Source organism: Macrobrachium rosenbergii, chromosome 56 (genome assembly GCF_040412425.1).
Source record: "Macrobrachium rosenbergii isolate ZJJX-2024 chromosome 56, ASM4041242v1, whole genome shotgun sequence".
In the NCBI taxonomy this organism is placed as follows: domain Eukaryota; kingdom Metazoa; phylum Arthropoda; class Malacostraca; order Decapoda; family Palaemonidae; genus Macrobrachium; species Macrobrachium rosenbergii.
The window spans coordinates 10,027,993-10,172,171 of record NC_089796.1 but is presented as its reverse complement, the minus strand read 5'-3'; the positions used below and the strand labels follow the sequence as shown (position 1 = coordinate 10,172,171).

Genomic DNA, 144,179 nt, shown 5'->3' with positions numbered 1-144,179 from the left:
ATAAATACTTTACTGAAACTAGAAATACGGCATATTTCTACTTTATGCATAACAGTTGACATTCGTTTATATATTGGTATTTTCCATGTTTCCAGACGTAATATTGCTATGTAGGCCTGTCATAAAAATCTCCTGCTTGTCTTAACTGCCTGTACTAGAATTACGCGGATGAACGTATTCGTCAGAGGCTGGCTTTTAATTAGGCAATTATTCAATTTGACTAGTTTATAAAGTGCTCTTAGTGGCTTGGTGGAGAGCCCGTTTCCTTTCCGTTTTACATAATTATCTGAGAAAAGAAATTGGGTGGGGGAGGTCTTTATACTTTTTCCTCTGTGAACACTTAGACACGTGCGGTGTATGTAGAGGGGATTTGCAGTCTCTCTCTCTCTCTCTCTCTCTCTCTCTCTCTCTCTCAGTGCATTGCGAAGTTACGAACACAAGACGCATGAGATAATGTTTCACATCCGACGAAGTTTGCGTTAACGTTCATTTCGGTAATCTTTGTTAGGTCGGTCGATAGCTAACGTAGGAGAGAGAGAGAGAGAGAGAGAGAGAGAGAGAGAGAGAGAGAGTATAGATTTGTCCCTGTCATCCTTTTCAATCTGTTCTTTCCCTTTCATGTGTTCCTTTGTACGTGCGACTCTGTCCTTGAAATTGATTTGTTCCGGAGGTAGATTTTGTGGATGGTGGCGTGGGCGAACAAGGCTACTTTTACAAAAGCCTGAATAGCCTATCTCTTTGGGAGGCATCTGTGAGCTCTCGCTTTGTTTTTGTTGTTGTTTTTTTTTTATCCCTGAATTATTTTTTCATCCTCTCATTTGTGACGAGGAAGCCGCCGGCCATGTCTGTTAGGGAGACCATTGTTCTGTCGTGTTTGTACATGATAATTCCGCTACAGTTCATCTTTTTTTTTTTTAATGGGATATTGACGGCATCCTCCCTGTGTTGTGTATGTCGTTACTCACTCCGTTGGTGTCTCCTGCCTCATTGTGACCCAGATGTGGGAGTAACAACATGGGCAGCATAAATGAGACTGCTGGCCGTATCCTTTATACAGTCTGAAATGGCGTCATTGATTTGTTGTTTGTTGATGGATGGGATCGGTCGTGGATCGATTTTTCTGCCATCTAAACGGGTTGGAATATTTGATTACTTGATAATAATTATCAGAGTACTTAGCAAAATCACGGGCGCAAGTATGCAGAGGTTAGAAGGATAACCAAGGTTATAGTGTTTGTTCGTATTTTATTCATTATTGCAGAGCCCCAAAGTAGCAGGAAAGGAAACATTGGACTGCAAGGTCTTTCTTGGCTCCAAAATAATGAATGTATCTGTGTGACGTATTGTTTCACAAGTCCATATTAGTTTAGGCACCTTGCCCTTATGGACAGGAAAACACGATGTGATTCTGAGCTGCGTCCTGTTTGTGTTTCGAAAACACACTTTTTACCAACTTATGCTTGTCATATTTTTTATTTTTTCATCTGGCCTGGAGTAGATCAGGGCATATGATTGCCATTCCCATTGGCCTTTGAAGTAACGAGAAAAATTAGTATTTATTGATCTGATAACTAACTAAGGTGCTTGAACATTAATATCTGAGAATGGTTTGTGACCGCGTTTCTCGATAATAAATGCCATTGACCGTTTGACTTGACTGCATTGCAGATTTATGAATACATGCATAAGTGATTGGTCCGCATGCATTGCTTATTCGGGACCATATGCGGTGTTGCTTCATACCGATAGGATTCAGTGATTGCACATTCAGTGACTGCATTTGTAACAACACGAAGAAAAGCAGTGTGATTGTAGGCAAAATTATGCCTTGCGAGGAGGCATTGAAATATTTAATGCTTGTGTCTACTTAGTCTACGAGTACAATGACATTGCTGCATGTGATAATTCAGAATGGTAAAATCTTACATAATTTTAAAGTATAATTTAGGAAACTTGGGTTTACATGTTTTTAAGTTAGCCTAACTGCAGTAATGGAAGTGTTTGATTGTTGAAAACATTTATAATAGTTTTAATTAAAAGAAAAAAAAAGTTGTTATGGACGGAGTATTGCTGGGATTCCTGGAATTTCACAGTTGCTAAATATAGTGGCTGTTCCCTCGACAATTTGGTGAAATGACGTTGATATACTTCGCTCTTATTTCGTCGAAATTAGAACAACGCGGCATATGTATACCAATACATGAATTGGAGGCCAGTAAAATAAAAGATGAGATTATTTATAGGAATGTTCCACTAAAGAGTTGTTTAAAGATCCTCGCAATGATTGTCAGTGTTTTCTTTGTAATATCAAGGTATGTTTTGGAGTAAGAAATTAAGTAAAAATTATCAATAGTAATACGAACAACTTACATGTTTGTACTTTCATTATATTTCGCTTTGGTGTACAATAAATTACATTTTATACTTTATTTCGCTTTGGTGTATAATAAATTACATTTTATGTTTTATTTCGCTTTGGTGTAGAATAAATTACATTTTATACTTTATTTCGCTTTGGTGTATAATAAATTACATTTTATATTTTATTTCGCTTTGGTGTATAATAAATTACATTTCATACTTTTATATTTCGCTTTGGTGTATAATAGATTACCGCATGTAGGTCCTACGAACCATGAATTAAACGTCGATTCTGAAAGCGTGAGGTTGAATTTAAAGACGTCTCAGTTGTCTTAGTTATGACAGACATTTGGATCATGATTGACAGAAAGGACCTTCAGCGGCCATCAAGACTATTTTTGTTATTTTTTTTAGTTTTTCCTTCTCCTTTTATGCCTGAACACGACCTCTGTGACAGTGACTTGAGAGAGTGGTGTTTGTGCTGTTTTGCCATATAATTTATATATATATATATATATATATATATATATATATATATATATATATTATATTATATATATATATTTATATATACTGTATATTATATATATATATATATATATATATATATATATATATATATATATATATATATATATATATATATATTATTGCTTTGTATTGGTCATGGCACCAGATAGTCTCCTGCTTTTAACTGTTTGCTATATATTATTGTGTCATTTCCCCTTTTATCTGCTTTCTTTGTCGTTATTAATTTTTTGTAATCGACTGATGAAAGTGGAAAGCAAATCGTTATGTTTATGGCTTCGGGCAAAGGGTGTTTACAGAGAGCTGTAGTTTAAGAAATGGGTTATTTATATAACATCAAAAGGTGGTCGTTACGTGTGTTGTTCCGTGTCGTTTTAGTCGATGAGCCTGTGTGTGTGCGCGCGCGCGCTCTTGCGCTCTGTAGAGAGAGAGAGAGAGAGAGAGAGAGAGAGAGAGAGAGAGAGAGAGAGAGAGAGAGAGAGAGAGTGTGTGTGTGTGTGTACCAGAATACATAAACCAGTTTGTGTGTGTTTGTATAAAAACGAAGGATATTAGTATACATAAACCTGTTATGTGTGTTATATGGATGATAAACCAGTCAATGTGTGTGTATGTGTACGTACGTGCGCATGTATGATTAAGGTGGGCATGCATGAATCCACTCAGTGTGTGTGTGTATGTGATTCCAGTATACATGAACCAGCTGAACTGTGTGCGCGTGTATGTGTGATGTCATGTCTGTACACACATACCAGCCAGTCTCTCAGCCAGCCCTCTCTCTCTCTCTCTCTCTCTCTCTCTGCTTTACTCGTCACTTTAACTTGTAAAAAAAGGGCCCTTCTTGTCTCTCGAGTTCTGACTTGTCTTAAATGAAGTATTTGCCTCGAGGGTGTTGGTGTTGGTGTTGTTGTTGTTGTTGTTGTATGCCTTTAGTTTTGGGGTTTTAAGTTTCGTTGCTGTGAAGAACGCCTTTCCGTTGTTGCTGGTGTTGTTTTTTCCCCTCTGATCTGTAACTTTGTCATTTGTAATTGTTTACGCCAGATGATTGTCATGTATCTTCTTCTTCTTGAGTGTCAAGATCTTTGCTCAACGATGGTCGTCTGGTTGTCATCTGTGATTGTTGCTGTCGCTTGAGGATTGATATGTATCTTGTCTAATGTTTTCTTGTATTGTTTTGTTTCGTTTTGTTTTGTCTGTCTTGTTATTGATGAGAAGAGGATTATTGGTCCGTTCTCTAGCAGTATTGCTGTAAATACTTCGCCAATTTTAATTTTGAATCAGTAAATCAAGATGCATTTTGTAAGGTTGCGTTTAATAGGGCCTTGTCTCAGAAATGTCGCTCTCTTGCTTGATGGAGAGAGAGAGAGAGAGAGAGAGAGAGAGAGAGAGAGAGAGAGAGAGAGAGAGAGAGAGGAGAGAGAAAATATGGTTTGTGGGGAATGAGAAAATGGCTTTGACCTACAGCTCTAAAGAAGGCCCTTATAAATTGGCACACACGTTCTCTGTGCTATTTAAATACTACGGAAACCTTGATCTTCAGACTAATACCCTAGGCGACGTCTCTCTCTCTCTCTCTCTCTCTCTCTCTCTCTCTCTCTCTCTCTGTCCGCAGAGTTAAAGAAAGCTTCCTGTGATGTTTTTAGCGTGAAGGTTATATGTGACCCGCAGTTTATGAAAATTACTTGATTTGTTTAGTGTGTGGGAATATATATAGCTGGGAAAGATGGACTTCACGCTTGCACATTTGCTCTTTATACAAACACGTGAACGCTTGAACTTTTTGTTTAAGAGAGAGAGAGAGACAGAGAGAGAGAGAGAGAGATTCTCTAGTTAAATAGGTATGAGAGAGAGGTTCTCTAGTTGAATAGGTGAGAGAGAGAATTGTGTAGTTCAGCTGGAATGAGAGAGAGAATTGTGTAGTTCAGCTGGAATGAGAGAGAAAGAAACGAAGCTCGTTGGCAAATGTGTAAATAGCAGAGCTAGGTTAAAGGAAGGTTGCTTTTGGGGTCTATTGGTAGGGGCGGAGGCCACCTACCCCCCTCCCCCCACGCGTAATTGGTGGTGTCCGTTGTGGCCAACTTCCTGATGGGTCTGTGCATTTCCTGTCTTTGTCGACAGGAGTCGGTCGAGTTGTAGGAGAAGGATGAGGCATTTTTGATGTGTGCTGTTTTGGGGGGAGGGGGCGAGTGTGTGAGTCCCTTGGAGAGCTGATTCGAGTGACTGACTGACACTCCTGCCGAGTCTGACAAGCTGACACATGCTTACTCTAACACAGACAGACGATGAGGGCTTCCAAGGTTAAGCAGTGATGGGGACATGGGAGGCAGTCCGGCAGTCCAAGTTTAGGCCGTACTCTGTTCACACTCTTGTTGAATTTCCGGCTGATTGTGACATCTTGCCGCATGGTACAGACGGCTAAGATTCGTTGCAAGTTTTGATCATTTTCCCTGGGATGAGAAGGCTTTAATAAATAACTTTGGGATTGAGTAACTGAAATGACATGGGTGACAGTTTTGTCCAAGTCATACTTGTTAGAATTTCAGACACATGATTGACGTACGTGTATAAAACTCTCCAGTCAGAGTCAGGGCTAGGACATCACGATTAAGTTTGGCAGTGGAGCATGACTGGTTTTGAAAATTAAAGAGGAATATATCTTAATTTTACACTGCTAAAAGGAAAAAAAAAGTTCCATCTTGGTAGAATACAGTACTGGGTCATGATACGCCTTTGACATTTTGATCATTAGTATTTGACAAGAATCGGTTCTGAAAAGTAGTATACCAAGGTGTTGTTTGTATTCAGTCTCTCTCTCTCTCTCTCTCTCTCTCTCTCTCTCTCTCTCTCTCTCTACTCAGTTTCCACACCTTATCAAGTGTCAGGAGAATGCGCTTAACATTTTCACTGCCCCTTAACGTCAAGTGGCAAGGAGGAAGTCGCCATAGAAGAGGGCAACTTGATTTAACGCCAGGTAACTTAATATCGTGGCCGTGTGACGAAATCGACCAGGAAAACTTGGGGAAAGAGACGCAGTTGTCACACAATCCCCTTGAATACAAGCCATGGGTCCTGTCTTATCTGAAGCTCCTCCCCTCGAGGTTAAGCCCTGCTCTCGTTTCTTCCTTCTTCAGCTTCTTTTTCTTATTTTATCCGGGACTGGGCTAAGTATAGGCATTGAATTGTCAGTCATGTTGGTGTCTGCAAATTGCAAAAGTAAAGGAATCAAAGAAGAAATCAAATAGATATTTCGATTATTTTTTTTTTGTCTTGTTTGCTTTGCTGTTTAATTGTTAGGGACGGGCTTGTATGACTTATCCCCAACCGTCATGAAAATAATAATAAAAACTTTTCCTCGGCGAATTTTTTAGTTTAATAATTACTCGTTAATCGATTATTGAAAATCGGCTGTACATCGGCTCCTGTCATCGACGCATGATGTTCTTGGGCAATAATAACGGTTTACTTTCGTCCAATTCAGGCGGCACTTGTTGGATGTGATATTTTGGTGTATTTTAGAGTCCCATAATTTGACCCTCTGTGTTGGGGAGCAGCTCCTTGGGGCACAAGTCTTTCGGCCATAACCCCCTGGGGTTTTTCTCTCGGTGTGACACGGGAGCTCGCCTGTGGTAACTTGAGTTTTCTGTCAGTTGATCGAAGAGCAAATTTTGAGGAAGCCTTAAAGACTGCTTGTCAGTCGGACATTTTTCTTGTCGCTTTCGTATCCCCTTTCGTCCACGTTAATCCTTCTCTAGTTCACCAAAGTCTTCGTTCTCCTCCTCCTCCTTCCCCTCTCTCTCTCTCTCTCTCTCTCTCTCTCTCTCTCTCCTACCCTTATACCGCATTTCGCCCAATCCCTACCCCAACGCAATCACCGTGGCCACTTATTGAGGAAATGTGGAGAGAGAGAGACACAGAGAGATCCGGATGGGGGTACATTCGATACTGTAATGGAGGCATCGTGGGATGGGGTCGGTCTCTCAAGAGTGTTAGTGGGTGGAGGAAGAGGGCAGGAGGGAGAGAGGGCGGTCACTGCTATGGTATGCAAGTTTTCTATTATGATTATTTCACGTGCATATGTAAATTATCTAGAAATTTGCCAGTCAAGAAGTAGTTGATATTTTCTTTCTTATTTTGTACATATTATTGTATGCTACTAAATCGAGAAATATACTTATTCTAATCAACATTGACAAGTCACTGCGTGAGCCTTATTATAATTTATTTTTTCAAGCAGTGGCTAGGAATAATAATGACGCAGCAAAAAATTAATGTCATTATCACATATGCACCTTACTTCTAGTGATGAAAAGCATAAAAATCTACGAATATATTATATGGAGAAATATACACAAGCCACGAATATAGGTGCGTTTAATAAGCGATAAGTGCTCATGGCGTTATTTTTCTTTGCATATTTTTTTTATTGGGGTTTAACTGCTTCAGTTGTTTGTAATAGCACATTCCAGGGTCCAGAGAATAACATTATGGATCTTTCGTTCTTCAGTGTTTATTGATGTAATTTAGCTGGATGTCAACAGTTCTCCAAAGCTGTAGTCCAGAAGAGTTGGACGACCAGACCTACCTGGATAACGACTGTCAGAAGGGAGTGTGGAGATTCGTGGAAGGCAAAGCACTGGAAAAAACACGAGTGGCCTCTTCCGTCACCGGACAGTGGAGGCGTTGATTATTATTATTATTATTATTATTATTATTATTATTATTATTATTATTAGGGATTTCATTAAAAAAGTAACCATTGTAAGCTTTGGAATTATTATACGGTTTTTTTTGTATTGAAATAAATCTTTGTGCTATGCTTGTTCTGTTATCTATAAAGATTAGTAAAATATATATTGAAAAATCATCCGGTACATCGATGAAACTAAGTAATTCTTGAAGACTTGTCCTTCACTCTTTGCTTTTAAGATGATTGGGTGATATTGAATTTCTTTGCTGTGCATTAGGCAAAAAAATGACATCAGTACTTCAGTACTGTCCCTTAAGTAAAGGTACATCGTGTCAGTTATGATGTTTCTCTTGAATATGCCCAGTGTATTTAGCAAATAAAAGAAGAATAATCTATATGTAATTTTATGATTTTTCTTGACAGAGTATAAATGCTGTAGGCAGTGTTATAATTGTTTTTATGAAAAGTATAATTACATTATACACACTGAATAGCTCTGTCATATTTACAGATGTCTCTTGTTATGGAATGGTAGCATCGATGTTAAAAATGATTACTCGAGTGTTTAATAAGGAGAGAGAAAGAGAGATAGAGAGAGATTCATCTTTGTTATCCAATAATCCCCAGCACCTTCATATCTACAGCTGTCATTGTTTTGTGGAATAACAGCATCGATGTTAAAAATCATTACATGAATGTTTAGTAAGGAGAGAGAGAGAGAATTGTAGTTCCTCCCAATAATCCCCAACACCTTCATATTATTTCCAGTGTCAGGTCTCCCCGCATCGTTCGGAAATGCCAGTTGTCAAAATTACAATTTTACTAGCGGAGGGTCACAAACTAATCGATATCTTGCTCCCTCACTTACATACACACACGCACACATACATATACACACACACAAGAACGTAATTGTTGTACGGTTATATATGGTGAAAATACATAGCGTCTGATAGGAACCCGTTACAGATATTAGAAGTTTTCAACAACGCCGAATGTTTGTACCAAGTAATAATAACACAAATAATTTGTCCTCAGTAATATTAATAATTTGTGACATGTTCAGATTTCATTCTAAATGTCAATCAGAATTTTTAACAGACAATTCGAATTTGCACAAAAATCAAGTCATGGATTGTACCAGATTATTGATCAGAATGCTGCAAATATTAATCAGGGTATGTATAAAAAATACAAATCGGTACAACTCGCCTCTGGTTGTCGAGATGATTAAATGCAACACTTGGTATTTCCATACAGGGTCGAGTATGTCAAAGGGCGTTTGATTAGCGCAGGCTTCTTCTTCGTTTTGTCAAGTCATGTTTATGCTTCTGGGAAAGTGGATGTTTCCTGTGTGTGTGTGTGTGTACGTGTATCTATATATGTAATATGCACGTGTATGTATGTGTGCACGTGTACCTGTGTATGATGGCATGAGACATACGCGTGCGTGCGTCGATGACTGATGTCTTTTTTGCACAAGCATGCAATTGAAATTTGTATGTATTGATGAACATTGTCGTTGACGCTGGAATGCAAATGAGCTCCCCTCTCTCTCTGATGAAAGGTGGGGGAGAATATCCACTGGTATTTGTCAGTTTGGGGGAGACCACGAGCATCATAAAAAAGATGATTGGATTTTTAGCGTGACTGGAGGGCCGTTGTGTCATCGTCACTACTGTGTCGTTTTTTGTGCGAATCTGCGGTGAAAGTATAAATATGGCTGCCGCAAGCGATGATGCATCGAGAGAATATGATGGAAATATGGGTAACGAAAATGGCCTTCGCGTATACGAAACTGCTTAATCGACAACGTAAAATAATACGATTGATCGATTCATATATTGTTGTCGGTTTGTTATGCAAGCACTCACGACTCATGATTATTTGATAATCATTTTCATATATTCAACGAAGAATAGCATTCAGAGCATAGTATTTTCCATATAGGTTACTTTCGTGATAAATGTCCACTCACTCTGTTCTCTTCTCGTGATTCCGTGTGACCCATTTCCGCTCGCACTGAATTCATCAGAGCTGTTGCACGAATGAAAGGCATTGACTTTAGCAATGAGATTGCGAGTTATGTACATTTATGTTACATATGAGAGAGAGAGAAGAGAGAGAGAGGTACATTCAGGCAACAGATTTGGCCTAATTTTGATTGCCAAAAAGTACTTGCAGGCCCCGAGTCCATGCCCTGTTGCTGCAGTCTCCTTCCCTAACCAGGTAGATAATCAATGACAATGCTCTGGCACGATGAACCCTGGCTATGACCTCCCATGACCTCGTCTGTTGCTCTTCGTATTCCTCCATCCACCTCATGCCTCTGCATAATGTATGCCACCACTTTCGTTATAATTTAGGCGTTCGTAATATTTCTCGCACTTTCACTTTCATTAAGTTTTCTGTCTCACTTTTTCTCTCCGTAACGACTGATCGGTTGTCCTCTTAATTGCCCTCCAAAGAAAGCAGCACTAGAAAATAAACAAAGATTCCCGGTTAAAACTGATGTGACAGCTGCTGACATTTTGAGTTGACTCGCCGCCGATGAATGTTGCGTCGTTACAGCGCTCGTTAATTGTTGTTTGTTTGTTATTTACCTTTTATAGACTGCTTGATAAAAGGCTTGCTATTATGGCCTGTTTTGCCCCTGGGTGAATGGAAGGCTTTGATCACGGCAGTGTATTTTCAACTGGGCTCCATTGTTTTTTTTTCAGGTCTGAAGCTCCAATAGTTTTTTTTTATTTACAAATACATTCGAGTTAAGGATTTGGCTTACATTTATATATGTATATTTATTATATATATATATATATATATATATATATATATATATATATATATATATATATATATATATACATATATATATATATATATATATATATATATATATATATATATATATATATATATATATATATATATATATATATATATATATATATATATATATATGTGTGTGTGTGTGTGTGTGTGTGTGTGTGTGTGTGTCTGTGTGTGTCTGTGCTTGATAGTATGATTGTAGTTTTTGTAACATATTCAGCAAAGGAAAGAAGCCTCTTTTCTGTATTGTATGCTTTACTGGGAGTACAGGCTCATTAAAGTGCACCCACCCAATCTTCACTGTCCCCTGGCTTACTGAGGGATTGGGGAGGAGAGAGAGAGAGAGAGAGAGAGAGAGAGAGAGAGAGAGAGAGAGAGAGAGAGAGAGAGAGAGAGAGAGAGAAATGTACTGGGTGGAGACGATGGGTAGGCGCGGTCAAGAAAAGAACTGTTGGACACTACAGAATGTCACATGCGCCTCAATATTGCATCTCTTTTGCCTTCTGAAATTAAACTTGACGCGGAAAGCCCTCAATGGGAAAAGTTACCATGCACCAAAGCTTTCATCTGGGAACAAAGACCTTTTAATTTTTTTTATGCCGAGTTTCCGAGCTAGTTCTACAAGAAAGAGAGCTGGTGTGTTTTTGAATTGGCGTGTCAAGTGATTTTCGTTGCAGAGTACTTTAGTACGTGGTGTTAGAAAACTTTATTATGTGTATTTTCGAATGCCACGCGTGTACTTGTTGAATTTGGAAAAATAATTATATAACTGTTTTTCGAGCGGGAAGGTTTTAAGTATTGGGCGTTTTCTAAGAAAGCATGGGACTAGCACTTGTTCCTAAGTGATATGAAACCGAGGTGAGTCTTTCTTCATCCTTATTTTAACTTGGAAAATGTTCATACATTTGAATACTGTTATACACGTGTATATATATATATATATATATATATATATATATATATATATATATATATATATATATATATATATACATACATACATACATACATACATACATACATGGAAATGTTCATACATTTGAATACTGTTATACACGTATATATACATACATACATACATACATACATACATACATACATACATACATACATACATGCAGTATAATGTGTTCGCAAATGAAAAGTAATTGTGGAAGTTCCTCGCCAATTTTGTCTGTCCCAATCAAAAATAAAGGACCTTCATAATCGTTGTTTTCACTAAGATACATCATTTAGTAACAATTACGTCTTCATATTCCCGGCACTTTATGGTATTCTGTATGTCACATTTTAAGAAATTCACATTTCCGCGTCCATACAATTTCGCTTTCCCTTTAATTTCCTTGTCTTGTTTTCGGACATTCGTCCCTCGGTTGTTTATATATGGGGAGAAGAGGCATTCGGTGGCCAGGAGTTGGCACTGTCTGGTAACAGCCTGCAACTTTTGTTCTGCCGGGGAATCCGTAGCCCAAAATAGTGGTGGCGAAAGTTCCTTTTTCGATGGTGATGTGACTTCAGAGAGAGTGAGAGAGAGAGAGAAGAATCTCGCTCACACTTACCTATACTATTTCCTCTCTCTCTCTCTCTCTCTCTCTCTCTCTCTCTTCTCTCTCTCTCTCTCTCTCTCTCTCTCGTCGGGGTCCTACCAAGTCTCTTCCCCACAAACCTTTTTGGCATGAGTTTCCCTTCCTTTTTATTAGTCATTGTTTTTCTTCTTCTGTTCTTCATCTCCTTATCCCTCATGTGTATCCACCTTCCTGTTTCTCCTCTGTACCCTTATTTCCCACCTGTCTTCCTTCCTTCCTCCGCCTCCCTCTCCTTTCTCTTTCCCTCCTCGTGTTGCTTCCTAATATCTCCCTTTTCTCCTCGTATTCCTCCCTAATACTAATACAGTAGTGTCTCGTGTCGTTCTCATATTTCCTGCCTTCTGCTTCCCCTTAGCAACACGCTTCCTGTATTTGTTTTCTCTGGCCTTTTTAGAGTAGAGACGCCTTATCTTTATTGCTGTCGTCTATTCATTTTTTTCCATTTTTTTTCAAGTTCGTATATTTGTTCATTCGGCTTATATCTTAATGGCTTGTATATCCTCTCGGATGCTTTGTCAAGCAACCCCACCCCACCCTCCCTCCTCACCAGAGGACCTGTGTCCTCATCCCCTACCCCTCCCCTTTCCGGCCACCGAGGTCCGTTGTGTCTTCGTTTCGGAAGGGGTGGGGTGAATATTTTTAAGACGTTATAATTATTGGAAAAGAACTGATGCATAACATTTTTGCAGAGATGAAGTTTTCCTACAAAAACTAAATCCATAGAAATGCCCACAAGAGGAAGAGAAACGTAGCCAAGGAATTGGTGTGTTTTCTATGGTGCATCACTATACCGTGACCGGAAATATAGTTACTGTATGTTTGAGGAGCGACTGTATTTTTCAGAATACATAAAAAAAAAGGTGGAGCTGACTGTTTGCACAACGGTCCTCTTCAGCCAACTCAAGAGGACCGTCATGCAAACGGTCGAAAGCTCCCTATTTAGCCATTTTTGTATTCTGAAAAATACAGTCGCTCACATACATTACTGCGGCTTTTTATTATAATTGATGTGTTCCTAATTTTAATGTAGTGTTGCTTACAAAATCTATTTTCACACTTTTGAAGAGTGTTATTACCCATCCCCTTCTTGTCGGCGCTGTTCTGTTAGACGCTGATCCCAAATTATTAGATTGTATTGTACACGCGGATGGATTCGTGCAACTAGAAGCATGTGTGGGATTGAAATCTTTACATAACATAGAAAATAGCCGTCGATTGTCAAGTGCAGCAGGCAGACGAGTGAAAGAGAGATTTTAACACCAGCACATGGGTGTGTGTTTGGTGCAAATCGTGTGTGTCATGCACACATCAGATGGGAGAGGTCGCACACCCGATATTTGATGTAGTGTTTTATTTCAGGACATCAATAGGATCGTCATTTGATAAAAGAACCACGTTAATTATTGGGTGTTCAGTCGCTTTCCTGGTAATTCGCGAAGCTTGCTGTATTTCTCTGACATTTATACGACCTGCTTTATCTCTATCTCACGCTCTCTGGCTTCCCTTATAGTCTCTTAAGTAATGTGGGTTGAGCGTCGGCATTAATACACTACACCCTTCCAAGCTTCTTTCTCTTCTTCTTTCTTCTTCTCTTCTCTTCTTCTCTCTCCCACTGGGATAAAATTCTCCTGTCTCCATGTGGTGACGCGTGTATATCTCACAAGCTGAGCGGACCTTCCTGATCCCCGAACCAAGAAGGAATACGTTTCTTAAATGTCTAGTGTGCCTCAGTTGATCCAAGTATTGAATTCGTGCATTTGGTTGAAGTTGATGCTGTAAAGATGCAGTTGGTTGTGTGTATGCATGTTATATATATAGATATATATATATATATATATATATATATATATATATATATATATATATATATATATATATATATGAGTATATATATAGAGAGAGAGAGAGAGAGAGAGAGAGAGAGAGAGAGAGAGAGAGAGAGAGAGAGAGAGAGAGAGAGAGAGAGAGAGAGTATGAATCTGAATGGGTAAACACCAGATAAACATAGGTTTTTATTTAAGTGAATAACACTGTTTAGATATTAAAAAAGTATACCTTACACGAGTCACGCATTGAAAGGTTTCATAAATAATAAGCTAAAAGGAAATTGGAATCGGGTTACTGACGTGAACGATTTAGGTGTTAAGAGAGAATGATGAAATTAGTTATTTATATAGGAATGCAAATATTGTAAATGAATTTATTTTCTGAAAGCATTTACAAGGCTTAGGATGTAGAGAATTTAAACGTTTGATAATTTAAGGAAGTATTAAGGATAGGATTATTTATGTTTGGTGCATGTGCGACATGTTGCTTCAAGTGACCCCAAGTTCAGATAATTATATATAAAAGCAAGAGTTAAAATAAAAAGAAATACTACGTCGTTTGGCATCCGCTTATATAATTTTAAAACCCTGAATAACGTTCATGCATATGAATGGGTGTTATGCCCCGTGCACGATTTAAGCAAGTACTTTTATATCTGCTCGTATTGGTTATTCTTTTTTTTTCACTTCAAATAATGTCTATGACTGCCTGCTTTATAAGTAAATGGTCTTTGGGTTTGTCGTATGTAATTATAAAAAATTATACCCTTACATATTTTAATGTGGTGCTTTGCGCTGAATTCTTGCAGACCTGTTTGAAAGATTTGTCTTTTGATTGGTCTTTGTAAAGTTGCCTTTCATTCTGGGTTATTGATTTGGTTGTCATTTTAAAGCACCAAATTGAAAAAAAGAACACTAAAAATGAAAGGTCAGAATGACAAGTTGGAATCACACAAAATTTCTATTCTTTTTAAATAAACATGTTCCTAAAAATAAAGTATGAGAAATAAGTACATTTATTTTGCCACGTCAGCAAAAGTTCAGTAAACTGACTTTTCCGTTTTAAATAATTTATTGCTATTTATGCCAGCTATTGCCCATAAACTTATAGAAAGAAATATAACATTTTTAGAAATAGAAAAGGTACAGGGAAAATATTATTGTCTTCGGTCCACATTATCCCACATCCATCGATTTGTCACACCAAGTTTTCTCTGTTATTCAGAGCAATTGTGTTTTCGTTTTATATAATCACAATTTACTCGTAGGTGCAATTGAACATGAACACGTAAAGCTATGATTTTAAATAATTATCAGAATAGAACCAAACATTTCATAAGAAGGATGATACAAAAGCTTTTAATTTTGACATGAATAGGATTGTTAAATATCAAGAGGTAGCCCGTGAATTGGAGAGAGAGAGAGAGAGAGAGAGAGAGAGAGAGAGAGAGAGAGAGAGAGAGAGAGAGAGAGAGTCAAAGACGGAATAAAGATAAAATTGAAAGACCCAGAGAAAAAGTCAATAAGTCAGCACAAAAGGACGCAAAAAGATGTTTTGGGGTTGTATACACAGCACGGCTCTTGCCTTGTTTACATGTATGGATCTTTGATGGCGAGCTGAGTGGTGCGCGCGCGCATAGCTCATGGCTTTAATGTACTCCCATGTCTGTATTGATGGCTTCTGTTTGCTATTTGATGTCTCTGCCACTCAGTGTAAGTATTTTCTCCATTGTATATACGAAATCAAATTTTTGAATGGCGTCTATTTGGTTTGTAAAAAAGATCTCCTCAACATCTCTAAAGCAAGAGAAAAGAAAATATAGATAATGTAATTAATATGCTGATGGTTTAGATTGAGGTGTGTGTGTGTGTGTGTCTATACCCACCTGAAATCAGATTTTTGAATGGCAACTATTTGGTTTGTAAAAAAAAAAATCCCCTCAACATCTCAAAAGCAAGGGAAAAGAAAATATAGATACGTACACACCATGCTGATGGTTTAGATTGAGGTGTGTGTGTGTGTGTGTGTGTGTGTGTGTGTGTACCCACCTGAGTTCAAGACTTATCAGTAGAATGAGAGCAAAAGCCAATCCTAAGACAGAAGGGACTTTTTTTTTTTTCTTTTCAGTTTGGCTTTTCCCAGCGTCTGTGTACAATTGGATCTCAATATTTACCTTTTGATGGGGAACATACTACCTCACCCTTGCCCCCTATAACCCTACCTGCACCTTTCCTCCCTTCTTTATCCACTCCTTCAACATTCTCTCTTGTCTCTTCTCTTACCCCACTTGCCATTCCTTATCCATTACGCTTTCCTTGTTTCAAAAGCTTTTTTAAATCGATCCCTTTGCGTTTTTACCTTTTTAAGAGTTTGATATTTGTCTACCACTTAACTTCCTTGTAGCCTTGTCTTCATTCGCAGTAAGTATTTTTATCAGCTTAGAAGTGAATGAGATAAAGACTGAGTTTCCTTGCTATTGCAGATATATATATATATATATATATATATATATATATATATATATATATATATATATACATATAAATATATAAATGTGTATATATAATATACATGTGTGTGTATTATTGTATTATATTACATTATATTATATGATAGCCCTCTTTTGTTCTACCTTGTCTCATTGCTACTATCCGTTCAACATAGTAGCAATGAACAGACGGGGATAGCAGCATTGAATAGGCAGCCTCAGCAGTAGTCGCTTAATGTCGTGTAGCCTACTGAGTGCAGTAGGATAAAAGGTTTCTCCTTGGTTTCGGAAACGTTAAGAGTTTTAAGTGCGGATTTTTATGAACCTACCCAAGAGAAGTGGTGCATTTTTTCCCTAAGTAACACCGAACTTTCTTGAGCAAGTTTCTGCTTTTATGAGGATATTATGTACGTTAGGAAGCAGATCTCTAACTTTCTACCAAGTTAAACCAAACGCTTTTCCTCACTTTGCTTTGAATTTAAAACACGCGAATGATTACTAGAAGAACGCATTCTTTAAATAATTCTAATTAACTATGTAATGTTTAGGGGTAATTTCCAAAATTTTACCTATAGTAGTGCACAAATTTTGAAAGCAATTAAGTACATGGAAATGGACTAAGTTCTTGAGCGCAATCACTCTTTCTCCAAAGTAACTTGATGCAAATGAGTCTCGGTACAGAGGTTCCACAACGTGCTACCACAGGTGGCGCATGTATCGTGTTAGGTCATAGATTTCCCATATTCTGGTATCCTAGAATCTTTTTTTTTTTTTCCTGAGGCATTGCCGAGTCGGAAGAAATACAATAATTCCATCAAGTATATATTTGTGGGTAATCTAATGTGTTTGGAAAGGGAGTTTGGTGGGAGAGCTTGTCGATAACCAAGTAATTTTGAGCTCATGGAAAAGGTTTGCTATGCGTAAATGTTGTGGGGGGGGGGATCTCTTTTCTCTGTTTCAAAGTGAACACTGTATTTTTCACAGGAATATATAGGTTGTTGCTATTGTTTGATACTTGGTTATAATAACTTAGAAAACTGATATTGAAACAATTAGGTATATCTGTTCTGGAGATAATTCATTCTCATGTAAATTACACATTGAGTAATATAGAACACTGAACGTTTGATTGAAGTAACTGCTCACTTTCCATATAGAGCATGTTTTATTTATTTATTTTTTTTCATTCTCCAACCCTTTTGTCGCCAGGGATATTTAGAACGTGGTGTCGCCCTCCTCGTCTTTTCATTCCATGCAATGAAAATGGAAGCCATGTTATAGTTGGACGGATTTTTTTTTCTTGGAATAGAGGCGCCCGAAGAATTCCCATGGATTTCTACGAGGGCATAGGGCTTTTATGTGTGCGAGTTTTTTTTTTTTTTTTCGATTCCTGGAAATGTCTCTCAAAGCCGTGCAAGCAAATTTCAAAGAAAACTGCTCTCGTGTACTGTATTCGGGTTTTGTTCGATTTTTTTCCGCTTTTCTTTTAACATGCAAGTCAAGTGTTTTTTGTACTTCTTCACAGTTTTTATTTTATTTATATAACTTTCTGTTTCTTTCGTTTATATAAGATTTGGTTTTTGTCTCTTATATTTGCAAAGAAAGTTTAACACCCGATCTGACTATAGTTGTGTATTTGAGAATTGGATGTTGGTAGCTGTGCGAAAAGTATACTGTATGTTAGTTTATGCTGAACGTCTTGTGCGTTCATATTCAAATTTGGCAAAGAGTATTCATAAAAAAGTGTATAAAACAAATTGATAGCATACCCGTTTTATCGTGATTTCTGAAGTCCTGTGCAGTCGTTCTTTATTTTTTGTTTTCTTTCTCTTCTGGTATGAAACATTCTGATCGTTGTAAAGTCACCATTCGCTGTTATAGAACAAGAGTAATGTACCCCTTTAAATGGAAGGTCCATGTTAGTTCATTTTCGTAGCGAGAGGGAGCTGTTGGGTAAATGGTTTTGAACCATTGCCGGCAATTACCGCCATTGAACTATACAATTATGGGTATTAGCGTATGCTAAAATGTGATGATGTGCATAAGTAAGTAGCCTTGTAGTAATTAGGACGCCGATGTATATGTTCGTGGTTTTTCATTTGCATGTATTCGTTTACAAACTTCGTGTTGTGCGAATGGAATGTGTAGGCGGCATAAATTGAGTGCGAGTGAAAGTGTTCCAGGAGGTCGAGCCGAAAGCCCTTTCCGAGACAGTGAGGAAGAGGGAAGGTAAGAAGGAACGAGAGGGAAAGGTGTGTGTGCGTGTGTGTGTGCACGTGTGTAACGCCCCGTACCATCCACTCGGTGGTTTCTTCTCCCACTACCACAACCCCTTCTCCTTCCTCTCCCTCTCCCCCTCACACTACTTACAACTTGACTTCCCTTCCTCTTAAACCGTGTCGTCTTCTGAAAGCTTCATGCCAGGTTGTCTCATCTTCACGTACATCCCGAAGTCATTCTTGCCCCATTCAGATACTGATACCCTCGAGGGGGGTAGGGCTCCTCTTGTGCATGATGGCGCACTGAAGATGCAGTTCTGTATCCGTTTTGGGGGGTGAGCTGTTGTTATATTGTTCTCGAAGATTAGAAGTTACGATAGTATTTGCTGTGTTAGTTTAAACGGTGTCAGAATTTAATCATTGCAAATGTCCCGCTATACTGTAGAGCACAGGTCAAATGGCCCACTGCCGAGTGAGAACCAGATGTAGATCGAGGCCAGTTTATTTTTTTTTATTAATAACTGTCATTATTGTACTTCAGTAATTTGCAGGGTACAAAACTGTCAAAACTCGAGATAAGTATACAGTTTTTTGTATTTCATGCAAGTACATGTAGCAAATCTGAGTTTTGTGAAATATTTTCGTCTACTAAAAGTTTGCTACACTGCATTTGAAAACAGTTGTTGAGGATTGTTTCTCCTTAAAATAAGTATTACTGGATTTCCATTGTATAGATGTATGTTTTGAGAAAATATTGCCTGCGACTGTGAAAACAATGATTGAATTAACAATCATTGTTTGCTACTTTGCATATGCTCTTGTAATGTATTCTCTGATACTAGAGAATAATTAATAGAAATTTATGCATTTTCATTTTTCTTTTCAGCTGTTGATCTTAGGCTTTTCAAAGATCAAATATTCTCTGCTATGGAAGGAGCATTTGAGCAGGCCCTCTCTACCAGTGAAGACATTCCTTTTTTGGACCTCTGGCTAGAAAGAAATACTGGATTTCTTCTGAGCAAGATACACAAGCTGCATTTGGCACACACACACTCCCTATATGGGAGAGGATGAAGAAAATTAAATACCTCATTGTAATTTTTTGCCTCAAGATCGATAAGATTCCACATTAGAGTACTGAAAACTCAACCAGCAACCATGAACCCACTGATAACAAGACATTGCAATGTTCGACCGTTGAAAGTCATCCATTTTACAAGTTTTCAATGACCATCCGTCAAAGACAGAGACTGGTTTTTACAGCACCTTTTAGATGGCGGAAGTTTTCCAGAAACCCCAGATGACTAGAAGATACAAGTCTCTGGTGATACCATGTCATTATTGTTAATGTTCAGAGACCATTAGTAAAGTAATCATTGCTGTTTAGCTATTTCTTAAGACCAATATTACCTACTGTGTGAGCAATATCTTATCAGCTATAGCTTTTTGTGACTTCTCATTGTTGCCTATATGCAAATCTGAATACTGTATATAGAGTGGGAGGTATGGTAGTAGAGTGGTGCCATGTGGTCTCTGTTAATGACAAGAAAAGTGAATGACCTTCTCATGGTTGGTAAACCCTGGCAGGTAATTTCTAAAGTCTTGTTCTTTGAAAGGAGTTGAAATCATTTTTTTCAAGGGATCAGTGAAAACCACAAAATAAATCTCTTCATTGGATGACACTGGAGGAATTTCAAATGTTTAGTTATGTCTGGGTTAGCATTAACATCTTCAGTGGTGTAAGGTCTAACACTATGTGCTATATGTGCAGTCTGGGGAAATTTGTTAATGGAAGGGTTCTATTTCACCTACAATTGACATTTGGAAACACATGATTTTAGGAATTACTGGAAAGAATAGCTTTGTTTGTTGGAAGTTATTGTGCAATACTCTTTACAAGAATCATGGCCAAGTGCTATGAAGTGGACTAACATCATTGCATTTTTTTCTTATGATTCCACTTGGGAATAATGAAGGTGATAAACACTTGTCTGAACTGGCTTGAGGGACCTACTGTATTGGGGGATGACGGCATTTTGGACGTCCGCTATGGATCTTGTAAGGGATCCATCATTCAAGACTTGGCCTTACACAGGTACTAATCGAGGAGTCCACCTAGACATGTGATTATGCGCTTCCTCTCACGCTGCTCTGTACATAATTATCATGTGCTAGTAACACTGCTTAGTTTGGATGCAATAGTATGTTTCTTCATGATAAGTTTATTGTAATGACATTCAATGTATATAACATTATCCAGCACAAAGGATTTTAGATATCATTGTCTCCGTATATGTAGCCACCATAACAGTCAATAGCCAAGGGAAGGCCTTAGTTCTTCAGTTTTGTACTTTTTCAGTGTTTTTTGTTACTTTTTCAAACATGTTTCCTTCTTTACTTTGGACAGTATTGTCATAATATTTTTCCAGTTACTGCTTGTTCCTGACTTGTATGTACTGTATAGTTCCTTGTTTTTCTTTTTTTTTTGTGATTTGGTGGAGTTCAAAATACACAAGTGAATAGAACAGGTTTGAAAAAGTGTTTAAAGATCTTTACAACTATTAATTGAAAGTCAAGTATTACTCCTGTATACTGTATGTATTAACTGTGAGGCATTTATAGCTATTGAGGAATTCAGGATTTGTCTTTGTGGTAATAACCAAAGTATTGTTGAATGTGGTTTTATGGTGGAGAAGAATGTATAATTATTGCCACTGTAGATGAGAACAAGAAAATATTTAAAATCCCATTTCATTTTAAGGAGCACACATTCATGGCATTGTTCTGTTGTACTGTAAAGCTTTCTCTCTCATATTTGATTTTGTGCATATAGCCTAAGTCCTCCATGGGACACATCCTCTTTAGTATTTTCATTCATGTTGTAAGAGGGACTGCTTTCGTCTTTACATCTAGTTTGTTTTGCCCTTAAAAGTGGTTTTGTATTCTTCCCATAGTAGGGAGGTAGGCCTGTAAATTGACAATTTCCACCTGTTGGTCTCCTCTTATTGTTTCTGCTAGTGTTCAAGAAGTGTCTTTTTAGGGTTCAGGGCTGGCACTTGGGGGTCTTTTAGATAATTTTTTTTTGTTTTTGTCTTTAAGGATAAAAGGGGTTTAACTATTTTTGTATTCCAAATTTAAGGTGCCACAGTGTTTTATTTTAATGACTTGGTCAGTTCGGGAACTGTAGCTTTTAAAATGACTTCTAAACCTCCTGTGTTCCTTGTGCATTTCCTGTAAGAAAAATCTGACATACATTAACCATGTCCTTACTTGGTTTCCAGAAAAAATTAATAAAAATTGTCAAGATGAATTAATATAGTATCCACATCATCAGGGTAAGAGGAGACAGCATTTTGGGTGGCTCGGTTTAATTGGGATGGGAGGTAGTATGGTTATTCATTCATCATACATTAGGATGGTACACATTTATCCTTTTACAGTCAAAACGTTTCTACACAAAAACTGTTGCAATTGTAGGAAGAATTTAAATTTAATGTTACCTTTGCAGTATGATGTTTAAGGTTTGATACAAGTGCATTATATCTTATAAGAGTTTTATTTTTTATCATATAAAAGTAGGTACTGTAATATGTAAGCACATGAAATTAACTATTGAACATGCATATAACTAATAAATTTTGACATTTTCGTCATTCATTTATTGAGAGGCAAGCCAGTTTTAATGAAGTGGGCAAAATGTTTGAAGGTGTGCATTTTATATGTATGAAATGCCCAGTACAGCACAAGTTTCATTAGGATATGTGAGTAATAAAACTAAACATATCGTGTTTTATGTGGACATTAAGAAATTACTGTAATTCCAACTGTAATTGCAATTGGTTAGGGTAGGAATGGCTGTTCAATTTTTTCTTTTCTCTAAGCAGGACCTTGTTGGGGTTTAACTTTGGTAGGTCAGGTTAGGATTTATGTTTTAATGGCATGGAAAAGGCCAGTTTGTATATAGTTGTTCTTGCTATTTGGATTCTGTAAAATATGAAAAGAAAAAATTCAAAGGTTCCCCATATTGTAAATGGTTTTGCAGGATTGTCTACTCTACCCTAACTTCGTTAGGTCTCTCATACACCAGGGGAGCAAAAATCAAAGTTGATTTAAAAGTTTGTGTATTTCATTTTATATTTACATGTCCATCTGATTGGAGCAAACACTTTTTTTTTTTTTTTTTTTTTTTAAACATCTTCAAGGGAGGAAGGTGTGCAAAGCATAGCTGTTATTGACTTAGCCTTCCATCTTCAGACTTAGTTTTTAAGGATTTTAGTCCAGCCAAGTCATGAACAACCATCATTTCCAATATCGTTCGTCAAGGTTATGGTAAAATCCATAGTCCAAAGTCCATGCATCTCTGTATTTAAAAATGTACAGTATTTATAAATTGTTACATATATTGCACAAGCTGTAGGGAAAATTGTGTGGATGAAAACCATTTGCCTTTCAGATGACATTCCTAATAAACCACCAGCTGAATGCCTTGTCTGTCTGCCTCTCATGAACATTTGCCCCCCTTTGGTGTCTGCCTGACCTACAACCCCGTTTTGGAAGGAACCATGAGGTTGGCAGCACACCACACTATTATTTAGCATCTACACCATCATATATTGCGTCTGTAATGCTCATATCATTTGAATTATAAAACCTATTCGAATGAATGTATAATTAATTTGTTATAAAATAAATGTATTTTTAAATATGTTGAATACCTATTGTATTTTATTTTTGCACCTGATATTTATGGTTAATTGAACATCAAAAAAAAAGTCCACCATAGTTTCAAGTCACATACACTAATGTAATTTTGTACGAAAATGAACATTATCCATGTATATATGTAAAGTTTAATAGGGATTGAATAGTTGTTCCTACAAGGATGCAAACCCTTGTCTTTTAATGGATATTCTTTGCACACTCATGTTCTCTATCATGGGTGTTGCTGAAGTATTCCCATGTAGCATTTGTGTTTGATTGGTTTACTTTGTGACCTATTTCTTCATAGCGCTTACTGTGTTTGGGTTTGGAATGATACTGTCTGACAGTTCTTTTCTTCATGAGAATGATCAACGTAGGCATCCTGGACAGGATAGATAGTGGGTGCATTTGCATTTCATATCTATGTCTGCCATAGGCTCATTCTGTGTTCATTATGCAGGAAACCAGGTGTGTTCCATCATCTCTCACTCGTGTTGAGTATTGTGGTGAAAGTTGTTATGCTATTGATTGTGTCTTTTGTGTTTCACTTGTACATTATCATTTAGTGCCACGAGTAGTAATGAGATGTTCTTTCTATTTCAGTTCTGTATGATGTGGAAGTCCACTTGTATAAAGTAAAATTCGGAGTTACCTGAAAATGTTTCACTGTACATTACAGTTTAAACAACCAAGCACTTGAACATCTTAAGCCAAGCAGGCAACCCTAGACAAGTTCCTAAGCCCAGGCATCCTTGACACTGATCCTGAGTCGTCAACAGCAGCAGATGAGTGGGTAATGTGAAGTTCCGACTTCAAGGCATATTCACTGAAGCAACAGATCCTGGTTTAAATTCAGACAAGCTGAAATTGCTAAAGGCATGTGTCTAGTTGCATCTTCAAACCAATCAAGAATGTGACACCAGATGGCCACTGAAAAACTGAAGTGCTGCTTTGTGAAGCTGAAGAACAAGGTATATGCAAGGCACTGTTTGGCCACCCACAAACAATAGGCAGGTGAAATGCTGGACCAACTATTGGAGAAGCTGAAGAGCTTAGCTCAAGACTGCTGCTTCGTAGCAGGTATGGCATTGAATGCCATAAAACTACTGTAAAACAGGGTACAGCCCTTTAGATGGCTGTTACATTCTGATGCATACTGTACATAGTCATCAGCAGTGACTGCATCTACTGAATCAGAGCAGGTGCTGCTGAGAAGTCAAAAGGAGGGAGCACTGAACAGGATGAATTTCCAATCTTGAATGCAAAACAGTCAAATACTTTGAAATGTTTCTTTTGTAGAAGGGCCATTCACCGCAGGAAGTTGTGTATGGCAAGAGATGTGGTTTATGCCACGTGTGGGAGGGCTGGACACCTCGCCCAAGTATGTCAGTCATCAAAGTCTGGGCAATCAAGTAGCAAGCCAAAAATGATGTCTGCATCAGGTATCACATCTGTGATTGCAACTTTGAAGAGCATCTCCTAGGCAGTCATTCTTTTAGTTGACAAGGGACCAGTATAAGCCAGAAGCATTGATTAACACTGGGAGTTCACAAAGTTTCATCAGATCAGAAGTTGTGTAGTTGGCTGCCTGAAGATGCTGTCTGCAACAGGAACAGTCTCCCTGGCCTCTGCTCAACAGACTATTGATATACGAGGCTGTTCTTGGGTCAGGCTAACTTTTCAATACAAAATATATAAAATTGTCCAGCTGTGTGTTATGGAAGAGCAGTGTTCACCTGTCCTTCAAGGCCACAACTTTCTGAAGCAACTTTACACAAATCGGTGTCTGTCAAGTTTGGGGGAAGTTGGCCTTTTCTAGAGCTATGCTGTTTCACAGTCACTACAGCGGATCCACTAACTTTGTCTGGAAACCTGTCGCCTGAGTGTCAACCTGTACAAGTCAGAATTTGTCGCTACAGTGAAGTCAACAATAACTTTATCAAAGAAGTTACACAATGGTTACCCCTTGAAGGGGTCATTGTACCTAGCAGAAACTTGAGGTGAGCCCAAGTTACAGCTGTGAAGAACTGAAACAAAAGGAGAAAGGCAATGGATTACTCTCATATAATCAACTGTTTCATAAATCTGAATGCATACCCTATACCTGCAATATCCTATACAACAAAGAAAGCCTACAAGTAAGTCTACAAGTATAGCTACTCCAGCTTCATTGATCTCAAGTCAACTTACTATCAGATACCCTTGAAGACTGGAGAGAATGTACACTCCATATGAGATGGAAGGGTGATTCTTCTAGTTTACATGCATTCCTTTTGGTTTGCCTGCTTTCAGCAGCTCCTACATGACATCATATGCCATGTGGGCTTGGAGGATACCTTTGCCTATGTGGATGGCAAAACACACACACACACACTCAAGGGAGGAAAGTGATGCTAATCCAAAATGGCTTTGCTATGTGGCAGAGAATTGTGGATTGACCATCAATCAAGATAGTTATTTTGCTCAGACTCATATCATCACCACACTGGGCTATGTCATCAAAAAACCACAAGAAAACATCAATCACAGGTAGGCCTGGAATATCTCCCCTAACCTCTGTTGGCCTACCTCAGCCACTGTGCTTCCAGCCACTTTGCGACAGAGGATGGCACATCATTTGTTGTGGAAACAGATGCTTCAGCAGGAGCCACTGCAGTATCCCTGACACACAGTTGCAGACCAGTTACCTTCTCATGATCACTTGCTCCTTCAGATTGTCGTCTCTCAGTTGTCAAATGAGAGGCATGTGCTATTGTAGAACTGAAGCACAAATGGTGCCACATTCTGATTGGCAGACAATTTCAACTAGTTCCTGATCAACATTCAGTGTGCTTCATGTTTGATCACAAGAACAGGGTAAGGGTCAAGAACGAGAAAATCTTCCACTGGCAACTAGAATATCCTGCTTCAGTTTTGATATCTTGCATTGTCTTGGCTCTTGCAACATTATTGCTGGTATGCTGTCTTGGGCACCTTGTGAAATAAATTGTTGCTGGTACGTATACTGTCTTGGTACCCTGTGACATATCTGCAGCTGCTGGCAATGGGAAAGGTGAACTGTCTCCCCACAACTCTCTGTCACCCTGGTGTGAGTCGAATGTGGCACATAGTGCATTGCAGGAACCTGCCATTTGTAATGGAAGATGTAATGTTAATCACCCAAGAGTGCAACATGTACTGAAGTAGAGCTGTGATATATTAAGCAGTGTAACATTAGTTAAAACTACTTGCCTGCTTCTCCATTGACATCAAAGAACCATTTCCAGCCAGGTGAAGCAGGAACTGCTGCTTTCTCTACATAGATGAGTATAACTGGTTTATATTTGCTTTCCCAATGGAAGACATGACTTATGAGGCAACTGTTGAGTCTCTTTTCTGCAGGTTTCCAGAGTACATCCACTCAGATTGCGGTGCAGTCTTCATCAAGTACCAGCAGTTTTTACACAAATGGAGTAGCAACTACCTACTCATTGGCATACAATGCATATGCCAACATACAGCTGGAACGATACAATTCTCATTGGAGCATGCTGTAATAAACTGCATGTTAAACACCACCCTAAGATTACCAAGAGAGTTATCTTAGAGGTTTCACTTCCTAAACTGTGAGATGTTTTGAGTCAAGACACTAAAAAGGCTGAGTAATGGATGCTGATGTTGCTCCTGTCAATATTAGGAGAAAGACAATTGTGCATTTAACAATACTATGCAGATGGGTGGACAGCAGAATCTTTGCAATCTTGCACTCTGGCCTTGGAGGAAGGATAATTTTTCCATTACTTACACAACACTGCATTGGGAAGTTGGTACTGAGAGGGTAGATAAAAATGTTCTCGAAACACCAGACGTGGGCAAAAATAAAGAGAATCGGAAGAAGTCTGGTTGCAAAGTCTTTATACCAATTAAAAAATTATCAAGATCCAGCAATTACAAGTCCTAAACATCATGACCTGACAGAAACTGTGTACACTTCACCAAATAAACGATATTGGAGAGATCCCATGTAGAGGGAACAATCTAACTAAATGTGATGTAGTGCCAAGGGATCTCAAGTTTTACTTCTGCCTTTGGTCAAGTCATTTTAGTGAGTTGTTATACTATAAACTCTGATTTATCTACTAAATACCAACTAGGAATTACTAGTATGTGCAAAATATTTTAAGCAATTATAGAATGGACACGTAAAAAAATGGTCAGGTGAAATGGCTTGAAGTAATTCACTGCTGTTTGTGGCATACCTGGATTTTTCAAGATTAAGACAGTTCATAAAGATGGTAGCCTTGTTCCAGAAACATACAGTGCCTCTTATTAGAACCCATTATGATGATAAGGGTTTCTCCTCTCATTAGAACCCATTATGATGTAAGGATTTTTCCTGAGCACAACAGATTGCTACGCTTCAAGTCTTGCTTGTGATTTTGACGTCTAAAATCATAAAACAACATTTTTGTCATATGGTAGTGCTTGATATAGTAGCAATTAAAGTTTCAGGAAAGCCAAAAACCATGCTGCAGTTAAAGGTAGGGAAAAGAATAAGTAACAAACAAAAATGCATCTTGATGACAAGAACACTGGTCTGAAGGTCATAGGTTTTGTTGCCCTCATTCCAAATAAGGGGGCGAACACAACTTAAAGCAATTCATATTTTCATTTGATTAGTTTTTATCCCCAAAGGAAGGAATCACTCCAGACAAGATGGCGAACAATAGAGGGCTGGAACGTACTGTCTTCCTTCTGCAGAACTTATAGCAGTACTGTATATCTTCAAAACTTTTGCTGTACTTTCCAACTTCCTAGAAGGCTTTATGTTGAACCAACAGCAAGAATTTTGAGGAATACAACAAGGAGAAGTTGATGTTCAAAAGAGCAACTAAGGTATTCTTAGCAGAATTCATTGATTTGAATTCTCAAAGCCAAATAAAACAAAGTCTTCAAAAGCTAGTTATGGAGGGCCAACCATTGTCAAAAGGTGCTCACCAACACAAAAGGTAATGAAGGTTAAGTTTCACTGTACAACTGGTGGTCAAAGGATGCAAAGTGTAAGATGGTGGACCATGGTAACTGAGCTTCCTGACTCCAATCAAAAACCCCTTTGGAGAATGACTTAGCAAGCAGTTGATAAAGAACAAGCAGCACAAAAGTAACCACAAATTCTCACACCATTGGAACTGCAAAGAACTTCCAGATATCAAGTGACACGACTACATCTTACTGAAATACTACATGTCTAGACATGTTAGCTAAACATTTTAACTATGTGGTCTAGTTCAACAACCTAATAATATGAATGTAATAATTACAGAAACAACTCTCCTGAAAGGGGTAAAGAAATTTATGCATCACTTAAAATGAGAGAGAAATTATCTCTTTGAAGAGAACTTTGCCTAACAGCACCTGTTAGGATTTCAAATCGAGAGAGTAGAAGTGTTAAGTTCTTGCCAGTTTACATTTAATGCTAAGAAATCTTTGCAATCTCTAAGTCACTTTTGTAATTTAAATGTAATAATTTTACTTTTGTTATATTACAGTATGCATTTTTGTATGCTCATGGTACTACAACAGACGTTAGTTGAGGAACCATTTACCTTATTCTACTAGGGAGGAAAATACCATACAGTACATCTGCAGTAACTAAATGCATGGAATACATTCTATTTTTATTGTAAACAGCAGTTTTGGAGAGTACTGAAAAACTGTGGTATGTTAAGAACAGACAAGAGTGACCACAAGGAACACATTATGGATAAAAAAAATTAACAATGAATGTAAATAGTAAAGTGCAACAACTATTAATTTATAAGCCAAAGTACAATGATCTAATGTTACAAAACAACAGACTAACTTTATAAAAGTATGAAAAAATACAGCTTCTAAATTCCAAAGTATCTACGTAATACTAAAATGTATTAGTTTTCAGCTTTACAAAATTAGTTTCTGAGATACTGTCATATACTCTGGCTAACCATATTGTTATACAGTATTTTCAAGCCTTCATAAGGAAGCTCTGGACAAGCATTTATTTTCTACAATTTACACTATCTTCCCCCCCAAAAAAGTAATCTCAAAATACTTATAAGTTTAATAACCTGATAGTTATTCCAAGTAAACAACAAAGGATAATGAAAAGTTATGTATTTTTAACAATTACACTAATAATAAATCATTTAGTACTGTATATGACAAAAAGCAGAAATTCTATAAAATTTTCTTTCCATAATTATTTACTTCTGTTAAATCATGAAACACCGAATATGAAAGGTAACTGAAATCTACACAACTGAACCTAAAGTATTTACTACAACTACCTAAGCCTTGGTCCTTAAAGTTGATACTAAAATAAACTAAGAAACTACTTTATAGCTTTCAATGATGCATTACCACAAACAGAATCACCAACTTCAAATGCTCTACATTATCTTTCTAAATGGTTATTTAAGAGATATAAATGTAAGCATCATTAACTGAATCTTTCAAGTCATATAAAAATAAACAATTTCTCCATAGTATACTGTACTCACGGTGTACTTACGGTTATGTGGCTCTTCTTTTTCTAACAAAACCTGTTAATGTAGAATATGGAAGAAGTGATTCTTAACTGACTGCCTATTTCAAGATAAAGAAACATTTAAAATATACATATATCTTTGACAAAAGAAGTCTAGCTACTAATAAGAAAATAGAACTTAATTCCTGCTCTCCATCTTGAAAAGCACACATTTAAGTTTCATAGCTGTGACATTCACTTGATGTGTTAATGAAGCTGTTACATGTATTTAAACAATTCAGCATTCTCAGAGGCTATCAATTATATATCAACCTCTAAACACTACAGACCTACAAGGTCTGAGCATTCAAGAGTAGCAAACTAAAACATAAAATACAGTGCTTCAAAATGCAATATATAACAAAATATCTACTATGATGCCCATTAGTCATGTTGCACTCTTGCCTGCACAACAACATATTGCACTCAAATCTCTAAACCACACAACCAAATTAATCATTAGTACCCCATCATATCAAATTTTCACTGTGTATCATAAATTTCATATTTTCATCTTTAAAAAGTATCAAAAACAGATTCTTGACCCATGAGTTGCTAACAATTTGGCAGAGCCTCTTCAAATACCATTTATATAAATAAGTCATTCATAACACCATATACTATGCTGTTCATGCACTTGGAATACAGTGAACATTATTCGGCTACCACTGATGCCATTCTTAATCTTAAAAGTGTGCAATTACACAAAGTAAAAACCTATGGTCTACAGGTTTAGAATCAACATGTACGAAAACTAACTGAAAATAAATTCCTTTCCCGAACTGTAACTTCCCTGCATAACATTACTTAACATGGTAGTAAAAATAATACTCTACATTATTACCATCAATAATACTCTACACTATTACCATCTGTAATGAAACCAAACTGATCGCAAACAAAATCTGCGATAAAAAATGCCTATGATGCCCTCATTTACATTTGAGATTACATATGCTCTAATCAGGAATTATCTATTGCATTACAATACTGGATGTGACCTTACACTGTAGAACACATTATTGACATTATAACTCCAAATGTCGTTGTAGAATCCTCATTTCTAGGTCTTCATGCAACTTATCTACTTTTCGTTGCTGTTTGGCAACACGTTCTTCCATTAGTCGCTGGCCTTCAGAGGTCTGCAGTTTTTCGATGTCCTCCCCTGCACGTGCTTGGAGTACATTAAGCTGACCAGTCATATGGCGAACTTTCAACAAACGGTGTTCGTAGTGTTTCAACTCAGTCTGTGACAAAACATTAATATTTAAAACAATTCATAGGAAAAAATTGTGTGTACTTTATGTCAGATTCTTTAAGTCTTGAAAGGAGTAACATTTTGGTTACTACACAGGCTAACTGTCAGTATATTTCTCAGTCACTGTATTTTACAAAATACAGTGAAAACACAAAATTAACAAGCTTCTTTGCTATCATTATGTCCAAATTTCAAAGAATGTTGAAAAAGTAGACTTTTGGTGATTGACAAACTTCAATACGGCATTACCCCTAAAGTTACTCTCCATACTGTAAGTGGCAACCCCATAATTTAAAAATTAGTCATTTCTAACATCACTACAAAGCAAACTTGTAACAGTTACCAATGTTATAGTCCTTTTTGGAGAGTTACCACTTACAGAATACCCTACATTACTGTAGATTATACAAAATGTTCTTTGCAGTCTTTCTTTAATCAAGTGGTTCTTAACCTTTATTGAGTAACAGGGCCCCTTTTAAAAACATGGTGAAGGCTATTGCACCCTCCCCAGGAAAATTCGTATTTTGCAATAACATAAAAAACCTTTTTTCCTACATAGTTCTATTTCATTTGAATACCTTAAAGAGTGGGAAAAAAGCATTACAGCAAAAGTGAGCATCAAAAGATGAGATGCACTGCACTGTGGATATTACAGAGGAATAAAAATATGTACAAGCATGCAATGAAAATCAGTTTTGGAAAATCTTTAAATCAATAACTGTCAGTTTGGCTTCATGCCAGAAAGATCAACAACAGAAGCAATCTTTATGAGGCAATTACAGAAAGAGTACCATGAAAAGAAGAAATACATCATATTTGTATCTAGAGAAGGCATTTGATAGAGTGCCAAAATAAAGAAGCATTACAAAGGGTGGTTATACCAAAAAGACTCACTAAGGTAATGTTACTCAACCATACCACTAGATCTAGAGTGAAAACAATGTTTGGTTATCAGAAGAATTTAAAATAGATGTTGGTGTCCAGCTCTTTGCTGTTCCTCAAGGAGTGCAGGATAAGGGGGGCCCCTGGAATCTGCTTTATGTACATGGCCTAATGCTAATAGAAAAATATGAGGAAGAGATGGAGGAAATTTTTAAAAGAAGGAAGACTGGAATGGAGAGGACAGTACTGTTAATCAAGAAAAGCAAAACAAAGTTTATCGTAACTAAAGGGAAGCAAAGTAAAAATACAATATGGAAGTGGCCATGCAGATACTGTGGGGAAAGGTGTAGGAGTAAACTTAGTACAGCGCACCATTGTCAGAAGAGGTGGTTGGAATTACGAAATATACATGGCAAAAGGTATTTCACGAGCAAATAGGGAAAAGAAAGAAGTTGAGAACCCTTCTGTGATAGATGGGCAGGTCTTTAAAGAGGTAGACCTGAGCTATTCTATGCAGCAGAAACCACAAGCACTGATAAGAAAAAACAGTAGATAGGCAAATAGTGAAACAAAGACCTGTAGGAAGGCCAAGGAAATCATGTATAAAGGGGACAGACTAACATTTGAAGACCTGATGGAAGTTCAGACAAAAAGAGCATACAAGAGAGATGAGTGGAGAGAAATCATATTCTGTCTAACCTTTTAAAGGAAAAAAGCTGACATAAACCTCTTTAAGATGGCAATGAACTTCAGCATGGGTTCGTGTGTTCATTAATGTCTGAATATACAAGAGGATGTCAATACTTTAAGATGAATGCTAACGGGCCATAACAATAATATTCAGTGATCGGCCATAAGCAACAGATATTTCTGTCTCAGTTATATGCAGACTACACATGTACATATCCACTTAAATCGCAAACATTACATCTCATATCAAATAGTTCCAATTGATCAAGATTGTGCGGTACATTTCCACTAAAATGTTCCTTCTCCCAAAAATTTACATTCCTCTCTCCCAAAAACTAATTACTAGTTGCCAACTGTAAAGTAATTATAAAATTTTGTTATCTAATCTACAGTTATGGTGCATAGGGTTTGTTTTTAAAGCCTGAAACACAGGAAACAATCACATTCCTATCTATACCAAAACCTAACCACCTATTGACAGTCATGATGCCCAGCTTCTGGAAAGACTTGTAATGTATAATCTTTTGAATAATGCTGGTAAAAATAAAAACAAATCAAGCAAAAAATATAACTCCCTTGGTGTAAATAGTATTAATAATATATTCTTATACAGTGTTACTAATATGAGAAAAAAATAACATACAATTTAACCTGGCTGTCTTAACCCATACACGGATATCTAAATCAATTGGTGCCAAATTCAATTATCTAATTTATGAAATACAATCTGCTTGCTTACTGGTAACTCTTCCAACATGAGATGGCTAACACAGACTAGCACTGTTTTCCAACTAAAGATTTTGTTTTCTTTGTCAGCTCAATTACCAACCATACTCAAAGACTATTTTTTATATTAAAATACAGATGCTGTATTGTACTTACATGAAGAGACTCCAGTTCCTCTGGAGTGAAGTCCCCTCGAATTGCAAGTTTCCATAATCCTGATACTTTAGGCTCAATAAATTCTTTACTTTCTGGTCCAGTGGATGTTATTTTGTGTAAACGATGGTAGCTATCTTTTATTTCTCTGTGTTTTTCCCTGTAATGAAAAAAATTTTAGATAAAAATAATGAACATGAATTTTCTGTCTTTTTAAACTATTCAGCTTTTTCAGGAAGTTGCAAAGCATTCCTCTGTTGTGCAAGTACTAACGCCAACTTCAATCAGTCCATCAAGCTCTTGTCATATTCCAATAACAGCAGTGATAATTTCATTGTGAAAATTCTCAATCCTTAATATTGTGAAACTTTTCAACAAAATGTTTGAAAGCCATTTCTTTTCATTACCCACCTTAAAGCAAATCAAGTATGAAACGGGAGATAATGATTATAATCTTGTTAAAAATCACACTTTGTTTAGTAATCCATCTTTTAACTGCAAAATTTAACTGGGAAAAGTGTGAATATAATTGCAGATTATAAATAATAGGGGAGTCTAGTGAACTAGAGTGCAGTAGAATCACACTTATGTTGTGCATTGCCATTCAGCTTTTCTGGTTAGTGTGACCATTGTTTTTATTTTAATGTTACTTTTCACATTTATAAACTTCCACATTGCATTCCTATTGTTTGATAATCGTCACCTTGATCATGAGCACATAACTTGGGTAGGCTAGGCTTGAGTGACACGTTTATACGTTATTATTGATTAGTTTGCTCAAAGTACAGTGATCATAAAAAGATCATAATTTTTATTTTTTGATTCAACACAATTTTTTCAGTTAGTGTATGTTTTCAGAGGCTAGACAGGGCTAGGGTAGGATTTTGGGGTAGCCTAACACTTTCGACATATTTGCACCTCCTTGGACCTACTAGCAACTAGTGCGAATTAATGAGGGGTTACTACATAATACATGTACATCTAGTATACCTAAAAATTCAGTAACAACTGCTTTAAAAGTAAATTCATATACAGGGTACTCCATTTCTGTAGTATCCAAGTGCTGAATTACAGCTGGCATACTTTCTACTTTAGATAAATTTATTATAAATATGAGGCTATAGTATTATTTTACAGTATAAAATAAAATCAGTACAAAAACACTAACCGAATAGTATTGGTTGGGTCTTCTGAGTATTTATCTGAAGCCTCCAACTCCTGGAAGAGGTCTATCTTTCGAATGTCATTTTCCAAATCATCTGCAGAACAAAATTAAAAACCATTAGATTATGTGCCCGTTATCTTTGCTCATAAAAAAAAAAAAATGGAATACACTTCTGCACTGCTACTATTACTACTACAATATTACCTAGACAACATAAAAGTTACATTATACAGGCCTGCAAAATAAAAATTTCACAAATTGTCAAGATTACCTTAATAATACCTATACCCTTCAAGAGACAAGTCATGTACAGCATAAAGCGTATGTGAACATCAATGAGCAAAATCACTCTAGTCAATATACAAAGAAGGAAAATGGAAAACCTAGAAGAATACTCAGTTATCAAAGAGTGAATTATATAAGCAAATAGCAGATTATCAATCTAAGCCAAACAGAAAGTATGACAAGACTTTTCAATAATACAATAAGATGCATCTAAAATTTCAAGAGGTTTCAACATTCAATTCCAAATATATTCACTACGGTACATCCTAACTGCCTTTTACATACAGAAAATGGAAAAATAAGTCAAAGTAAAATCAGGGATAGTGACGAGTCAGTTACTGGAGGAGGGAGATGCTTGTCATGTTTTACAATTCCTTTTACCTTCTTTGTATATTACATTTTAGTAGACTATGTTCAGAAATTATATTTCTTATTTCTTGAATTTTTACTACTGCACCTACATTTATTTAGTTTACATTTGACTCTTGTTTAATGTGAACAACACATCATGTCTATAATATATATCCTTTTGCTAAATAATTTTCCTATATTAGATTATTCCCTATAAAATTACTTTATCATTGGTGTTCTCTATGGTTTTATTTTGTATGAGTGACATTTCTTTTGTTAGGTATCTAGTTAAAAGATATCTAACAGATATCTAGTTAAAAGATACCTAACAAAGATAAAACTTCAAAAAGATAAAAGATAAAACATGAAAACATATCATACAATATGTTTTCAAGTTTTTAACCCTTTCAGATTTGGATGACAACTACTGACATCTGCATATTCCTAGGACACATGACATCTTAGTACAGTTGCCTTCACCAATCAGTCACTTAAGTACCAGTAAAGCCTGATACCATTCCTAATTATTAGCAGTAGTAGTAGTTTAACCAGACCAGTAAGCTAATTTATTTAGCTCTCACAAGGCTGCCATAAAAGATCTATCTTTATTAACAACAAAATTTTATTTTATTTACTAAATTACAGCTTTTTAAAAATGTTATAATTGGATTAATTGAAAATGACAGTGATTCTAACAAAATTTCTTTAAGTGATTTGTTTCAGCAGCCAGGCACTTGTTGTCAATTATATCTGTGACATTCACACAAAAATATCTACTGTTAGCGTTACTGTACATCACATTCTATACATACAGAGATTGGATCATGTGGGCTATTCATCAAATATCCATGGGTCAAACAACTAAGTCAGGTTTATTATTCCATATCCATTCCTGTGAGGCCATTTTACAACTGCAGTCTGGGTGAAGACTTGAGTGGTGGTTACACAAGCCAAAACACAGAGCCTTGAAGTGAAATAACTTCCCGGAGCAAATGTAACAAAGCGCACTGCAATATAAATATCAAATCCACTTACTTTGTTCTTTAACTTTGGTTTTGGTGACTAGTGAATAATATTCATCAACCTTCTCTTGGTGGTGCATGAATTCCTCTTTAAGAGCTTTCAATTCCGTTTCTGAAAAGATATTTAACATGTAACATAGCTATATCAAACTGGTTTACAAGGATAAGGTAGTATTTGGTGGAATTGTATATTTAAAATCCTAAATTCAAGAAATGTTCTACTCCAACATAAAGTATTTAATTCTTTGATACATTTCACATTTGATAAATGTCATGAGTTTCCTAGCTAAAAATAGGCCGAAATTTTAACAGGCCCCATATTAAGAAAGTTTTAACAAGAAAATTCCTCCTGTAAATCAATGTCAATACACACATGGCTCGTGATAAAACATTTCCACAGGGCTGAACATCTGGGTTGGTCTTTGACTGATTGTTACCCTTCATGTAAGTGTCCATGAAAAACAGTATTGTATACTGTAGTATCAGTAGAGTTGTATAACCAAAAAGGTTTGATTGAGCTATTTTATAATGATAGCAAAAATCTGCAGGGTTTTGATTTCCACATGCCACTCACCCAGTCAACCCATCTAAAAATGGGTACCACATTTTACTAGAAGTAGAAGGTGAGAGAGAAAGGAGGCAGTTACAAATTGATAAATCAGTATCTCATCAAAATTACTGATGGCAAATGTGCATATTTTCAGTGCAAGTTTATACACCTGAAAATGCATAACAGAGAACAGGTAAACTAAAATTCAATACAACGCATTTGTTCTATCACAAAACCACTACAGTATTTTACATTAGCCTAATCCTGTAGTAGGCAGCTCTAAGGAAATGATCCAAAATTTCAAGATAACAGTGACTTACACTTGATAAGGTATAACATCCAGCCTCCAAGGCTCCTTTCTCACAGAAGACACTCATTCCCTGAGTGCCTGTCTTACACAGCAAACCTATGCTTTGGTAACCCCAGACTTTACTTCAAACAGGCTCTCCAATTTCATAATCATTCTTTTTCCATTAATATTTAATCATAAATTCATTTTCTACTTTTATGGTGACTGCATTTTTATTCTAAAACCATTAAATTAATTTCTATAGGGTTGACAAGCGTTTTCTCTGCTGAGACCAATAAGTGACCAGGATTTTTTTTGGCTCCTTGTAAATAACAGTATTTTCCATGTTTGTGGTTTGTACTCTTTGGGTAACTAGTCTGCTCATTATACCACTTTGGTCTAGATTTGGTAATACTTGGACATGCAAGTGCTTTTCTGATAAAAACTTAGTACAGATAAAGTTGACCTTTGCAGTTAAGGTATTTAATCATGTTTTAACACATAGTGAGTGCAATTTAAGATTTGTGGTATGCATACATTTATGCCTATTAAATTTAGCTTCAGCCTGTTCTATTAATTCAACGGAAAAGTATTCAACTGTGTACACTTGTGTCATCATGCAACAATGTGGGTGTCTGAGTGTTGTTTGTAAACAGTGTAAGTTGTATGGCAAGTATAAAGAAAGATCCCTATTCTAATTGCAATACAAGGAGAAAATGTCTACAATTAACTGGACATTTGAGTTTTCAGGAACATCTTTGGCCTGTACCTCGCCAAGGTTAGTAAGGATCCCTGGGATGCTAAGGAATTATGAATGGGTATATTACAGTTATTTTTCCTGTAGGGAGGGTAATGCTGTCAGTGCACCTCATGAAGTGCAATGTAGGCATTGCTTAAGGTTCTTTGCAGTGTCCCTTTGGCCCCTAGCTGCAACCCCTTTCATTCCTTTTACTGCACCTCCATTCATATTATCTTTCTTCCACCTTACTTTCCAACTTCTAATAATTGTTTCATTGTGCAATTGCGAGATTTTCCTCCTGTCACACCTGTAGAACCTTCTTTACTCTTGACTTCTCTTTCAGTCCTGAATGACCTCATGGGTCCCAGCACTTGGCCTTTGGCCTAAATTTTATATTCCAATTCCAATTAAAGTTATCTTTTTGCTACATTCCATAAGAGGATGAAACAAAGCTTAGAATACTGTTACAGTCCCTATCATCACCATAACAGGTGGTCATTCTCTCAAGAGGGATTTTTAATGAATGCCACAAATGTGGAGGTGGATCTGGTACCAATAACAAACCTTAGTTCACTGCCATTCTCAGATTCATACATGGACACTCATTTAAATTTTTCACAGGTGCAAGTAAAGACTCTGGAACCCAAACTGCCAAGTTTTGGAGTGCCAAAAGGATCTAAGAAGTAACAGATTTTTTGAGATAACATAACAGGTGATTTTGGTTGGGTACTCTGCCACCTGTTTTTGCTCCTAAATACAGTGGGCCCCCGCCTATTCATGGTTCTGGATTCGTGGCTTCACCTATTCATGGATTTTCCAGTGAAATGTAGATACACATTATTCGCAGAAAATTTGCCTATTCACAATGTTTTTCACAGAGGAATATTCACAAATTACTGTATTTCCTTATCATTTTTGTGACTAAATGCACTTTTTGCGATAAAACTATTAAAATGCTCAGGTAAAAGCATTTTTAAAGGGATTTTTTGGTGTTTGAATTACCAAAATAGGCAGTTATAAGTGCTTTTAGAGGGGTGTCAAGTATTTGCGGATTTTAGCTATTTGCAGGGGGTTGTGGTGCGCATTCCCTGCAAATACCGGGGGTCAACTGTATAGTTATTGTCTCTGTTCCCATGACCTCAAAGATGATGCCTGTAGTAACAAGTGTAATGCCTAAAAGTTGAGTATGCAACTCTAATGATTCAACAGTTTTACAGGATCAATCCATAAAGTTTCCAGACAGCTTGAGCAGATGCACTAATGCTAAGATATAACATAAGCTGGGGCTACCCCATCACCGCTGTGTCTCTGGTAGCTTACTAAGCTTAAGTGGTTTTATTCGGCTGGATAAAGCTCACCCACTGACTTGTGGTGGTGTAGCTTCTACAGAGTTGAGGATCAACATTTTCAGATATTTTGTGGACATTCTAATAGATCTCAAGTGGTGCATGCAGCTCTATTCGTTAGTTTTGGCAGACACTACTTCTACTACATTACTTTGGGATGCATGACTTTCACCACACTCAAACTTGCAGAGGTGTCTATTCCAACCTCACAGATAAAGAAGTATACTGTACATCTGAACTGAGTGGAAGACCCATTCCACTGACTGATGTTTATGGAATTCTAGTTTAACACTAACAGTGGGTGAAAGCAAGCACCAGTATACAGTAAGTTCTTACTGTGTAATCTTACGGAATGATACAAAACTAACAAAGGACACAAATTAAATGTAACAGTCGGGACAATCTCTGGCTATCTGCACAAATGACTGTCCTGGATGCAACAGTAAAGCCAAAATGGTGAAATATCATTATTAACATGATATGCATATATTAAAGGAGGAATCAGTTGTGTATAAACGTATGATGATATTCTGCGTGAGGGTACATGAGAATAAATGCAATGAATGATACCTGGAACATAAGAAATGTCTTTCTCATACAACAAATGTGCCACAATATCCTTCATATACCACTGGTGGCCTCTAGAAGTTGTGACTTTCTTTAATTCCAACAATACTGAAGTTTATTATAGCACATCATCTTTGGTAAATCAAGTGTGTGACTTGTTGCACCTCATTATCATGCCTGTGTTTCATGTCAGGAACTTAACTCTTCTATTACCAAGGATTAAGCAGACTTAGTAAGAGGTCACACCAATCTGTTACAATGTATGTGAAGGACACAACTCAGTTCTATCATAATATGACCAAGAGCCAAAAAAGGGAGAATATATACTCTAAAATGGTAGCAGTTTCTTCTGATATAATAAGAGAAATCCTTCTGCTGCATTAAACACTAGTCTTCATCAAGGAATTTCACAACTTTATACTAAACAGGCATAGCTTAAACCAACACAGAAGCTGATGATACTAGTGTGAGATCAAAGATGACTACAGAAAATGGTATATCAATATCTCCCTCACAGATTGTGGATTCAGAAACAATGAAAAACGCCTCACTGGATAAAGAATCTTACTGATTCTCTGGATCCTTCAGCCTTAGTGGAGGCAGTCAATTAGCAGATGCAAATTCAGTGTGAACATCATATAGCTCCCCATTATCTCCCCAAAGAGGAAGAGGTTCCAGGACTTAAAACACAATGTTTTGAGCAATATCCAAAGGAAATTCACATCCTTATATACAAGGAGGAATTTCCAGCAGCAAGTGGAGGAGAAAGCTCCCTTTGGCAAAATCCTCAACTGGATTTGTTAAGAGATAGAACTGAACAGGCACCAGAAACCTCCTCAGAGGAACTTAAGACCATGATGAAGACAGAGGCTCTAAGTTACACACAGTAGTAGCCGATGACAAAATTTTGCATACAGCAAGGGAGAGGACGAATAATAATACTTCAAAGGCTTCACAATATTAGCCTATGGCAACACCTCAAGTAGCCTCTCCCTGATGCATGGTCTAAGGAACTCTTAAAGGGACAGTTGTACCAATTATGTCAGACAGGTACCTCCTAGTATAAAAGCATTATCAAGGATCCTTCTCAGTTCTTTCAAAACCAGTAATTACCTTAATCCCATAAATGATGGACTCCTGGGAGAGATTTGGAGAAAAATCTTAGTGACTGCTCCCTACTGGCAAGAGTGGGTATTGGGGTCAGCAAGTAAACTGTCAAAGAACACTATTAAATAATCTGATAATCTGGTGAAAGCTAAGATTTTGGTAGCCTCATCAGACAGAGCTATCCTGAATATCCATGTGATCCTTATTCACTGGCTAATAACATCCTGGGCTCTATTTTGAGAGGTTCATCTAATATGGTTACAGCACTGGACTTTGAAAACCTCAGAGCAGTTGATAAAATGAGTTGATACTTCTTTCCGGCTTTGCTAGTCAAGAAACTGATGAGTGAGCTAGAGGTAAAGACTACTCACAATGCCATCAGATCCATTATGACAAAGTCTACTCAGTCAAAAACACTTTTGAAATGGGCCATAGAGAATTCTATAGATTCCCCTTGACCTCACATTCCAGGGACAGGGAAGCCTATAGGTCCTGTAAGATGCCAGCCAGATCCTATATCAATAACAACACTAAACTATCAACACAAAGTCAAGTTCCATGACAAGAGTAGCAATGGAGATGCATTGACTTGGTATCCCACCATTCACCTGCCTGCCACCATTCATGAAAATACTGTCATGCCTCAACAACCGAACCAGCTCACTAAAGGTTATCCATATAAAAGATCGAGATCTGTATTGTTGTAGGAATAAAGATTATTAATCAGGCTGCAGAGTTTAAATGCTTAGCTGTTACAGGAGTTATACAGTTGTGGAAATCACCAAACCTCTTTATTATTTACTTTTCACCCCCTTTTAAAATCAAACAATATTTTTAACAACACAGCATATTACACATGTAATTTGGGTGAAATTCATTAGAAAGTTGTTACTGCCTTGCCTTTTATTGTCCCACTTGGAAAACTGGCTGGATACGTTTTCCATTTTCTTAATATCATAATTTTTTAATGTTGTCTTTTGGTAGTCTAGTAATAAGCTGTGCAATGGTTGTTAATTAGGGTGCAATAGAAAACATCTGACCCACAAACATTAAAAAATGATAAATTTTTACCTGTGAATCCAGATTGTTCTGCTTTGTTCCACAACTTGTTTAGCTTCTTATCCTTGAAGATAGCTTTATTTATCTGCTCATCATATACTTCATTTTGGTATGGCTCATTACTGGGCAATCCTCCCATCAGGTCTTCACTTAACTTGTACCTTACCATTATACCTGTGAAGGGGAGAAAAATACTGTAAACTTAGTAAGTGCTTAATTATGTGCACACCCATTAACAATTAAAGGTAATCATCATTATTCAAACTTCAAGATTTTTCAACTTCAATTTAGTTAGCAAAAGAATGTGGCATTATGAATCAGCACAACAAAAATGATAAGAAGAAACTGATAATTTCATTAAACATCACACTTAATAACTTGACATGAAAAAAATGATATTTTAATGATAAAATAAAGTTTGTTCATACTTACCTGGCAGATATATATATAGCTGTAGTCTCTGAAGGTCCGACAGAATTTCACCTCGCGGTACACGCAGTGGCCGGACAGGTGGTTAGTACTCATTCTCGCCGCTGGGGCGCGGGTATCAGGAACCATTCCCATTTTCTATTCAGATTTTCTAACGCCACTGTCTCCTGAGGAGGAGGAGGGTAATATGAATATATATATCTGTTAGTGGGCATGAACAAACTTTATTTTATCATTAAAATATCATTTTGTTCACGAGATCTTACCTGCCAGATATATATATAGCTGAATACCACCTTTGGAGGGGGTAGAGACAGCTTGGTGAATAATGGAAACAATTTAAGAGATAAATATTTTGGTTCCTTACCTGATAGCAGAGCATGACTGAGTGGTTACTGTCACCCCCAGCCTGCTTCTGCTTTACTAGAGACCCCAGCAGGTAGTGACCTATAAAGCTGGCGACTGCTAGATGATCTGTCAACGGGCGTGACCACAATGTGACTAGACCATGGATCATAATACCAGGACAAAACGAGTATACCAACCACCTAACCAGCACTTTTTAAGATTTATGTAAAGATTGGGAAGACTGACACCATCAGTCGACCCATCAACCATAAAAACACAACAAAACACAATTAAAAACCTCCTAAATAGGATTAAAGGATAGAGCAGAGCTACCACCTGACCTCAAGGTTGCAGCAGCAGCAACGATGGTCCCAGAGAGAATAGCAATTTTCATAAGCTACCTTGACATCTCTAAGTAGTGTGAGGCAAACACTGATTCACTTCTCCAAAAAGTGGCACTGATAATATCACTGAGCGCTATATTTCTCTGGAAAGCCATGGAGGTAGCATCGCCCTAACTTCATGGGCGTCACTTTCAACAACTTAAAGTTGAGTCGTCAGTAACAAGAATGAGCCTCTAATGACATTCCTAATGAAGAATGCTAACGCGTTCTTCGACATGGGGATTAACAGGATGTTTCACCGTAACACCATAATTGTCCGAGGGGACCCTCAGAGGTCCTGAGTCCTTCTAAGGTAAACTTTTAGCGCTAACAGGGCACAGAACTCTCTCAGGATTCTGTCCAGCTAGGTCAGTCAAACTCTGAATCTCAAACGATCTAGGCCAGGGATTAGAAGGCCTTTTCATTCTAGCCAAGAAAATAGGGACAACGAGCAGACAGCAGTGTGTCCCTTGAGCTCACATGACGGCTGAAAGCTGAACTTCGCCACTCTCGCCGCCAGAGCAATGAGGAAGACTTGTCTTTCAGTAACATCCTTAGAGACGATTGAATGAATTGGCTCAAACGACTGGCTATTAAAAACTTGAGGACAACATCCAAATCTCCAAAGTAGGGGAATAGGCCGGGGAACTTTAGATGTTTCAAAAGATCTCAAGAGATCGGGAGGTCCTTATTATTAGACACAACCAGTCTCTATGAAAACAGAGGAAAGCATGTTCGATACTCCCTTGATAGTTGGGACTGCCAACTTGAGTTTTTCTCAAAAAGAGAAGGAAATCAGCTATTTGGCTCAAAGAGGTCGAGGAAGAGAAACTCCTTCTTTCTGCACCAACCTCTGAAGGTTGCCTTACTTCGCTTGATACACCTCTTGATAGAGGAAGTTCTTCTGGTCTAGAAGATGGCCTGCAAGCCACTGCCAGAAACCCTCGCTTCTCTGACCACACTGATAGTCTGAATGCAGTCAGGTTCAGAGCGGGAGGTTTTGATGGTATCTCGCGAAGTGGGGTTGTTGAGCAGATCTGTTTCAAAGGTAGTGACCTGGGAACGTCCACTAACCAGAAGAGAATCTCTCGAGAACCATTGGTTCAAAGGCCAAACGAAGGCGCTGAGCCGTCATCCTTGTTCCTGAGAGGCCGAGAATCCTGCGAAGCACTTCTCCCAGAATTTTGAACGGAGGAAAGGCATAAACGTCCAGACCCGTCCAATCCCAGAGAAGAGCATCTATCGCCACTGCCCTGGGTCTAGAACAGGGGATAGTAGATGGAAGCCTGCTCATGGAGGTCGCCAAGAGATCCACGAGAGGATCGACCCCAAAGGACCAGAGGTCTTGGCAAACCTCCTGATGAAGAGTCCATTCCGTTGGAAGAAGTTGGTGGCGCTGACTGAGCAGGTCCGCTCGAACATTCTCTACCCCTGCAACAAATCTTGTGAGGATTGTAATGTTGCAGCCTGAGCCCAGAGGAGAATTTCTCCTTCGCAAGGCCGAACAGGGAACGAGAGTGTGTTCCGCCCTGTTTTTGAGGTACGCCAACGCCCGTGGTGTTGTCCGAGTTCACTTGAACAATGTGATTGGCAACTAGAGACTCAAGACTTGGAGGCTAGGAAGATTGCTGCCAACTCTTTGATGTTGATGTGCCAGGAAATCTGTTGCCCTTCCAGGTTCCTGACACTTTTCCCTCCCAGTGTTGCTCCCCAACCCGCCAAAGAAGCGTCGGAAAACAACTAGGTCGGGCTCAGAAGCTTGAGAGAGATCCTTTCCCAACTTCACAGGATCGAGCCACCACTTGAGGGAGTCTTTTATGGGGAAGGATCCTCAATTCTTCTTCCAAGTCTTCCTTGTTCTTCCAGTTCTCCAGCAGAAAGAACTGGAGAGGTCTGAGATGTAGCCTTCTAGAGAAAAACAAACTTCTCCATAGCGAGGAAATGGTCCCCAGCAGACTCCATCCATTCCCTCACCGAGCATGTTTCCCCTTCTCCAAGAAGACTGCGACTTTTTAACAAAGAATCTTGCCTTTCTGGCACGGAGACGCTAGAAAAGCCGCTGGAATTCATCTGAATCCCCAGATAAACGATGGACTGAGAGGGGATCAGTTACGATTTTCTCTACATTGATCAGAAGTCCCAGGACTCCACTAGATCCAGAGTAAAATGAAGGTCCTCCAGACACTGCGTGCTGAAGAAGCACGGGATCAGCCAATCGCCTAGGTAGAGAGAGATCCTGACTCGAGAGGTGCAACCACCTCGCTTATATTCTTCATGAGAGAAGAGTAAACACCCTCGGGCTGTGCTGAGTCCAAAGCAGAGAGCCCTGAATTGGGAAGTCTTGCCCTCAAGACAAAAGCGGAGATACTTCATCGAGCGGATGAATCGGGGCGTGGAAGTATGCATCTTGAAGGTCTAAAGACACCATCCAACCCGGGACGAAGAGCTCCTAAAATAGACTGAGACGTTCCATCTTGAACTTGTCCTGGACAAAGTCGTTTCAGCCTGCTGACGCCCAAGACAGGTCTCCAGCCTTCTGGATGTTTCGGAACCAGAAACAGTCTGTTGTAAAATCCGGGGATTTTGTGTCTAAGACTGGCTCCACTGCTCTCTTCTCGAGCATTTGGTCGAGAAGGTCGAACAGTATCTTCTGCTTGGCAGGGGCTGGCACTTGGGAGAAAATCTCTGGGGTCGAAGACAAGGCGGAAGAGTCAGGAAAGGAATTAGGTATCCTCTACTTAGGAGGGACCAAGAGTCTGCCCCCCTCTCTCTCCAGGCTTGGAGCAAAATGAAGAAGCCCTGGCTCCTACTGGCATCTGGAGGAGAACGAGTCACTTGCCGCCCTCTTGGGGACGACCTTGCCTCTAGGAAAACTCTGCCTCGAGGTGCGGGTTTGGAGAAACTACACCGTGGAAGAGCCTCCACGAAAGGGCTGCTTCTTTAGCCTGATGAGGCACAGAAGACGGCAAGAAGGTGCTGAGGGACGCTAGAGGACCTGGAAAGGAGGTCTTGGAGTGGCCTCTCCTGAAGGCTGGAAGCGAGTATCCTTAACCAAGGTCTGGGGGAAGATGGCTAGAGAAAGGTGCGAACTGAAGTTCTCCTTCTGAGAAGGAGAAAACCGAGATTCGCCAAAAAGGAGCAGAACAATGCTCTCTCTTCTTTAAAAGAGCTGGACGAAAACTGAGAAGTCAGATCTTCAGAGCCATCTCTGACTTGGCCTTGTCCATACACCGAAAAACGCTGGACAGCTCCCCCAGACTAATAGAACTAGGGCTATTAGCCTTTAGTGTGCAGAACGCCCCAGACACCAGTCCAAAAGTTAAAAACTTCCACTGTCTTGAAAAGTCCTTTGAGGTGGTGGTCCATTTCAGTAAGAGTCCAGGAAACCTTGAAGAGGACAAGTGGGATCTCCCTAGAGGCGCCCACAAGACTAGCCGAAGTCCCATTTAGAAGTAGAGGAACTGACAAACCCATATCTTCCCCTGTGTCGTACCATACTGGATTTTCCGACAAGCGAGAAGGAGGCAAAGCAAAAGAAGTCTTCCCTTGGTTCTTCCTAGTAGACATCAGTCTTGAACTTTCTTAAAAGCCTTCTTGGTAGAGAAGGACTTCTTCATTTTAAGAAAGCCAGGAGATTTCCTCTCGCTGAGACGAAGCCAACTGCGACGAGGGAGCGAGAGCTGAAGCTTGAAACGTGTCGGAAATAAATCCTGAACAGACAAGTCAGAGTCTGATAATCGAAGAAGCAGAAGGAACTTGTTTCTCACCGGTGGTTCTGACGGCAGGGTTCTTTCTTCCTCAGCTGGAGGATCAGGAGAGCAGGAGGAAGGAGTCCGAATCGCTGATACGCCAGCGGGACTTAACATGCTTGGAAGTAGAGGCTAAATCTTGATGAGCCTGAACAGAAGAAACGTGGAAGTTGGTCATCAAGAAAACTGCAGGCGTGGTAGCAACATCCGTATGATGAGAAGAGATAACACGAGGAGAGCGAGAGTAGCGCCCTGGCGAAGCGCGTGATCTCCGTGAACTGGCACGGAAGAGGCTTCACGAAGGAGAGCGCGGCGTCCTGGGTGGGCGCGCAACGAGACACAGGGTGAGGCGCGAGAGCGTGAGGAGCGCGAGAAGCGTGAGGAGCTGCGCTGGCGCTAGAACCTCCGAACATGGCGCGCGATCGAGAGACGCCAAAATCTTCAAAGAGAGAAGGAATTTCTTTAAAACCTTCCTTAGGGGCGCAAGGACGAGAAGCTTCCGGAGAAGCAGCAGACGAAGACGACGGCGGGAGAGTGGGAAGGCCTAGACTTTCACAGGCAGATGCAAATCTTTACGACGGCCTGGCCTTCCCTACTTCGATCCATAAGAGAATCCAGTTGCTGTTGCATGCCTAACAAAAATCTGGCAAGTAGGGGACACAGCTCTTAGCAGACGGACTGAATTTTGCGAGAAGCGAGCGGAGAGAAGGCTTCTTCTTTCCCAATGGGGAAAGGTCTCCATCTTAGCTGAGCAGCCCAAACTCAAAGAACGAAACTTCTTCCGATGAGGGACTTCCTCGAAAACTTTCAGGTGACGAAAAACGTCTAGAGGAAGAGGGCGTGGGCGCCCTCTCCTCTCAGGCTTCTCATGAGGGGGTCGAGTCCAACCGAAGCGCTCCAACCTCGACAAGGGAGGACATGTCGGAGGACGAGAAGCGTACTTATGGATGCGTGCCGAGCACGATCCTGGCAGCCTGGGTGGAGTCAACAGGACCTGCCGAAGGGACGCCAGATCGAGGGGGAGTCCCCAGCCTTCATGCGGCTTTCGACATGCTGCCCTCTCCCGGGTCTTGGAAGTTCGGCAGAGGTCCAGGCCTGAAGCATTATAGGGTCGATCTGACGCCCCTCCACAACACTAGGGGATTAACACACACACTACACTTTGCGCTTGCAGGGCATTCGCTTTGTTTTCAAGAGCGAATAGACTCAAGAACTAGAGTCAGAGCATTACTTTCTGCAACAACCTCAGGGCCCAAGGCAACACTAAAGGTTAGGACTACAAGCTACAGGGGTTACTAACGTGAGAAATCCCTGACCGACCGTCCACAGAAGCACTCCTGGAGGAAGACCTCCTCACCCTATCACGCTCCAATTTACGCCATAGGATCTGTACTTCTTCCATTCTCCCTCAGATAATCCCTCACATTCATTACAACGATTGTCCACAGAACATTTCCATACCTCTACATTTCATACATAAAATTGAGGGCTCACCGAAGCCTTCGATAGCCTCACTTACACCCACCAAGCTACACATTGATAGCTAGAGGAAGACATTATATAAAGAAAGTCAAAGGCCAAATTCAAAAAACGGTCCAGAAAAAGCGTATGTCACAGATCCAAGTCGATACCAAAACAACCAAAATACTCAAATGACAAAATATTGAAATCCAAAGCGGAGGAACTGACAACAGGTGCTGACAGTCCGCGACAGAGAAAATCTGAATAGAAAATGGGAATGGTTCGATACCCGCCTAGCGAAGGGAATGAGTACTAACCACCTGTCCGGCCACTGCGTGTGCAGCGAAATTTGAAATTCTGTCGGACCTTCAGAGACTACAGCTATATATATATCTGGCAGGTAAGTCTCGTGAACAAAATTTTTTTTATTGTAAAGAACTATGTATAACAGAAAAATTACAAAGATTATCCTAGATTTGATGGTCATATACATACAGAATCCACTGTACATTTGTTAAAGAAAAACTTTCATTTCAAAGAGACAATAAAATTGTTTATTCTACTACAGTAGTGTAATTTACTTGTAAATGTTATGTAATTAATGTTTTGCCTTTATACAGTGGTGAAAACATCAGACAAACACTAAGATGAAAATATTCTCCAAATAATATATCAGCAATTAAAAAATCTAAAGCTATAATCTGATTACTATCCTCTTTCCTAAATGGAATTCTGTATACAGTAGCATCTCAACTCAACAGACACTTTGGGGGTCTGGCTTTCTGATAGGTAACAAAGTCTATTAAATAACAAAGACTTTATCATAGCCTTCACTTGAATATTTTCAAGACATCTTACAACCAACAGCAATTCCACAAAGTTCCCTACCTCAATTAACCTATACTTTACATTTAACATTCAAATTAAGAGATTTGCCTAAATATTTATTACTTCTACAAAGGTAACAGGATAAAATAATCATAATCATAAGAGCCTAATGCCCAAAGTACAGAAGTGCACTAAGTTTAGGTACATGTATTTTGAATCAACAGCTAAAATATTCATTTCTTACCTCTCAATTTTTTTCTCAGCTCTGCTTCTTTTAAACCATCTTTGTCACCAGCATCTAACTTCAGTTTCTTCAAAGTCATTTCTTCTTTATCCTGTACTTTTAGCTCTGACAAAAGAGTTTTCAGCTTGGGCTCGGACAGCCTCTGCAATTTCATAAATGACATAATGACAAATAAATGACACATGATAAATATCCAATTTCATTACATAGCAAAAATCTGTTAATTTTATACTACCACTTGAAGTTCTGCTAAATTTTCCATTGCAGCACAGTGCTCCAGAATTAGCATCATTTAATCCCATCAGAATAGCAGTGTAAAGTTTTTTCAGAAAATGTACACAGTAGTGACTAGTACATCAGGTACTGCGACAGAACATTTCACACAGTGGGAATGTAGTACTTAAAGTTGCATGGTCAGTTTCATTATACGCATTAATAAAATATCAGATTCAACTACTGTACCAGCACCAGTATTTATTATTAGCATTACAGTATCAACTAAATATTTGTAATTTTGCAAATGATGGGTTAAATAACTGTGGAACTTAAATGATAATACATCTTATCAAGATGGCTGTGGTTATTGGGTACACGGTATAACCAACACTAGAAATTTCTAAAAAGTCAATTTGTTACTGCTTATTGGTTATGACATCAACTGGACTAACATGAATCACCTTTAACAAGTAGCCAATCCCTTGCCTCCTTGGTCTAAACTTAGGCTATCATTTCAACTGCAAGTTGCCTTGGACATGAAAGGATAAAACAGAAAATGAGGGTGGACATGCAAGATCCAAATGCAAAATGCATACCTAAGTGCCATATAGCACAGGCTAGGCTAGCCTCTAACAAAGAGTTTAACTTTGTGGGATAATCTGAAGACAGTGACTTACCTATTGTTAAAACAACCACACATACAAAGTTACTGTGTATGCCATTGCTGGCGGGATCATCACGGTTCAATGACATTACAGACGTTAAAATTTTAGTTACCAAATACTTGATTCATCAAAGTACACTAAAAGACTTGAATTCCAACAAAACATGGTTAGTGGATAGCATCTAATTTTGATATTTAAAAATTCATCCACAAATACTCTACGCTTATAAAAATTAAATCACAGCAAATCACAGTACCCTAAAACAAGTTAAATGGAACATGGAATCTTCTGGTGGGTTAATTTTGGATAGATTGGCTAGCATGTACTGTGCTGGTAATTCCTTACAACATAAGGCCTACTAGAAAATTAATTATGATGCTACACTATACAAAATGTAAGTTGTACCAGTTTGTTTCTGGAATTAGGTTAAGTCCAACATTATGTAGCACAACCTGGCTATGAAACGACAATCCATTTTCTTACTAAAACCAAATGCCAGATGATAATGTTTGCAGCATATTTCTCTCACTGAGTGTGATGGACAAGCTGACAAAAATATTTCCTAGTGTAAGATGATTTCATATCTTCTCCTTGTTTGATCTTTTCATCATCTGACATTACCTCTAGGGTCCTTGTCCAAATCTTAAGAGAATACAAGACATGAACATGAATATAGCACATGAACAATCTATTTTTTTTTTCTAATTTATTCTACAACCACTTTACAATCACTTCTCCAACATGGGTTAAATTTCAGATATATAAAAGAGAATTTTCTCAATTTCTTCGTTCTGCAAATTTTCAGACTCCACCCAACATTCACTTTGAAATGTCTTTAGGACAATAGCTCCCAAAAGGAAATCACCCATGCAGAAAATGAACAAGTTTTTACAAGATAATAATTGTTAATATTTGCTCCAAAATATAAAAGAGACACAATGGACAGTGAATAAAGAGTTATGAGGACATGAAGATAAAGCAGAGCTACAGCATATATGAAGAGAGAGAGAGAGAGAGCTAAGATTTATGACACGAGGTCTGTAATGCTCTATGCACCAAAGACATGGGCACTAACAAGAAAAATGGCAATTCTGAATTGGTGGGCCAACAGAATGTTAAAATTCATGGCCAGAAAGATGAGGTCCTTCTACAAAAATTAACATATTTGACATATTTATATAGGCTAGTTATATTAGAGTAATCAATATTGTTTCAGTAGCAATCAATGACTTTATATTAAGGATTAGTTTATTAATAATTTAGCTTGGACAACTGACAAACTGCAAAATGCAAACAAGATGCAGCGAATCCACACATACCTAACCTAGTGCCTGAGCTATTTGACTGCCTATATCAAAATGCATATAAAAAGATAAACAGTTGTAAAAATGTATTGTTAATGGATCTAGCTAGAGTAAAACTGAAGACTACTACTGTGGAGTATTTACTTCCTGTTATTTATGTTTTTGTTTATTTTTATTTAATTTGTTTACATTTATATTTAACATCACTTGTTTATGTTTTACTTTCATCCCCAAAGAGTTGCAATAAACACGGAGCCCATTTTTCATGTAATCTAGTAGTTTACAAAACATAGATATGCAATTGTAGTCTTCAATTTTACGACCACCCCGTCAATTAGGTTAGGCCTAAGGTCAAAATTGCATAGGGTAAACTGCAGAATAAGAAACAGACCAAATAAAAACGGTACGGTTAGTGTGTTTCAGAAAGAATTTATTTACTGAGGTAATAAAGCCTGCCTTCCCTAGGCTAAGCGTAGGCTAGCCTTGAAAGGCACTGCAGTAGCAATGACTTTCAAGGGCCAAGTAGCCTAAGCTTCGGCATTGTAAATAAGAAAATCTCCCCTAAGCAACAGGTGGCTATGGCATTTGCATAGTGTGCATATGGAATTACAAACAGAAATTACAGGAAATTCACTGTCTCCATATTCTGAATAACACGAAAGGAACCTGCAGAAGTTTGTTATTTACCTTCAGCGCCTTCTCCCAGAGCAGATTCAGCTTGGCCATCCTGAAGGGGCTTCTTTCGAAATGTACCTTCGTATTAGCATCTTCTGAGTATTTGTTCTCACGAAGACTCATTACAACACTAAAACATAGCGATATGAATATAAGGGATCGCATTTTCTAGATGTTTGGTGACGAAATCGGTAATTAAATGCAGGAAAAGCCGGTGAGGTGCATTTGTTTACCTCAACTTCTTTCCTAATGTTGTTGTTGACTCTTATCCTGTCTCGTGTTGAGTTATCCTTCGTGAGAAAATATCCGGTTTACCATTTTTTTTTTCATCCTTTGAGATTATATTGCAATTGTACATTTTTTGTATAAACTCCAGTTGAGTTTATAGACAGCGATTAGCTCTAAGGTCGCTTGAATCACTCAGTTCCTTTGGCTTAAATACTGCAAAGTTGAATTAAATCAATTGCCTGGTTCTTAACCGTTCGAGTAATTTCAACAAAGAATACTTTTAAGATTTAGCTAGAATATTTATGCTACAGGTATTTGTGTCATTTAACATCTTCTTAATAAAAAATATGAGCTAGGTGTCCCTGATCAATAAGAGCATCTAAAGTAATATCCAGATTCCTGTGAAAAGGTACTCTAGAAAGGAAGGGCTTCATTATCCAAGAGAGCGTTTCAAGATAAAAAGTGATTTGCAGAGTGTGTGTGTTTGGCAGGGTTCAACATTCTGTTGACGAGCCTTCTGTGTAAGCTATGGAAACGCTTCTATGATTAAGTATGACTGTAGTCGTGTTGTTATTTTTTCTCTTGGTGGAAACTGCTTCTCTCTCTCTCTCTTCTCTCTCTCTCTCTCTCTATATATATATATATATATATATAGAGAGAGAGAGAGAGAGAGAGAGAGAGAGAGAGAGAGAGAGAGAGAGAGAGAGAGAGAGAGAGAGAGAGAGAGAGAGAGAGACGCATGCGCAATAGTATTATCCGGAGAATTGGAACCGAGAGTTTGACGTTTGACAACTATAATACGTTCTCAGCGCATGTTCTTAGCGAACGAGTAACTATCGATTGCAAATTTTTAAAATACAGGATACCCATAGCAAGAATGTATGATAGTGAATACTCGTTTATTATTCATTAAACAAGATCAGGATACACTGTAATTCTTTCTTTTGTACGAAATATTTAATGCAACGTAATATTCAAGTTACAATTTGTGTATGCTGACTTCATTTTTAGTACATATTATTTGTACCTTATAGGAGGACACTGTGGCCAAGTTGCAATGTTGAAATCCCATTACGTCATTGATTTAGTATGCATAATGCGGGCAATATAGGTTTTTTATATAGCCATTCATTTATCATTCTTTAATTAAGTTCAGATAAATCTTCAAAGATCTACCGTACTACAGGTAGCTTTCAATAATGTTAGCACTGGTTCCGGTGATAAGCCGGAACTCACAGACTATAATCCAGCCCACCGTACAACCATAAAGTGCATTTTATTCCAAGAAAAGTATGTTTTATTGCAAGAAATCAGTTCATCCCGCAGGGTTAGATAACCATAATGCTGATCTCAGACATGGGTGCGGAGCTGTCGAAAATTTACGCGAACTGAGTTATGAGAACTGAGCAGAGAGCAGATGTAGATGAACGTTCAAATGATAAGAGATAGGGTGCTAAATAGAAAGTGAAGTAGCTGGTGTTTGCAAATGATACACTGATGACTGGTGGAAATAAAGAGATATAGACGGTATCAGACGTCAAAGGTGTTTATGCGAGAATTCTGAAGGCAAATGTTAGCATGAGTGAAATTATAGGTTTATGCAAAAGCCAGGAATCTAGTGAAAATTTTCATTATGGATGCTGGAAAAATGGGAGGATGGTTGTCAATGTAAGTACCATTTAGGAATAACTGTTACGGATGGTGACAAAATGAAAGAATGAGGAAAACAAAGAACTGATGAGGCACGGCAGGTGGCAGGAACTTTGCAAATTGATAAACCAGAGGAGCTACGAACACTTTTGGATGTAAGAATTTTGAATGTTGGAAGAGACTGTGAAGCTAACTTTTCTTTGTGGGTGGAAGAAAATAATGGAAGTTCTTGAAATTAATTGTCATCACAGAATGTGAGTAGGGAGGAATGTGAGAGTGGGAAATAGCTATATATCAAAAGGTTAACACAAGTGCTTTGTAGAGGTTTGGTGTTGCAAGGAGCATGAAAGATAATGCTGTGCAATTTAGAAACTTTGGGAGTGAATGAGAGGAGCAAACCTAGAAACTGATGGTCTGGCGAGGTCTTTAATATCCAGTTATCACGAGCCTGTGCACGCACAGTAGAAGGACAGAAGATGGCTTAGTAAGTATGGGGTCTTTGTATTGATGGTGAGAGACTGATGTAATATTTAGAGAAGTGTAACTGTTTAGGGTGTAAGAAAGGTTGTGAAAATGGACCCGCCTCAAGAAATGGAACGCAATGGACACCTAGGAAAAAAAAAAAAAAAAGGCCATGAGAGGATTCCAAATCCTGGAGAGTCATCAAAGTGAGCCATGTGAATATTTCTGATTTATAGAAATGTTTACGTTTGAATTTCCAATATTTGGTGTACTTACAGTTATATGCGTGTCCATATAACTGTAAGTACACCAAATTTTTATACGCACACTATAAAATGATTACTATAGTTAAATATTCTTTAGGAGATAGGATCTTTTAATAATAATAATAATAATATTAATAATAATAATAATAATAATAATAATAATAATAATAATTATTATTATTTATTATTATTATTATTATTATTATTATTATTATTACTACTGAACAGTTCAAAGAGAGCATTTGCTAAAAAAAACTTTTCCATGTGAGAAAAATTAGGGAAAAACCGCAGTGCTTTAAAATATTGAAAAAAATTTCTCTCTTTATAAGTGTGCTCTGAAGTACAATTCATTGAACTTGGTATTCAGGGTATAGCAAGTGAAACTGTGCCTTGATTCTTTTAAATTGAATTTACATGACAAATAACTGTACCTTCCATGAAAAGGAACGGGTGGCAATGCGTATTCAAATGACAAAGATAACATAATTTCCAGTCCTCACTAAAGTCTTATTTTACTTAAAAAATATTAAGGATCGTATCCACACGCATTATCAACATTGAAAGAAACAGACATTGTTTAAACTAACACGCAAACCTAGCGCAGGATTCCAAACTCAGTTAAGTTTGTATACGTCACGATAGTGGCAAATTGATCTGTTTCCATTAGCTTTCTCTTCTTCTTCTTAATACTTATCGTTAAGTTACGACTGTTGAACTCAAAAGAGTCCCGGTGTGTTAATGACGTCCCTATAAGCGTAAAGCGATTGTGTTTTAATTATATTTTTCATTTTAATTCTTTTCACTTGTCCTTAAATTGTGAGTGAGAATCCCAGAGCGTTAATATCGTCACATTAAGTGTGAATCGGTTTCGGTTTCCCGCGCTTTCTTCTTTCCTTTCTACCTGCTCCTAAGTCGTGACCTACATATCTCTAAGAATAACATCGTAGCTACTGTTAGCTTTGGTTCCAGGTAAATGGCTGATGAAGGACGCGTGTAGCTTGTTCCGTGGCAGTAATAATAACACATAAATGGGATAACTGCTAAGGGTAGGCTAACGTTTCGATAGAAGACGCACATGCAGTTAGGACGAAATGTCCTAGCTAGGCTGGAAAGTGTAATTACTGACACAACTCCGATTCAGTAATTTGGTGACAACGAATGTTTTTTTTTTTTAGGAAATTGAGAACTTCAAGAGGACTTTTTCGAAACCAATCAATAAGTTAACTGTAAACATCCCTGCAATAATAAAACATATTTAAAATACTGAACTGGTACCCGTAACTGACAAAAAAAAAAAAAAAGACAAGCCTAAGATCACATGGGATATACTTATACAATCCATCAAAAAACTAACACTAAAATTTCAACATTCTGATAAGTGCATTTCAAGAATATAGATTTTCGTTATACCACCCTAAAGACCAAATTAGATCAATGACCAAATTCATCAATAAGCAAGATTGGTTATACATTTCATTTTTTGTTTGTCAGTAGTCATATGAGACACTAGTGTACGACCTCACAGCACGAAATGGCCCGCACTCACGAAGCCGTGATATGAGGCCGTGATATGCGCTGACTAACCTTCACCTGTTTTTTAACCATGTCAAGGTTGATAACATCTTAGTGGACTGTTTACTTGCATTATTCAAAGTGAGAATAACATTTTACATGGAGTGAGTAAAAAGGTATAAAAGGACATTAAAGTGCTGTGCACATTCCACAGAATATGTGAAAAGTTTAATAACAGAACGAAGGAACCTGGCTAAATATGGAGTAGATAAGACATAAATAAATTATCAATTCGTATTTATATGGCGAGCGATTGAAATCATATAAACTAAGGTTACTGTGTATTTTTCAACAATAAGTGGAAACCTTTATCCTGACTAACTGCAATGGCAAATTTGGACGAAAAAGTCGCTGACAATACAATATCTCTTTATCAACAATGTCCAAAAAAATTACGTAAATAAGATACCAGAATATTCATTAATTAAAATTTGGTTTTGGTCTGACACACACACACACACACACACACACACACACACACACACACACATATACACATATATATATATATATATATATATATATATATATATATATATATATATATATATATATATATATATATATATATATCAAATTCTGACTCATCAGGCTCGAATCAGGTCTTTCAATTGAAAGGCAAGGTCATGCCAACTAAACCACACAAGTCATGAAGGTAGTTGGAACCTAAGTACCACTGCACCTGAGGCTTCACTTAGTTGGCAGCACTTGCGCTTCAACTGAAAGACACGGTTGATCCTGATGTGAGTCAGAAATTTATTTCTGTTCCACACGTGATTGTGTTGAATTTATATATATATATATATATATATATATATATATATATATATATATATATATATATATATATATATATATGCGCGTGTTTGTGTGTATGTATATACACCTACATTTGTTAAATGAACAATATATAGCCTATATACAACTATAACGATCTGAACACCAACCGAACTTTAAATGTCACGCTAAGATCTGATACCCAGAGAATCAATACAAGCCATGTTGCATAAAATATCACTGACAGTTTTAGCATCCAGAGGAGTTTAACTTCTAAAAATAGTGAGTTAAAACGTCAAAAGGTATACCACAGTGCTAAATGTAATGATAAAAGTTGTTATAGCTAATAAAAAAACGGATGTTGAAAAAACTTCCATTTAAAGGAGTTATCACATCAAAAAAATAATAAAGAAACATCCGTTCAGTTACAAAGGAAACGTTAAAAATGTTCCTTTTCAGAGTAATTAAAAAAAATAGTAAGAGAATCTTAAACATGAAGAAATTTACAACGGGAACATATATAACTTAAAATTACTCTACCCCACCCCGCAAAATTATAAAAACAAGTAATATATATATATATAAATTATATATGTATATAATATATATATATATATATATATATATATATATATATATATATATATATATATATATATATATATATGGATAAATACTGTGAGAACCTAGCTATATATATATATATATATATATATATATATATATATATATATATATATATATATATATATATATATATATATATATATATCAGATGTCATGGTATTTATCCCAAAAGTGGGTGGCGTCCGAGAGAAACGAGAGCAACAGTTGCCATTTCATTCTCCTACCGTTGAATTCTTTCAGCACGTCTGATGACATGACAGATACTACGCTATTCAGGTTTGTCTTGTGAGCCCTTATTTCGTTGATTTCTGCAAGACCAATCCATGGTTTTATCGGCCTATTTCTCTTTCTTGCATTGAAAATATCTAGGGATATTCTTTTTACCAGTCGATTTACTCCTACGCTCCCCATACATTGCCTGATGTGTCTATTGCTTTGCGTACTAGTGCTACGTGCCCGAAGGAAGGAGACTGCATAGCAAAGTAAACTGACACTCAAGAAGCATTCGGACAACTAAATTTTTAATAGACCGTTGGCGTCACCTAAACCCCTTTAGGTCAGTTTGAAGCTCATCAAAATTTCAATCTGTAGGCTATTAGATTCCACAGCGCATTGTATATAATATAATGATTACTGTTAAATCCTTGGCTACAGCATATCCTCTCCGGTATTAATCTCAATGGTGAAACTCCGTTCGAAAATAGATAAAAGAAAAAATAAGATTAATATGGAGCATCAGCCTAATGTAACCACCCAACTAATGACCATTATTTATTTGAACTGCTCGTGGACGTATACCCCGCAATGTCCACAGCGGTAATGTAAAGACATTAGTCTTGCAAGTTATGTAAATTTGTACACGCCATGAACATTCTAAGAGTGTGTAAAACTACATAACATTACTTACCGTGAGACATTCCGGAATCAGACCAGCTACCACCGAAAGCCCTGAACAGAAACGGCTTGAACTGTGACGTCATCTGAATGGTAACGTACTTATACATTTTTTTTTAAATGGGAATGAATTATAAGGACTTGTTTCTCAAATTTCCTTTTCAAGTAACGTTTTACGGACAATAAACGGAAAACTGCATAGATTATCTGAAGTGTGCTGTAGTTTACAAGAACAGGATTTGTTGAATGAATTCCATAAAATGTCGAAAAAGATTATGAACAAAAGCAGCCGATAGTAACACATTTAACCTAAAAAATTACTGGCATTCGGGTCCGCAGTTTGGATAATAAAATCTTTATCGTAAGCTCGCCGAGATATTCAATGCAAGCGACAAGGTTTAATATTTTATATTTACTGCACAGCGATAAAAGGAACTAGATCGAAGCATCTAGTGTCGAACTATCGTAAGATAATATCATGACCGCGTGACTTCTTGGAACTGATCGATTTCGTTCTTTCTCGGTTCATTCGCCTAAGTTTTCGATCACATGTCTTCTTATTACGATTATGTACTTGGTCAGGTATTTGAGGAAACAAGGTAAAGGCATTGTTACAGAAAATAGCAAAAGTAGGTAATTTATAAAACACATTAGTAAGGAAAAAACACTTTCTAACAAAGTGGGGAAATTTATGAGAAGACTCATGATGAGCTTAGGAAAAATATTATTAAATTTTCATCGGAAAAACAACGCTAATATCGATTAACTACGAATGCTCGCAGAGGATAGAATGCTTGTTGGAATAACAAATGACCTGCATTTTTTAAACCATTTTAAACAAAGCAAATGAGACAAACCATAGATTTAAAACCAGTGCTATAAAAAGAAGAACGTGTGTCACGATTAACTGAAAAACACCACAACAAACAAATGTTGTAATTGGCCGAGGGCGGAGTCACGATCGAAAGGTTTTATCCATCTTTTGGCGCCGAGTGCATAGTAATTTTTCACATCAGTGCAAAAATTGAAGTCACGCATGTTCGTGCTTATGTGACATCATCGAATTTGCTCACTCCGGTTTTGCATAAATTTAGAACAAAAATAAGATACTAGCTATCTGGTGCAAAGTTTGACTAGGAGAACCCAAAAGCTGTCAGAGAGGTGGTCGCGTGACACCTCGCTAACAATCCCGCACAAAGGAATTCGAATACTTGCAAAGGTCGGCATAGTATTTATGATTCTGGCACTCATTTCGGCCACGTTCTTAGCCTACAGACCTTGGGACTCTGATGGGAACGGCCATGGGTCACAGTGAGTCCTGGAATCCGTTTTAGTGAGTGAGCCTACCAGTGAAATCCGGTCTCTTTGCAAGTGGCTGAATTATAAATTGTCGTAACCTTCTATGACATTTCGTTCAGACTACTGGGTTAATTCTATTCTGTTGGGGAGGTTCACTCCGTGTCTTATTTGGTTTCTCGTGTACATATTGTGGGGTTCTCCCTCCACATATTTATTCATTTGTTATTCATTCACGCACCCAGAAGCTTTCGACATTTGTTAGACTCAATACTATTCATCCTGAATCCTAAGGTCTATTGCAAATAGATTTGATAAAAAATTGTTTGGTTGTTTTACAACAGAGAAACGAATACTACGCACAAAAATTATTTCTGGTGTTCGTGTATCCATATTCAAAACGGTTTTGCTAGACATGGTCTTGGTAGTAAATCCCGATCATAGGGGCGTTACGTAATGTCCTGAAGCGGGGACCAAGGTACCCTTTATTCTGCTTACTTATTAAAGAGATTTCCCGTTGGGGGTTAGTGCCGTCAGCGCACCTCATGCGGTACACTGTAGGCATTACTTAAGGTTCTTTGCAGCGTGCCTTCGGCTCCTAGCTGCAACCCCTTTCGTTCCTTTTACTGTACCTACTTTCATATTCTTTCTTCCATCTTACTTTCCACCCTCTCCTAACAGTTGATTCACAGTACGACTGCGAGGTTTTCCTACTGTTACACCTTTCAAACCTTTTACTGTCAATTTTCATTTCAGCACTGAATGACCTCATAGGTCCCAGTGCTTGGCCTTTTGCCTAAATTTTATGTTCCATTATATTCCTATAGAGAGATTGGCAGCCGGGTTGGATGACGGCTTCTGTAAACGTGAATTACTACTCATAGGCTGTTGTTATTACATGGAAAAGTATTTGTATGTACACAGATTAGTATTATTATTATTATTATTATTATTATTATTATTATTATTATTATTATTATTAGTAGTAGTAGTAGTAGTAGTAGTAGTAGTAGTAGTAGTAGTAGTAGTAGTAGTAGTAGTAGTAGTAGTAGAATTTCCTTGACAGGCTGTAAGGTATTCTATGATTTTACTGCGTCAGTGATATAATCGTGTGCCATATTGTCATCTTTATTTTTTTTCAAAACCGGCAAGGGTTTGCAATATACTACAGCATCTCTAGTTCGATGTATTGTGGACACCATTAAAGATTATTTTATTCTTTACGACGTCCCTTCAGAATATTTTTTTGTCTCCCTCCTCCCATTTAGTTCCCCAACTTCTTTAACGTTGTCGTGACTCAATTTTTATCTCTCTGTTTTGGGAACAAATCCCTCTAGACCAACGCCATGAGTCTAAAACAAATGTCTCGGGATTTTTTTAGCTATTCTGTGACATTGGTAACTGGAATGCGTTAACGGATAGAGAAACTGACTCTTCTTTAAAATTGAAGTTGGAGGTTCTGAGCTAAATGCAACATGTCTTCGCTTCACAACCTATATCAGTTTCATATACACAGTCTGTGTACACTCACACACATATATGAATATATATATGTATGTTGTGTGTATATATACATATATGTACATGCTGTACAAAAAAAAATTCATGTATGTTTACGTTGTTTGGGCGTGTGTACGTGCATATTCCTCCATCCACTCACGGTTATTTCCCATGAAACCTCGTACCCCACCCCAAACCCTACTGCCATCCCTGAAGCCTGTGAATGAGCCAGTACCGAGTACCGAGCGGTTGTCAAGATCCATTTGTTGTGGAAACAGAGTTTGTGTTGAGACATTCCATGTCGCTACTGGCCCAGTGACGACAGTATGAATCAGACCACTGTTGCGGCCAGTAACGTACCGGCTCGGTTCCGTTGTGTGTCTGTTTGCACCGTGAATGCTCGTCGGCTGTAGGAAATCATAAGGAAGAAATGCGGATGAAGTTTAAGCTTGCATTCGCTGTAAGAGTTTGGCGATATGACAGGACAATATGGAAATGTGTGAATATACTCGTTTAAGCGTGCAACTAGTAAAGTATTCGTTATACGAAGGTGCAATATGACATAGTTATGGGAGTTATTGCTGTCGAATATCTTTCATTCAAACTACAAAGCAATATTTCGTAATGGAACCACAGACCGGCACCCAAGAGGGGCCCTTAAGGTCGGCTTGATAAAACTGCTCTGGCGACTTAAAGGTCAGTCACGTGGTGATACTCTGGCAACCACTGGCGCGCAAAGTTTGGTGAAAATACCGAAGTAGATCGAAGCAAGTGTGAAATAATGTTAAATTTTGGTGAGAGCATATAAACTAATCCCAAAGTCGAGAATTCGGAAGGTGCTGGGTTTCAGTGATTGAGCTCAAGATGTTATAGATCATTTCACGGTTAACGGCATCATAATCTGAAGACAAAAGAGGTAGGTGTAAAATAAAGCAAAACTAGTTAGTGAAATGGAAGATCGTTGCCGGTTGACGTGAACACTTATTATAACCGATTTTATGGTCAAAACCATCATAAGTTGAAACATTGTTCCGTGTTAATTTAACAGTAAAAGACACAGAATTAAATGGAAGTCTATCAAATCCCTCAACAATTATCCTTACTATGAGAAGATAGTCTCACACTAGTAGCAGACAAGTCACAAACTAGTGTGGCGAAAACTGTTCTGTTGTATGGAAATAATACTAATACGAAGACTACTTATGATAATAGGCCTAGTGAAGATGGTAAAAGCATTCCTTGATTAACTTAACATCCTCCCCCACAGACTGCTTTAGAACGGAGGGTATTTAACTGCTAAGAGGAATGAGGAAGAGTGTAACAATGACCACACGAGGTCAGGTTAGGTTAGGATGTCTCCCTGTAACACTAATGCATGTTCAATAGCCTAATGTTAAAATAGCCACCACGCTAGGGGATATTGATCTGCCGTCATTCATCTTAATCTTAGAAGTAGTTCAGCTGAGTCTGTTCGCCACTGAGTGCTACTTCCAGATTTAGTGACAATGAATACTCGAGACGTTTTCTTCAGGATAAGTTGTAGGGAATCAATCCTTCAGTTTTAGACTGAAACTGAATCCTGGGGTGGTCATTTTATACTAAAAAGTATTATGCTTGAATTGTTAAAAAAAATTTCGTTTCATCTACCCAATTCCACTCTCATGATACACACACATACATTATACATATATAATGTATATATTTTATTATAATCATATTAAAGAATATGTTTTTGGCCTCGTGGTACACGCTCGCATCCAAGATGCTGAGAGTGACAAGCACACCTCTTAACCGACCACGTTACAAGAGAAAACTCAACCAATCCCATTAAGCGATAAACAAGAGTGTCATTACTCCCCTCTCTCTCTCTCTCTCTCTCTCTCTCTCTCTCTCTCTCTCTCTCTCTCTCTCTCTCTCTCTCTCTCTCTCTCTCTTGCTGTCTGTTTTTTCCTCTCTCCCATTCGTATCTAAAGTGAAGTAACCTTAGTAATGCTGAATATCGAACTATTTTAAATTTTTTAAGAGTCAGGGGCGTGCATCTTTCATAATCTTTGCTGTAAAATATATCGTAAAACAATAATACTGGCATCAGAGTAATTGTACTTTATTTTAATGTGATTATTACATCAAAGTAAAATCATGATTGTAAGGGTAATATTATGCTTGCGAATTTTTTTTTCTTTTTTTGCCAAATGCACGCACTTATAACTTACGTCGTTTATACAGCTTTCTCTTGAAGCACACGTTATTTATACTGTAAATTTATTGGATTCTTTTTTCAGATCACACACTCAGTTTTTATCGCATATTTTAGAGCTTAGACAGAATCGTAAATAGCAGTGGCATGATAATTCTTGCCATACATGACAGTTGTTAGCATTTAGGTAAGCCATTTAATTACCACAGACTTAAGAAAATGCTTTATAGGTATAGACGCAAAGATTAATATCAGTAAATTGCAGTAGAAGAACAGTAATCGATGCAGATTTAGAAAAATTAAAGTAACGGGATTCACTTAATCTCAGCGACTGGACATCGTCCCAAGGTTAAAAAAATTATCGTACAGCGCTCACTTTTTTTGCTTTAATAGCCAACATTACGTCCAATCAATCAGTTCAGTGCAAAGCTACTCTTCTGAGGCCAGCCATTTGCTCCTTTATTGATTCTGGCAAAATCAATGTACCTTCGTAATATTTACGCGTGTTTTTGCGTTCCGCTGAACATAAAGCACGCAGCTCTGCAATGTTCAGGCTCTCAAGTCGGTGTATGACATGAGTCTGCAATAAAACTTTATTTTCTTTTACATGTTCATTGTTTCGTGTTTTTGTCTCCACTTCGTAAATATCAAATAGGAATCAGTGCCCCTTTCTTTTTAAACATGAGCAATGAGTAATGCAATCACGCAATAAAGTCTAGTCACGCTCCAGAAATCATAATGCCTTTCAGAAAAGGAAAGTATTTTCAGGAAAGAATTAATGAAAAAATAAAAATAAACCAGACTGAGCACAAGACACCCCCTTTGGATTCCTCTAAAATACATTTTTTCCCCTTCAGGTAAAGTAACTGGATATAAAACGTAAACAAGGGAACAACGAAGTTGCGATGACCACTAGACGCCCACCTGTCGGATCCCTGAAGCTAGAATGGGTGTTCGGATACAACGGCCACACGGCCAGGAACAACGTCAAGACGAACAAACTGGGACACCTTGTTTACTACGTCGCGGGAGTCGGCGTCGTCCACGACGCGGGATTCCGAAGGCAGACGTTTTACACAGGCCACAGTGACGATATAACGAGGTAAGGATGATGGCGATGTGCGCATCGCATGTTTCGTTTGATTTGCGTCTCGCAGTAGCACGAGTTTATTTAGTACCATATTATAGTGATGTGATGATAATTATGATGATAGTATAGGACTACATATTTTGTAGTACGAGTTTATTTAGTACCATCTTAAAGTTAGTGATGTGATGATAATTATGATGAAAGTATAGGCCTACATATTTTACTGAGTCTAGCAGTAGTACGTGTTTATTTAGCACCATCTTAAAGTTAGTGATGTGATGATGATTATGATGATAGTATAGGCCTACAAATTTTACTGATGGTTTACTGCAGTTACTTGCGATAATAATAGCAATGATAGTGGTAATTACCACAGCAAATAACTTAAAATTTCAGTCGTAAAGTCTGTTCACTAACAGCAGAAAAGAACTCATGTAGGTTTAGAAACAAAGGACACTCACAAAGCATACTGTATATTGACTCACACTATTCTTTTCTAGCACCTTTTACATAATGCAAGATGACGTTACTGTTACGGTAGCCTTTGCGTCAATAAGATAGCAAAACACGCAAGGAGATAATAAGAAGAGAGAAAGAAAACTCTCTCTCTCTCTCTCTCTCTCTCTCTCTCTCTCTCTCTCTCTCTCTCTCTCTCTCTCTCTCTCTCTCTCAAGAACTCTACGGTGCGAAGTTGTCATGTTTCATTAACATCCTGCCCTCTGTATCCTACCTTATTGATGATTAAAAAAAAAAATCCTACCGTTTAATATTAGACCGCCTGACGCAATGATGTATTCTTCCTTTATATTATTCATAAAGGACCATTTCTAACGATTTTACGTTCGACCTCTGGAAGTTCATTGTCCTCATAACTTGCATAGATAAGGGAAGCAAATAATTTGACGACTTTTTGTGCCACCTTTTCATGCTAGTTACTTCTAACGACGGGATCTATGTCCTAGGATAATTAACAAATTTGGTAACATTTCTGATTCTCTTGGTTGATATTGAATAAGTATAATTGATAGGATGTAATACTAATGATCTATTCACAGCTTGAATTAAACGTCTTTATCAAGAGACTCTACCTTGGAAATGTAACTGCAAAGTCAGTTATTATTATTATTATTATTATTATTATTATTATTATTATTATTATTATTATTATTATTATTATTGATAAAAATCGACCACCAATCATATGGAATAAAAAGAGCCATTAAGCTATATATGTTTTCCTGTTTTCTTGCTTAACTATACATTTTTACATACGAACGGTTTGCGCTAAACTGCTGTGTATTATTATGAAACAAGTATACAGACAAACTTCTTCAAAATCGATTTAGTCACAGCAAAGAATAAAATACCCTGTAGGGAGATGGTGCCGTCAGTGCACCTCATGCGGTGCACTGTAGGCATTACTTAATGTTCTTTGCAGCGTCCCTTCGGTCCCTAGCTGCAACCCCTTTCACTCCTTTTACTGTACCTCCGTTCATATGTTTCTTCCATCTTACTTTCCACCCTCTCCTAACAATAGTTTCATAGTGCAACTGCGAGGTCTTCCTCCTGTTACAGTTTTTAAACCTTTTTGCTCTCAATTTTCCTTTCATCGCTCAACGACCTCATGGGTACCAGCGCTTGGCTTTTGGGCTTAATGTTATATTCCATTCCATTAAAGTGAAATGAGAAAATAACCAGTAGCTTTCTATTCATATTCTTCTTCCACAGCTTAGCAGTCGACAGCAAAGGCGAGATGGCGGCCACGGGGCAGGTTGGCAAAGATGCCTACATCACAGTCTGGGACGCCGTGACCTGCGAACCTGTCAGCGTTATGCACGACGGTCACGCGGGGAAGGTCTCGGCCCTAGCTTTCTCTGCCGATGGGGAGGTGAGTCTAAGGAAACGTCCTTTCTATCTATGAAACACTCAACAGTGTTTACGTTTAATGTGTCTATATTAAATTTCTGTTGTTGTTGCAAAGGGCTTCGGATAGTACCATCCTCACACATTTATTTACAAGAAGTTGAGAACTAGACCGTCAACTGGTTTGAGTGGCCATCATGTCATTAGCATCTAGAATAGGGATCCTCTGCCTTCCTCCGTGTTCCCCTGCATCGCTTTCTGTCTATAAATACTCAACAGTGTTAATGTTTAATTTGTGTCTATATTAAATTACTGGTGTTGCTGCAAAGGGCTCCGGGTAGTACCATCTTCACAATGTTGTTTCCGAGTCGTCGAGAGCTAGACCGTCAGCTGGTTTGATTGGCCTTCATGTCATTCGCTTCTGGAATAGGAGATCCTCTGCCATCCTCTGTGTTCCCCTGTATTGCTGAAGGTTCCTTTCATTTATAGGCAAATCGATCATTAAGTAACGAGATGCCTCAAAGATCCCTCTTTACTCGTGGACCAACAATCTTTTTAACTGAAAACCCACGAGGTTCATTAAAATACAAAAACAGAGATTTTACCAGGAGTTTTCTTAATTATTTGACATGATATGGCCAGGTAGTTTTTAGTTTTCTGAAAAGAAAACTATTGTGCCGGCCTTGTATGTCCGTCCGCACTTTTTATGTCCGCCCTCAGATCTTGAAAACCACTGAGGCTAGAGGGCTGCAAATTGACATGCTGATCATCCACCCTCCAGTGTTCAAACATACTAAATTGCAGCGCTCTAGCCTCAGTAGTTTTTATTTTATTTAAGGTTAAAGTTAGCCATAATCGTGCAGCTGGCAAAGATATAGGGCAGGACACCACGGCCGGCTGAGAATTTCATAGACCACGGCTTATACCGAGACCCCCGAAAGATAGATCTGTTTTCATGGCCTTGATTATACGCTGTACAGAAAACTCGATTGCTACGAAGCAACTCCGGCGCATTTTTTTTACTTGTTTTAATCCCATTTTGGCAACTAAATGACATTCAGATTTCAAAAGCAGAGTATGAAGAGTTCGGAATAATTTTGCAAAATTAACCAAAGCATTATGGATCGTTTCCTTCCTGTCGTTTTATATTTTCTTTATTTAGCATGAAAATATTAATTTATGAATTATTGTAACTCATTAATGTTATCTACAGCTTCTTTCGAGTTTGATCCACGCTTTCGTTTTTATTCTATCTTTTTTTTGGGGGGGGAGGAGGAGAGGGGACAGGTTATGTTAGGAAATTATGGGAGGTGGGGAGGTTCTATTTATAATTTTCTCCTATTTATAATTTTCTCCACTTCTTAAATTGTCTATTAATTTCTCTCTCTCTTCTCTTCGTAGTATTTGGCGTCCGTTGGAGGTCCGGAAGGTAAGCAAGAACTGATGATATGGGAATGGAAGAAAGGAAGGAGAATAGCCAAGAACGTGGCCTACCAAGGAAGGGTAATATTCTACAGCTTACTTTGTAATGAGTATTATATATATATATATATATATATATATATATATATATATATATATATATATATATATATAGATATATATATATATATATATATATATATATATATATATATATATATATATAGAAATAATCAACACACAATCACGTGTGGAACAGAAATAAAATTTCTGACCATTTCAGATCAAACCCAGGTCTTTCAGTTGAAAGACCTGGGTTCAATCCAGGTGTGAGCCAGAAATATATATATATATATATATATATATATATATATATATATATATATATATATATATAGATAGATAGATAGATAGATAGATAGATAGATAGATAGATAGATAGATAGATAGATAGATATGTAAAGTGAGAGCCACAATGAAATGCATGTTATGAAACTTCGATTGCGTCAAAAATATATAAGTAAAAAACCTAGACCTTTCGCCCCACCACTGTGAGCAGGTGCACAGAAATTCATTATGGATTTTGCCTCACATTTCTGAGAGGCATGACATAGTGCTTTTAGATTTTATATATTGATGTATAGAATTTATACTAGAATTTATAGGATAGATTTTGTATATATACGGTTAATATGCATAAATATCAGTGGGTTGGTAAATGTGATGAATTTTGCATGACAGAATTTAGTGGCACTTTCTGGGATAGGTCTTGCCACATTCACCAAACTATATCGGTGAATAGAACTATTATCCCAGCACACGCAAACATAGACTGACATCCCATGCACACCACTGAACTTTTCTTTTATAAGATATATGATAATTTTATGTATTTAATAGGTAAAAATCTTTATTCAGGATAGTGTAGAATGCCAGTTAAATATTCTATGTTAATACATTGTTCCTGGTTAAGGGAAATATAATGTATTCAGGGAGACAATGTGTGGCTTTTTTTTTATAAATTTTCTAAAGTTTAACTTTTGCAAAATATTTTTTTACACAGTAACGTTTTATGTTAATTTTTCTTCGAGAATCCTCTTCTTTCTTGTTTGCGATGTGTATTTTTTTTCACTTGATTTTCTTAATGATTATTTTTTTCTTTGTGGCTTTTTTGTTTTTTATATACATTTTCTAAACTTTGACTTCTGCAAAAAAAAAATTTTCACTTATATTTTATGTTAATTTTTCTTCGAGAATTCTCTTTCTTGTTTGCGATATGTATTTTTTCACTTAATTTTCTTAATGATTATTTTTTCCACTTAATTTCTTAATTTTCCAGGTGGAAGAGGTGGAATGGGAGCCAGGATCTGCGACGAAGCTCGTCACCTGCGGGGAGAAACACGTCAGGTTCTGGAAGTTGAGGGGCAACGTTTTACAGGTGAGGAGCATTGTAGGCATTAGTGAAGGTTCTTTGCAGCGTTCATTCGGCTCCTGCCTACAACCCCTATCATTCCTTTTATTGTACAGTGCCTCCGTTCATATTATCTTTCTTCCATCATACTTTCCACCCTCTCTTAACATTTGTTTCATAGTACAACTGCGAGGTTGTAGGCTACTCCTGTTACACCTTTCAGACCTTCTTTACTTTCAGTTTCCCTTTCAGCGCTGAATGACCCCGTAGGTCCCAGCGCTTGGCCTTTGGCCTAATTCTTATATTCCAATTTCAGTTGATTTTCATATTCTTCATCTAATGGCGTCCAAGACCAGGTATGATACTTTTTTTTTTTTTCCTGGCTTATGGTCAAAATGAGTAAATCAGATCTCATGGCAGTTTTATCGTGATATTTACCTTTTAATTAAGAGATTAGGTTTTGAAAGTACGATAATTTCAGCTTTTTTTTTTATTTTATTAATGCATCCGTGATCATCGAATAATTTCATAGTCTGACCTCACGTCTAGGTGAAGGAGACTGTTTTGGGGTCAATCTTTAGAATACGCCCACCTGTCAATTGTTATCACAGATATCCAAATATCGAGTTCATTCTCTTGAGTATAGTAGATGTTGTTACTGGAAAGGAACTAACCACAGGCACGAGTAACCGAAGCTTTTTACTGGAATGCATTTGACTGCTTGATGAATTATTTAGAATATTCCGAAAGCACCGTCGAATTATTTGCTAAAACTTCTAGATCTTCGATTAAGTTTTCTTATTTTATTACTTTTAAGGATGGATGGTTCCTAATTAAAAAATAAAAGTACGTATATACAGTAGAACATGCCTTACATTGAAAAATCCACCAAGAGAGAGAGAGAGATTGACAGAGAGAGACTCATGACCCACATACGAAGAAATGACAAAAGTTTTAACTCAGGCCTCCTGGAATTCTCAGGAAACAAGGAGTTTGCTCAGTTTTGATGTATAAAATACTAGACCGAGTTTGACGGTTTGTGATTACCCTCTCTCTCTCTCTCTCTCTCTCTCTCTCTCTCTCTCAGTTGATATTAAACAAGTAATATGTTGTTCAATAGACTTCTTCATTACCCAGCAGAGGAAATTGAAGGTAAAATATCAAACGTTGTATTAGAATCTTTAAAACAGTCCGTACTGAATCTTTTACCTTCGCTGGTCCTATTTTATAAAATTTTCTCACATTATACAGCTCAGATCTATAGCAAGTTTCTAAGCAACCATACCCATGACTCCCTTGATGGTTACTGGATTAAAAACAGTCATAAGGCAGTAAAGATGACCAGAAGCAAGGTTGTGACATGTATTTACCTAAGGTATTGTTATCATTATTATTATTTCAACCAGACCATTGTATTACATCACTCGACCCGCTGGGGATCGTTCGTTTTTGAATTAGGTATGATAACTGGAGCAAGACGAAGTTGAAGAAGTTAGACAGCAATAGGTAGGAACAGACCAAAAGGTAACGGATGAAGAGTAAGACAGAAAGCATTGCGATTTAGGCCCAAGGAATGATGGTGTAACGAACCTTCAGCTCTGCGGACCGTGCTTTCAGAAAGCAGACTGTAGGCGATGACTCCTCGCTGGGAACCGTGTTAGGTGAATCTGAAAATTCGGTGCTATTTTGGCTTGTTATCTACGCGTCACCTACTCCGAGGTGCTAGTGCTAAACACCGAATGGTAAATGTAAAGTAGACGGCCGCACGAAAATATCATTTATTAGTATAATTTGTCGACCACACAATATAGAAGTGGGTGTATATAATTCTTTGATCCCCGAGGGGCTAGTCCTAAGGAGCTTCCGCCATGTTTAGTACTAGCACCTCGGCGTAGGTGACGCGTAAATAACAAGCCAAAGTAGCACCGAAAATTCATTGTTTTCAAACTTCATTGTATCGGAAACGAAGCGAGCCGCAGTCCAGATTAGCCGTTGACCAAGTTCAAAGACCGGTGTGACCTGGTTTTTCCTCATCAGACCTTATGCACGTACATATAGCACTGCCGAAAACAAAGTTTAGTAAGAATCCGATGAAGGAAAGCTATAGTTTGTAACGTAACTGCTCAAGTTTTAATGTATATCAGGGCTAGATTTGGCTTAGACATGATTCTTCGACGTATAAAATCAACGTGAAAGGACAAGTCTCATTCGATACAAGGAGTAACCGACCTCGGACACATGTTTATGGGAAAAGTTTGAAGGCTTTCATCTATTCACAGGAACACAGACATTACAGAAGTGAAGAAGAATGCGAAACATGTAAAGGTAAAACGCCATTAAGTTACTGAAAGCTAATCAAGGAAAGGCATTTCAGTAAATTCCTATGCAATTCTAATATCTTTTGGGAGAAGAAAGACAGTTCAGACGGCAAAACTCAGCAGATTTACGAATGAATTGAGTATTAACAGTATATGAATACAAGGTGAGAGCCCTCCTCACACTTTATGGGTTGACGTTTCAAATGTCAAAAGTCAATGTTGTGTGTTATGAAGCATTCTGAGAAACAAAGTTTGATATTTTCAACTTTTGCTCTGAGAGTTAGCCTACGTTTCAACCATTGATCAAGACTTAGTATGCCATGCTTCTGATTATCAATCCTGAAGGGACCAAAATTTTCGTCCATCCGTCTGATAATTTTAAGAGAATATTGAATAGTAAGTTGTCATTTTATTTTTCATATTTAGGCTACCATAATTGCACTGAGATATAATGGAGCCAGTCACCCGGCGAGTGAGAAAATGATACTATTACTTAAATAATGGATGGGGTGAGAGAGGGGAAGAATAGAGAAGGATATTGTTTTTCTTTTGTATCTTTTAAGCTCTGAAAATTATTGCTATCATTTTTACATTCTTCCAGTTAATCTGTCTTTTTCTTGAAATATTTTAACAGTCTTCTTTTATCTTGTTTCATACGATACAGTTTTGTTAGATAATACAGTTTTCAGGAATATACAAATATATACAAGTGGCGTTATTATCTAAAAATTCTTCACTTCAGTAACATTACCTCTTATTATATAAGATTATTGAGAATTCGGGGGTTATATAAAATTAAGGAATGACTATAACCAAAATAAAAAAAAACTGTTAAATGAACGTCCAATAATTTTTGTATGTATCATTTCGTTTGCAAAAACCACAGGAATTTGGAAAATTCCTTACGGAGTCTCTCTCTACAAGAATCAGATGAACTTATAGCATTATCTTTCTCTCTTTTCAGAATAATTCTGCCGTAGGGGAGTAGTGCCATCAGTGCACCTCATGCGGTGCACTGTAAGCATTACTTAAGGTTCTTTGCAGCGTGCCTTCGATCCCTAGCTGCAACCTCTTTCATTCCTTTGACTGTAGCTCCGTTCATAGTCTGTTTCTTCCATCTTGCTGTCCACCCTCTCCTAACAATTGATTCATAGTGCAACTGCGAAGTTTTCCTCCTGTTACACCTTTCAAACTTTTTACTGCCAGTTTCTGTCACAGCGCTGAATGACCTCACAGGTCCCAGTGCTTGGCCTTTGGCTCTCCTCTGTTCTTTTCTTAGCATGATCTTTCTCTCTTTTCAGAATAACGCGGGCATTTTCGGAGGAGAATCTCCACACGATCAGTTGAGTTTGAGCCACATGGAAGACGGACGGATTATCACTGGAACAGCTCTGGGCCATTTGTTTGTTTGGCTGAGGCACAAGCTCGTCAATGTCATCAGAGATGTTCATCCGGTACGTACTATGCACGTATGAGTTAAGCGTGCGAAGGCACCCGCACACACACACGCACACATACATATGTATACATACATACACACACACATATATATATATATATATATATATATATATATATATATATATATATATATATATATATATATATATATATATATATATATATATATATATATATATATCTGTGTGCGTATGTGTATATATATATATATATATATATATATATATATATATATATATATATATATATATATATATATATATATATGTATGTGTGTATTATATATATACACATATAATATATATGTATATATACATTATATATAGTGTGTGTGTATGTATCTGTGTTTGTTTGTGCGTGTGCGTATGTGTTTGTTTGTTTGTAAGACCACATCAACGTGATGAGAAAACTCATCCTTCAAAATTCATTAGAATTTTAAAGAAAGCTGAACGTAATGGAACTTGAGAAGAATGGGGATTTAAGAAGTAAATAAAAATGTTTCAGTTTGGAAATAACCTGAATAAAAGAATAAGGAGAATCTTGATAAACTTTCTCTCTTACGTACCCAGAAGAGAGAGAGAGAGAGAGAGAGAGAGAGAGAGAGAGAGAGAGAGAGAGAGAGAGAGAGAGAGAGAGAGAGAGACTCTTAATAAATGTCACTTAACAAAAATACTAAATTTGTGTCCAGGGAGGTGTTCTCGCCATAGAAGTTTATCCAGGTGGTCTACTGACGGGAGGCAAAGATGGATCCATTGCAATGTTTGACAAAGAGCTGAATAAAATAAATACTGTTCCTGGTAAGAAATTTCTCTAATCTCAAAACTGTTCCATGTCTTACTTATTAAATATATAGTGTTATTCGCCCCTTTAAAATGTAAAAAAAAAAAAACATACATTTCACTTGCGTATACACAAACAACCACTTTTCTCCTCAACACAAGAAATACATACCAAAATACACTTACTTTCGTCAATGATCAGTTTGTGTTAAGAATGAAAAAGTAATTTTTCAGTGACCCTAATTAATTGCCATCAAATATAATTCAATATTAAACGTAAAATTTACAGTAACCTATATGTAGAAAGTACTTGAATTTCTCCTTAAGTCTAGTAAAGATCTGAAGAGTTAGTAAAAACCCGTACAAAATAAAAAGAGAATCATTAAGAATTTAATGAAAAAGCCATTTTTTTCAGAAGCTCCGAGTCTGGTATACGAGGTTCCCGGGCCGATTCACTCTTTGGCCACGTTTGGAGATAAAGTGAGTATTATAAGTGAGTAGTATAAGTAAATAAAGTAGTATAAGTATGGGCTATAAGTAAAGAACGCAGGTATACAATATATTATATAGAACTGGGTTCATCTTTATATTGTCACTAATCAATTACCTCCGTAGGGGTGCACTGTAGGTATAACTAAAGGTTCCTTGTAGCGTCGTCCCTTCGGCCCCTGGCTGCAACCACTTTCATTCCTTTTACCGTACCTCCGTTCACATTATCTTTATTCCATCTTGCAACCTACCTACCTCTCCCGCAGTTGATATTCGGCACGGAGAAGAACGAGATCTGGATGGTAACGACACAACCCGAAGGAAACCTCACGGCCGCCTGCATCGTGCAAGGACACGGGCTTGGTGAAGTCTGGGGCTTGGCTACGCATCCGTCTAGACCTATCGCAGTGACGGCCTCCGATGACCAGACGGTTAGGTAAGGTGAATTAGGCCTAGGCCTGGTCTCGTAGGGCCAGAGTACGGAAAATTATATATATATATTTTTTTAATTTACTTTGGCAAGCGATAACTTCATAAGACATTATTAGATTTATAACCTCTTTTAGGCAAGGTGAATTAGGCCTATGCATAGTTTCGTAGGGCCAGAGTACGGGTAATTATATTATTAAAAATAATCTATTTTGGCAAACGATAAGCTTTATAAGATATTATTGGATTTATAATTCCTTTTATGTAAGGTGAATTAGGCCTAAGCATAGTTTCGAAGGGCCGGAGTACAGGTAATATTATTTAAAAATAATCTACTTTGGCGAACGATAAGCTACGTAAGATATTATTGGATATATAATTTCTCAAATGTTAAGACTTTGAGAAAACATGGTTATCAGTCTCACTGTTTTAAAGAAACGTGAATTCCCCTCTTATGGTTTCAGAGAAATGTGGATACCATGCTGATAATTTTAAGGAAATGTGCATACCATTTTTATGGTTGTAAGAAGACATGAATACCATCCTTGCAGTTTTAAAGAAAGGTGGACACCACTCGTTAAATTCAAAAGAAAGGCTGATACCATTCTTACAGTTTTAAAGAGATGTGGATACGTTTCTTATAATTTTAAAGAAAATGGATATTTATGGCTTCAAAGAAATGTATGCACCATTTTTTGTGATATGAAAAAATGGATACCATTCTTATAGTTTTAAAGAAATTTGGATACCATTCTTATGCTTTTAAGCAAATAAACATACCACTCTTATAGTTCTAAAGAAATACGGATACAATTCTCATGATTTTAAGGAAATATGTCATCTTACCTTCTTTAAAACTCCAAGGATGGCATCCTCACCTCTTTAAAACTATGGTATCCATACATTTTGAAAACCACTAATCCAACCAACAGGTTATGGAACCTGGAGGACCACATACCTTTGACAACCACCGTCCTTAACGACGAAGCTCGAGCCGTGGCATTTTCCCCAGACGGTCAACAAGTCTCCGTTGGGTTGAAGAAGGGAACCTTCCTCGTTCTCATGGAGGAGTGAGTGGAATTCGGGGGCTTTGAAATCTTTCCTACGTGAAAAAGAAGAGCAGAACTCCTGTTGTTAGGGAAACTGTAAAGACTGTCTCGCAAGGAACATAGTTAAATGAAATCGAAAGATAGGTTTTTTAAAAGAAAATATGATTGTTGAGTTTTTAGCCTACACTGTTATATCCAGGCTCCTTAACAGTCAAGACAGCTTTTATTCTTCAATAGTAAAGATAGCTTTTATTGTTTAACAGTTAAAGCAGCTTTTATACTGAAGATTGATTGGCACTAGCTCAAAATATGGTAAGGTATTCTTCCATGAAATTACATTGCAGTATTTAATATGAACCCTGGCTAGACTTACCACCTTTTATATAATATTGACGAACTATATAAACATAAAATTATTATTATTATTATCAAATGACAACCTAATTCCTTTTTATATTGATAAGAATCTCCCGTTTCATAACAGCACCATAATGCTTTTGAAATCCTTTCAGAAACTTGGAGGAGATACATCGAATAACTGACAGGAAAGAGGTTCGTCACGACCTCAAGTATTCGCCTTGCGGTGCGTTCTTAGCAGTGGCTTCCAATGATAACTTCGTAAGTCTTTTTTTTGCCCCATTTTAACGATCTGAGAAAGAATGAGTCTGAAAAATAATGCTCTATTAAAACGTCATCAAGTTTATATAAGGAATAAGACGACACAAATAAACAGAATGAATTTATTTGTTTATTTTACAGACAGTACGTGACTAAATGAATCTTTGAGACACAACGTACCTAAATGAATTTTTAAATTTCTTGGACATTATGTGACTAAATGAATGTGTGAATCTTTGAGACGCAACATACCTAAATAAATTTTTAAATCTCATAGACATTACGTGACCAAATGAATGTGTAAATCTTTGAGACACAATGTACCTAAATGAATTTTTGAGTCTAATGGACATTACGTGACTGAATGAATGTGTAAATTTTTGAGACAGCATACCTAATTGAATATCAGTTTCGATCAGTAACCTGCATATGGTTTGCATTATTAAACTCTATTATTATTACTTCGAAGGTCGACATATACGCAGTCGAATCAGGTTACAAGAGAATCCAGATTCTCTCCGGGGCTTCATCTTTCATCACTCACATCGACTGGTCGAGTAACTCCGACTACATGCAGATCAACTCTGGGGCCAGCGAACGACTTATCTACAATGTGGTCGGTAAGTTATGCGTGTTAGTCTACCACTAGACTGATGATCCATGGGCACTTTAGTTTATTTTGGGACTGTTTGAAGAATAATTGTACAAAGCATTGGTGAGCTTAAAAATCCGTATTCACTATATGGGTGTTTTTTCCAGATAAAAACAAATTAATAGTTATTGTCATGTGTATCCTTCAACTGTTGAAACCAGGATTACATCCATGTTGAAAATCTCCATAAATCAGCTATATATATATATATATATATATATATATATATATATATATATATATATATATATATATATATATATATATATATATATATATATATATATTATATATATATGTGTGTGTGTGTGTGTGTATGTATATATGTATATATATATATATGTAGGTGAAGCAAGAAAGGTAGCCGGGTGTGTTCAAAAGGAGGCAAAATGGGAATGTATGCACTGATAATTGAGCCAGCCCTCCTTTATGGAAGTGATGTGTGAATGTTGAATGCAAATGAAAGAAAAACGGTTGAAGATGAGATGAATATTTTGGTTGTATTTGTGTTATAAGAATAGAAAAGCTGAGAATAAAAAAATATGGATACTTAAAAGTAGCGATGAAAAGGTTGGACCACTATTTTTTTTAGATGGTTTGGTTATGTGGAAAGAATGGTAAACGGAGTATAATTCTGACGGAGGTGGGGGTTGGGAGAGGAAGATCTAGAAAGTAGTGAATGGAGGATGTGAAAGAGGGTCTGGAAAGGAAGACCCTTAATATTCATTAACCACGAAATTAGCAAAATAAAGATGAATATAGCAGTGGCCGTCTCATGTTGTTTTTCTATCCCTTGTTAAGGGAAACGGCTTAACGCTAAAAAAAAAAAAAAAACTATAGAAGTTAACCCTTCCATTTTATCGACGATTTCAGACGAGAAAATCGTCGACGAGAGCGACATCCCGGACGTGGAATGGTCTTCCTGGACGGGCGTCTTAGGATCTCAAGTGGCAGGACTCTGGCACAAGTATTCGGACGTCTCGGACATCAACGCAGCCGATGCCAACTTCTATTACAACTGCATAGTGACGGGGGATGACTATGGCCTCGTAAAACTCTTCAGGTTCCCTTGTCCCAAGAGAGGTGGGTTGACTTATCAAATTAATAATAATAATAATAATAATAATAATAATAATAATAATGATTTAAGATAAACTAAAATAAAACCAAAAGGAAATTCCATTCACTTCTAGAATATGGAATGTTCTAGTCTTTCCCAAGGTCTCATTCTTTATTTTGTCTCCACTTTTGAAAAGGGCTTATGCGCTATCACTTAAGAAAGGATGTATCATCGCATATATTTGTCACGATTATATTTTGCACCAGAAATGTAAAACATTTTTTATCTATGCAATATTAAAACATGTTAGGCATTTTCAAACACTGTAGATAATCCCAAAACCATTGCAGAAGTTCAAAGTGCGTGCTGTCTAATATCACAAAAATGCGTGATGACAAAATGCAAATATTATAATAATTATACAATAGTGATTTTCTTACGCTTTCTTTACTCTTTCACATTGAGTCATTGTATTTAGTGAAAGCTTGATATTCATTTGTATGAAAGTTTTGCGCGTTGCAAACCAAGAAGGTGAATTAGGCCTATAGCGCATTTTGGGATGTCAAAGCTTCGTTGTTCTATCCCTTCCAAGCTCTAAATGTCAAAGTTCGTTGTTCTATCTCTTGCAGGCTCTAATGTCAAAGCTTCGTTGCTCTATCCCTTCCAGACTCTACATGTTAAAGCTTCGTTGTTCTGTCCCTTTCAAGCTCTTAAATGTCAAAGCTTTGTTGTTCTATCCCTTCCAAGCTCTAAATGTCAGAGCTCCGTTGTTCTATACCTTTCAAGCTCTTAAATGTCAGAGCTTTGTTGTTCTATCGCTTTCAAGCTCTAAATGTCAAAGCTTTGTTGTTCTATCTCTTGCAAGCTCTAAATGTCAAACCTTCGTTATTCTATCCCTTTCAAGCTCTAAATGTCAAAGCTTCGTTGTTCTACTTTTCCAGGCTCTATATGTCAAAGCTTCGTTGTTCTATCCCTTTCAAGCTCTAAATGTCAAAGCTTTGTTGTTCTATCTCTTGCAGGCTCTAAATGTCAAAGCTTCGTTGTTTTATCATTTTCAAGCTCTAAATGTCAAAGCTTCGTTGTTCTATCCCTTCTAGGCTCTAAATGTCAAAGCTTCGTTGTTCTATCCCTTCCAAGCTCTAAATGTCAAACCTTCGTTGTTCTATCCCTTTCAAGTTCTAAATGTCAAAACTTTGTTGTTCTAACTCTTGCAGGCTCGAAATGTCAAAGCTTCGTTGTTCTATCCCTTCCAGGCTCTACATGTCAGAGCTTCATTTTTCTATCCCTTCCAGGCTCTACATCACTTACTGTGAGCTTGTTGTTCTATCTTGTGTTTTTCCCATATGTCAAAGCTTCGTTGTTCTGTCCCTTCCAGTCTCTAAATGTCAAAGCTTCGTTGTTCTATCGCTTCCAGGCTCTACATGTCAAAGCTTCGTTGTTCTATCCTTCCAGGCCCCAGCACGTCAAGCCTGTTTTTCACCTCCAGGCTTCTCACATGTCAGAGCTTCGTTATTTTATCCCTTTTAAGTCAAAGCTTTTGTTCTATCCCTTCCAGGCTGTCAGAGCCTCGTTATTTTATCCTCATCTGTCAAAGCTTGCTCTAGCAGGCTCTAAATGTCAAAGCTTCGTTGGTCACAGCGAGCACGTGACCAATGTCAGATGGACAAACGACTCTGAATTCGTGGTGTCAGTAGGAGGGGCAGACCATGCTGTTTTTCTGTGGAGATTCAGGCCCAATCGTAAGGGCACCCCGGGTACTAACAGAGGTAAGTCCCAAAATTTTTATAGTTTTTAAAATGTTATTGGCGATCTTTTTAACCTTTGAATAGTAGGCTACTGTGGTGCTTCTCAATAACATGTTTTGTTTGTCTTACAAATGGAAACTTTTACCAAAAAATAAAAACTTCAGTAGGCTGTAAACGTCATTACAGTTTTTTTTGTAAATGTAAAATAAGACTAAAAACTGGTAAAAGAAAGGAAATTAATATAAAGATTTTTTTTTGCATTGTGTTTTCATTATTGATAAAAGCCATCAAAAACTCTGTTGGGCCCTGATTAGGATGGTAATGCCACTTTTATGACGGTCTAATTTCCTTAGTAAATGTCAAATAGATCTTCAGTACAATTAAAATGTTTTTGGTCTGGTGCTCTAATATATAAATTATTACTCCACGTCTAACTCACAAGTTTAATATTCCTGTTAATATAGCATTAATTTCATATAAAATTCTGTATTTGCAGACTGAATTTTGGGAAGGGGAAAAATTATTAAATAATTATGGCTATGAAAATAAAGAACCATTTTTGCAGTTATGTTTCAGTATCTACTATTCATAAATCAGTCATCAGAGTTCTTTTCACTTAATATTTGAAACAGCAGAATTAGGTCTATTAAAGAAGTATAAAAGCTTTTGAATGTACTTTAAAACAAAAGGAATAAAATAGGTTCTAACGATCTTAGGCTAAAAATAAGTAAAACTGGCTGGTGAAAAACTGAAATTTAGTGCACGATCTTAACAGGCGCACCACGTAACCATCGAAATGAATGAAGCGTATGCAATTATGAAATTTAGCGTCAATGTAGTATTTATAGTCGTGAATATTTTCAGTGCAAATCCCAGAGAAAGTTCAAGAATTATCAGACGACGACGCAATAGATACCGAGGACGAACTGGAGGGAATCCCAGAGCTCACGTTGGATCTGGAGGAGGAGATGTCCAGTGTAAACACGATGTCCAGGTTAGTTCAGTAGCTTGCTGTATCCTTGAAGAAAGCGTCACACGAGTTTGTTTTCCTGTTGTCTTTTAGCATCTTTCAGCCAAACTTTACATCTAGTGGCCAGTATTAGTGGTGGTATTGAGCTCATGTGTGTTCGTACTCTTTCCACATCAGTTTTACCAGCAACTGAATAGATTTGGGTCACTTAGCGTAAGATTGGTTGGTAAGGTACAAATAGATTCTAGTGTTAGGTACCATCTTGTGACCAAATTTTTACCCCAAATATTGTACCTGGACATGTTCAAAACGATCATAGATGACTTCAGTGTTGCCACTAATATTGATCAGCCAGCCAAAATTAAAATTCGATTCCAAAATTGACCAAAAAATGTCCCCACTACCTGCTGTTAGAAAATAATTGCATAAGTAAAAATTAAGGCGTATCCTCGCATCTTGGATGAATGACATATCTTCCGCATCATTCTATAGAACATGACGCCTACATATATTAATACTTAAACGTTTATATAACATTCAGGCAAAAGAACAAGCGTTCGACGAGTGCCACGCCTGGAGTTGAGATCGCAAAGGATTCTGCTTTTGCCAAAAGACGCGATGCTGTTGGACACGACCTCAAGGCTAACGTCTTTCCCGAGCAGAGCCTTTCTATCAAACACGTCTTTGGGTAAGGAGTCTAAGGGCGGGTAATCTAATGCCCTTTTGTTTTTGTAGCCCAGGCCGGAAGAGAGAGAGAGAGAGAGAGAGAGAGAGAGAGAGAGAGAGGAGAGAGAGAGAGAGAGAGGAGGGTGGGGTTTAACCGTTGAGAACTAATTGAACTTTTTAAAAGAGACACTATATAAAAGTTAGGAAAAACATGCTCGGGAATTTAATTCCAAAGGTCAGAAGTTTTAAAATATTACGTTGACAGTGTCTTTTTTTTGTAATATAAATATGGTCATTTTCATATCTAGTTTAAGGAAGTAATACAGGTTTACTTTTTGCTGTGATGTCTAGTCTTTTCCGTTAATGCTGCAATCTGTTATACATTTTAATTTAGCAAAGAATATGTGTTTAAGACTGAAGTACGTGTTGGTATGTATAATATATATATTATACATGTTATATATATATATATATATATATATATATATATATATATATATATATATATATATATATACATACACACACATAAAGAATAAATCAGAAAAACTCTTTGTCACTGTGTGTTTTGAGCATTTTTAATAATTAACTGTTAGGCGTTTGTTTTCTTTACCTGATATCGTTATGTGTTTGTACAGAAGATTTCGATTTCGTCCAATGCAGTTCTGGCTAATACTTGTAGTTCAAATATTTCACGAAATTCTTCTTAATACTCCCTACTCGTTGTAGGCTAAACTTCCGCTCTTTTCAACAGGTACAGGGCGCACGAATGTCGTGACAACGCCCACTGGCTGAAAGACGAACACATAGTCTATCACGTAGCAGCGGTGGGCGTGGTGCTTGATCTAAAGACGAAGACCCAGAGCCATTATCTTCATCACACTGATGATATCTTGTGCCTCGCTGTTCACCCCGAGGGAGTTTTGGTAGCTACTGGACAGGTAAGTACAGTGAAGTCATTCTTCCAGAAATCTTGCAAAGTTTGTTGCGAAACATTGGCTTGACGAGTGTCTAGATCTACAGGCTTGAGTTAATATGTGTTTAGGGGTCAACATTTTGTATTGGCCTAGGGCACCTATATTTCAACAGCAGGTATTGAATATTGTTTGATATGGTTTTATATTGTAATATAGTATTTTGTTGAGCTGGCCGATTCACTCATTTGCATCTCTTAACACTGCTATTAGTCGTACATTATTATTCTGAGATGAGACATGAATTTAATAAATTATTACTTGACATTAATTGTTTGTAACTTGTAAAAATATATAGGTCTATTTGTGGACAGTGATAAACCTTAAATTCTTAATTCACTGTTAAGACTGAGGGATCATGCCAACTCATTTTGTATTTGCCACCTTGTTGCCTTAGATATATTGCTTCTCTCAGTCTCGGGTAGACCACCTTCTTTCTTTCATGGGTTACGCTTTCTCATTTCCGTGCTTGTCTGTGTTCTCTGATCGGTATGTTCTTTCGAGATCAGGCTGTCAGTATTCTCTCATTATGAGATTGGGCACTTCTCTTATATTGAGATCTGCTATAATTATCCTAGTTTCATACAGACACCAATCCGTTATTTTTAAGTTGGGTACATTCCGATATTTTCAAACTGACAATCTTTCCTCATATTATTGTCGACAACCTCTAGGATGTCTTCTATTTTCTATTTTCATGATGTTAGATAGTCTGCAGTTTCACATTTTCTGACTGATTATGTTATCCTAGTTTTATACTTGCCGGTCTTCTACTTGTATATTTCACATTGGCTGTATTCACCAATTTTCAGAATGTTTTGTTCCATTGTTTACGAGACAGTCAAAGTTCTCCCATTTTCAGATTGACCGAAAGTCTTTTCCACCTGGCCACATTTTCTTATTTCCTGACTGTCTATGCTTTTTCCTTAATTTGAATCAGCGCTGTTTTCTTGTTTTAGTTTGTTTTTATTCTCCCATATATCACTAAATCCAAGTTCACACTACCTCCCATACATGTTCTGTCATGTCTAATTTTCATGTTATCCATAATACTCTTATTGTTGGAATGCCTGTGTCGTCTCATTTTCAGTACGCCTAGGCCCTTCTATTTACAGATTGGCCGAGACGCTGTGGTTCACGTGTGGGATGGGCTGAACCAGAAAATAATGTCTCTGCTGAAGAATGGTCACTCCAAGGGCGTCTCCAGCGTCGCGTTTAGCGCTGACGGCGAAAGAGTGGCGTCCTTAGGCCTAGATGATCATCACACTTTGATCGTCTGGAACTGGAAGAAGGGATACAAACTCGCCTCTGCCAGGTATTGTATTGAAGGATTTAATTCTTTGTTTGGTTTTAGTTTTGAATTAGATGTTTTATCCTTCCTCTTTGTTTTTTTTCTTATTTTATCAAGTCTGGGCTACATAAGGACAGGAGGGTGTTCGTCCTATCGACAGTATAAAATATGTAGAGTCAATGTTGAAGGCGTGCGTGCACATACTCCCATATATATATATATATATATATATATATATATATATATGTGTGTGTGTGTGTGTGTGTGTGTGTGTGTGTGTGTGTGTGTACCTGTGTCCCATTACTGTATCATTGTGTCGGAATGTTTCCTATTTCATTAGTATATCGTAAACTACCGTAAGTCTACATTATGCTCCACTTTTTCTCAGATAGCATTTGCAGAGCCTGAAGGACATAATAACCTCAGCTATGATAGTACATTAGGAAGTAAAATTTTTGTTTTCTTTTTACAGAGGTTACAACGACAAGGTCTTCGGTATTCGATTCAGCCCTACCAACAGCAACCGTCTGCTGTCATACGGGGCAAAGCACATCAAGCTATGGAACCAGGCTGGTGGGGGTCTGACTTACCGCCAAGTGGCGATGGGATCCAAATTTAAACAGGTAAAATATAACAGGTCCTTCTTGTATGAAAGCATTTTATTTTGAAAAATTAGGCCAGATAGCAAGATACCACAGACATTATGTCTTTTGCTCTTTCGGATGCTGATAAAAAATCTGTAGGGAGACGTTTATATTTATGAATTTTTTTTAATGCTTTGACCTAAAAATGAATACCACATGAAACTGATTGCTAACTATTGTACTTTTCGCTTCATTTCTGCAGTATTTATGTGGAAATGAGGTAGAGCAAGTGTTCATCCTAGCGTCGTAAATTTGTAATATTGAAAATATGCAAATGTGTTGTGACTGCAACGTTTTTCGGTTGTAGAATTGACTGCTTTTCAGTATCTTCGATTCAGATTTCGTTAATTTTGAAAGCAGGTTTTCAAATTTCCATTATTTGTAACTTCATATCCAACGAATGATCTTATAAAAGTAAATAATTAGAGTATGCATAGATTATGCAAAATTCTTTAGAGAGACTTATTTTATTCATTGATCTAATTGTGATCCATTCACATTTTTTCTTGCATCTAAGCAAACTACACTGCTCATATGTTAGGAAACGTACTAATTTATTGTAGACTTTTCCCCATTGAGGCTGTGGTTCCGGGTGTTAGTGATCCGGTTCTCAGTAGGCATTTTGGGATGAGGCTGCGATCGCCACACTCTTCTCTTATCTAGTTGCGACCAATTACAGTTGACTAACTGTATGGAAATCTTAATTTCCCCCCGATGGTCAACAAGGGTAGAATGCAATTTAATGGCGTCCTCAGTATGAGTTTGTCTCGGACCCGGGACCTCTCTCTTGCTGGAGAGGCGAGCGTCCTAACCACTGTACTAATACTACATGTGAATTATCGTTTACTTATTGCAAAAAAGAAACTCTCTCTCTCTCTCTCTCTCTCTCTCTCTCTCTCTCTCTCTCTCTCTCTCTCTCTCTCTCTGTACTGGTAGCTTTGTTTCGTCAGTCTTTGTTGTGTAACCATTACCTATTTACCATTTTGCGCATAAACGATTCATGTTGTGTTGTAGGAGTTCTCTCTCTTTAATCCTACATATTTTTTTAGCATCGGCATATCTGTCAAGATGATCATTTGTATCCGCAGGATCACTTTATGGATAGGTAAGGAGTAAACTGAACGCAACCTGGTGTTTCTTAATTACCAGGCCACCATCTGCCAAAGACGCCGTTGTTACGTTAATAATCCAGTTACAGAGTTCTGATGTCACAGTATTAACTTCTGTAGTGTAACTTATGCTAACTAGTAATCTTGAGTTTTATAATTTAGTGTAGCTGATTGATAGTAGGAGTAGCCTATGTCAAGTTGATTTCTCCGCCATGATATTCTGCCATTTTTGTTGCCGAGGCTAGGCCTATCCCTGTCTTGTATGTGTGTTTGTGCAATTATTGTTTTGGGGAAATCACGTAGCTTTTATGTTCCCCATCATTCCAAACCCAGACATCTTTAAAGATTACGGGGACCGCTGTGAAGAACGAGTTTTATGTTAGGGATGTGAAAATTAGTAATTATGCTTATTGCCAGCTGCAGAAGGCAGATGAAATACAGGGTAAATATTTACGATTAACTTTTAGTAGTAAATTTGGGAATAATGGCCAGTTTTGTAGTTTTTGTGTGTTTTGACAGAATTGATAATTTTTATTGGAAATGCTTTGTTACACCATCACAACCCCATTACTGTGAAACTAATAAGAACACCTGAGTGGCAATTCTAGTTTATGGGGTTGGGGAAACAAAAAAACGTGAGTGGAATGTAGGGGTTTACTCTATAGTAACCTAACCTAACAAGAGATGCCAGGTCTTACCTAACTTAACCTTGTGTTCCCCTTTTTTATTAGCTGGAGTTTTTATTGGGTTAACTAATTAATTATTAGTTAAGTGATTATTAAATTCGTCAGAATTGCATCAACAACTATTAGCAAAACCGAATTTGATCAGGCTGAAAATGTGAGTGTTGTTGAGAACCTAACTATTCACTTCCTGACAGTGGGTAGGCTAGGTCGTTCCTTAGCATTAGAAACAAAGAAATACAAGTAGTGACGCATAGCTAAAGAATTGCATATCAGAACTGGAGTGGAAGGAAACACATGAATGAAAGAATATCGCACAATAAACCGGAAAATAATGTTCTAGAAGTTTATGCATCTATAACCAGTCAAGAATCCTCTGCTTTAGGATCTTGGAAAACACCTTGTAACCTCCTCTATCACTCAGTCCTTCTTCATGTGTTGTTAAAAAGCAAGCAGTTTGTTAAACTGTTTATAGCCCTAGTACCAACTGTGACATGCATCAAATGTTCCCATGTTGTGGTCCTCCAGCTCAGTGGTCAAGATAAACGAAAGGCCTTAATTACAATCATCTGGGTAGATAAGCTGGTCTGCCTCTGCTTTATACCACAAACCCACATGAATAGGAGCCTCTCCATATCCTTCACAGCTGTGTCTTAAGCCCTTAGTGATCCTTTTGACAGTCTTATGGGAACTTGCAATATGCCCAGGACCATCATCCATGTACAGTATACCAGAATTTTATGATTATGTACGTATGCAGATTATGCTATTTTTGCAAATTAAGCTAAATATGTCATGCCTAAACCCTTGAATTTTATTTACAGGAGACTGTTTTGTGCTGCAGTGCCGGTGTAGATGATGGGTCAGGTGAATGGTGGGTGCTGGGTCTTTCATGTGGTTATGTTTTCCTGATCAAGGATGGTGTTGTAGAACGCAGCTTTAGAGCCCATAAAGTTCCTGTCTATTCCATCCTAGTCACAAAAGAAGTAAGAAAAACATATTTCACGTTGATTCACTGTCTAATAAAGGTGATGTGTGAATGTCTGTATTTCATAGTATAAATAAAAAGACTTGATTTTCATCCAGTTGTACTGTAAAGTAAATTATTATGTTAAGGCTTTTGCAACAGTTTATACAACATAATATGTGTATGGCATACTGTATTTGGAAAATTTGTGTAGTATTACTACACTACACAGTCAGTTTTAATGAAAAGAGTGATAATTAGATGTACAGTAGTCTTTGGCCATTATAATATTGTAATCATAGTTACATTTAGTTGTGTGTGTATATAATGTCCATTTTTTTAAAAATTACAATTTATAATTCTCACGAAATATTTTATCAGAAGGTTGAGCCAAATACTGATGTGCATCCAGTAGCATGTAATACTGTAAATAAAATTCAAATATCATGCTAAACATAATACACCAAAGCTTCTTATTTCATTAGATTAAGGTATGTGTTAGCTATATACTTGTATGGCTTTTGACACCCTCAAACATGGAGCTTGTTGCATTGTTTCATTGGTTTCAGTTTATTTGGACTGCCGGGCAAGGAGGATATGTATGCAAGTGGGACCAAGAGATGAAGAAATGCCTGAAGGTAAGTTACTGCAAGTCATTGTTTTGTACTCTTTTTGTCATTCGTTATGATGTCAATAAAGTATAACAATTTTAATACAGCAATATCTTTTATGACTATCCAGTGGTTTGATATGTCTAGACTGAAATTATGATATAGAAAAGTTATGTACTGCCTTGAAAACTGTTTTTGATTGACATAATCTTTGTGATTATTTATTAAAACCAAAGTCCTCTCTTCACCAATTGCAGGTGTTTCCAGTAACAGACCATTTTCTTGAAGAATCCACCCCTGTATCTCTGATGTCCTCACAGCCAGGGATTCGCAGTCTGTCAGTGGCAGCTGGATCTGATGTCCCACTTCTTGTTGGTACTCAACACTCTGAATTACTCCTTATGGATGATGAAGGAAAAATTTCTCTTTTAGTTCAAGTAAGATTAACTTCAGTAATTCGACTTCTAAATCTAGAAGTCACGGTGTATAGCATTGAACCAAGGTAGATCATAAGTTACTTTTGAACACCCTCAAACTTGAAGCTAGTATTAAGAGGCCATTAAGAAAAAAATAACAACCACCTGGATAGAGGGGAAAGAGGGTACTAATCTATTAGTAAACAAGCGTATCCCATTAGTAGACAGCAAATATTTATACTGTGTATGAGATCTGTACTTTAAGCAATGGAGACATGAGATGGGTACATTAACGATTTTACATCAGACTGTCCCTTTAAGAGGTTAGATGTGAATTGGATTCTCTGAGATCTTAACTTTTAGAGGTGGCACAAAGTTTAATTGAAATTTCAAAGGATTCATTGGATGATGTATTGCCCCTACCCCTTCCTTCAAATAATTCTTGTATGTACTGATGTTCATCTACTTGTGCTTGTGATGCTGAACACTAAAACTCCCACTGGCATCAGTGTCAGTAATGTTACCAATACCATTTGCTTGCCCACCTTGTACCCCTTTGAGAGTGTTCTCCATGGAGCCCATTCTGTCTATGCTCTAGTTAGCTGAAAGCATGAACTTATGCTTCATCAAATCGTGACTTTATATGGCACTCAGTATGGGGACTGGACTTTGCAGAGGGGCACCACCATTCTTCTACTGCCATTCACAAAGTTTTTCTGTGATAGAAGGGGGCTTATTGTTATTTAGATTGGAGGGGTGAGGAGACAGGAAATGTTAAGTCTTATCCTTTTGTCAGACCCGTACTCCACTTAAATCAAAATCATAAACACTCATAGTATGAGATCCTTAGATGGGTGATGATGTCTTTTTGTTTGATTTCTTTACCAGAGATATTTTGTGTCCATTCTGCAAGGTTTCAGTGCAACATTCAGAAGGTAGTGTGCCTGTTTTGAATTTTCCTTCAAAAGAAAGGCCTTGTCACCTAAAAAGTTATTAGAAACATTTAAAAATCTTGTATTGCTACAGAGGAGTTGTCCTGTGGGATTTGTGGTCAAATGAGTGTTCTTCATTCTTTTATACATCCATATGTACCAGAGGATCAAGTACATCTGAAATTATGGATTTTAGTTTTAAACAACACCCCATTTTGTTTTTAAGATAAATTTACAACTTGAGTTTTATATTATTCTTGAAGAAAATGGTGTGGTCTATGAATGTCAGTACTGAATGTATATATCTAAAGGTCTTTCATTATAAGTTACTGATTTAAAGTAATACAACCACTGTTACTGGTAATTTGTAGTATATTGATATCTTAGTGGATTATAATTTAGCTGCATAATCATAGGTTTAGGAAAAACCATATGTGAAGCTAATATCTGTCATAAAAAATTTATTACTGTATACTCGTACTTATTTATATGTGGAGGAAATCATGACGCTGAAGTTTTTGCCTTGAAGATTTGTAATAGTATTGCTACTGTACTCTTAAATCTGTGGCTGGTTCTCTTTAGGGTCATGGTAAAGGCGAAGTCTGGGGCCTAGACACTCATCCACTGAAGCCAGAAGCTGTAACAGTAGGTGACGATAACTCACTCCGTAGATGGGATCTTGTGGATAGACTACCGCTTGGTTCAGCCAATCTTCGGAAGACAGCAAGATGTGTTCACTTTCATCCAACTGCAGCCTTCTTGGTTGTTGGGTTCCTTGATGGTAAATATGATGCTATTTGCATCTCTTTTTAAATACCAAGGTATCTTTAAGTAATTTACTTGAACAGTTTTATATTTATATTTTGTTATATATTTTATATTAAAATATGACTTCTAAAGGGTTTCATTTGCTAAATTTTTGTTACACATCCAATTTCAGGTAGCATTGCCATGTACCTATACCCTTCCTTAGAGAAGCAGGGTGGAGCACAGCACCGTTCTGAAGGTATATCAGACGTAAAGTTCTCTCCTGATGGCCGGTTTCTAGCAGCTGGATCCCATGAAAGTGTAGTTGATTTGTATGTAGTTGACACAGATGGAGATATAGTGAGTAAGGAGAGCTCAGGGTTAAAAAGAGTTGGTATTTGCCGTGGGGCCTCTTCGTGGATCACTCACATCACGTGGCATAAGGACTCTCGTCTTCTACAAATAAATTCGGGTAAGTTTGTAAGAAAGTAACTTGCAAAGAGTGTGATAGAAAGCAAACGGAGTTGGGATTCTAGTTCCTAAAAACCCTTATTTTAGTAAAATTTATCTTAGCATGGAAAATGAATAGTAGTTGGTCATAGTTGCTGTAAGGCCACTTAACATAAATTAGTCATTCAGTTTATCCAAAGGCTTATCTCAGCTTACCTTAGATATGAAAATGATGGTCTGTAGCAGACAGTATGGCTTTCCTAAGACCCAAAAGTTGTGGCAGGTGAATTATCGTCTTGAACTCCAAATCTGATCCATTTGGCAAGGTATAACTAGAATTCATGATTGTTAATAGTAGTGTGAAGATAGAGAGAGAATTTGTTGGTGATAGACAACCCAGCTTTGGGACATATGGTACAGTACTTGAATAGGCAGACATATTGGAAAGGAGGGTTGACATCCTGACATTATATCATGACTTCCAATTATCACAGGGTATCTCTAGTGGCATCAACAGTACTTAGTATGAAAGTACATAGCCTGGTCACCAAGAGAATAATTCTAAAGGTATTGCAGGATGCAAGAAAACAGAAAAACCAGTACAGTACGTTTAATTTTACTTATTTTTTCAAACAACAGGAGCAGGTGAAGAACTATATTATGAAGCACCACATGGCACTCGTCAGCTCATCAGAGACTCTACCGCCAGTGATTTAGCTTGGATTCCACCTATGACATGTGTGCTTGATGTAACAGTTGAAGGTGTGTGGTCAACTGATATGGACCTGACAGATGTTAATGCTGTTGCAACAGCTCACAAGCTTCCCGTAGTAGCTACAGCCAATGATGCTGGAGGTCTGGTCAGACTTTTTGCATATCCTTGCAAGGTATATTGTTTTTAAAATTATTTTATACTGTAAGCTTCCAGTTTCTAAGAAAAAATATAAAGTATAATTTATCATCTTGCCATGATTTTGTATAGATAACTTTACGTCCTTTTCAGCAGCACATATTTTATGAGTTCTTCCCACACAACATAAAAAGCCACAGTTTGGCTTTGGAGCAGCACTAAAGTGAACTGATTAATGAGATAATTTTATCAGGCTTTGAAGGTGACAGCTGTACTTTTTAGCATAGAAGTAAAGCATTTTGATATACAGTATTTGATAAGCAAGCCATGTGCAAAATTTTCAGGAACAAAATGCTGATCTATAATTTGAGAGTTTTTTAAAAGATTCCCAGCTATTTGTGGGAGATATGGATTTTACTTTTTTTTAATACACATTTCCTGACAACTTAAATTCTGAATGAGAAAATTAAATAAAAAAAAAGCACATATTTGTTTATTTTGGTAAGAATAATGGTGCTGAATGACCACTCTAGGTGCCAGAGGCCTTAAACCCCATAAAACAGCAAGTGATGTTGGTTGTATAAAGGAAAATGTAAATTCAACTTAATTTACTGACTATTTTTGTAGGGAGGATTTAAAAAACACAGACAGTACCGTGCACACAGCAGCCATGTTACAAATGTCAGGTGGTCTTTTGATGATGAATTGGTGATAACCACCGGTGGGGCAGACACAGCAGTGATCGTATGGCAGGTACGTAATGTTCTGGCAACAGATGAAGAAGGTAGAGCCTCGCCATCTGAGTCAGCACACCGTCCCAGCAGTTTAGATGATCTTCCTGATGAAGGTAAGATATTTTTTTTACTATTCCATAAAAGCAGCTGAAAAATTTTGATGGTGTTGATTATTATGACATCGGCTGCTAGACTGTCATGGAGTAAAGAAATTGTACTAAGGCCAGCAATGATAAATAGAAAATGAACTACTGTATTCCATAAACAAGTTAATGTTACATCTTAGATTAAACTATGTTACAGCTGTATTGTACTATAAAACAGTTGATAGTCAGACTTGCTTAATTAAAGAAAATCTTTAAAAGTGTTATAGTATTTGGCATACTCTCTCTCTCTCTCTCTCTCTCTCTCTCTCTCTCTCTCTCTCTCTCTCTCTCTCTCTCTCTCTCTCTCTCTCTCTCTCTCTCTCTCTCTCTCTCAGTTTTGTTATAAATTTTATTAATATAAGTCTAGTGAAAAGAATCAGGTATGCTTAGTTAATTTGGAAATTGAATCTCATCCTTACTAAGTACATTACAGTGCTGTATCATTTTTCTTTGGAACATTTTATCTAATAAGGATATCTTGGTGTTTCTCTGAGACTGCTTGATAGTCTAAGCATTTACCTCCAAGACTTAAGTTATAAAAATACATTATTTTGCATCTATTTTAAGTAACTAAGGTCTAAAATACTCACCACATGAAATATGTACTCTGTATACTCTATTGCAGAAATTACCATGACAGACCTAGAAGCTGCTGGGTTAGAGGATGAAGAAGATGTGCTGTCCATGTCTCAGTTAGCAGAAACTCTCAGAAAGAGAACACTACCAAAGATAGAACCAGAGATGCAGAAGGAACCACAACCACCTATTGTTGAATTAACTGGACTTAAAGAACGTTTGAAATCTCTTCCTTTGCTGACAGCTGATGATGAAACAATTTTTTACTGCAGTGGTTCGGCTATAGGACGCTTAAAAATAACAGATGGTAAGGAAAAGTATGTTTGTCTTGAATATCCTTTTAAGAAAAAAGCTGTTTTATAACATAAAACTTTTCTTGCCCATCAGCATGTAGACGGAAGAGCTTAGTGACTCCTTTGCCTTACTGTTTAGTAAACTGGATGTAAAGCCATTGGGGATCCACAGTATTTCGTCACCAGAGCCTAGAAAGCAAGAATCTTTGTCACTTGAGCACCTGGTGCTAATGATTGTATAGGCTGAAGTCATGCTGAACCTTAGTCCAAGTCATGTTCAGAGGCACTCTGTAGGTGTCATAAATAGTGCACCCATTTTCTTGATTCTTTTTCATCCAGTGATTAAGATTTCAGGGTGATCATCTGTCAAAACTCAGAGCTGCCCTTTCTCAAGGTAGCTGAATTACTTCATCAGATCTGAGGTACTTGTTTTCAAAGGACTAGAACTGCTCTGCTTCCAGTGTTATGAGTTAAAGCTTCTGGCACCTTTTTGCATCATGTGTTGGGCAGGACTCCTAGTCATGTCTGACAACTCTGTAGCATATCAGTGGTGCTAAGGGGCTGCAAAACTGGACTTAGGCCATCATGTAATAAAGGTTTTAACTTGGGCCCATATGCATGAGATAAACATCATTCCAATCCCATTGGGGGCTTTTGCTGTCAGTGCAGTTCATGTTGTGCAATGTAGGCATCACTTAAGGTTGTTTGCAGCATTCCTTCAGCCCCTAGCTGCAACCCCTTTCATACCTTTAACTGTACCTCCATTCACATTCTCTCTCTTCCATCTTACTTTCCACCCTCTCCTAACAGTAGGAGAGGGTTTTCCTCCTGTTATACCTTTAAACCCTTTTTATTCGTAGTTCCTTGTGCTAGGCCTGTAGCCTAAATTTTGTATTCCGTTCTTAAACATCATTCCAGGGTTTGTGTCCAGAAAACTGTGTGGCAGACCAAGCAGGAGTGAGAACTTATTGACCAGCACCTGGGTATGCAGCAGATTAAATATTTGATGCTTAATGCATTATAGGAAGTTTTTGAGGTATACACATTCCCCTCTTTTTGGTATAACAAAAAAAGTCTTGGACAAGGTGTTAATTTACAAGAATCTCAGGGTAACACTAATAGGCTGTCTCAGGCTGAATCTAGATTGGTTATTAGATCTGCTTGCCTTAAAATTGGAAGGAACCACGAGGTTGCCCAAGTGGCAGTTGCTTCTACAATAGAGCTACATTTCCACAGGTATAATTAAAGTCTGGATACATTGGATCCTCACATGTGGAAGTTATCCAACATCATCTCAGAGGGAAAGGTATTTTGAGAAAGTAGCCAAGGCAATCTTAAAGCCTTGCAGAGATTTCACTATTAGTTCATACTGATCAAAGTGGAAATTGTTTGGTATCATCTGTTGCATTGGAAGAAACATTATTCCCCTCTGTGCCACTGTTCCTCACATGGCCAATTTCCTTTAATGGTTTTGGGAGGAGAAGGGTCTGCATCTTATTTTCATTACAGAACCTGAAACACACCTGCAGCTCCTCTTTATATTAAATCAAATTGATGTATGCTCTTATATCATGCATCAACTAGATCCAACTCTTTCATTTACCATTTAATAGTTTGAGAATTTGGCAGCTAAAGTCATCTCCACCTAAATGGAGATTTGGGCATTTAAGTTGTGTTTGTAGTTAAATATGATTTTGAAAAATTGTTTTAATACAAACCCAGTACTTATATGTGATTTCCCTCTTTCCTGCCCCACATTCCAGTTTCCTCCTCCCTGGTCCACATTCCAGTTGTCAGCAGCTGAGTACACAAAGAATGAGCTGGATTGACAGTTGATCCCTGATAGATTTCACAGCACATTCACAGTACACACCTACCCTGGTAGTGGGCTGACCTTTGGAGAAGTTTTTGTCTGGGAGTATTTTATGAGAAATGAAATGGATATTGTAAGTTATGGGTTTATGAAGATTTAGTGATCTGAAACTATGCAGTCATCAGTTATTGTCAGCTAACTGTACAAACCTCATAACTGAGCCTATAATTCTTAAGTTTTTAGGAACTTATTTTGAATATTATCAGATATAATACAGTCCATAAGGAACTGTATGTCCATTGCATTCTGCCATAACAAGATGTCTTTATAGGTGGGGATGTTGTCAGTCAGGAACTTGGTTACGGAGAGCATGAGACACCAGTAACAGCTCTCACTATCTCTGCAGGTGAACCAGTTATGGTAGCTACAGCTCAGGTAAATAAGGAGCAGGTAAATTGCACAACATTCTGTACAAAGGTAGCTATAAATAAAAGAGTGGCCCAAGTTCAGGCAATGTGGTAAGGGTGCGTAACTTTACTTGACAGTAAATTAAAACCAGATCCAACTCTCATTGTAAATGTTCTCACAGGCTAAAAGACTAGAAGTGAGCATCAGTAATAATTAGAGTAGGAGACATTAACACTCTTTAGGTAGCATTTAATATGTTTGACATCCATTGTAAAATTTTTGATGTTCAAATATTTGCAATGATTGCAACTGTGCACCATGCCATTTTTAACATGTCAGATGCCTTGTAACAACTAATTGTTGTCAGGGATTGTGTAGAGGTATGCAATCTTAGCTGAAAAGGAGAACTAGTATTATTTTTAGTTGCTCAGATTAGGAAGTTCTTATCTACATAAAAGTTTGAGGAAGGTTGGGAGGGTTTTGTCCTCCCTTCGTGGGTTGAATATAACATTGGTAGGCTTAGGGTTAAAGACCCCTTTTCTGGGTATGACACTGCATCCTTAGCATTATTTGTTTGGGCTGTGCTAAGGTGAGGTTAGGTAGGCTGAGGGTTTTCCAGAGCGAAAAGTTATGCCCCCTTGTCAGGGTAGGACAGAGTTTTGAGTAAGATTAGGTTTGACTTTCCATTTTTAACATATCATAATGACATAACTTGACATTTTAGAGACTGTGTTTGACCAACTAACTAATGAACTCCCAAAACACAATGGTAGAAGGAATGTTACCTCAAATTTCTGTATTGTTAATTTACTTGCCAGGAACACAATTCCTTGCTGTTTTTCGTTATCTGTGATGTTATTTTCATGTGAGTTTGATCAAATCTCAAAGGGAGGTGCATTTTGAAAGATGTGCATTCATGAGAATAAACCACGAAGAAAGATACCACTTGCAGTTTGCATTGTGCTGTAGACCTGGCTGTTTTACCATTTTTAGCTTGGTCTTGTTCTGACTCTCACCTCTCATTATATGATTAAATTTTTCTGGTTAGCCTATTGTGAGTGTAAAAATGTGACTTGGTAGTGTGGTTAGATTTTATGTGTATAAATGTTTGTTACAGTAAGATTTCTTTGTTTAAAGAGAGATATTTTGACCATGACCTGAAATAAGCTCAGGTGTATCATACCTGTTGTGGAGTTCCTTAGGCCTTTTGTCTTTAGGTCATTGCAGCATTCTCTTTCTTGCACACCCCATGCATCACCAATGCAGCAATTGTTTGTTCTTGAATACAGAAATAGCAACTTCTTGCATAATTCTTCCCTGTTGATCCACAGCATGCTTTTGGCACATGTAAATCCCTGTCATACTGATACAGGAAAATCTATAATTTTTAAAGGTATTTGATAATTGTACAACATTATTGTACATGTCCATGCCTTAAAAAGTCACTTTCTTTCCCTCATTTTTTATTGCAAGAATTATTCATGATTTTATGCTGCACATCTCCCTTTCCTGTTGCCTTCACTGAGTGACCACTGAGAGGCAAGGTGTTCCTTAGAGTGTTTAAAAGATTGTTTGTTTTCAGAATGCTTTGAGAAAGGCCTGGTGCCTTCTACTTTATTGCCCAAAATAAACCATTTTAGTTCTTTTCAGTTTTTGTATTTTGATGAGATATTTTTATAAATTCAATATGCTCAACCCAACATATTGGCAGTTTTGATTCATGGAGATTTGTTTGTACAAGTGCCAAGTGTAAATTTATGTTAATGCTTAATATTCTGTGCCTGGAAGCTAAATCCATTGAAAATATATCAGTTTGGAAGAAGTTTTCAAGAAAGTTATCAGTATACTTTTTACCAAAAATTTACGAAGGTTATTTTGAGCTCGAAATGATTCCATCTTATGTTGTAACCTTAGCTAGCCATTGATGAACTCTATGATGAAGACCAAGAAACGGATGCAGCTTTGATCCATGTTTGGAGACCTTCAGATGGAGCAAATGTAGCCGTTCTTAGAGGGGGTGCTGAAAATGTAATAACTTCCCTTAGCTTCTCTCCAAGTGGAAGGTTCCTGGCTTCATTAGCTGATGCAGCAAATGTTCATGTCTTCAACTGGATTAAAGGTATTTTCCCAAGTTAATTTCTCATTGAAAGATGTCCACAATGCAGTAAGCTAGTATAGACCATGATTTCAATATCAGAATACAGTATCGGCATTAATTTTAATTTGCAAAAGAAAAATGCTCCTCTCTCTCTCTCTCTGCAGGGGTCCACATTGCAAACTTAACACTTCGTACAGGAATGGCAATAGCAATAGCTCATTCAGGGGAAACAACAGTGGCAGCGCTATCTCCTAGAGCCCTTTTGTTTCTTGACCTTGTTGGCAACTCATTAGTTACTACAAGAGGAAAGGCGCCACCTGATCTGTTACCTGATGAGGCAGCTTTTAATGGTCTAGGTGTTGCTCCAGTTAGTACCAAAATTGTATTTATATTGGTTAAGGATACAATAGTTTTTCCAGTTTGGCACTGTACCTAACACATGTTTTTGTGTTATTACGTGTATGCACTTTCAGGTTTTGACATTATGTGCTCAGGATATTTTCTTACCATCAGATTATGCAATCATGCATATATCAGAAACTTATTTTAAACCATTTCAAATGTGGTACATTTTTCAAAAGTTGTACTGATAAAACGTAGCAAGTGTTCTTTGAATAGCTAAGAAGTTTCCGTTTGCTTATATAGGGGCCAGAATAATGTTTTCAAGTTCACCAACCAGTTTTGCACATGTGCTGAAAACTTATATAAGAGGTGATGGTTTGTATCCCTGTAGGAACAATTAAAGACTTACTACAGACTACAGAAATGGATACCAAAACAGTGACTTGAACATATTGACAAGATTGCAAGCAAAGTAAATTAGTGCAGATGCTATAGTAGTCAAGAAAGCCTTATCAAAAAGAGTAGTCTTCAGAATTTTTGGGGATTGGTTGTCCTGGCTAGGTCGAGATTCCAGGCTGAAGAGTGACTCCTTCATTTCAATCTTCGTCAATTCCGGATGAAATGAAGTCTTTTCGTTTGTTTGTCGAATTTAAGAGATAAAGCTTTTACAGTGTTTTGGTAAGGCATTATAATGAAAACCTCTTTTATATGTCATGCATAAACATGTATTCCCATCCATTTATAAATACTGTAATCCAGTTTATTACTTTGTCGAAACATGTGCTACAATTAATAAGAGAGCTGTGTTGAATAAAATGTTGATCTCTTTATTCCATTTCTTTTAGAATGGGAATGTTTATGTAGCTTGTAGCGATGGGAGTGTTGTGGAATGGAAAGGAAGGATTGCTGTTCGCTATGTTAGTCCACCAGAGGAACCTGAATTTTCCCCACCTTATCGAATGGCAATAGCTGTAGGCCAAGGAGCTGTATTCACTGCTTGCAGGTATCAAGGAAAAGCAGCTTTTTAAAAACTTCCATGAATGAAGGACTGTATTCTTTGTATTGACAAAAATTTAGTATTGTCATATGAACAAATTGGCAGGTCTTCAAAATTCTTTTTAAATGTATTCCTGCTGTTCTACATAATTGTTTGTTCTCAATAACATAAAAATATGGGCATAATTATTGCACAGATTTTGTAAAAAAAAAAAAAAAAAAAAAAAAATACAAATGTGAAAATCATCACATGCCAATCCTGGAAGCGAAGCTAATACCATATTTTATTAATAGAAATAATTTATCTTCAGGTTGGACTCGTCAGTGATAATTAGGTGCTATACTACAGACACCGAAAAACTAACATTTTTCTCAGACTCCAAAATCGCTGTACCAACACAAGACTGGACCCCAATAACAGCTCAGTTAGGAAGCACCATGATCATTCTTGGTGGCCGTAAGCAACAGCCATTCATTATTCTAGATCTGAAGTCTGGGAAATTTACATTAATAGAGCAAGGGACGTAGTCATTGCATTTTTTATTACTTTAAATTGCTGTGAAGGTTGATTAGATTTCAAAGTAAAGCATTTAAAATCATGAAGGTTGATTATGCTGTGACATTACTATCCACTGTTACTTGTATTTTTTCGGGTCTTTGTTCCTCTTAGCCTGCAGCATTCACTGCATTTCAGATTCCTTAATTTCAAATCTTTGGTTTGTTCCTCTTAGCTTGCCGCATTTACTTTGGATATCCTAATTTTCAGACTTATTTTGGAAGTTGGCTATTTACTGTTTGGTTTCCCTTGTAATGACTTTTAATTTTATATTTATTCCTAAAAGTTTGCTTAGTACTCTCAAGATTTGCTTATGTCAGTTAAATCTGTTAATTTTACACCAATTGTGCTTGTTTCTCACTCAATCTTGCATTGTGAAATCAAACCTTGAACAGATTTATATGCTTGTACATTACATTGTGTCAGTACTTCCCACTACTTTTATGAAACTGTTTAAGTACAAAAGTGGAATTGTGTCCATACAGTGTATGAACCATGCATTTTTACTTATACTTAATGTCCAAAAAGTTGTTGTTAGCCAAGTATCCCTCAAAACACTTAGTAGAGCGAACCCTTATTTTTCTGTATCTTAGCTGCATTAAGTTAGGGAAAAAACTTTCATGTTTTGTTTCATAGCGAAAAAATCATTTGGCAAGGCGAACTTTCATGTTCTGTTTCATAGCGAAAAATATCATTTGGCAAGGCTGTCTCCAAAATTATAATTTTCATTTTTGGTTCTAACCATTATGTTACCAGTTTTACATTTTCCTCCATTCTCCAGAAGTGAATACAATATCGACTACACGTACCTGCATTGCCCACAGTAGCAAATGATGAATTTTGTGGGAATATAAGTTAAAAAGTAAAAAGGTTTGGAGAGAATAAGTGCAATAAACCCACAGTCAAGAGAATGGGGTATATCCTAACTCAAAGAAGGCAGCTTCTAGGGATGTCAATGACGAATCATGGCAAAGTTGTTGAAGGGAGTAGTTACAACAGCCTTTCTTGAAAAAAGTCACGCCCTGTAAGCTAAACAAGCAAACCTCACACATGAAGCAGTGGTCAAGGATGAGGATGAAACTCGTGGAAAAGACTCCTGAAGAAACCCTTCATCTTAAAAAATGTAACATCCACAATGAGTCCCTGGAGGCATAGGAACTACTTTTGCCCCTGCCCCCAGGAACTACTTTTGCTGGGGCCAGGTGTTTAAGGCCTACCAATATTTGACAGGGCTCAGTAAATTCATCAGACCAAACAGTGAACGTGTAGGTATCCTGGATGGAGGAAGACTAACATTCACTGATGTGACAGCAGATCCAAGATAAGAGTTCTCCAAATCTGTATTTGGGTTGCAGACATCCAAGGAACAAGACCATCCTAGTTGGATGGGCTTCCTGCCTTGAGTCGAGGTGACCAAAGTATAGGGAGATCAGGGAGCCAAGAGACTCATCATTGCAGGTTCTGGCAATCAGCCATCAATGGAGATCATAAGAAAAAGCAACATCTCGGTGGGAAGTCATCTGAAGCTTTTGGGAGCTAAGTTGTAAGTGGCAAAGAGCCTTACAAGAGAAGCCAGGTGAGATGCACACCCATTAAGGTCTGACCAAAGGGCAAGGCTGACGAAAGGGCTCCTTTACAGCATGAACCGCAAAGTTTAGAAGCTGAGATTGCATAATGTATGACTAGAAAATCCATATCCATCTTGAAGGGCCAAGGCATCAACCAAGCAATTGAACAGAAAAACCAGGCAAACCATAACTCCAGCGGATGGCAAACTGGAAAGAAAAGAAAGCAATTCTACTGGCCTTTACAGACCCAAACAGCCAACTTGTTGCAAAATGTAAAGGAGGCCAATCACCTGAAGGAGTGCGTACTTGAGGGAGTGGTACTATCCTCCAGATACTCCAGTGCTAGTGAAGTAAAGCAAGGTAGTGAGGAACATCCATGGATTATACGGAAAAGATGAACAGTGATCTGATCCTTAGGCTCACCACAAGTAAGTCCAGAGCTGTGACTGGCCAGACTCATTGAAGTGCCCATCAGAATAGACTAGGGGACTGATGATGTGAGAGCAGTGCAAAATTATAGGCCAAAGCACTGTCCAATATACGAGTTACAGAAGACTTCAAACAGGACCAAAAACTGTGACGTGTCACTTGGGCTGAAGGCCTCTGTAAGGTGCCCTTTCTTCTAGTTATGGTCCATTGATGCCACAAGAAAATGATGAGTTCTACTGATACCCTTTCAAGAGCTGAAACAGCCTTGGGTTTGAAAATAATGTTTATATGACATGCAGTATATAGTCAGTGTAAAAAATTTTGAACAGCCCCATTTAATGATGAAATATGCATTCAAAATTTTGTGATTCCTAGCTGGAGTGAACTGTTTCGTTTTCTGTCATATGTCTGGCATCACCATGGCAATGCAAGAAGTATGAGAGAAGGTTGAAACTCAGTTCACTCTTGCTAGATATCGGAAAAAAGTTCAGTGCATTATCCATCAACTTGGACTGCATTCGAAGTTTTTTGCAGTGACTGTATTAACATAAAGTGAACAGTTTAAAAAATGCCACTACATCTGCTGTCTACCTAATGATTCATCTGTTAAGTAAAATGAATTATAGTATTTCATTTCTGTTAGATAAATACAAACATCTTATTCTAGTGGAATCACCCTCCTCGCAACCTCTTCCACTAACCCTCAGAAAGAATTGTCTCAAGTCATGAAAAGTCAAGGCTTCCTCTGTGGTTTGACTATAATTCACCTATATATATATAAGTATTTGGCTAACTTGACTTTTTTACATTTAGCATAAGTAAAATAATCGCAATATGTACCGTAACGTAAATGTTTTAAATTTTGTATGTTTTATAAAATACATTTTAGAAATGGACCCTTCCTTTAAATGTACCACTATTAAAAATATACAGTACTGGTAATCAATTCGTGGGCAGAATCAGAGTTTACTTATTTGTCTAGGATTCTCAAAGGTATTAACAGTAAAAGTACGAAAAGTTTCCTAAACTGATGCAGTCATACAAACAAAGCTTTCAGAACTTTGCAATTTAATTTTGTCATTTTAATAAGTACTTCCAAATATTAGTTTTTGTTAGGATAGAAAAACCGAGGTAACAAAATAAGGCTTTTGATCATCAACCGTGCCATGTGATTGTCACGATAGTTATTGCGTTCAGAAATCCAGGGCGTGACTCCTGCTAAGTGCATCATATTAGTTAATAGATTACTTGTAAACATTTAACTTTCCCTATTTTTGTGTTAAAATCCTCAAAGTTATGTTACTCCATTAACCTACATAATTAGGTAGTGTATCGTAAGGGCCTAAAATTTGTGTTGCTAAAATGTTTCACCTTTCCTCAGTCAAATTTTGATTGTTTTCGATCTCTCCTCTCTCCCCCACATAGATCTCTCGTTTCTCTCCCACAAAGATTTATTTTCTTGTATCCTCTGCTCTTGAAATGATGGGTCTGCTATTTATTTGTCCTAACTCTTCCCATATTCTAAACATCCACCAGGGCAGTTTTTGAAATTTGGAAACCTAGTATGAAGTATAAAACATATTTTTTATGAAGTCTAGCAAATAAATATTTTGGTTAAAATGCATTTCATTTCTCTTAAACAATAATTTGTGAGGGATATATTGTTAAATCTACGTGTGTCATAAGCAAAAGGGTTATAAAGATCAGTAGATCATGGAGCTTGTAAAATGCATATACATTTACTTGGTACCTTTAATGTACCTCCAGATTCAGTTTATCACAACCCACCTGCAAATTTCCAATTGAAGAAAACATGTTAAACTTACCAAAGTGTTGCAAACCCATATATCCATCCTTTTATGAGAAGAAATTTTCCCTTTGTTCTGGTCACATATTAGCAAATATTTCTCCTGAGAGTTCAAATTAATACTGTACTGGAAATGGAATGTTGTAATTACTCTCAAATTTAACCATAAGGCAAGGAACACAAGCACAAAAGTAATATACAGTTGTGACATGGAGCTTTCATGAAAGCTTGACCTAAAAGTGTGCATCTGGGATGGTGCTCATTCTTAAATTTGGTGACATGTCTGTTCATGTCAGCCTTCCAGGAAGGGGTATAATTTTGCTTTTTGTTTGACTTCATTCACCTTTCCTGCATGTGTCGAATTAGCTTTACCCAAAGGTGTTTCCTTATGTGAGGGCTCAACTACTAGTCATAAAAGGTAACGCGACAATTTTCTTCACTTACTTGAAATAGTAATCAGTGTAATTGACCAATAACAATTAACCAAAAGTTTAAATACAAAAGGATTTACATTCACTTACTCAGCTCTCTCTGTATTTTAATTAAGTTATAGAGTACACCACTTTTGTCTGGTTCAAATATTCCAATTTCAATTTAATTTCACAAACAATATAACGACCAACTTTGGCAACTAAAATACTATCTTTAATAGTTAAGTACAATTCCTGATAAATACATGACAAAACCGACTTGTATTAATGAACGTCATTACCAGAAAAGCAAAGCAACATAAGTGCAGCTTGTTGATGTCACTGAAGAGTTCATAAATCACAAAAAAAGTGCATTGTAAATGACAATAATGTACAGGTTTGATCAGAAAATGAAATACACTAGAAATAACGGAAACATTCCACAACATAAAACAATGAAAAAGATTGCTTGAATTGACCACAAATACCTCTCATCTGAAGAATTTAAAGATGTAGTGGATAGCATACGGCAGCAGTGTTAAATCAGAATTTACAAAAACAGTCACAATAATAGTTAACAAAAAATGTCATGGCAATTTTTTGTAAAAATCACAATGTATAATAAACGAATGATGACTGTTGTGCAAGGGTAGGGATGTCAATTTCAAGAATGGAGGGTCACTATCAGTGATTGCTGTTTAGAGAGGACAAACTTGAAGATATTCACTGGTCACTTTCAACAAGCAACTAAGAAGATGAGATCTGGTGAACTCTATAATACAATTCTTGCCTGGAAATGACAAAATACAAGAACTAGAATAATAATTTACATGCATAAATATTACCTAAAAATACAGGTATCATAAATGTGTAAACTGCATCATAAAAATATACTGTTATGTACTACAGAACTTTTCTATGCTAGTATCTGACACATCATACATTCTTTGCTGGATACATACAGAATATTCAACTTGGCATACATGTAACTTCCAGTGTTGCAAATTTCACATAGGAAAAAAAAATAGCAAAATAAAAACATCTGAATGACCCATGCTGTATTAAGACTAGTTTCAAAGTACTGTACTGTATATCTAGTTAAAGAGAAGACAGAATGATAAAATTTACAGCTTGATATGATTCAGCATTTAATCACCTTTGTGATGTCATACATCAGAAACAAAGTGAAAAAGGAAGCATGACTCATTTATGGTAATAGTATGTACATCAAAGGTTATCTACATTGCCCTCCTTAACATAATTCATTAAGAGTACTTTCTGGTCAATGGCCGTAATAAAACCAAACCTGACTCAAAGCCAATACAGTATACAGAATTATGATAACATGGGTATGCAAGAAAAAAGTTTTTGTAAATTCACTGTTTAATAGCATACTGACGTCTAAAAAGGGCTCCTCTTGCCTGGTTTAAAACATTTTCATAAAGTTCATCATACTTGCTCTAACATAGTTATACCGTGAAGTTCATCCAACTTCTTTTAATGTAGTTAAAAAAGATGTGCAGTGATGTGTAATAAAACATTAAGAATCATTTTGTTGCAATAGTCAGTAAAGTAGTAGTACCAATGACCAATTAAATTCATTTTAACACTTTTGCAATGCCTCATAATTGACAAAAGGTTATTTACATATGTTCAGTGAGATTTTGCTGACTCATTTTAACAAATGATAAAGCCTTCTTACTCACAAGCAATGTCTCAGCTCATCTATAAGCTGGATACAATAAGTTCAAATACTATTGCTGAAGACTAATAATGTTGTATAGTATTTCTTGTAAAATGCAACAAATATTGACAACTGGTGTAACTTGTATTTTCTCAGAAAAAAAAAATGCATTTGTTATTTCTGTGTTTCTTGTATTAATGAATGCTACTGTAATGAAATAAGCTAAGGCACTAATAACCTTCAACATTATAGTGAATACAGTCATTTTCTACTTCACAATACTGTTAATCCACCATTCTCTTCAAATCTTGTAAGTACCTTAGTATATAAGTATAATTTCTTAGGTCTTAGGTCTGAAATTAAGAATACCCATGGACATGTTATAGTGTATGGCTTTTGGTTAAAAAAAAAAAAAAAAAAAAAAAAAAAGGTGACATGCTAAGATGTGTTGGTTTACCAAAAACTTCACTGCTACTTAACAGTTGAGGAACCTTAGTGTCCCCTGACTTCTGTAATGGCCATCAGTTTAAGCTCTACGGCTTTCTCCAAGTATCAGTTTTCTACCTTCTTTTTTAAAATTCCTTAAAGCCTGAGCTCATTAACCGCATTCAACACAACATTGTTGTGTGATACCATGAGAGTGCATGTCAACATGGTATTTACACAGAATTATCCTTAAATGGTCTACTTCAAACAAAAAAGAAACCTACCAACCATACACATTTTAACAATTTCAAATGAATGATGATTAATGTGACATCTAAGCGAGACCTTAATCCAGATATTCAATAAATCTACAAGATATACTGTAATAAAACTTATTTTCAAATCTAAAACAAAAAAGCAGGATTACACAGTTGTTGTTGTTGTGAATTGTCATCAATTGCTGTGCTTGTTCTGTTTTTAAGCATAACTGACACAAAGGTATTTTCCTGTAATTATGTATTACAAGAATATTTCTCATCACTTCAAAATTGTCACAGAAAGGGTCAATTTATACATTAATAATATACACAAGAAAAAGTTCAAGCATATCTCAAACAATTAGCTAATAGGATTAGAATTCTGTAGTGAGCTTCAAAATTTTCAAGGTTCACAAAAGTATTACAACCTTTAAGAAAAATATAAAAGAAAAGTTATGAAAATACAACTTTGTCAAAAACAAAAGAACACAATTAGCAAAAAAAAAAAAAAAAGCTGCTTTTCAGCAAAAGGGGACAATAAGTCCTAGTACTTAATTAGATATTTAAGGTTATCTGGAGAAAACAATCACTGTTTTTGCCCTAGTACCTAATCAGATATTTAAGGTTATCTGTAAAACAATCACTTTAAAAACAATCTCTTCTAAGTGCCTGAGTAGTAAATCAAATGCTATAGGTTTAACCTTTTTCCCCTACCACTAGTCTTCAAAATTTCCAAAGTTCCCCACTATCTTTGATTTTTTATAAATCATAATTTTCTTCCAGAAACAGCAAAACCTGAGGACTGATGAGTCAATCCTGCATTCCACGCTATTAAAAACTTGTGCACAGGATAATATAAAATCCGGACAGATTAAGGTGTCACTTGCAACCTGTGTTAAAAGTTTAACTTTAACTATAAGTCGATCTAAGTTTTATTATGAATTAAAAGAAAAAACAATTTTAAATTGAACCTAAGATTTAAAACTGGTAATTATACAGAAAAACTCCACTTGAAGTTTTGTATAAACGAATTTAAAAAAATAAAATAAACATTGATTTATCCAGTGGGGGAGAAGTGTGCAAAACCAGGGTTTTTAGGTAGGTTAATATTAAAATGGGATAAAGAGATGCCTTCTAAATTAAGGTGCTAGGTCCTACCCCCTACCAAACATGATTTAAGGCAACTTAAATTATAAACTACTCATTTGCTTACACACCTTGGCCATTTGTCTTCCTCTTTGTGCCTCCCTGATTTTAAGACAGCTTATGATTTAACATACCCTGACTGTAAGACAGCCTATGATTTCCCAATGTGGCCCCCCTTTACCATCAGAAATACATTTCAGATTTATAATTAGAAAAAATACATTTCACATTTGTCATTGGAAATACATTTCAAATTTGTCAATAGAAATGCATGTGAATTTTGTCAAAATCATATAAAAACGATCAGAAAAATCTATTATAAATTTAAATCACTTCCTCCTTAGTATGCTAATTGTTTTTAGGATCTACTAACATTCGAACTCAGCTGCAAGTGGACAATTTTCTTTACCTCAAAAATAAATTATGGCTTTGACAAATTAATAAACTGGTCTAACTTTCCAGCATAAGAACCACAAGAATTGCCACAACACACAAATGTCTTACCAATCTTGCAAGGTCCAAATTAATCGGAAAAAAACCCACTACCCTAAAACCAAAGGAAATACAGTACTTCTCTTTTCCACCATGGCACCAATTTCTGGTGAGACTAAAGCCAACTGATGTTCAACAAACACCAAAGCTGATTCATCAAGTACTTCATAAACTTCTAGGCTCTATGGTAATTTGGAGGATGGTTAACAAGGAACTACAATTGTTATGAAGAGGTCTTGTGATACAGTATCTGGAATTTAATTTGCTCTCATTTTTTTGCCATGGACCTTCTTGGCATTAATCCTGAAATGAAGTCTAATTAAAAACTGAATAAAAAAGAAGAGGTAGAAGCAATAGGCACAAACATAAAAATGGGTAAGCACACAGTTATTTTCAAGAGCCAGGATATGGTTACACAAGTAAACATGCAAGTTAAAGTACCTAATGTTACGCCCCAAAATTTGGCACAAAGTTATATTATTCTCAAGTTGTCCCTTAAACCATGTCGGATCACACTCATCACTATGACTACTGTTATTATCAAGTAGTTCAACATGACTAAGAGTTAAACATTTTGCCCCAGGACTTAGCCAAATATCAGTTATGACTAAACTTAAACTTGTGTTTCAACAGTGAGCAAAACAACTGCACACTGGAAATTAGAAAATTAAACTAACAAACAACACAAGTTACAAGTGTTTATAAAAATATTTAAAATGACCTAAAAAGTACACTTCAAATGTACATCTATTCAAACCAAACCTGTGATGGCGCCTGAACTTTTTGTTAAATACATAAACAATGTCAATTCATGCACAGGAAAGAACATATGTAGCAAGATAAATCTCTAACAAATCCAGGAATGTTCTATGAGGGTCCTCTAACTTAACCATGATAAGTCCCAGGAGGGGGAAAAACAGAAAATTTTCAAAACTACCACACTGTGATATGACTACAATTTAAAGTATGGCCAACAAAGACTAGAATCTGCACTTCCAGTCTTGATACCTACACTTCAACCCGTAAATTACAGTTAGCATCAGAAAAGGTCATATTTCATTCAACGGAAGTTACTAACATTCATAGCAAATAATTCAAAATATTTTCAATGATGCAAATCAGTAGGCTTCTACTGAGTCCATAAGCCTCAGGAACTGAAAGTGCACATGCTATAAACTTCGACCAGATGGTACAGAATAGACAATATAGATATAAAAAAATCTTTGGTGGGAAGCATTGAGAGACTGAAAGTTGACAGACTATTTCAATCATTCATAAAAGATATATGCCTATATATATATATATTTATATATATTTACAATGTACAAGTAACCACTTGTGAGTGCTGATATCCAATCACCTCTCATGCATTACTGATACAGAGTGCTGCACACTCTTCCATACAAAATGGGAACATAATACCAGCCATAAATACTGTACAACTATCCTACAAAAAGCCAAAATGATGTCACTGTCTGTTACATGGTAAACATTTCTACAGTTTCTGACTGTAATGGATCATTAGGGTCAGTAAACAGTTGTAGAGGTTCAGCTCTAACAATAGAACCTTTATTGTTAAGCTCTTCTGCCTGAAACCCTTCACTCTCAATATGTGAATGCTCAGCTGCAAATTGTGCATATTCCTCATCAATTTCCTCTTGTCCAAACTGTACAGGTTGAAGTGATGAGGCATCAGAAGTTGTGGTGGATATCATTGGTGTACCATTAGCTGTTACTGTACTAGTGACAGTTGCTGTCACTGCTTCTTGGCTTGCGACTTCCTGATTAGATGATGTTGGTGCTGACTGTATGATGTTTGAAGTTGTGGTTGTCGTAGTTGTAGATGAGGTATTATTTTCCATTACCACTGGTATGGCATAATAAACTCCAGTAGTTGCAGAATCCTGTCCAGCAACAAGAATAGTGGTGCTCCCTGGAACATTAGCGCCAAGTTGATCCATCTGCTCAGCAACCTTGTGAATAAATGGAAAGTTCAGGTTAATGTAACTGATTGAGAACAGACTGTCAATAAAAAAAATAAACAGTAGTCTGTATATGATAAATCGCATTCAAATTTGCACAAAGCTGTGCCGGGGATCATAATGAATGAATGTCCACATGAGAGTACAGTGAACCCCCCGTATTCGCGGAGGATACGTCCCACACCCCCCCGCGAGTTTAATAGGTCAAATCACAATGCTTAAAACCCATCTAAAACACTTAGAACTGCCCATTTTGATAGCTTAAACCAAGAAAAACCCTGTAAAATGTTAAACCTGAGTATTTTAATAGTTTTATCACAAAGTGCATCTATTCATGAAAAATATATGAAAATACAGTAATTAGTGAATATTTCTCAGTGAAAATAAGCGAATGGGCGAATTTTCCATAATGATGGCTAGATATGTTCCACAGAGAACCCGCTATCGCGTGAGTCCGCGAACCATGAGAACGCGAATACAGGGGGTTTATTGTACAAGTAAGGTCTTTCCAATAAACAGGAATATGCATTATAAACTTACACAGTAACTCAACAGACCAAAGATTAATCACACAAATTCACACTCATCTTCATATCCGTAATAAATCTTAACAGACTCTAGTAAGCATTTTAAGGAACTACATTAAAAAACTGTCATAAAATATACGAAGTTAACAGTCTTTCTAAGTAACGTGAATTAAGCTGATCTAATTCAAAGAAATTTAGTGTCATTATTTTAATATTACTAATAACTGCATTCCAAAACATAAATCCCAGAACTGTTCTGTGCCCATAAACACATTCCTTGCAGAAACATGAAACAGCTGAAAAATGTTGCACAATGACATTCTACACTTTCTTCTTACTAACATTACATCAGTTTTTGCTATCTCTGAGAAATATTTTCATTCCAATACATATGCTAAGTTCTAAAGGGGTTTACCTTTAAGGTAACCCTTTACCTAATGCTGAATATACCACTTCCCTCTGAAACCCAGACTGAACACCTGCAATTTACCAAGAATACATGTAACTTTACAGATAAAGCAAACACATTCAGCTTAGGGGATGAATACTAAACCAATCCTCTTTAGACTAGCAACGATTACTTTCCCACTATAAATGTAGGTTAAATGTATACAATACCGTCGAAATCACTTTACCTTGGGAGATCCAAAACTCATCTGCCATAAAACATATTTAGCTCTGGCTTACTTCTCTTAAGTTTGCAATCATATTCTTTTACTGCTCTCTGTATATTTATTTTTCATGACAAGGATATTTTGGTCTTATTCTGAACACAGATAATTATACTTTCTTGCAGTTTAAAAATGGAAAAAAAATCAGAATGTACTGAAGTAGGCCATGAATAGATTTCTTTACTTTTCTTTGATAAATTTAAAAATGTGACTAATACTGTATAGATAAATTCTTTCAACAATATGCTACTCCATTTACAACTGATTTGGCAACAACTCCTTGAACTGGACCGAACACCCTCAAGACATCATTCTAATGCTACTCAATTTGAAAATATGTAATTAATTTCTTTCTACATTTTCTAATGATGACATCATTTGACACCATCGGAATCTCATGGGAAGACTTTGCGAAATACCATTTTGCTTCATTGTAATACCAAAAGGTTAATAATTGTGTGAACAAGAAATAATCATTAATACCAAAGTTTTGCTACAAAAAAAAGATTTTTTAAATATATCATTTTCCTACTCTGACCATATTACAGTTCACCTAAGATAATCCTACATGAAAATTAAGAGCAGAACATTATTATTAAAGTCAGCTAATAATTGTCACTAAAACTTCTCCAAATCCCAGTTCTACAACATAATTTTCCAACAAAGTAATCATCAACCCTAAACCACTAACGGATCCAGAAAAATTTCATAGGGGGGCACCAATTTTCATATTATAGATATCATATATATACATATACATATATATACATACATATATTATATATATACATATATATATAGTTACAACGGGGGTTCCGTTTTTACACTACGTCGTAAACTGAAATATCATTGAAAATCATCAAAAATCCTAAGAAAACCTTACTTTTAATGCTTTGGGTATACTGAAAACAACATAAACTGCATTTTTATTGAGTTTTTCATCAAAAAACCTCAAAATTTTTATTATTCTGCTGTTTTTGGAGCCATATTTCTTCCATCGGATCAGCGTACAACGCGTCGTAACCCTGGAACATGCGTCGTAAACTGGGAAATAATTTCTGATAAATGTATTTGAAAAGCATCGTAACCTTGGAACATCATAAGCCAGACCCGTCGTAATCCGGGGACTGCCTGTATATACAGTATATTATTTCTTTACATACTCAATTTTTAAATTTTTTCCAATTTTTATATTTCTTATGTATGTTATTATCTAAATCTTCAATATTATTATTTTATCATTATTTTTCATGGAGGAGGCACATGCCCAGGTCCCCCCCCCCCCTGCATCCGCTAGTGCCCTATATTATGCTTCACCTTGTCCATAATCTTGTTTAATACAAGCTGTATACATGATTTAACATATGTAATCCCTTTGTTGCGCTTCACACAAAAGACAGTCTTTCTCTTGGCATTTTCATCTTCCTGATAGATTAGGAAAAGTCACGCATGCTATAGGTTTCTTTTTAGTGGATTTGTTTGCTCCTGACAATGTAACAAAGACTCAAATAACTAGTAGCCAGGACAATACCACAACACCCTTCAGCATTTCTTCCTGGTCTTTCATCAAATGACTATGTAGAGAACCACTTGCTTTGTCTATCAATGGGCCAAAGGAAGAAGCAAGTCATAAAGAACACTCAGCAAGGTTTTGGTCAAGATCTGACAATTATTTTAGTGAGGAATTTCACGATTTTTTTGCAAACTAACAGTAGTCTTTAGCATGGAAAAATACAAAAACTAAAGATGCTATTGATAATAAATAGCATTAATCCTTCCAAACCACTTAAATTCCAGATTTTCTCTTGAAATTAAAATGGAAAGCTATCTTCAAATATCTGATGAGAATGGCTATGAAACTTATAAATCTGCAGTGCACTATGGTATTCTTTAATAATGAAAATATGTCTAAAACCTGAATAATTAATAATGAGTGTTTCATTCTATACAAGCTTAAAATCTGTGTAAATGACTTTTATAGAAAAGGCAAATCATAATTACATAACCTATTGAATTACACTTATATAACATATCCAATGTTTGTAACATAAATCTTGAGGATAGATAATTTTTAAATATCTTGAATATTATTTAACTTCAACACAACACAAACTTTACAAACCAACCTACACATGATGGTTCTACTGTACACAGAGTTGTAATGTCGACTTTTAAATACACTACACTGTTGTCAGTGAGAAAAATAGCATTATCCTGAGTTACTGATTAAAATCTGATAAAATCCAATAATGCTTTAAATCTCAAAACTTACAGCACTCTCTCCAGCACTTGACCTTTATAATAATATCATTTAAGCACAGCTATATTATTAGCAATCACAAGTCTAATTTAAAAAATTTCGGGCATAAACAATAATTACAGAAAAATACATATTCTGTTAAAATTTACAAGGAAATCTTGTGACTTAACTTGGTTCCAATCCGCATAAAAAATTCTGAACAATTATGTACAGATATTCTTTAGCCACATTATAAATTCTAAGACAAAAATTAAATGAATAACAGAAATGTGGTACATTACATACCTTGAATGCTGACTCAACAATGTTAAGTTCTTCTTGATCCCTTCGCTTTGGTGCATCTCCATCAACTTCAAACTTCACTTCTGTTGCTCCATAAGTAGAATCTGCATCACAGTATGTGGTAGTTTCAACTGAGGAACTATCAGAATCAACTACTTTTGGGACTTTACGTGGGGGACGTCCCCTTGTGCCCCCAGTTCGTTTCACAACAGTTTTTTTAGCTGGCGCCATCGTTGTAGTAGATGATGTGGCACTCGTCAACTCAGATACACTAACTTTGAAATAATTTAAACTTGGGTCTACTTCTTTTACTACAGGAGGTGGTAACTCTGGTATTTTGCCTTCTTTCCGTAACTTGGCAACACGAGACTTGTACTGATTATTGGTAAGGCCATGAACAGAACTGTAATGGTCACGAAGACCTGCCCTACCATCCAACATGGCATTGCATATTCTGCATGGAGTGCTCTGAATCTCATGCATATTATGCATGGTACGTAAGTGAGTTCGTAAATGCACTTTCTGAATAAAACCTTTGTGACAGTAGTCACACTTAAAAGGTCTTTCACCTGTATGTACACGCACATGCATTTCCAACTGTCCTTGACTTGGGAAATTTTTGCCACAAATATAACAATTGAGGCCTCCGTCTTCCTCATGCATGCGCACCATATGAGACTTGAGGGAATCTGTTCGTGTGAAGACCTACAGTAAAAGAAAAAGCACCTTAATACAATAAACAAGGAATAATCAAGTCACTTGATTATGCAACTATCTAAAATTACTGTGATTTGAGTATAAAACATGTCACATATCAAAAATGTCTGGAATCAAACAAAATTTAAACACAATTTCCCCTAAGGGACAGGAGTAATTTTTCTAAATAGAAACTAAGAGTACTACTGAGTCAATAATTTCTTAACAGTATTGGATTTTGGGAATCCATTTATTCAAAGAATTCTACCAAATTAAGAAAATAAATTAAACTTGGATGCTGCATCCATGAATAAGTTGACTTTTTTTTTTTTTACTTAAAAACCAATGTTAAAAGGAGAGAGAGTGATAAAGTAAGAATATGCGAATCTATGCTTCAATAGGCAATTTTATATACATTTTTTACTGTACTTTATTTATGAAGGTTAAACACAGTAAAATTAGGGGAAACACACTTCTGTAATAGATCAAAATACTTGGCTGGAAAGCACCCGACTACAAACAGTCAAATACCTAACACCAAATAAAAGACAACATGTAGAAAGGGAGGCATAAAAACTCTTAGATATTTTTTGTAATTGCTTTTACATAAAACTGGATTACCTACAAATTTATAATATAATTATTATCTCATTGGGAGATAAATCACATGCTACTGATCAATAGGTTAGCCTGTTCTGCATTATACAGTATACAGTTGTCCACCCACATTTTAGAAATCCACAATACAGCACTGCAAGCTACCACTAGTTATGTAACAAGAGAACAAATTGCAACATATACTATAAAAAATGAAATAACTGAGATCAATGTCAGTATGGCATTTTACTCATACTGTAATACCAAGTGCTGACATTACAGAAGTACTGTAACAATATTTTTTTTCCTGTTTATGTACAGTACACAGTACTGCCACTATTACAGTATCATTATTGACAACAGAAAAACTGCAATGCTGTATGAAAACTGTACTGTATATAATAAATATTTAAAATGAAAGCATACAAAAACAACAGCTGAAAAGGAATATCATTGTCCTAAAACTGCCAATTTAAAAATCATGTTAAAATGAAGCCTAGCTAACTCATATGTCACTGTCAGAAATCCTCTATAAGATGAGTTCCTAACTAGACTTCCCCCTAATCACTTTTATATTTTTTCCAACACTATTTTTATACTGGCATATCCTTCATAATCATTTAAAACATTAAGGTGATGCATTAATCAGAATCTCATTCTGATAATGCTGGAAGCAGAAACTTCAAGAGTCAAAACAATAAGAAAATACATAACCACTGACAAAAGATGAACAGTGATACATTACCAACCATGTTATCACAGCAATTTTTTTTCATAAAACTGGATTTATAACAATGTGAATAAGACACCATTAACAGAATACTGTCAGTTTTATATCAGAAATACACAATTAACATAGGTACCTGGCTACACTAATATGCAAAACTGATAACAGCTGATTCGTTAAGCAGATATTCCATATTTTCTACGAGATACATTACATTATGAAGAACTTACATACTGTTAGCACTATTACAGGTACATGCTAGCAGAAACATACAGGCTGAATAGGTTACTTAGTTCTTCACGGCTTACTTTGATGTTGAGATATTGTTTTCTTAAAAAAAAATATTCATAATTTCTATCAAGTTAACATACAGCATGGGATACTTACGAGCATTTACAGCACAGCCCAACCTACAGTTCAGTGGTTTAAGGTGGCTTTAAGCTGGTGATGACATGCATTTACAAAAGTAGCTGTTCAAGTGGAGCCTGGGAACACAACCTCTAATGTATAAAGGGACAACTGTAATAAGGTCTTACCTTGCCACATATTGAACATGTAAGATTATTAGACTCTTCATGGTCATTCACCAAATGTTGATGCAAGACGTGACGTTGAGGGAAAACCTCATCACAATATGGGCATGGAAATTCTTTCACCTCACGGTGGGCTCTCATGTGCACTCGCAAGGTTGTTACTGATCTGAAGATTTCAAACAAAATACTGCATTATTACCTCATAGATAAAACCTCAGCTACAGCAAAGCCTCATCTAGTCTCCTGTCTTTTCCAAATCTCGAGCAAACAGATCCACAATAAAAAACCATTCAACGTTAAACTTGGCTCTCAACCTGCTATTTCTAACTTCTACTACCTACATGCTATCGAGTGTTTTTCCCTAGCAATCTAATAAATTCAGAAAAAAATTAGTGTTCTTACTCATAAGCATAACCAAGATTAAAGTTTACAATAATTCTCATGATAATATATAAAGTTATTTTATAAAAATAATTTTTTTTCATTGTTAAACCATCACTCGAATTCTGCTCACATTTGTGGTCTATGAATGTCAACAGGCACAGAAGTCTTCTGCTAAACAGTCAGAAGAAGAATGATTACCATCTGCAAATTCACCAACTAGAACCTGGGGTACTCCTCAGTTCCTTGACTTTTTTTTTTCCTTTTTTTTTTTTTTTTTTACAGATAAGTAGGGCTGGGAGGAGGTTGATTTGATTCTACGAAATTTGGGCTGTAAAGCTATGCACTGGGGCACCTTAGGCTATTTATGCTTAAGACAGTGAAAAGAGGGAATTGGAGTAGTTGAACTGCAAGATAAAGATCCAAAAACTGAATGAGTTGAAGTATAAGGATCTAAGGATGGAATTGGGAGAAAACCCCAAAACTGTACTAACAAGTAACAGTCAGAGAGGTTGGACAGCAAGACTGAGGAAAGAAAGCACAAATGGAGGTAAAGTTAAAAGCTAAAATGTGGGTGCAGGGGCAAAGAAACTCTGCAAACACCCTTTAGTAAACCCCAGACTGTGCCACCTGAGGTGCATTGTCAACACTAACTTCATATGTGGGTCACATTTCAGGTTGATTGTAAAAGTAATGGCCCATGAAGGTACAGAATAGCCTAACATTTAAAATGCCCTTCACCTTATACTTGTGGTAAAGATGCAATGAATGAGTTAGAATAATACGCTAGGGACAACCCATTTTTATGCCCGGGTTCTGACTAAGAAAGACCTGGAAGGTTTGTCTCTTCTCGCCAAAACTATTCCTGAATAAAAGAGTCAGGAAGGCTGTATTACTGTGCACATGATAGACTTCTAGCTCAAGTAAGTGGAGAGTTTATTCAAGTGCCTTGCACGCTAAAAGAGCCTCCAAGGTTTGAGCAATCTCTACCTCTGTGGCATTCAAATTGACAGGGAATTGACAACTACCCTCAGGGCAAGAACATAGAGATGCCAGTCAGTGTTTACAAAGTTTTAACTCATTGATGCCACTCTTCTTAACTTGTCTCTTGTTTCCAGTACCTTCCAGATGTCACCAGGGCCACTGTATGCTTTTATTTGGTTAAGTGAGTACAGTACTTGGACTCCTGTCACCTGTGCTGATAATAAACCACTGATAATAAACCACATAACCTAAACGGTTTCCCTTTACACTCCTTCACAGGAACTCCCTTCTCCTAAGAACGTACCTTGCTCAGACAGCTGTATTTTTCATGACAGTTCACCATCCTACTCTTTGAACTGCTATTCAGGGATCCAATATCTACCAAGTCTTAATGAGCAAACTATGTCCTTATTTTAAAAAGAGGGAAAAAAAAAAAAAACATTTTTCATACAAACCCAACAATCATAAAGGGTTTCACTTCCCTCCTCCCATCCCTACACTCGTTTTGCTCAGAACTTATCCCTTGAAATAAGTCTGGATTAGCATGCTTCCAATGTATTAAAAAAGAGGACAATTATTTGTTCCATATAACACACAAGAGAACCTACCGGAATTCTTTCCCGCACTCTTCACAAGGAATACCAGGACCATCATCTGCACCGCGAGGCTGACTTCGTCGACCAGGTTTCTTGCCTTCCTTACTACCAATATTATTAGGAAAGTCAAAAGCCTAAAAAGAAGCAAAAAAAAAAAAAAAAACACTTGAGTTCATTACTGATCAATCAACCATCATTAATAAAACTTGTTTCAATATTCAACCACAAGTAAAGAAAAATGAGGAACTTACTGCACATGCTTTCTGTTACAGTACTGTGTATCAGGTGTGATCTTAATCTCAGCTATAATCTTAATCTCAATCTATAGGTTGCTGCTAACATTTAAGTAAGTGTTCACAACTTATATTCAACTTGGTAATGAATGAAATATATACAGTACAGTACTAGGTATATGATAGAAGAATAAATAATGGCACGTCCATACTACATTGGAGTGTGCTTATTGGAACCCCTGGACCAGTTTTATGCACTGAAGTGTGCATGCTGGAATAACTGAACCAGTTTTATGTATACATATTAGTAAAGCAAACAACCCCCTTTCATGCTGGCCCACCATCAACAATTCATATGATCTTGGATGAAATTTGTACATTGCCATAATCACACTCCTCTAAGTTGGATGACAGAAGTGCCACCAAGTCTTTAAGTTTTCTAGTTGTATTCTGACTTCTATAAACTATTCCTAGATTTATTTTGTTCTTGTTCATTAACATTTTCTCATAGTTAATCTATATAAGTTGTAGAGCAACTAAAATGATGACTAACTTTCTAATTTATGAAAAATGAAGATTTTTTTTTTTCATTTCGAGAGATGAATAGATCTCATGAATATCTTGAAAGAGTGGTTTTATCCCTATAGAGTGGAAAATCTAGGATTGAAGACTGGTCCAGTCAAGGCTAACAGCATCACTAGGCCTTAGGTTGAGGTACAACCCCAAGGATCTTATTCCTCCAGAAAGATGAGTGGATATTTGACTAATTTATTCAAGCTGTTGTTAAATTTCTTCATGACCACTGGAAAGCTACAACAGCATCTTCAAGAAATGAATAAGGTTGAAGCAGCAAAAACCACACTTTCATTCAGTAGCGCACACACTACTGATTAACTTCTAATTTGGGGTGTGTCGATAAGTTCATATCTCACCTCTGATACCAGAAGTCAACCCAACAGAATGTCCTCAAACCCATCTTAAATATTTATACACAAGTAAACCTGAGTTAGCTGCCTCATTCCAATGACCCCTTGTTTTTGCTGTACATACTACAAAAATTAAAATATTTTTAGAAACCATGACATTCTTACCCATGCTTACAATCAACAAGTAATCTTTGTAATTGCCATGTTAAAGATATTTCAAATTTAACCAAATTATCTTCTCAGAGATAAATATTTAAATAATCATGCTTCATAAATCTTATAAAAAAAAAACTGAAGGTATTTGCATCCAGACTTCAAGAATAAACAGAAAAATAACAGGCAAAAACAATCTGAAACACTGTGGGATGTCTTGTACAGTATTTGACTGTTCATTTAAATCTGCTTAACCCTTATTCTTTTTAACAGATACAGCTCCTTGGCTGATTTGGTTTTTGGGATAAAGGCACAAACAGTGAAAGTTCCTATACAGTATCCTTGTTTAAACATGATTTCAAAGAAATTTATATCTGATTTCAAAGAAGTGGTATTTTCATCACATGACTTATGTCATTTACATTTTATTTTATAAACAGCACGGAGCACATTTAAATAATAAAAATTGAAAAGCCATACAAAATCTTGATCCACACTCAATGCAATATCCACACCAAAATATAATCAACTGTCCTATGGAAAATTGTGAATCTTTAAAATATGGCATTAACCCTATTCAATTACATTTCACAAGACCCCATTAACTTAAATAATAAAGTGGATATAATAAACTGCAATACGATAGCTGTGTGCATACCACAATTGCTGGATATAATAAATTGCAAAAAGATAGCTGTGTGCATACCAGTCTCCTATACTCTTCCTATATGACACAAATCAAGCATGTCTAGTATGCATCAAAATAAGTGCAATATTTTACTATCTCCAAAAAACTGAAAATGCAAGATGGAATCCAACAGAAACCACAGATAGCAGGACATTCCCACATTCATTTTTTAAGAAGTGACGACATGTGACAAAAAAAATGCTGAGGAATATAAGAATGACAAAAATAGACTAAAAAGTAAGAAAATTCTCTGCTATATACACATTACATACAATGGCTATATATGCATTATATATAATGGTTAACTGCTGGTTACTAAAACAATTCCACTCCAAAACATCAGACACACACACACACAAAAAGGCAAAACAGCAACTAACACCGATGGAGATGTACCCAAACAAGTTACAACATTTGCTAAAGCCCAGTACAGTACAGATATTCCACATACAATGAATGAAGTTCTTCTACTGGATCATCACCAAAAAATGACTGATCTTAATGCCTGTACTTTTGAAATATTATGTGAAAACTAAAATTAAATTTATTTCCAAAATGCATGAGCAATGTACTGTAACTGCTATACCATCAAAATTCAACTCAAAGTTTAAAATACTACTGGAAATTTTTTTTAGACTAAACAGTTTTACGTGGACAAAAAGGCACACACTGACTTTATACAAAATATGTTGTGACCTGCCATTCTTAAAAGAAGATAAACAAAGACATAATAAAAATAATGAGGGAAGGAGGAAGGGAAGAGTAAATGTCTACCAAGCCAGCCCAACATTTTAATATGAGACTTACATCGTCTTCCTCTGACAGCTGCGTTGCGACAAGAAATAAAACAGAATGGTGTTAGTGCATAGACATAAACATATTAGTCTGACCCTTTTAGATATACTGTATATTCTATAACAGAAACATAGGGTTTACATGTTCAATTTAAATGAATCTAAACATAAGAAACAATTTTTACTGCAAAAATAAAATGTTAAAAGACACTGAGTAAAACTCCCAGTGACATTTCTTACAAAAATATTTAAAACATGACCATCAATAAGCAAATAGATATATAACAAGCATTATGATCTATTTAACCACAGAAGTGAAAACCACACAAGTAAACTTATTGCATAAAGGTTCAATGAAAACCACTTCCCAATTTAAAGATTATCCTTTAGGGTACTGGCCAATGACACACGTAACCTAAAACCGTTTTCTTGCAAAGGCTTGAAAAAAAATAAATGGATAGGGCTCAGCCACAAAGGAAGTGACCGACCTTTGTGCCTCTTAAATGAAGTGTGGTTAATGGTCAGGAAGACAGAAGCAAACAGAGAATTTGAAGGCTTGACAGCAAAAATATTCTGTAAGTTGTGTACTCTGAACAGTGACCAAAATGTCTCTATAGAAAAAAATAAGTCACCTTGGAATTGAAATGAAGAGAATTAGGGATGAAGTGAGTCTGGAATCACTGCTCCAATGAAATACCTTAGATTCATCCTACTGAAGGAGGTATAAGCATCGCCCTAAATATAAAGCAATACTCCAAGAGTACAAAAATAACCAAGATGAAAAGAATTTCAAGTGTCTAAGCAAGACACCCAATTATTCTCAGTCTGATTAAGCAATCTGATCAATGTGATATATCCAAGATCCCTGCACACCCAAAACATGGATTAAGGTGAAAGATTCAAACAAATTTCCATTGTAAATAATTCAAGGTTGTCCTGGAAGCACTGAATCTGACTGCCATGGGTTCCGCTTACGTTAACTAAGAGAATCAGAAGTAATACATGACAACTGAGCAATTCTAGATGGAGTGTCATCAACAGAATAGGGCTGGGAGGTGAATGAAGGAGAAAAGGCCTGGATGCAAAACACAGACTGGAAGATGAGTAACACTGAAATAGAGCAGGAAAAGGACAGGTGACAATAGATAACTAATGTTGCACACCATCCAGAAGTTACAGAGCAATCCGATATAAAAAAAGTATGGAAATATGCTTGCAGAGAGGGAAGCAGTGAAGCTATAGTAGGAGCTTTGGCTAAAAGCACCTTGTGCCATAATTTGTCCAACGGAACAACAAAGTGAGAACTGAGAGATTTTTATAAACTTTCAGCAATTACTATTGTAGCAATTACTATTGATAGTTGGGGTGTAGGAAGAATCTGGTTATCTAAGAGGTAAGATAAATGAAGGATTTAACTGTTGGCAAATAGAAACAAAACAGAACAGGAGCAAGTTGGCCTGCATTCCCTTGAAGAACAGAGCAGAAATAAAACTTAAACCAGAGGCCTTCAATCTCTGAAAATGCAAGAAACCTATAGACCTTACAAGAAGAGACTAGTATTGAAGAGTACAAAGAATTAAGGCAGTCCCCGGTTATCAGCAGGGGTTCCGTTCCCAACAGCATGACCATAACCGAAAATCCCCAATAACTGGAAATTGATGAATATCGGTGCCAGTAAGTGGGGATCAGCACCCCTGTTAGGAGGGTATTGGCGCCGATAAGTGGATATCAGCACCGAAAATCCAGTTCTTGTCGTCACTAGACAAGCTCTGTAAAACGGGATTGCTGATAACCGAGGCCACCGATAACTGGGGACTGCCTACATAAGTGAATGGTGTTTGAGAATCATGCACTGAAATTGCTGAAAAGGAATAATGACATACAAAACCAAAGAGTGTAGCCTTCAGACCAGAAAGCAAGATATAGTTCCATCAGGATAGCAGAGGTAGAAAAACTGCAGAAATTAAGAAATTCATGAACAAAGGGCAAGACTTTTTCTATACGAAAAAAGCAGAGGTAGAAAAACTGCAGAAATTAAGAAATTCATGAACAAAGGGCAAGACTTTTTTTCTTATAGAAACAAGGTCAGGGCACTAAAACTCACTGTTACATCACTCAAACCAAAGAATTCAACTCAGTATACAACCAGACTACTACTGGAAAAGTCAGTAGTAGACTTGATACTAAATTTAGACATACATTTTCTATCACATTTTCAATGTCAAATATAAGCCTCAAAAGTCTGTGCATTAGTGTAGCACCTAGCAATGGCCAGACCATATCCAAAAAGAATCTCATGGTGTACGGGTAATATTCTGACAATGCAACATACCTCTCTTTTTTCACATCTGTTCTTAGACAAAATCTAAATAGTTTTGTGAAATCCAGACATACTGCAGGTATACTAGACAGGGGGATTTTTTTTTTTGATTGGGGATGGGGAAGCAGTGCAGTAATAAGAGCGATTTACGATAAAATTTTTTACCCCAACAAGGTGTTGTCAATTTCAAACCTTTCATCTTCAAAATGGTCAGTTATCCAAGGTCAAAGTCCTGATTATTATTAATGGTAAGTAGTTTAACAAGGACACTAATCAAAGTCCAGAGGGGACCATGAATATGAGTATACAGTAAACGCCCTGTATTTGCGGTCTCACTATTCATGGATTTCTCTGTGGAACGTATATACCCATTATGCGTGGAAAATTCGCCCATTCACGGTATTTTTCACTGAGAAATGTTCACTAATTACTGTACTTTCATATCATTTGCATGACTAAATGCATTTTTGTGATGAAACTATTAAAATACTCAGGTATAAGCATTTTTAGATTTTTCTTTGTGTGTTTAAACTATCAAAATAGGCAGTTCTAAGTGTTTTTAGAGGTGTTTTAAGTATTCGTAGATTTTAGCTATTCGTAGGGGGGGTGCGGTATGCATCCCCCGCGAATACGGGGGGTTTACTGTACCATCATTAACAATTGGACTCCCTGTTTTCTGATGGTCTTGGAACTTAGTGGGTACTGGATAACGTGAAGAAATCAGCAATCTAAAATTACTCTTGTAGCCAAACTTAAAATCTAAAATGAAGCCCTTAATTTACTTCATGCTTAAACTCAATTGTGCATAAATTTCACAAAAGACAAAAGGAAGAAAAAGCCTAAGATAGAAAAATGGATGAGATATGATAGAAAAGGTGGAAAACGGACACAATATGCAAGATAAAAAGGGGTAAACTATAGATGAAAAGTAAGAAATTAAATTTGAAGAGGTATTTAACAAAATGATGGATGCAGTATTCATAAAATTACTGAACAAAAAGAATGAACATGAACAAGAAGATTTTGACATAACTGAGGGACCAATAAAAAAAAAGCCAGATCTGAAGCAGTTCTGAGCGCTTAGGCTGATGGAAAGTAGAAAACTTCCATGATTTCATCATAATACATGAAAAACATGATAAAGGAATAGCTAGATGACAGATTGATATTATTACAATGTAAATTACAAATGGCATCAAAGAAATGGATTGTAGGTATACAAAGTGAAGCATGCATAACGCAACAGACTCTGGCAATCTGTCTTGATGAAGAGGCATAAATGATGAAATCAGTCACAAGAATACAGGGCTGAAATTGAAAAAGCATGAAATAAGTCAAAAAGAACACCAAGAGAAAGTCAGCAGATATAGCAACAAAAAGTGGTCAATGAAAACTGCTTAAAGGATTACAAAAGGCAGAGGAAATAGTATTCAGTGACACTGGGGAAGGGCTACAGAGGAGGAGGCACATGATGGTGAAATCAAAATGTACAAAAGGGGCACTGTAGAGAAGAAAGGGACTTTCAAGCTCCAGCAGAGAGGTAAGAAGGATAGAAATGTGTACACAGAGAAGAGACATGGAGGCTAAAAAGCAGGTGGCAAGGGGAATGAAGAAGAGTTGGGAGAAATGGAATCAATCTCAATGGTGCAAAGGAAAAACAGAAAATATTCAGAGGAAAAGATGGAAATGGGGCAAAATATTTAATAGTTGAAAAAGCAGAATAACTGAGGCAGTATCCTGAGTTTTTTGTGTTAAGAAAAAAAATTAACATGAACTGGTGTACATTGGCATATCAGAGGGACCATCTGAGAATATAACATTTGCACTGGGTAAAAGGCCCCTTGGGAAGATGAAAATTGGATTAAGCCACAGAACCATCCAGAATAACTGATTTCAAAAAAAGCACAAGACAGCCAATCATCCATAAGCTTACCTGAATATGTGGAAACCTTACAAAAGAGTAGATAGGATCAGAGGGATGAAAAAGGCCCTTATAATTATGGTCAAAAGACTTATTAAAACTAGGCCTAGAGTAAGGACAGTGGTGTATATGAAAGTATTTGCTATAAATGTTGATGCCGATCAAGGATCACACTTGAATCCTTTGTTCATTACCATCATTATGGAGTAAACTATTGCTGGCACCTATGAGCTACTACAAACTTAATGTTAACAGCAAAATCTGAGAGAGGAAGAAAACATGTTTGAAAGAGGGAACAATGGAATGCAAAGGAAACAAAAAATCAACATAAACAAATTAGAGCCTAAGGTAACTGGAAAGGCTGCAACTGAAAAAATAGACAAGAAACTGGCCATGGTTGGAAGGGGTGGTCAAGTCAGTAGAGGATACAAAGGATGACATCACAAGAGATGCTAAGCATTACAAATATACATGGATTACAACATTTTCGATGCCTGAAAGGTTGAAGAAGTGCAAATCTTGGAAAAAGCAAGGCAGTTCTGTTACACTGGGGACACACACACAGGATTGAAAAGTGGGAGTTGAGAGGGGAGTAAGCGAGTGTTGCTGCAGCATAGAAAAAGTGAAGAGATAGCCAGACTATTAGTCAATAAAAATGTCCCATTAGTTGAGACATGATTTAGTTAAGAAGGCCTGTACTGCTTTATGCAGCTGAAACATGACACTGACAAGGGTAATGAAAATTGAAAAAGTGTATGCAAGAATATCAAGATTCACAGCCTATGTCAATTAGGAACATCACATGACCAATGAAAAATTGGCAGAGAGAGATATCATGTCCAATTCCTAGAAAACTGAATAAGATCCAAAAGAATGAAGGACAGTATGGATACGTGAGGAGAAGGGTTAAGGAGCAGTTAGTTAGAAAAGCAGTATATATGGATGTAGTAGGACAAGGACCTACACAGAAAGCCCAGGATATCATGGAAAAAGGGCAGATGAAAACCTAGACCTGATGGAAGTTCGGGCAAAAAAAGGCACAGGATGGAGGAATGTAGAGCGAATTTATTTCCATTCATGCTTAACCCTATGATAATGAAACTATCTTATTATTCACTATATGCAGAAAATGTAATTATAAATACATGAACAAATAAACATCATCCAGCTAAATTCAAGGTACTATTCTACAATAATAAGAAATTATATTAATACATGCAATCTTACCTCAATGATATCTCCCTCATCCTCATCCTCGTCCTCATCATCTGGGTCCAACAAAACCTTTGACTGTGGCTTCTCTTTTATAACCTGAAAAAGAGGCCAAGAAATGAACAATGCTCGAGCACTACAACTGTAAATTTTCCTTATTCGCACAGCTAAGGACTTCACAGGGGTACCACTTACAGCTTATCTTGCATGGCACACTGGACATCTAACTAAAGGTTCACCACAGATGTGTTGTTTCTACCTTTTATTTCACATTTGCTCTCTTTGGTTTCCCAGTGCTTAGGTGTACAACATTTTTAACTCTACCTTGCTCTAAGTTTTACATCACTCCAAAACATACACTTCAGGCAAGTCCTAAGACAATTAAAAAATGTCATTCACTGGTCTCGTTAAAACATCAATTTTTTCTTAAAGTGTTTTGGATTTTTCTAGATAAACAAACTAGAGCCTTTTTATAAGAGTATCCTTTAGCATGAGCTAACAAGGTGTTTAATTAGTAGTTACAGGGGGAGAGTAGGGGAATATCCGTCACTCACTTGCTGTCACTAAGCACTGTTTTCGTTGGTCTCATGCAAAATGCAAGGTGGCTGAGGTGGGAACTGTGATTAAAGGATCTGGTCTGTGCATGATATCTGATGGCATATAAGACCCCCTTTTTAGCCCACCAAAAAGTTGGTCAAAATATATACCAGGGTCTCATAAGCACGGATGTGGTATCTGGTAGGCTAAATTTTACCCAAATGATATAGGTTACCAGTACTTGCACCAAGCCAACTTTTATAACACTATAATACAACTGGAATTTACAAAAATATCATCAATATTGTTACTACTGTTATTATCATAAATTTTTAGTTTTCACTCAAGAACAAATCCTTCAGGTGAGACATAAGTGTCTCAGATGTCTCATTAATCTAATTAATATAGTGAAAATAAATCTCAGCCTACATGGAATCAAAAGTATACTACATTCACAAAGTTACCTCTTTATACATTTAACAAAACCTAAGCTATGACAAAAAAAGTCTTTTGCCTTTGGCCTTATTTCATGACATAAAAATCAATCCAAGACCATCCACCCTACCTAACAGTGACTCACTACAAAAACTACAGAATAGGCTGAAATTATTTTAATAATAAAAATTTTAATGATTATTTACTTCATAATGCCCAAGTGTATATTTTCCTTTGGCAATAAAATTCTCATACAAAATAATTTTGCATCTGATCTACATCTAGGACTGGCCTTACACACAAAACAAGTGTAATCTTGAAGAGACAAAATACCAAAAACGTCACCAGATCAGCTTTCCTTTAAAGTGAAGGATATATTTTCTCAAAAAGTTTTTGTTTAGTATTGTGTTTATGTCAACAGCCTACATAAACAAATAATAATAATGCGTCAAAGTGTCTTAAAACGTGGGGATGACACGCTCTCAGCCTTTTCACTTAATCACCTCAACACATCCACTCCTATTATTTAATTCTACAGGTATCAGGTTGAGTTTTACATTATTTGCTGGTCCCATCAATGATGACACCCCATTACACAATACATCGCTGTGTTGAAAGCACCATTAACTTGTCCCTACTGCAGTACAGGTATTCTCAATTCTACTGAGTGACCAGCAAAAGTAAATGTACCTTACCAGACAAGGCAAGCATTATAAACAACCAAAGATATAATACACATGACTTTTACCAATGAAAGTTCACCATGTAAACAATAAACTAAAAAGTTTCAGATGAGCTAACAATGGTCCAAGAGATACATAAATACGTACAACTGTGGCTGCAGTCGTAGTTGGCGTTGCCATTGATACAGGTACAGATGATATAGTCTTGACAATTTCCTCACCATCTTCATCATCTTCCACTTCCTCATACACTACTTCTTGCACAATCAATTTCTTCCTGAAGAGTAAAATAAAAATGGTTGTCAGGGAGAACGAACACCCTCACATTAATATCAACAGAACACTTCACAACAATTAAACAAATTCCAATAGTTCATTCATGCCTCACCCAATCAGCTGAAGAGAGAAATCAGCTGATTCAGAATTAATTTTACTTCTTGTACAATAATCAAATATTCATTACTACTAGGTATTATGAATTTTAATGATTCAGAATTCTCAACTTTTATTGCACTGACCTAAAGAATCTAAAATTAGATATATCACGTCTAGTAAACTGTTATTTCTTAAATCTTAACAGCTGAATACACTATTAAGTTGATGACTGACAAAAATTTACTTGAAAATTACTGTACTTCAGAGCTTTGCATACAACATTAGTTGATATAACTGTAATACTGTTTTTAATTACAAGGCTACCAAGTCACATTTCTAGGGGCTAGTTCTTAAAGTAAGGATAATAAGAGCAAGGTGAAGTTAAAAAGTTTGACAACTACATAGGACACCCAAAGGAAAACCAAACAATACTGTATCTCTTTAAATTGATTACAGTGTCTTCTAAATCTAACAATTACAGTCATGCATCAGAATACGTGAATCCACACTTCTGTAAAACGTTTTGCATTCAACCTGTCAACTATTAGGACATGAAGCAATGAAATTTAAAAGTGGTTCAGAGGCCTGGTTAAACAAATCATTTATATATAAATAAATAAGGCATTTACTGAGGATAACCACTGCCAAGTCCCATTGTATTACTGCCAAGTCCAATTGTGAGTTATAGGCTTTTACTGTCATTAAGTAGTTCAGACTGACTTATGTATGTTATATACTTATGATTCAGTAATTTCATCAAATTGCTGCAATACATAGTTGGAGTTAATTGGAAAGTTCATATTATAAATTATTAAATTCCACAGAGATGCTACTGAAAGCTGTGGTGTCCTGATCAGGGAAATAGGCTGAGGGGGTTTGAGCATGTGATTAGAAAGGAAAGAGAAGTATTTACGTCTGAAAAATAGTAGACATGCATGCAGGAGAAAATAAACCCTGAAGGAATGCCCATAAAGTCATGGAGAAATTTAAAAATAAAATGTTAAGTCATGCTTTGTGAACGGTCAACTCTTAAAACACTGTACCTAAGTTTCACTTTTTTATTTGTAGAAGGTGCACCACTTGCAGATGGTGTATGGAATACTTTAGGTTCTGTTGACACAATCATGGCAGATGGAGGGGTCTTCACAGGCATCATCTTCTTGCTTGGTTGTGGAACCATCATAATTTCATCTTCAGCCAGAGGTATTCCCAAGCCACCTTCACTGAAATCATCATCTCCGTCATCAAAAGTTATGGCCTTCTTTTCAGGCCCTCTTCCTGATGATAACAAACGACTCTGAAAATACTGCCTGAAAAAGAAAAATTACATATGAAAACATAGTATTTTGCAAAATGTTAAAAGCAAATTAAAAAGTAATCATGGCACTAATAACAATATTACATACAAGTCTGAACTGCTTCTAAACAAGACTATGTATAGTATTAGTGGACTTAGGGGTAAATTTCAACTATTTCTGATTACATACAAATACTATACAGTATAGTAGAATCAGAGCTAAATTATTATTAAAAAAAAAAAAAAAAGACATCCCCTTGACATCAAATTTTAAAACTACCTATTACACAATGACAACAAAAATAATTCCAAACATTATTCTTCAAGATAATCATTAAAGCTAATAAAGTCATACTTTAAGACATGAAACTAAAATTTCGTACTACTATTTAACAAAAAATTCATCAAAATCTACGTTAATTCATTTTCTGCTAAAATCCACAGGCTGTGAAAGATTAACATTTAAAGCACCTAACGCCTCCATCAGTTTCCTTTGGTTGGTCAGTTAGCTATAATAATAAACTACAATACTGTCTGTCTTTGATTCAAAATACAGTACAGAATATGCATAATATTACCTTATTCTTTGTGCTTTCTTTACACAGCTGCTGTCAGTTTCTTGCTTGATGTACACTACTTCCTCTTTCTTTACTCTATTGTTATCCACATCTTGCTTCATGTAACCACAACCATCTTTCTTTGGACTTCTGTCTATTTCTTGTTTTATATAAACAGTATCATCTTTGGAATCATCCAAGTCAATTTGAATGGGTAATACAGTTCCTCTTCCTTGTCCCCTGCCTCTTCCTCTTCCGCGTGGCCTTCCACCACCACTCCCCTGTCCACGACCTCTACCACGCCGTCGCGAAGGAAACTCTTTGGTCATTTCTGTCGAAAGTTTACAGTACTTAATAAATATGCCATTATCACACATATAAATTAATCAAAATACAAACAGGAAATGCTGTTGAGCAGTATGATGACAATAATTGTTTAGAAAAACATCTACCACTCATACCTGGCATGTTTTTGTGAGTCTGCATGTGAGAGTTGAGAAGGGAAACTTTACTGAATTCCTGCTCACACATAAAGCAGACAAATATACTACCATCCTCCATTTCGTCATCTTCAACAATTACCTCGGTTTTCGTCTCCATCTTCAAAAACCTGAAAAAAACATACAGTACGTAAGTTAAACGTGTAAAGGTTCTGGGCACTACATACTTGATTAACTATAATCACACAATCTGGCCCAACTGTCTATAGTTAATGACCTTGTCTAAAAGTTAATTAGCCATTTCAGCTCGTGTTTGCAAGCTCAACACACCCCATGTAAAGAATGAAGGTTTGTAACTGTGTAGGAGCAAAAATGTGTTTGTGTGTATGTTACTGACCGCATAACTGGCCAATGACTGTGAAGTGAGAGTGGAATTATTTACTTGAAAACTGGAATGGCTTCATGTCAGATGTGCATTTTCCACTGTTACCACTTATTCGTGAATTTTACAAGAATAATGAGAAAAGTTGTTCTGCTGACAGCAATCACCTGTTCCCATTGCAGAGCACACAAACTTCTAAAAAACAACAGAAATTATGGTATTGTAGAATAGGTTTTGTGCCTAAAACAATAGGAAGATGCTAATATGTCTATTCTGTGTCAGATTTTAAGGAATCTGTTGTATAATACAAATATTTCTTCATTGAAAATTTTCACTTTGTTAATAATTTTCTCAGTTGTTTATATCACAAAACTGCGCTGGAATCCCTGAACCAATCTTCAAAGTCACAAGTACGCTGGCAGTTATTTGTTGATTACCAATGAGTAGTTTTCTAATCAGGAACCAACTGATGAAAGGGACTGAAGTAGAAATACTGTGCACAGAGGTTTGATTGTTTGCAGCAGTATGGGAGCTGTTGGGTTCTAAGCCATATTTGGTTAGGTTAGGTTTGCGATGAAGCCATACAGGGTTAGGTATGTTGAAGTTTTTCTAATTTTTCATTGGTTTTATATTTCTTTAAAATTCAAGGGTAGTTAGCTGATACATTTGGTTAGAATTTTGAAGGTAAAATTTATGTTCTTCCTATAGTTTTTTTAGGTTTTGAACTATTCTCAACATCAAAACCATACTAAATTACCCATTTTCTGTGGTTTCCCTACCCAAGAGCTCTTGGTGTCCATAAACTGGCACCTGGATTGAAGTTAATAAAAAAATTGAAGCTCAGATTTATTCAAAACAAACTGAAAACCTCCTAAGGTAGAAAGTTGTAATTATAAAAAATGATCAAACAAAATGTGGTGTAAAGGGTTAACCAAGCATGTACATTTTGCAGCAGTACTTAGCTATATGTTTAAAAATACCATTCAATGACCTAATAATGGTGGCCAGACCTTGTTGGCTTAACAAATTGGCCAATCCTAGTATTAAGTGTCAAAAGACTATACCTAATGCATACCACTTAATCTGCCAGGCATGACCAAATTTAGCAACCCTGCCTAGCCTAGCCTAGTAACTGTCTATCATTGACAGAAAATTTCTTAAAACAGACCTAAGCTATTCAAACAGCCTAATATAGCTCAACTTCGATAGGGGTTATTAGTCTGTTAATAAAAGTGAGGTGTGTCTGAGCCTGTGGACCCACTGTAAAATAATTAAGGCTTGCCTATTTCAAGGTTAAGTCCAGCTTATAAGAGGCTAGTTTACTTACACCTTACCTAGGCATCAGAACTGGATAGCACATGCTGGACAATTTAGCCTTATACTCTGGTTAAAGAGACAGTTATCAGGATGTGGTAGTTTAAGAATAGGCCTACAAGTTAAACATGATCACATCAAGATGGTTTATATGGTAAAAATTTTGGCAATTCTAAGGAAGAGCTCCACACACAGATATTGTTTATTAGGGAAAATTTTTAACTGTATAACACTGAAAAGTGTCACTATAATGCAGTACAGGTGAGGTAACTTGAGAAATTTACCATCTTTTGTTCATGTTTATATGTTAATCTACAATGGGCTGATACTAAACATGGTGTCCCGATGAGCTTTTCTGCAAAAAAAAAAAACAAAAAAAAAAAACAAACAAAAGACAACAAATTTCTCACATTATTTCAGTAAATTTTTCAAGTTATCTCATCTTTACTGCATCATATTGGCAACATACATTTCTATATTGTTCAGTAAAAAAATTTCATTGATAAACATTATCTCCTTGCAGAGATATTCCTTAGAATTACCTAAAATTTTTAAGTAGTCTACACATAATGATGACAAACTATTTTATTCCAATAGCCTAGTTTTACTCTGTAATTAGCTGGTAAGGTTTCCAATTGCTCTAAAAATGAAAAAAAACTAGGCCTGTGGACTTGCAGCAAAAATACCAATACACAAATTAAGAAAAAAATTCAGTAGTTTAGGGGGTCCAAATTCACTGCTCCCTTGTGTGTGTTTCTTTCCTATTTTCAATCTCTTCTTTCGACAGATCTGCAAACAGAAGTATATTTGCTAAAAAATGAACAGTTTATCTGCTTACTGAAGCAGAGATTGTAAAAAAAAAACCATGGGAATAAAGCTCTGCACCTCAAGCGAATAGTGTAGTGTGCCCAAAACCGTGTTGTGGAGTGAGCACTTAGGAACCAGGAACCAAGTAGGAACCTGGCATGGGCTCTTGCTCTTCAGCAGCCACTTTTTGATAAATCAAAAAAAATTAAGCAGAGATTTATAATTTTCTAAAAATTCTATGGGTATGTATCCCAAGACATTAATTACGTTTCCCCTTTATTCCCTTTGTTTTTTTACAACCTGCTCCTGTAAGCAGATACACTTCTAATTCGTTTTATTGTTTTCCACGATTCAATAAATATCTGATAAATCTGTGTGCTGGTCTTGACTTCATGTAATGCAGTGAATTTGGACCCCCAAATCATCAGAAAAACCATGTGTCAATAAGGATACACCTTAGGTTCATCTAAATTTTGTTGCTACAATAGTTCCTGACTGCGAAGCCCAATGTACACATCACATGGGCTAGGCATGCAAAATTGGGAATGGACGCCGAGTAGCCTTGGGAGACGGGTAGACGTGAGAAATCCGACCGTGTAGGCCTAAACAGACCAAAGCTATTTCTAGAATGCTGTGTCTTGACCTAACCAGACCTTCCTAACCTGACTTACGGCACCGCGTCCTGACTTGGCCGGGGAAGCTTTACCCTTGCCCTTAAGTCCCCCCAAGTAACACTGAATATTGGATAGGCTATGGGTGGCGAAATTACCAATGCCTACCCCTGTCTCCCAACTCTGCATACTACCCCAAGCATGCATCCTACAGATTATATAATTTATATAAATTTCCACACAGGTCTACCTTGTTGAAACGTTGTAGTCTCAGCCTAGCCTAATAATCTGTAATTATCCTAATGACCTATGAGAAAACCTTTAAATTTTCTTAGCTCTTCCACCGTGTTGTGCATATTATCAAAATATGACCACCTACTGGTACAGTAATAAGTCTCCAAAGTACTTCAAAACTTCGGGAGGCTGCCCAAGTTTGGTCGGCCTACGGTACAGCTAGCCTAAGAGTGGGTGGTTAATAGTTTAGGCCTGCATACAACGCTATTTAAGTCACTCATTAGTAAGAAATATAAACCAACAATATTCTCAACTCATGACCTCGGCTTTACCTAACGGAATATTTGAGTGGGACTCGGCAGAAGGCAATAACCTACTGGGTCACTGGTCGATCAAAACCGTAAACAAACCCTTCATCCCATGGAGTCGACGTTTGTCGTGGTCGATTAACGTTATTCTCTCATTTAGCACAACTCAAGACGAATAACTTTGCACTATCATTCATTCCCATACCCGTATCTTAACTAAACCAATACAAAATACAGGCAAACGTCAGATTTACCGGTGTCAGAACTAATGGCTCTGCCAATTGTAGACAATTGTTCGTCCACAAGACAACAACAACCTGAAGCAGGGGCGATGGTTCTTTCTCCATATCTGCTCGATTTTCCCTTGGCAAATTAATAAAAACTGATATGTATTCCCATCAGAATCATCATGTGTGATAAAGTGAAGCCAATTTTCCCGCTCTATGAGAGATATTATGGCTGCATTTAAAAATTACTTGAGACCTCCCTTTTCATCTGTCCGTTTTCTCTCCGAAATTTAATAAAAATTGGAGCTTTGTTGTAACTACCTTTTCTGCATCTGTGGTTGATAAGCAAGATTTTTCCCCGTTAGACGCTCGGTAAACTTCCTATAAAGCTTTTTCGAAGGTCACTGATAACCACATTAAGTTTCTACTCAGCGATTACCACCTAGTGCACCATGCAAGACAGGAAAAAATGTTATCTTGTTGAAGGTTAGTCTCAAATTACGAATTCATTATGTACTCACAAGAGCAGCTCGATTTCTGTCTAGATTTACGGAGATTCAAGCCGGACTTAGTAAAACTGGGTATTGTTCGTATGTTGTTAGAATTTTCCTGGACATAAAGGACAGAAATGTCACATTTCAAGTAGTATCTCTACTTCTTTTTCCTTATTCACGCAGTCATATTTTTTCGTCCTCTCATATAGGAACATGTTTTGTTGGAATATGAAGAGTTTTACATTCGAGTTGTCAAATGTGTCAGATTATCACTCTCTCTCTCTCTCTGTATATATATATATATATATATATATATATATATATATATATATATATATATATATATATATATATATATATATATATATATATATATATACAGTGTGTATGAGTATGCTGGTACGGGTTCTTGCTTTCAGAGCAATCCGTAATGTCCGTGTGTACACTTCATTGCTTTGCCGCAGTCAACAACGTCGGAAAGCTCTTTAACGGATATATATAAAATAATGCAATGTGAGTCTACTGCTCTGATAGTATTCCGTCGAGATCCGAATCCAGTGGGTTAAGCAGGCTACCAGTCATATGTATGTGTGTGTTCTTGTTGTTTACCTGTTAAATTATTTATAGACTTAATTTTCCTATTTGGTAAACAATGTATCACATCCAAGTGTTTTTGCTACTTCAAATATACCAATAGTAATTACATTTTCTTTTTTCCATTAGCTGTAATGAAACCAGGTACTAAAAGGATGCTTTTACATTAATTATGCTTATGTCAAAGAAACTCAGGTCTCAGAGATCCATTTTATTAAGCATGGAATTTCAGCTCAGTTTTCGGTTAGGCCTATAGAGAAGCACTTTATAAAGCATGCTAAAAAAAACCCAGCTGACTGAAAAGATATGAAAAGTACCGAGTGAACACCATTAAAAAGACGGCTTTTGTCTGGAAACACCTAAAGATGTGGTGACATCAGTTTAGACCTCCCAAAATGATTATCATGAGACTATTAGGCTCCCTCGGCGGCAAGAGGGAGTCCGTGTCATGAATAAAACCATGTTTTTTTAACGCCACTTTTGGCCATATCTGATGGCAGCTTTAGCGAAGCAGGTGAATTTGCATCGTTGACGTCATATCAGTGGATTAGTAGCTTGCCTAGAAACACTGAACAGACACACATTTATTTACATTATTTATATAGAATATATCCGGAAATAGACAATACCTGTATTCATCTCATCCAAGCGGCCTGGTACTTCGCTGGGCTGGGATACTGGCTAGAAGCGCACAAACCTTGAGCATTTTTTTTTTTTGTGCTGTTTACGACTGTTTCATTGTGATGCAGAGTTTATCAAAGCAGATACACACATAAAAAGGAAATTCCGTTTTTCGTATCAACCCACCTTCAATGTTAAATGGATGAAACCCTGTATTTAGTCTGTCAAAGATGAAAGCTAGGACAACGTTTTATTTACAACACATTTCATTCAAAGCGAAAAAGACAATGGTACGCATTCATCAGATTTAAAGCTTAAGAACGGCACAGAATTTCCCGTTACTTTTATTTGGTTATAATAATCAGTATTCTAGGTACGATTCCTTTATTGGATCAGATAGAATAAAGCCAGGTGTCCAGCTGAATTTGAGATATTATTACTAAACAAGGGAAGAAAGCTGAGACAACGAAATAATCCTTATATGAAAACAGGTAACAAGGTAACAAAAGAAAATTAATATTATATGTTTAGAATGGATTTTCTGTTCTCTTCAAAGAATAAGATTAAGAATAAGCGAAAGGGCTTATTCATAACAAAGAAGGTATCTTTCTTTGTATTTTTCTGAAGTTACCAACTCAACCAATTCTATAACTTACAATATTATCCATTTTACCTCGATTAAAGATATCAATGCAACTCCTCAACAGACCCCATTAAGATTTAGGGAACAAGGAGAACGGAAGCCGGAAAATAATTCCACCGTTTGGTCGCAGAGGGAGGACAGCCATCAAACCGAACAATCCGAAGGATATTGAATTCCTCAGGATAGATACGGAAAGCGATACTTAAATGAAAGTATTACACGCGTATGAAAACCTCCGCTGTATGACATATACACTAAAGGTCACATTTTGGGCTTTTTAGACAGCTTGTACTGTACATAGAAACATAGTCATGGTTTGTCAAATGTTTTGTCCTTTGCGAATTTGAGTAAACACAGAACTCGCTTTTATTTTGCTCCGCCAAGATAGTACGAACTGATCACCAAGTTTCCATGACGATACTGGTACAGCTAAGCTGTCGTGGAATTGTTTATTAACACGCTGAGTCCCTCAGTTAGTCAGTTAGTGAGGTTGAGTCCCTGAAGGATGAACAGTAACAATGGCATCTAATAAGAGGCCTAATAGTAGCGAATCAGAATCAGACACAGACAGTGAAAACGAAAAGCTAATTTCGGTGAAAAAGAAATTATATAGTCAAGGATTTCGGTCTGAGTGGTTAGCTGATAAGGAATTTAAAGACTGGTTAGTAAGAAACAAGAATGACAAAGCTTATTGCAAATGGTGCCACAGCAGTCTTCAACCCAAACTGAGTGTGTTGAAAAACCATGCACTGTCCAAAAAACACAAAGATTTAGAAAATGTTTCACGAGGTTGTAACAAGGTAAGATAATTTGCATAACTTATCACAAATAACAGCTCTACTCATACTGAACTAAAATTTTACTGAGAGACTAACCTATCCAACTATAGGAAAAGTCAAAGATGTAAATTGCCATTTCTTTTTATCTCTGTCAATTAGTGTGTTGTTTTCATTTTTGCATTTCTCGGATTTTTTTTCCCAAGGTAACCAACTATTTATATTGATTTTTTTATAGAATGGTGGGGATAAGCTGCAATTTTGACTTTCATAAATGTGAATAAAATTGATGTTATTGTTTTCAAACAGTACGGAACTGTCACTATAACAAAGTAGTTCACATTATATTGCAACTTAACTCTTACCATTTTCCAAGTGATTGAAAGCGTTTACTTATTTATTTTTTAGCTTTACACAATTAAAGTAGTAGGCCTATGCTAAAGATGTAAAATATCTTCACATCAGAGGAAATCGTCTTTGGAGTTCTGGAGTAATTATATAATGCCTCTTAAATAATACACTTCACTCCTCGCAGTTATTTCATTACATATATTTCCTTCCTTTTTTTTATCTTGATTTTCTTCATGCGTACGATATATATATATATATATATATATATATATATATATATATATATATATATATATATATATATATATATATATATATATATATATATATATATATATATATATATATATATATATATATGTGTGTGTGTGTGTGTGTGTGTGTGTGTGTGTGTGTATGTATGTGTGTGTGTGTGTGTTGTATACATTTTTTATCAAACATCTTAACTTAGAATTTTCCCTCCTTCCAGATATCAGTAATGTTTAAGGAACCCAGTAAAGTAACAGATGCCACCTCTCGTGCTGAAATCAAAATTACTGCATTTGCCGTAAAGCATCATTTGCCATATGCAGTGATGGATGATTTATCTGAATTATTGCCTACAGTATTCAATGACTCTGAAATTGCTAAGAGTTATGCGTGCAAACGAACAAAATCTGCTGCAATTGTGGAAAATGTCCTAGGTTTAAATTTTAAAGAAGAGCTGTTAGAAAAGATTCATGAATCTTGTTATTTCTCATTGATAATTGATGAATCGACTGACATAGGGTCAGAAACTGTGATGGCAATAGTAGTTAAGTATTTTGACTCAAATCAAGGTAAAGTGATAACACGACTTCTTGGATTACCGGTTTTAAAAGGTGAATCTGCTGAGAGCTTGTTTGAAGTGCTTTGTGAGGAATTGCAGTCATGTAAATTAGACTTGTCAAATTGTGTTGGATTTGCAGCAGACACAACAAATGTTATGTTTGGTGCAAATAACAGCATTGTTGTTACCAGGCTAAAGGAAAAGAACCCAAACATACTTACAGTTAAGTGTGTTTGTCATTCTATTTCCTGGCTGTTAGTCATTCCACAAAATTGTTGCCAAAAACTCTAGAACAAATATTACGTGAGTGTAACTCTTACTTTAGCCACTCTAGCAAAAGACTCCGAGAACTTAGAGAGTTTCAGGAATTTATGCAGGCTCAACATCAAAGAATTTTGAGGTTACATGATATTCGATGGCTCTCACTTAATGCCTGTGTATCTAGGTTGTTAGACCAATGGAAAGTTTTGCACATGTACTTTCAGTTAGCCCACACAGAAGACAGACTACTGTCTTCTGACTTCCTATACAATGAGTTGTCAAATCCATATACACATCTATATTTCCAGTTCATGGAGTATGTTCTGTCCCTGACTGATAAGATCAATATCATATTTCAAAGCTCTCACTCAACAGTTCACTGTGTAGTCAGAGACTGCCGTCATTTGTATGTACAGATTCTTGGCTGTTTCTTTAAACCCAGTACTCTCAAGCTACCAGTTAAAAGAGTGGTGCAGTTGGACCCTAAAAACCAGGATTACCATTTACCATCTTCTAGTATTTATGGAGGAGTTAAGTTTAGTAGGCTTCTTGAGAGTACTGCTAGTAAAAGGGACAGCCAGAACACAGCTCAAATGTTTGAGCGGCTTCTTTTGTTTGTAGTAGAACTGGCCGCTCAACTTCAAAAGCGCCTTCCTCTTAGTGACCCAACATTGACATCTATTTGTTCCCTCCTTGACCCAAATGAAGTTGCACAAGGCAATAAACTGTCTATAGTAGATATTTCTGCAAAGTTTCCTGGAATCATTGCAGCAGAAGAGGAGCAAGATCTGGATAATGAGTGGAGGTTGCTGGTAATGAGCGAGGAGGCAAATAATATTCTTTCTCAAAATGCCACTATGGATACTGAAATGTTCTGGTCAAAAATCGACCAAAGTGGTAAATATCCAAATTTGTCTAATTGGCAAAAGCATTACTAACAATTCCTGTCAGTAATGCTGATTGCGAAAGAATATTTTCTTCTGTAAACTTGAAAAAAAAAATGAAAAGAGAAACCGCCTTAAAAACGCCACTCTAACAAATGAGTTGATTGCTGGAGAAGGCATACATTATAACGAGGGGTCATTAAATTTGAGCCCACTAAAGCAATGATAAATTCTGTGAATAGAAATATGTACCCACAATGGCATAGTCAGTAAGGTGTTAGTGTATAGGCCTACATATGTTTTCCTTTATAAGTAAAGTATGTTTTTTTTCATTTTCTTTATATCGTCAGTAAAGTGTGAATGTATACATATTATGTTTTCCTTCATAAGTAAAGTATTTTTTCTTTATATAAGTATCAAAATGTTAATTATGTTTGAACAGATTTTCACGCATTGTGCAGGTAGTTAATTGCATATGTGAAATATGAAAGAAAAATTATATTTTATTTCAATTTTCTAACAAGTTTTCATCAAATATATCCAATTACTAAATCAAAACAGTCACATTCGTATCGTTTCACCTAATATAAACACTGAAAAAGTCCATTATGTTATTTTAACTCAAATGTATTATGGAAATGTTTAATGCAATAATAATAATTAGTCAGCATAATTCTAGCATTATATCATACCATATTTAGCATAAATTCTTGCTTTTTAGCATATATTTTTCATCCGACTAGCATAATTTAGCAAGTCACTTCGTCATTACACCCTTCCTTGAATCTTGGTCATGGAGGCCCACTGCCCGTCACAGACGCTGTTGAAGGTCATGTCTATAACGGGCTTTCCTCCAAGATCGCCCGGGCCGCGGCATTTGGGCTGGCGGTCCCAAATTTTGTCCGGGTTACGGTGGAGCCATCTGTTGGTTGAGAGGAAACGCTTTAGTTGAAAGAAAAAATGAGATGTGTAATGCAGTTCAGTTTCCGAATAAAGAGTTATGTGGCTGATAGACTCTCTCCATATAATTGCTGACAATAAGAACATAATTTCAGAATTTTTATTCTTGAAATGAGAACTTATAGTGGACAGCAGTCGCTCAGCATTGCCACTGTAATTTTCTTTAATATTTCATTTGAAACGAAATTCCCTCACATATAAATGTTAATTGATAAATGTACTAATTTAGGCTTCTGTTGTTAGCAGTCATTACAGCGTTAGTCAGTTTTATTTCTTTCTCCATATTTTATCGAAGCACCAAACAGACCTTCGACAAAAGGGGATGTCCGTCTTACAATTCAATCTCAGAATGTGGAACTATCTGCATTGCTCTGCATTTGATGAATCATTCAACCTACCTCGTAGTTTTTGAAAAGAAGTATTTCGATCACAGAAAAATTTCATGTTACTTCAATTAGATAAGAGGACACTCTTCTACCCGAGCGGACCAACTTCTCAAACTTTACTCTGCTCTAATTAGCTCTTCAAAAACTCGTGAGACTCTAGAACAGTGGTTCTTAACCTGGGGTACCTGTGCCCACAAGGGGTAAGAAACCTTAAATCTGGGGGTCATGAGACATGATAACCAGTGCAATGGTACTGTATAATTACCGTATATTTATCATATGTTTGTACTGTATTTATACTGGATGGGGGTATGAGAAAATTTTCTGAGATACCAAGGGGTACGGTCACTGAAAAAGGCTAAGAACCACTGCTCTAGAATAATATTGGTAAAATAAAAATGATAATATTTACCGAGTGAGGTAGAGAATAAAGCAATCACAGTGCCACGGGTTCATCGACAGTTTAACTTGTTCGACGACTTTCAGTTCGTCCAGAATTCCCTCCGGAAGTTTCATGAATTTGTTGCTGTCGATCTGACTGCAACAGAGATTTACAGTCTTTGAAGACGTGGAAGTAAACGAACAGGATTACTATTGAAACTAGAAGGAAAGGCATTTGAGGACATGGAAGTAAACTAGTAGGTCTACTACTGAATCTAAAAGGAAATACCTTTGAGGACATGGGAGTAAACTAATAGGCCTACTACTGAAACTAAAAGGAGAGGCATTTGAGGACATGGAAGTAAACTAGTAGGCCTACTACTGAACTAGAAGGAAAGGCCTTTGAGGACATAGAAGTAAACTAATAGGTCTACTACTGAAACTAGAAGGAAAGGCCTTTGAGGATAAGGAAATGAACTAGTAGGCCTAGTACTGAATCTAGAAGGGAAGGCCTTTGAGGACATGAAAGTAAACTAATAGGCCTGCAACTGAAACTAGAAGGAAAGGCCTTTGAGGACACAAAAGTAAACTAACAGGCCTATTACTGAAACTAGAAGGAAATGGTCCTATGCATTTAGGATTTTGCAAGAGAAAGGAAGAAACCCCTCATTATCAGTTCTATGGAAAACAATGTTTCTGAAACATGATATACGGAAGTTATCCGTAGATTTTTTTTAAAGATCACAGAATTAGTCCAGGTCTCCTGCAAAACTTTCTAAGATTTGTAGAGGAAATTTAGTTCTGCGGAAATTTCTCTGAATGTTCCATGGGATTAATATAGTTCCAAGCAGCTATTTTAGAACTATACAGTAGAAAAACTAAGGCCTATAGATTTCTTTGGCTGACAATATAGAAGTAGCCCAATTCTATAGAGCAGGAAGACTGGTAAATGATTCGACATTGACTTTATCGTCCTCGACTGAAGCTGAAATATATAATTATGACATCACGCAAATAACTGTTCTAGATAAACGATGACAACTGGACGAGTAAATACATAAGGTCAGTAAATAGAAAAATAACTGAAAATAGATGTAACCATCATTCATTCATTCATTCATTGTGTAAAATGCTTTCAAAATTTTATTATGTTAATGTTTTAAAAAGCAGGTTCCAGCTCTGACAAAAAATGATTTATGAATGAAATAAGTAAGAATCCTAAATTATAGGGTATATGGATTGTTAAAGCAAGATTGCTAACAAGATAACGATCTAACCCAACCTAACTTAGTTCTTCTACTTATTGTTGCTGTGTCAGTTACGGTTATCTTTTGCATTTGAAGACTGCCATATTGTAATATCATATCAAATTTTTATATCAATGATGAATTGCTAAATCTGCTTTGGTGATGCACTAGCAGACTAAAATGATTTATACCATGATTTATTGATAAAATTATTCAAATTACTTATCATCAGATTTTTTTTATCATCTTTTGTGCCTCTCAGCTGTATGTAATTTATATTAGTAACTGTGAATGCTTTTTAGTCATGAAAGTGAAAAAGAGGTAAATATCTGTGAAAAGATGTATTGTATCAGGGAATCATAATATGGTTTGGTCATGTGGAGAGAGCAGAAGACTAGAAGGTAATGGATGAATGCGTCATCAGTAGCCATTGTCTGTTTACACCCTAGAACTATTCCTATCAATGGAAAGGACTCTTTCTATTCTTAAAAAAAAGAAAAAAAAATCCCACTTCGACTCACAGCCGAAGGAGACTCGGCGTCCTCTTGAAGATCTCCCGCGGGAGTTGACGAAGGAGGTTGTTGTTGAGGAGAAGCCATGACAGGCTGTTCAGACCCGAGAAGGCCGCCAGCTCTACGTCCTCGATCTTGTTGGAGAACAGGTAGAGTTTCTCTAGCTTCGGCGTTCCTGTAATTGGGAAGACGCTGTTTGATGTGGTTACTGGGTTTTAAGAGTGTGGATTACCTGTGACTTGGTGAACAACTGCCCAGACAGGCACAGCGCGCGCGCGCGCGCACACACACACACACACACACACACACACACACAGCCGGCCCAAGGCATAAGCGAAATGAGCGGCTGCTTGGGGCTCCCACGCCATAAAGGGACCCCCAAGAGCTCTTGGAAAGTATTAAATTAATTGAAATTAGGAAAGCAAAAATAAATAAATAAAATACAAAAGGGCACTTTGCCTATGAGGCAGTTGACGAACCAATACAAAATGCAATGAAGAAACTGGACGTGAGCTTTTTTAATGTTTTGGTAGACTGTGGCATTCAGTCTTTAGATTACCGCTTTCAGTCTCTTGGGGAAGTTAAAGACAACTTTGGAGTGCTTCTCAACTTCAGTGATCTTGAAGCAGGGATACTGAGGGTTCAGTGTAGGAATCTTGGGGACATACCCATGGGGAAGAGTCAGATGCTGACGTCAGGCAGTACATTGACTACAGAGATAGAAAGTCTTCCAAAACTCCCACAAGCAAGGATGTCCACATTTGAGCTTCTTACTTACCTCTCTCAAAATGACATTTGTGAGTTCTACCCGAATCTTTGAGAAATCTCAGGACAGCCTGCACCCCCCTGTAATTTAGAGTTGCCTAAGCAGAAAGAAACTTTTCTAAGCTCAAATTGATTAAAACCTACTTGAGATCCACCATGGCAAAGGAAAGATCGAGTGGACTTGCCATTATTAGTGTCA

General features: G+C 36.7%; 5 protein-coding genes across 14 annotated transcripts in view; 2 read left to right on the top strand and 3 right to left on the bottom strand.

The window, feature by feature from the left end:
* Rap2l (Ras-associated protein 2-like) overlaps positions 1-23,241 on the top strand; it is a 182,733-nt gene extending 159,492 nt beyond the window's left edge. For all 3 annotated transcript variants that reach the window (XM_067100634.1, XM_067100637.1, XM_067100635.1), the window contains exon 4: positions 19,412-23,241. The gene's annotated coding sequence lies outside the window, so the exon portion shown is untranslated. The remainder of the gene's footprint in view (positions 1-19,411) is intronic.
* Positions 23,242-28,847: 5,606 nt separating this feature from the next.
* Positions 28,848-52,555, bottom strand: LOC136836417 (alpha-2-macroglobulin receptor-associated protein). The gene is made up of 7 exons (XM_067100633.1): positions 52,274-52,555; positions 49,402-49,543; positions 41,972-42,133; positions 36,316-36,414; positions 34,648-34,738; positions 33,483-33,639; positions 28,848-31,017 (listed from the first exon to the last, which is right to left on the bottom strand). Exons 1-7 carry the CDS (start codon positions 52,424-52,426, stop codon positions 30,799-30,801), a joined length of 1,023 nt encoding a protein of 340 aa, XP_066956734.1. The 5' UTR covers positions 52,427-52,555; the 3' UTR covers positions 28,848-30,798.
* A 6,140-nt stretch (positions 52,556-58,695) lies between these two features.
* On the top strand, positions 58,696-103,005 carry LOC136836414 (echinoderm microtubule-associated protein-like 6). Of its 6 annotated transcripts, none has more exons than XM_067100626.1 (32): positions 58,696-58,830; positions 64,588-64,832; positions 66,549-66,708; positions 68,085-68,186; positions 69,445-69,543; positions 73,136-73,288; positions 73,984-74,092; positions 74,490-74,554; positions 74,830-74,999; positions 75,925-76,062; positions 76,554-76,659; positions 77,129-77,279; positions 78,185-78,394; positions 79,979-80,137; positions 80,981-81,110; positions 81,628-81,774; positions 82,507-82,693; positions 83,842-84,041; positions 84,490-84,640; positions 87,278-87,439; positions 87,990-88,058; positions 88,289-88,468; positions 89,962-90,160; positions 90,320-90,598; positions 91,216-91,463; positions 92,054-92,273; positions 92,932-93,189; positions 95,320-95,438; positions 97,311-97,515; positions 97,659-97,861; positions 98,682-98,839; positions 99,144-103,005. In XM_067100626.1, the coding sequence occupies exons 2-32, from the start codon at positions 64,636-64,638 to the stop codon at positions 99,358-99,360; spliced, it is 5,151 nt and encodes a 1,716-aa protein (XP_066956727.1). In that variant the 5' UTR covers positions 58,696-58,830; positions 64,588-64,635; the 3' UTR covers positions 99,361-103,005. The 6 variants fall into 6 exon arrangements, 5 of the variants coding, with proteins under 5 accessions (XP_066956727.1, XP_066956730.1, XP_066956728.1 ...); XM_067100629.1 differs by lacking the exon at positions 58,696-58,830 and adding an exon at positions 62,316-62,449 and having other exon boundaries at positions 74,493-74,554; positions 95,320-95,423; XM_067100627.1 differs by lacking the exon at positions 58,696-58,830 and adding an exon at positions 62,316-62,449 and having other exon boundaries at positions 74,493-74,554.
* A 708-nt stretch (positions 103,006-103,713) lies between these two features.
* LOC136836415 (myoneurin-like) lies at positions 103,714-134,456 on the bottom strand. Of its 3 annotated transcripts, none has more exons than XM_067100630.1 (11): positions 134,325-134,456; positions 130,436-130,584; positions 129,996-130,305; positions 129,164-129,430; positions 127,893-128,022; positions 126,106-126,189; positions 120,651-120,668; positions 117,856-117,977; positions 115,886-116,048; positions 113,333-114,034; positions 103,714-109,580 (listed from the first exon to the last, which is right to left on the bottom strand). In XM_067100630.1, exons 2-11 carry the CDS (start codon positions 130,572-130,574, stop codon positions 109,086-109,088), a joined length of 2,430 nt encoding a protein of 809 aa, XP_066956731.1. In that variant the 5' UTR covers positions 130,575-130,584; positions 134,325-134,456; the 3' UTR covers positions 103,714-109,085. The 3 variants fall into 3 exon arrangements, with proteins under 3 accessions (XP_066956731.1, XP_066956732.1, XP_066956733.1); XM_067100631.1 differs by lacking the exon at positions 134,325-134,456 and adding an exon at positions 134,095-134,230; XM_067100632.1 differs by lacking the exon at positions 120,651-120,668.
* Positions 134,457-136,373: 1,917 nt separating this feature from the next.
* The window catches only part of LOC136836696 (carboxypeptidase N subunit 2-like), a 20,338-nt gene continuing 12,532 nt past the window's right edge, over positions 136,374-144,179 (bottom strand). Inside the window, exons 10-13 of the mRNA XM_067101186.1 lie at positions 143,225-143,390; positions 141,488-141,613; positions 140,422-140,651; positions 136,374-137,078 (exon numbers count right to left, since the gene is read on the bottom strand). Coding sequence (XP_066957287.1) covers positions 140,498-140,651; positions 141,488-141,613; positions 143,225-143,390 — 446 coding nt within the window. The 3' untranslated portion in view covers positions 136,374-137,078; positions 140,422-140,497. The remainder of the gene's footprint in view (positions 137,079-140,421; positions 140,652-141,487; positions 141,614-143,224; positions 143,391-144,179) is intronic.

Coding starts and splice junctions, on each gene's coding strand:
- LOC136836417 (XM_067100633.1), bottom strand. CDS start 52,426: ATGCGATCCCTTATATTCATATCGCTATGTTTTAGTGTTGTAATGAGT. Junction 42,134..49,401: donor GCTGAGAAAAAAATTGAGAG/GTAAGAAATGAA, acceptor TCCCCTTCACAG/GTATAATGGTAAGGTACAAG. Junction 34,739..36,315: donor AACCAAAGTTAAAGAACAAA/GTAAGTGGATTT, acceptor TTTGTTCTGCAG/ATGATTTGGAAAATGACATT.
- LOC136836414 (XM_067100626.1), top strand. CDS start 64,636: ATGACCACTAGACGCCCACCTGTCGGATCCCTGAAGCTAGAATGGGTG. Junction 74,555..74,829: donor TGGCCACGTTTGGAGATAAA/GTGAGTATTATA, acceptor CCTCTCCCGCAG/TTGATATTCGGCACGGAGAA. Junction 81,111..81,627: donor AGTGTAAACACGATGTCCAG/GTTAGTTCAGTA, acceptor TATAACATTCAG/GCAAAAGAACAAGCGTTCGA.
- LOC136836415 (XM_067100630.1), bottom strand. CDS start 130,574: ATGGAGACGAAAACCGAGGTAATTGTTGAAGATGACGAAATGGAGGAT. Junction 128,023..129,163: donor AATAAAAAAGTGAAACTTAG/GTACAGTGTTTT, acceptor TTTACTCTTCAG/GAAGAAATTGATTGTGCAAG. Junction 114,035..115,885: donor CATGTTCAATATGTGGCAAG/GTAAGACCTTAT, acceptor CTTTTACTGTAG/GTCTTCACACGAACAGATTC.